Raw genomic sequence first — 143,782 nt, forward strand, 5'->3', positions numbered from 1 at the left:
ACAGCAGAGTTCAGCCCTTTACCATTGCAAGCTCTGCCCTAAAAGAGAAGCGCTAGGGCGTATGTTTCCAGCAGGTATAAACTGTTCTGTGAAGGGGCCTGGCACCGCAGAGCAATGTCTGTGTGGAGGGAAGCTTTGTTGGCGTGGATGGACCTGTTTGTTCGCGATGACCTGGAATGTGCAGCCTTGCAGCCTCCATGCACGCCCGCTCAGCTCCTCTCTCTCTCTGGCTGGCGATGTGGCTGTGTCCTTGACCAACTTTCCTGCCCAGCGAGCACAGCTTCCACAATGTTTTTTCCAAGCTGCCCATTGCAGCTCAGTCGGCTGTCAGGGGGGTGGGTGTCTCCAGGCTCTCCCCACACCTGGCTGTTCCTCCCTCCCCACTCAAATTTTCAATTTTTAAAAAAAAAAAAAATTAAAAGGCAAAAAAAAAAAAAAGAAGGTATTTGCTGATGAAGGCTCTGGCAGCTGCTCGCTGTACTCATCAAAGAAAAGGAAGTGCCAATTATTTCCTTGTATGAACAGTTTCTGTAATCAAAGTGCTCTGCGGTTCAGTTGCGAATGCTGATGCCCTCCCACCCACCCCCCCCAGCCCAAGCAGGATGTAGCTGGCTGCCCATCCCCTCACCAGTTTATACTTTCACACAGCACCACTCGTACCTCTCTTTTCCTGGTGACATTCACCATTTCCTTGGGGAGGGAGGACAGCGATCGGGCAGGCTGCTGCAGGCACGTTCACACTTGAATCAGTGCTGTGGACTCCAAGCCCACCAAGTTTTCCATGAATAAGCACAAACACTTCATGTCCCCATCCCCAGAGCATCTTGCCAAACTGGGAGGGTGGGAGAGGGGAGAATGGAACTGTGTTTTTACTGGGAAGTGTCCCTCTTATCCCCCCATTTGCTGTGATAGGCTCTTGCAGCCAAACAGAGAAAAATTCCTCGTGGCCCATCCGGAGCATCCCAGCGAAAGCTGGGAAGAGCTCTTCCCAAGGACCTCCCAGGCCCTCGGACCTCCGTAGCTGGCGGCCTCACTCATGGGGGGCTCAGACTTGGCGGCAACAGGGGAAGCCATATGCAAACATGCCACTAGAGAAAACATGCCAAGAAAAAAGAAAGCATTTTTGTGCTGTTATTTTTTCCTGTGCTGGCAGTCATAATTTTGTTTCTGTTTTAATTTTGGTTTGTTTGGGTTTTTTGAAACACCAGTAGATAGAACATTTCCTGGAGAAGCTTATCTCCTAAAACAGTAAACACTTCAAACTAGGAAATCAAGCTGGAAAAATCAGATCTTTGCCCTTCATGTCCAGTTTTCCATCTACCTCTCCTGTAGCCTAGCTTTAAGACTGTCTTACCAAAAACTAAACTGTATCCTTTTTTCAGTTATGAAGTTATATTCCTGAAAGCAACGAAGGTGTTTAAAATAACTGTCTCTTTTAATGGCACTACCCAAAAAAAGTGCGTTAGCTGTAGTAAACGCAGTGCACCAGACGCCCCCGTCCAACCACCTGGCAAGGCAGAGCAGTGTCAGAGGCGGAGCGAGATGTGGGCTCCCCGCCACTGTGCGCCAACCAGCGCAGCCCCCGCGACCTTCCAGCAGCTGATGTTCTCATCCATTACTTCTGCTTTGTTCACCTCAGCGTGTTGTCCTCCCCTCCAGATTTGGTTCAGAAAAATGCAAAGAACACAGAAACACAGTTTAGCTTGCTGACATAATGCCCATATTTAATCTTTTAAAACAAGAACAAAATCAAGAATAAAATCAAGAATAAAAATTTCATTTAAGTCATACAGTACATTAATCTTTCCGCAATGACCCAAACTACAGTACTCAAATGCCTGGCATGAAGTCTATTATCTCAGCGTTTAACAAGTGTATAACCAGTGACACAGTAAAAGAAGAGCTCACAATACACAGCTAACACGATGAGTTCAGATTTTCTTCTAAGAGTCCAGCTAGAGTTTGTAATACGTGGGTCACTTTTGAACCGTGCTTCAATCAACATTTTTGTTCAGTCAATCTGTTTGGGGCTTTTTTTTTTTCTGTTATATGAGTTTTTCCATTATGTACAGGAAGATTATTTCAAATGAAATTGCACAAGTTAGAGTATCTATCTATAGGCATACATGGTCGATCTAACTAAAAATTTAATAAGCAGTAATTACTCAGTCCTGGTTATACATTCCTAAAGGCTTAATAATACAATTTTAAGAAGAAACAAAACAAAAACCAAACCAAAACAAAAAACCCCTAAAATACAACAAAACACAGTTGTAGGGTGGCAATCTCTGTAAGAAGCCTCCTTTCCTCCCAAAACAACCGAGGGTTAACTGTACTTTCCACATTTGAAACGGGGTCTACAAAGAAGTCATTTTAGCTCCTAAATAATACAAAACACGTGACTGTGTCCCTTCTAAAGTCTGAATGATTCAATACGTCAGTTGGTGAAGCTCTCAAAGAAATAATACTGGTAGGATGCAGACTGTTAACAGAAATGAGGACAATATGCCCCGACAGCACATTTGGATAGCAAAACTGTGTGTATTAAGGGGCCACGATCCAGTGGTCACAGTAGCTTGAAGCGGGACAGCTCTCTCGGCAGCAGCTGCGGAGGAGTGAGAAGGGTGCGCTCCTCTGCTCCTTAGCCAAGGCTAAAGCCGAATTTTCCCCGGCTTTTCCTCACATACTCGCCCCCTCCTGCTCTCGGCCCCCTGGCCAGCACCCCTTACCCCTTTCCCAGGGGAAATCCCCCAGCCCAAAGGTGACCGGAGCTGTGGCGGGCCACGAGCCTCCCCTCCTCTGCGTGGCTCCTGATGCTCGGGGCAGGCAGGGGTCTGCGTCTGCTCCAGCCCCGCGGCAGGGCTCCCATCCACTCGCTGCTCTGTGAGAGCTGCTCCTGCACGGCGAGGAGGAGCTCTGCAGCCCGGCGGCTTTCTGGCTCCTGGCCTCAACTACCGCAAACATCTAACCGCAGTAACAAACGGAGAGGTCTCTTCCTCCGCAGAGTAGCGTTACCAAACGCTACAGACCCAGAGGGCTACCTCCAAGGTAAGTTAACTGAAGGCAAGGTTAATGGAGAATCTTCTTCCCGCATTAGCAAAACATAAACATAACTAATTAACGCAACTGCTTTGACTTTTCTTAAGCTCTCTTTTCTGGTGCCAGGTCCTGCTACAAATGGAGAAAACCCATAGAGAACCGCTTTCCTAGACGGAAAAGCAGCAGAATCTTAAGCCTTGAGGATCTGCTTTGTAATTTGCTACTGGCATAAACAACAACAAAAAAGTCCCATTTGTTTGTTTGGTTTTTTGTGGTGTTTTTTAAGAAAAAAATCCAGACCATCCAGTGCACCTTCTCTGCACATACACACACACGCACATGCACACGCACCAATGGAGAGCTCCAGAAGAACAGGTGTGGGAACCACAAAGCCCAAATTGTGAAAAGACATAGGGAATCTCACATTTCTGTGCTTAATTCTCATTTAGCAATGAAGCAGCAAAATGATGTATTGCAGGAAATAAATGGTCACAGAACACACATACACCCAAATGCAACCATGGATACATCTTTCCCATCGTTTTTTTCTGATAGATGCTGTTACTCATCTGATAGTTTCTTTCTGGCTGTGCTGAAGTTTTTGAAGAGCATCTGGTTCTTCTTTAACCTTTAACAGAATGTAAGAACCTCAGTGGCAATGGACAATCAATCAATCTCATTAGTGCCACAACCAACCATCTCCACTTGAGATTCTCTACGAACCCGTTCTGGAAGTTGAAGCTGACTGCTCCTTTGGTGCCACTCCGTTGTTTTTGTTTTTTTAAATTAACAAACACAGCATATTAATGCAAATTGGATGTTTTCTAAAAATTAGAAATGCTCAGATAATTAGTTCAGCAATATGCAAAGTGCATCTATTTGGTTCTTTCCATAGATCACCTTCTGTTGTAAGTTTAAATTCCTTCACAGTTTAAAATATTGTGAAGAAATTATATGTATACTTTATGTATAGAACTATTTATATACATACACATATATACACACAACTCTGTAATTTATATAGCCATAAACACTTGTTACTTAATTATTTATATTATTTACACATGGCATGAACACACGCTCAGTGAAGAGTTGGTGCGGGCTGAAATCATTCCATCGGATTTAATGGAATAACAACAGTGAAACCATGAGTGAGTTATCAAGAGACACAGACATACATCTATTAGATAAGTGAAAGACCAATTAAATCAGCTCTTCCATTTTCCTATTAGCGCAGGATTGTTCCCACCCCATTCCATGCTCCGTATGCACATACACAGCTATTTTGTGTTCTGTTTACATGAGAGGGCAGTGGTGGTTCTTTTTTTTTTTTCCCCTAAGTGAAAGAACAGTCCGTATTTACTCAGGCTCATAGCAACCTCTTCTGCAGAAGTGGGGCACAGCCGGGTCTGGATGTCTTGGAGGACTCTGAACGCTGCGCCGCCGTTAGCTGAAAGCACCTGCTGAAGCGTTATTGCATGGTTATGGGACAGCTATCAATTGTTCACAGTCTGTGAACTCTCTCTCTCTCCAACAAGTGGTACAACTGTATAAATACATATTTTAGCACAAAACAGTTTAACACGAGGCAAGTCCAAGTACAAATGAGACCTAAAGGCCTATGGGTGAACTTTAAAGGCCAAGAGTTCTTCAGAGTGCATGTTGTTTAAGGAACGCAAGTCAGGTAATTTCAAAAGAAGTTTTGTGAAAATAGAGGCTTCATTTGGGTGATTTTTCATGATTAAGGTCCTTAATGCACGGATTAGTGTTTCCTGAAGTGCCTCCACAGAATTGACATTTTCTATTCCGGAGCGATCTAAAGAGAAAGGGGAGGGGGCAGGAAGACAGAGAGAGAGAAAAGAAAAGGAAAAAAAAAAAAAAAAAAAAAAGAGAGACTGAACAGATGTAGTTTGCAACATAAAGCCACTGCAAGAATAACTGGCTAAATTAACAAGCACAAGAAAAATTAAATACTTATGCCAGTTTCAAACCCACATACTAAAAATCTTTCAAACATTATGCAGCATCAACTTTGCAAAGTATTAATCTCACACTGAACTGGCAGCATTCAATCACCTTTTCTGTAACCACTTACCCATGTTTCCAGAAAAGGACAGACTGAAACACACACTTGAATATTTTGCTGAATCACAACGTTCAATGCAAGGAGAGACAGGACACACTGCAGTAAAAATTTCAAACATTTCTCAAGGCTCGACACAGAACCCTAAACTTAAATTGGAGGTTCATGGTTGAGGAGGAAATCCCACTCAGGACAAGCCACACCTGTATCTGCACAATGGGATCTCCATGGGCAAAGGGGAATGCAAGCCCAGACGTGACTAGGCACTGTTTCTGAGTGTGTTCAGAAGCACTTACAAAATGAAACATGAGGCACCTAAGAATTCCCAACCGAGGAAGAAAAGAAGAATTTCAATGTCAAGAAAAAATATTATGCTTTCACATACTGCACTCACCCCATGCCCGAAGCATCTCTTTCAAGAAAGCTGTATTTAAGAACATGCCTGTTATCCTTAGGTAAGCAGCTTAAAAGGATGCATTTTTAAGCAAAACATCTCACCTAATAACCGTGTGCAGCAGCTCTTTCTTCCAAGCTATAGCCTCTCTTAAACGCTATGTAAATCAGCAGGGCACATACATACACGAGTGACAGCCACAAACAGAAATGTGCTTTGATGTGTACTCGTACTTAAGCACTTCGCAGAACTGGGACACAGAATGACAGCAGCTTTCTGGAGTAGCACTGAGTCAGATTGTACAGTCAGAGGGGGAATCCCTTCCTTATGCTGTCTGTCAATCCAATCGGACTTCTCTAGGTGAACAGAGTCTAGGAAGTCCTCCTGGACTATTCACTGCTGTTCCCTACCGCTATGGGAAAAACGATTATATGAGGATCCATCTTGAAGCAGTTAATGTTTTTTGTTCCTTTAGAAAGATGGCTCCAGAACCTTCTACTCTGAACAATTATGAACTTTGATTAATGTCAAACCATGTTTATTAGCACATATTCCACTCTCCTGTGAAGACTGTCCATTAGGTTAGATAGCTGCTCTCCAAGACAGCATGAGTGAAGAGGTGGCTTTCTGCCTTTATTTGTTAAGCTAACTACCCCACTTGCCCCCCCGCTTTGCAAAAACTAGGTTTGCTCTATCCTGAGCAGGGATAATGACATTTGCACACTGTATGCCAGACAAGGTTTCTCAAGAGCTCTGTACAGTGACAGCCTCTGAAGGTAGAAGAATGGAGTCATCTTTCCTGGTTGCCTTGAGTGAGTTACTGTAGCCTCCTCTCTTCAATTAGTCCAAGTCTTTTTTCTCTCTCTCAGTCTACTTCCAGTTGCTCCCAGTGGCCAGCAGAAGTTTTTGTTAGTACTATCCCAATAAGAGAGAATAATAGAGGGTGTGTGTTTTATATTCCTCTACCACAAGGCATCACCCTCAGTTAAAAGATTACCTGGTCTCTACACCTGCACAAACCACATTCTTTCAGCTTTGCTTCCACCTTGCTTCCTCCTTCTTCAGTGCTCATGATCCATCTTGCTATTTCCCTTCCAACACGTGTAGCTAACTGAAGCCAGAGGTGAAGCGGTCTTTTAGTTTCAGAATGGGACCAAGGTAATTCCTCAGCACCACCAGAAACACTTCCACATCCTCACTGTATGCCCTGTTTTTCCCTTCTTTACCATATGACACCAAAACAAGAGGATGTATGCAGTTACACACATTCCTCGCTACTACCCCTGCTGCTTCTTTCTGCATGTTCCTATTATCCCTCACAAGAGTGCTTACTCATCCAGCGTTATGTGGAGATGCTTCTGACATGCGTTCTCCCCTCCAGCACTATTTAGAGACTTCGGAACATTTCTTTTTTTCCACTGGCATTTTTATAAAAAAATTTTAAACAACTGACAGTCTTTTAAAAATATTTTTAAATAGTGCAGCATGGTATTTTATATTCTGGATCACTTAATCTGGGTTCAACAGCCACACACTTCTGTCTGCTTCTGGAACTGATGTGAATCTTGACTACTATCTTCCTTTCAATCTTCTCTGAGTAACTTCCATTCTGAGATGACTAAGTCCTACTGGCCTTATTCTTCCACCTTCAGTTCTTCTTCCAGTTACAGCATCTTTTGCCTTTGCCTGCATCTCCATGTCGTTCTCTCTGATGCTGTTCCTCATCTCTACCTCCCTCTTTAATTGAGCTGCACCTCCACCTTAGGGTAAATGACTCTCTGGGTCACACTCCTCGTTGAGGGGTGGAGTCCAAGGGATCTGTCTTTCAAGATCTATTCAATCGACAGATGCCCACAGTCCTTCAGTTTGACAAGCACCTTCTCCTCCTGGCAAGCCCTCACACTGTGAGCACCTTCCCCAGGGGGTCTCCTGAGGAGACTTCTGTTCTTCCTAGGAACCCACTCAAGCATGAGGCTTGCTCACTTACTCACTTGTATAAGTAAGAACTGCAGCATTTCGATTCAGTTGCAAACTACAGAGTGAAGTTGATCCAAAAATTGCTGGACTTACAGCGACCATCAAGGTTACTGTCATGTCTGGAATACGGTACAAATGCAGGTTTGAGCCCAAATGCTAGAAGACCAATGAAGTTGTGCTTTATAAAACTCTAGAAGTATTTTGTGAAGATGTGCAGGAAGGTTGTTATCAGACTGCAGATCAGATCACAAGGTAGCAATAATGTCCGAAGCCACAATCTGAAAAATCCTGAGCAGCTGCGAGAAGCCTAAATACCAAACACCTCCTGGTTTTGTCCTGTTGTACAGCTCTGACATTATGTGCTGTACGTGTTACATACCACCCCTAAGCTAAGCCCTACTGGGAACTAGCAACAGCATGGAGCAGTGCTTAAAAGGCTAGGAGGGCTGGCTCCGTGCTAGAAGCACATTTAACAGAACAGATACAGCCACTTACATTCAAAACAGGTGGCACAGAGACTGTGATTTTGTAGGGCCCAGCAGTTGAGCAAGCAAGCAGAGTGGCTGTAGCCTAGTTCTGACATTGCACAAGGAGGGAAGAGGCCTGGTTCTCAGTCCTTATTTTAAAGGTTGTCTCCAGATTTCATCAATTTATTCTTTGAAAGATCAAACTTGTACAGCAGAGTCTGGAAAAGAAACTAAAACCTGATTTCTCTCTGCTACTTGAACATTTTCACTAACAGACTTAGTGCCACACTTCCTTCACACTGCCATTCCTTCTGGCTTTTGAAGCTTGCAAACTCTGTACCACCCTCTGCTCATTACCACTGCTTACAAATTGAAGAGGCTACAGCTGCTCCATCCTGTGCTATCACATTTCTGTTAGCCCACGACAAAGCTATTAGACTGAACTGTCCTACCTCGTGCCTGCAGCACCATGCCCAGAGTGCCCTTCCCTGATAAGAAAGACATGAGTCTAAACCACTTGCGGAAGAGGTTAACTTGTTCAAGAAGTGAGTGGCCCCCAAATGCCGGCTTGTTGTGTAAGAAGTGGGCACTCCTATTCTTGCTAGCTAACTCTAGAGAGTCCCTTACCCAGCAAGCAGGGATTCTGCACCTTGTATGCCAGGCATTATATGCAGAGCTAATGTGCCTAATTTGAGGCTTTAGATAATACTACAGAAGTAGGTGCTTAATCCTTCTTTGAATCCGAGCCAGGGTGTCCTGTATATCCAGGGACTGAAACAAGATATGAGACCGGCAAAGATGTTAGTGGATTGGCAGACCCTTTGCGGTAAGAAGTCACGATGCAGATGAATAGGGCCTTCTTGCTGACATAGGCAGAGATCAAACCGTTGGATTTAGACTTAAGTAAGATACGCAATAGACTTCAGTGACGATACTTGGAAGTAAAAATACCACCTTATCCCAAGACTTAGGCTGTGCAAGTCAGGAGTAATTTCACTGATGCTGTCCTGTGAAACTTAGATGAGTCAGACAAATAGCTTCTGAACAGCCCTCGGGCAGCTATGAGACATATTTTTGCATTCTATAGAAAGTAGCAGGAAAATACAAGCCCATTGTCCTATTTTTCCAAAAGGCAAATATTAGAAAGAGCAGCTATGTAAAAGTAAATCACAGGCTGCTGCTAGCTTAAAAGCTACTAAATTGCACTCAGGCATGAAACAACAAAGTATACATTTTACAGAAATCTTTTAAGAGAGAGCCACATTCAAAACTTGGCAAAGGTGTAAGTTAACTTTCTCTCCTTACCAGCAGATACCAGGACAACCGCTGTAAACAAACTCATTTCCTCATCACTAAGTTGCAGGGCATTTAGTTTCTCACTAAATTCAAACATTGAGTTGAGCAGATCACCAGCTCCCATCGAATGCAAGTCATCCACGCTGTACTTCTTTCCACTAAGGAAGGTGACGGTACGTTCCTTTGCATCAAACAAAGATGCAAACCGTACCATTAAAACCTGGTGAAAGAAAAAAAGAACAACAAAACCAGATAAATATAGGTGGATTTCTAGAAAAGCCAAAGAAAAAATTAAACCTTTTAATATCATTCAAACTGTCTCATTAACTGCCGTACAAGCATTCTATACAGAAACTGTCAGCATGCTATTGAGCTGTAAAAAACAGGGCAAGCTCTGGGCCAGTAGTCTGAGAGAAACAAATGAGTGAAAAACTTAGCGAGTGGATGCAGGGGAGGGGGCTATAGCACATGAAAGGGAGGAAAATTAAACTTGAAGCCTGACAGCCTGAGCCACAAAGACGATGCCATTCATAAATATGCCAGTAGGACAACTTGCTTAAGCCACTGAACAGCCAAAGGCATACAGAGCATAAAAGGAACTGTTTTCTTGGCCACGCTTATGAGGAGCAAAATGAAGGTATTGAACCAGATTCTCGCTTGGCGTAAACTGGAGCAGCTCCATTGAAACAATGCTGATTTACACCACCTGATGATCTGGCCCACTAGGCATTCTTTAGGAAAGTACCATGCCGCATCGCTGCTCCCACAGGAATGTTAATGAGCTCTGGTAGAAAAGGAGCCACGTGTACGGCCTTCAAAAGGCTAGGGAAGCAGGGCTTGAAACGGCACCTGGTCTGTAGCTGCAGCTGGGAATGCCCCTTTGGGATAAGCACCTGGGCTGGAGCAGTTGACATGTGCTGAACTTACCCCTCTGGACTGAAATTTCTCTTGTGGTTTCCCAGTCGTATTGTGAAATGTTTCCCTCTGGAATGGCTTGTAAAGTTTCATTTGCTCATGTTCAACAACCTTATTTACATTTTCAAGGTTTAAGTTGCACACAACAGCCTTCTTATTTGGAGAAAATGAACCAACTGGCATTGGTTAAAACTTCAGACTTGCTGTAATGTCTTGGTGTGACAGTCGTCTCTTCTCACTTACCCTACACAACTGCATTAATTTAAATGTTTACTACAGATGAGAGGAGAACCAGGTTTTCAGCAAAGACTAGTGCCTTTGACAAGCTTAAAAAAGGAGGGTTCAAAAAAAAATGAAAACGTTTGAGAATTCAAACACCATTCATGCACATTACATGACCTGCTCTAAATTTAAACAGCCAAATGACATGCAGCAATCTTGATGGACACATGAGCACTATATATTATTCACCATTGTCACCTAAGCTATATGTCCTCTTATGACATTAACTACAGAGTGCAGAAACCTAGGTGCAGAAGCCCTCAGAATACAACAAAAGGAGACAAAGGGCAGACATACAAAGCTGAACTTGTGCATTAGCAGGGACCCACCAGGTACTCAACAGCTCTCCAGTTCAAAATGGTATTCCCTTTACAGAACTGGGCTTTAGAAACATGAACTTTAAATAACGAGCAATCGCTATTAACGTCCACAAAGCTGTGTTGACTTATACTAAGGCAAAGACCTCACCCATAGACTTCAATGTCACCATTTGAACCCGAGGAAGAACAGCTTAGACTATGGTATAGCACACGATTGATTCATCCTGTTTCACTTCAAGCCAGACTCCTATTTGTGCACGCTGAGGATATACCTGATCAACCCTATCACCTGACCATAGCAATGCAAGCACACAAAAACCTCCGCACAGGCAAGTGCTTGCTCACTTCCCCACCACCTGCAGCCAAATTACCAAGTTTGCGAGTCTGTGAAGAAATTGAGTAACTACTCCAATAGATCCAAGGGGTTTGTTACCTCTACCATCAACTGTGGAGTGGGGGCTTGTGGAGGTGGGGGAGGACCAGCTCAAATCCAGTTGAGTTCCTTATTTTAGGCTCGATGCTGTTTCTGAGCTGGTTCCCATACAAAGCCATGCAATACCACCACAATATACTGAGCTCCCCAGTACTCCCAGTTCTAAGACGGCTTTTTAGCTTACATGTGTATGAATATATATAGCTATGCTGCTTCTGCACCAGCATGTCTTCATGCATCTTCTTACCCCTAAACGAACAAGCGCTCCTTGAATACGAGCTGCTGGTAAGCACAATGCCAAGCCAGCCACACAATGGTGCCCAAGGGAACCAAAACAGGCTCAGAGGTAGGACTTTTACTCAGGTTCTCCTATTAACATGCAGATGTTGGGACATCTTAGTTTAGTTACCCAGAAGACAGAAATGACCTTGTAAGCACCAGGCTTCAAGATGCTTTTGCCTCTACTGCAACAGTTTCGTTAATCCTGGAGGTTTTGGTTTTGGTTTTTTTTCCCCCACTGCTCTGCAGCACTGTATTTTTGTTTGTTTATTTTGTTGGGTTTCTTTCTCCTGTTGCTAAGATGCCGCAAAAGCCTTTAAGTACAGATACCAGCTCACTAACAGAAATCATTAATGTTTCTTATAAATAAGTGAATATGGATAAGCATGCAGTCATACATTGTTATTAATCCCCCTGGATATAGAAACCTTCTTATCAGCAGTGCTTGTAACTGGCAAAAAGGCATATGAATGAGGCTTGAGAAAAGCTTGAGGTGAAGAAAGGCCAAGACAAAACATTTTACTTGCAAAACACGAAGGCTTGGCTCTATGTTATAGGAACAGTTCAAGCCTGATTTTCCACCCTCCTTGACGGCACTGGACAATATACCACTTTGCACAGGAAGGAACCAACATTTTGTGTAATGTGAACAGCAACATAAGAGGCTGTAGTTGAAGGAGTGAAAATACAGCCCTTAGCTACAGGAGTTGTAAATGAATATTAAAAGGTCAAGAATAAGTGTAACAGCAAAAAATACAGGACAGCAAAATGGAAGAAACAAAGAAACTGACACTCTCCAGGCACCAAGTCTTCCAGTGTAACTTGTACCTTCCAACCCAACAATTATCCATTTTAGGCTGTATAAATGCAGATAAAAGACTCAACACATTACATGACTGTCTTTAGTTCAGGTAAATACAAAATGTAGCAACCCTCTTTGAAAGAGCAAATCAAGTAAAGAAAAGCAAAAACATCACCAACCGTGCCCTGCCCAGAAAAGCACAGTAACATTGAACACTTGGGAGTTTAGCTCCTCTGGCCTTCCATGTTTAAACTTCGCATTTGAATACTTATTAAATGTGCATGGTCTCCAATAGAAACAAGAGCCTGGAAGAGCAACTAAAATCTTAAGTAAAGGTCCCCTGGTGAAGGTCACCAATTACAAAACAGCACTGAGCTCTCTGGTATTGTTCCCAGTTTAACACCACTAATTCACATATATGTCATGCTCACAAGCGGGTGAAATTAACCACGCGGACCTGGTGGGATTAGTCTAGACTAAGTCAGGCTGCAGCTGGTATGTGGCATCTGCAGAGCTGCAGCAGTACAGCTAGCTGGAGACGGAGGCTTCAGCAACCCCCAGCTGCCAGCAAACACTAGTGGTGACTGGTCAGGATGGATGCTCTGACTTTGGCAGGGAGCACAGTGGCAAAAGGAAGGACATACAGAGTGATAAACACACTCCTCTACAAAACTGCTAAGTCAACAGATAGCTTTCTAAACTATCCACCCTTCCAGATGCTGTCTGCTTCTCTCCGGGCTGAGCAAAGGTAGCTATCAAAGTAACCGCTGCTACAGAAAACCAAGAAACTGCTAATTAGTCATTTATTAATGCCCAGGGAAGAGGAAAAGGTAGCAGGGCTGAGCACTTTCAAGCTACTTGGAAGAGGGACAGCTCACCAAGATTTGACCAAACAGAAGCACTGGACACCATCAGCTTAAGGAAAGCCCAGAGCTAGCATCCATGAACAAGCTGGTTTTGCCCAGTTCTATTTCATTTTGTTCTTAAGGGGGTCAGACTGATGCACTTCCTGTCAGGTCTGCACTATACACACAGTGGTCTCACCTCAAAGGTTCCAGCCTTCAGAAGATTAACCTGGTCATGTTGGGAGAGATCTCGGAAACCTGGGATGCGCTTGGCGAACTCCACCACTTCCTTCACCGCAGGGGTAAAACTCAGGGAAAACTCTTCCCAGACTTCATGGCCAGACTTGTTTGGGTCCACGTGGGGAGTCTTACTCATTGGGCAGACCTGATGTTTACAAAACATAAACAGAAAACAACTCTTAAAGATATAATTCCAAATACTGAAAAATACTTGGAAAAAGCAGGTTTGTTCTTCAAGAAAACTCTGCAAAAATGACACATAGAGAAAAGAGCATTCCTCAGTCAACTCCCAAATCAACTAGATTTCTCCCCCTTCGTTTAAAATAAACAAACAATAAAAACTCCATGGCAGTCCATTAGCAGTCTGTTTCTAAATTTGCTGACCTTGGAAATGCCAATATTGTTTATAATGAAAGACTGGAGAACCCAGGTTAGGCTATTCTTCCCTGATGTCACTCATGCCTGACATGTGGATTTCTCTTACCTGTATTATCCCTGTAATCTCACAATTAATCACGATTTCACAATCAATCTATTGTAATCTCACAGTCACTGCTACATTCATTCTCATATATCCTTCCTGTTTTGCAGGCAACTGAAGTGATTCAGTCAAGGTGGCAAAGGTGTCAACACCAGAGCAAGCAATCGAGCCTTGGTTTCCTGAGTCACAGGCTTACACCCTGACTACCAGGACAACCTTCCTCTCCTACATGTTTGCTTTTATCACTGAAGGAGGACCAAGGAACTGGTATTCCAATTTTGCTCAGTCACAAGACAACAAAATGCTCTTTTTTATATATAAACATACAGCGATTTTTTGCAGGAAAGTCTGAATCCATCACAATGAGATCAGATGTATCAGTCAAGGCTGACTGCCAATAAATTCCCTCTGTAAAACCCAACCAGATGCTCTGAGATACTTTCAGTTCTGCTTTCTAAAATTTACATCTTTTAATGAAGTTTAAACCTTTTAATATTAATTTCACCTGTCATCATCAAGGATGAGAATTCCTTTAAGTATTCCTCACAAGTACACTAAATGGTGTATGTAATCCTACATAATATCAGCAAAGCAAATAGAAAACAGTGCAATAGATTAGTAATTCCTCAGAGCTATAATGCTTTTGCAGAGCATCTTGAATCTGATAATTGCCTAGCAATTCTTTGCATGGAAGGTCCTAAGATCCCTTACAAGAATATATTCAACAGGCATATACGTGCGTTGCATATATATTTGGCAACAGCTAGGGAAAACAAGATGGAGATAAATGGATACATATTTCTGGGCTTGGGTTGGTTTGGGGGTCTTTTCCCCCCTGAATATCTGTTACTAACTGGGCAGTCAATATGCAAAAAGCTGTCCCCCAAAGGACAAGGAATAGAAATATAGATTTCTTGGTTCAGCTGTGAATCACAACATTATTTGTGTGCCTGAGGACAACGCCCAAAACCAAATGATTACTTGCGGGGTACAGGAGGACCTTCTCCATAAACTGAAAATCATAAAATATTTTGGCAAAAGGAAGGGTCTAGGCACACAACCAGAAACATGGCAGACACCAACCACTGTTCTGTCCATGACACTGCAACGTTTCACGCAGGTATTGTTAAAAATACAGTACTCTGAAAATCAGGAATGTCTGGTTCAGCATCCCACTCTGAATCGGACACAGAAAGCACTGCAGTTTCTCATCCTACAGCTCCCAGGCGTTCGGTCCTGAGGGGAAACTGCCACTTTCCACCCCTGTGTATTACGTTTAAGCTCTCTTGAGGGACCTCTGCCCAGGAGTCCTTCCTATGGGAGGAGCTGTCAGCTTGTGTAGTCACTAGCTCTCTTCAGAGGAACCTCTTCAGGAACGACCTGTTCTGCTTTTCTGGTTTGGAGGGGGCGGTATTGAGTAAAAAAAAAAAAAAAAACCAAAACAACGAAAAAAAACCCCAAAAAACCCCTGAACATCTGTCTCAGTACTTGTTCAGAGCCTAATTACACTCCCTTACAGCTACTGACTCATTTTGGTCAGATCCTGCTCTCACTGAGTTCTCTAGCAAAACCCTGATTCATGTCAGGGACGTGGGGTGGGGTGGGCCTGCAGTGCTCTGTTGGATTCGGGTTTGTTTCCTCATCGTCGGCTGCGTTAAACCTCCCTGCAGCTGCTACGCACAGGTCAAACTGACTGGTTGGGCCTCTGCAGGCAGCGTCACTCCCTGCCTGCCCACACTGACAGGTTTAACCTCTGCTTCTCAGGAGTGCCAAGAATGCTGCTGTAGTGACTCCACATACTTTCCCTGCAAGGAAGAAAGGTTGGGAATGATTACTGTTTGCCATGGTGTAGTGTCCGGAGTTTGCAATTAAGGTCAGAGCCTGCTAGGGATGGCATGGTCCACATATGCAGTAGCCAAAGAAGAAGAGGGGGGGGGGAAAGGGGGAAAAAAAGCAACCAAAAAAAACCCCAACCAAAAAAACAAACAAAAAAGGAAATCCAGCATCAAAACGACCTTCACTGTGTAGAGACTTTCAGGGGCCTTCAAGAACCTGTGAAGAATCTTTACAAACTACTTTACAAACTAGGAGGAAGAAAAACACCAGCAGCTCGAGTACTTCAGAAAGGTCAGGGGCTCGTGCTTCTCGACAGGAGTGCAGGATGAGAACGAGGATGTTATGTTCTCTCATCCCAGGCGGTTCCAGTGATAAAGAAAAGGACAATCTATTTTAAGGGGCTTACAGAACCGGTTGCCTGAATGGCAGAGAAACAGCAGGTGCAAGGCAAACAGGAGGGACCTGTTAAGGAAAGGAAAAAAAAAAAAAACCAAACCACAAAACCCATATGCAAGAAAATAGGAAGCATCCTTGTTAAGAATTCAGTGAGAAAACACTCTAGCAAAGTCATCTAAGGTACCCAGAAGTGTATTCAGAGCCTCACTTGTGTAAGTACTACAGAAAAGACTCTGAACTTCTCTCAAGCAGTTTAGCCATGCATCTTTCTCCTTGCCTCTGTTCAGATTTGAAGATGTTCTAGGGCAGAAGGATACATAGCCTGTGAGTCCCACCGAGCCTCTATTTTACATTGCCTATAACAGAATAAACCTATCCCTATTAAAACAAAACACAAAAAAATCCCAACCAACCAAACGAAAAAAAAAACCAGTCTACCCAGCAAGAGAGATTTTAGAACACACTAGCAAGGCGTGCAAACAGACTGGCTTAAAATCCTTGCCCTGAGGTTTTGCCCCAGAAATTTGCTCTGAATACCTTTAAGGAAAATACAGCCTATGTGTCTAGATTATTTTAAAGTGAAATCTTCAAAAGGATTGAGTGAAGAAGGGAATTTATGAACTCCTAACATCCATTTTCAAGTCAAGCCAGTTAAAAAAACCCATGAGTTTTCTTCAACCAATGCTCTGTGACTTCAGTCTACTTTCAGTCAGCTAAAAACTGAGCCAAGAAACCCCATCACTTGTATGATTTCAAATCCTCCATACAACTCGAGCCATTATTCTCTATCACAATTTGCACTATCAAATTTGTGTCACTATTTTAAGTTTCAGCAGTTGTGCCAATTGTGTGCAGCTTCACTGACTAAAGAGGCACAGCTGGATCACACCCATCACTAAGCCTTTCACTGAGTCAAATCAAACAATTGATATCAATGTACCAGATGCATTCTTCCTCCAGTGCTGCAAGAGTAAGTGGCATTCTTGTTTGGAGAAAAGCCATCTTCTGGGATCCTATCACACAGTCGCTGAGTATAACCACTAGTGAAGTTCATACAGTGGCCATTCGTGAAACACACGGCATGTCCACTTGGATAATGCATTGCGCTTCTCCCTTTGTACTGTCCACCAAGGTGCTGCTCACTTTCAGGGTACTGAGGGCCACCAAGCCCGCTAACGCAGTGCTCGCCACTCAAGATGTACTGCTCGGTGTTCTTTGACACTCTCTCCGCGCTCTGGGACTGCATCATCTCTGCTGGGTTTTGAGACTGTTCTTGGTTGTACATGAAAGTGTCTTTGTGGGCCCTAGTGACCATACCGATCACTTCTTCCTTAGCCATGTCAGCACTAGGAGGGGGAGAAGGGCTTTTGATGGTTTCACGCTCTTGTTTGGGCTTGGAGGAAAGGTCTTCTTGAGGTACTTGATCCTGATGTTCTGTTAACGCTTCATTGGGCAAGTGACCGCTGAACTGACTGTTCATCATGGTTTTCATGGCACTCTGCATTTCAATCAGCATCCTCTGTTTTTCACGTTTGGGAATACGGCCAAATCGAACAGCTACCAAGGTGGAGAAATGAAGAGTGGTAGTGGAAGGAAGAGGGGGGGAAAAAAAAAAAAAGGTCAGTCCTGAAAGCGTTGCACACACACACATAGAATACACATCCCAACCAAAAATCTTGCCTTTTAAGGGAAGACTTTAACTGCTCTCACCAATACTACAGCAGGGGTATTATCACTGAAGTCAAGGAGCTTTCTGGGCATAGGGCAGGCATGAGATATGAAATGTATGCTGTTATTTACATATAAAGAGAAGGCAGCTCTAAAGCACACAATCTCTAAAGCCTTCTCCCCTTGTGCTACAAACTTGGCTATGCACTATACACACACATACTTGTGTTAATTGTCAGGCTTTAAGATTGGATCAATTAAACCAGTACAACTTTGTGAGCTGACAACTAGGTGAATGTAAACACAGTTCATATTATGTTTGAATAGAAGTCCCACAAGACAGCTGCTCACGGACCATTTGCGTAACTTGCCAAAACAGTTAAGAGAATCAATGCTGAATGAAGCTTACCTTGGCAAATTTTCCTGATAACTTTGCCTTGACAAGGACATTTTCTGCTGGCAAGGGGATGGGCATCATTGTGGCTGCAGCACTTTTGACCCTGTTCTAGGGAATCTACAACCGCCTCTACCATCCTGTCCAACCACAGCCTTCCAAGGGCTTATAACCAGTTTCGACTGATGTAATTATGTTCATGCAGTACTCCATCATTAATGTAACTAAATCTCTTCCATTAAAGCAGGTGCAACCTTATGCGCAAACAAGCGCCTAGGGGATGAAATAACTCCTATGCATGACAAGAACTCGGAACAATTATTTAAAATAAGTTTTAACACTCCACCCACTAAATTATTAACAACCCAAGATTCCTAGTTCTTGTGAAATAAGCACCCAGAGAAAATTAAAAAGTGAAACAGAAGGAAGAGTTCTGGCTTGTGACAGTAAGTTGTAGCAGACCAATGAACCACACTTTCAGCATTACATTTTAAAAAAAAGTCACGAGGAGTGGATAGCCAGCTAGGTGGTCAGAGACACAGCTCAACGTCACCCCTTCCTCCTTGCATTCCCTCTCCCTCCAAGAAAATAAAATAAAATAATTAAAAAAAAAAAAATCAACAAAAGGAGCAGTTATATGCTCATCCCAATAAAATAAAATAAAATAATAAAAAACCCCTCAACAAAAGGAGCAGTTATACACTTGTCCCATGCACCCAAAGCTAACTCTTTAGGCTTTATAATGATTATTCTAAGGCTATCAGCTTGGGCAGAAATGCCTTTCACTGAAAAAGCAACAGTAACAAAAAAGAAAAAAAACAACAAAAAAACAACAAAAAAACCCACAAAACAAAACCCCCAAAAAAAGAGTCTTGTTCAGATTCAGGTAGGATACAGCTATAAATATTAACTCATTAAACCAAAATTGAGACTGTTGTTACAACCGCCCCCCTAACAGACCACTGCAGCACATCCCATGGCATTAGCCTCGAGATGGGAGGACAGCTCTGTGGCCAGTGTTACGTTACCAGTCCAGCAGAGTCAGGGAGCAAGAAGGCAAGCTGATCTACACGCTCTCGGACACGGAACCTGTCCCTGACAATAGCACTGGCTGCATTTCCTGCCATTAAGACCCTTGGTGATTGGTTCTGAGGTGGGCAGCAGATTCCTTCTCAGAGGACCACTGCTCAGTAGAGGAACGTACCATCTCTTGACATCCCAACAGACAGGCATTTTTTGAAACGACACTGCTGGCATCTGTTCCTATTCATTCTCATTATAGAGCAGTTGTTATTCTTCAAGCATTTCTTATACTGGATGTTTTGCTGAATGCTTCTTCTGAAAAAACCCTGTAAACAAACAAAAAAACCCCGCAATTATTATTACAGCACATGTCAAATCCTCCTGCCAAGATTCACCTCTGCGCAAGCACAGAAAACCTCACTGCACCCCATCAGCTGCTTGAGAGCCATCAGCCCTGAGTGATTTTAAAGAACTTGCTACTCCTCATGACTTACTTCCCCTTTGTGTGTGATCTGTGTATAATGCAAACTAGTTACGATTTCTAATTAGAGAAGACACCAAGATTTTCCCTGCATAGTCAGCACCTAAGAGCAAAATATCTCCAGTATTAGCTCTACCACTGTACTGACAGTTTATAAGATATGCTCTCAACCTCCTATGACCTCAAGTGCAAAGATGCAAGGCAAAATCAGATCTTTTGACTTCAATCTCCATAGTTTGGCAACAAAACCATCCTGTTGCACCGTCTGACTTTCAAAGGTGGTTCTTTCACATAACGCTTAAGATGGTAAACTCCTTCACAGAACATAACATTTGCAGTGTTACTGTAGCAGAAAATACAGATCTACTGACACGTGAACGTGCAAGCACCCTGTTCTGGCTTTCCCCGTGGTAAAGAACTGCTTTTCCAAAGCTGTTTTGCTCTGTGTCCCAGCCCAGGTGACAACTCACACCAACTCACACCCACTACCTCTTAATGCAATTAAGACTCACAAGTCTTGCGTGACACAGTCCTTTACCACCTCTGTCTCCAGTTCTTGTTCTCTGCCGTGCACTCCAAGTCAGGCAGGACTGGACAAGGGGCGAGAACAGAAAGTACTGCCGAGTTCGGAAACTGCTGTGTATTGCTAAGTGGGTTGCCTTTTCCTACCACTTACATACTGTCTGAAATTTCTCAGATTTAAGTTTAACAGAGAAGCATACTGCTATTTTTTCAGCAGTATAATCCCTTTTCCCCTATGGGGAGAACTTGAGCATTTCACCAGCAGAAAGGTGAGCAGAAACGTAGCTCACCTTGCAGCCCTCACAGGCATGAACACCATAATGAAATCCTGAAGCGACATCTCCACAGACTTTGCAAAGAAGAACCATGCCATTAAATTCTAGAATCAGAACAGAAAAGTCAAGGATATAGAAAACCAGTGACAACTGCAAAAACATGTTTTCAGCTTTTAAAACCTGGACTAAAAGCAAAATCTGTCAGGTCAGTTCAACATACAAAAAAATACAGCAGAGGAACAGACAACAAGAATGTACAAAACCCCTGAACAGTTCAGAAGGCACCAGTGCAAGGGAGGGGGGAAAAAAAGACAAACATGAAGCTCTCAACAGAATAGGGAGAAAGCACATATTCACTGGACTTTCAATCACAGTAGCATTGTACTCAACTGTGGAAAAATCAAGGCTGCTTACATTTACGCACGTTCAAAAGGACCATTTAGTTAACTAGGCCACCAAAGTTCGGGCTCAATCTATTTTTCCATCAGGACAAGTAAGCCCATATAAATGCTACAGTTTCCCCAACAAAGAATAAACATCTTTTCTTAAAAATAGAAATATTAAAGGACACCTTATTTTATTATATATTGCAAACAAGCGATACACTCTACCTATTTGATAATAATTTAGGACTGGTAACTCAGCCACATCTACATATGTAAAGACTACTCATGTGAGTGCATATCCAGAACGGCATGCTTGCACACTTGAACTTGAAAATACCTTCTCAGCCCTGTAAATACGCTCGTGGTTTGGGGTTTTTTTTTAAGTTTTTCCCCACCTATTTTATTTCAGCTTGTCAATAAAGATTTTTTGCAAGTCCTAAGTGCTGGTCTAACATTGGTTTCACTGAAGCCAATGGGAACTTTACCAGTGACTTCAGTAACCACAAAGTTACCTTAACAGTGAGCAACAAAGACAGCCGAAAATACTCACGCAGAACCATATTCTACCAGAAAAGTAATTTATTTGACATTTGGGTTTCATTTGTAAAGAGGAACTAAAACTCTTTTTTTCTAAGACTTTGAAAAAGAACCAAACCACAAAATTTCCTTTTTTTTTTTTTTTCTGGTGTTAACAGAGCTAGTACTGAGCTAAAAATGTTATCTATCTATACATCTGAACTGTTCACAACAGGTTTAAATCTTCAGGAATTTCTTCCCTGATACCAAAAACCTAGTTGCTAGCAAATTTTTAAAAGGAAGTAAAGGTTCTTACTAAGAACTTAGGTTAGGAACACTTTAAAAAAAAAGACTCCCCCTCAAAAAACCTGTTAGGGACTTATTCTACCTTCATAACAATTCAAAATGATAAAAAAATTCTACCAATAAAAGAATTCAGCCTTCAAAAGACTAAATTCCAGCTGAGTGTTTGCTGAAATACTCATTTCAGTACTCAGTTTGATTCCTGCCCTTCCAAAACTGTTCAAATATAGTTCTTTATTGCTGATCTTTTCTCATTACCAAAAAAGTGAAGCAAATAGCTGGAGCTAGACTGTTAAATGCATTTTAAAAGGCTATCCTTTAGTTCCAGCTTACGAGTACTTTGTTTTTTAACATCCACAAATTAAGACTTGGAATCAAAAAGATGAAGGTCCCAGCTACAGCTATGTACATATAATATAACGTTTTGGTAATTTATTTCTTTTGTTCCCCAAAGAAATTTGGGGGGAGTGAATGTGAAGGGGCAGGGAAGAGAGTATGAAGAAACAGAGAAACTAGATTTGCAAGGCAGCTCCATAAATACTCCTGAAGGCAATTTCTGATTACTATTACCTTTACTTCATTGCATCTTTTTAACTGTTTGATTTTTATTAAGATCAGTTTTCACTAGTGAAAACTAGTAAAGCTGGACTGTATTTATGGACTGTTTGAAGTCAGCAGCAATGGGACCTCCATCTATTAGCATTTGTATGGCAATACCATATGTATTACCATACATATAATGCAAAAAGATAAAAATGGAGGCGTTGCTATGTGCCTTGCCAGCAAGTCACAGGGAGGACCTGGTTGTAATATATGGGGTTGTAATGTGTAAGGGGAAAACGGGGGTTTCAGGAACTGGCACCAAACATACTTGTGACTCCATTATGGCCTTTTGTCAAACCAGCAACACTCGACTGGGTTGTTTTAATAGTCTCCTCCAGCCGATCACTCTTTGGTGCTCCGTCAGAGCCCTCGCTGCTCCGGCCATTGCAGCCACTTTCCGAGGAGGAGCTGTTCGGAGAAGATGGTACAGGCGAAGAGGATGACTGGAAACCGCTGTCTGAGCTCTCGCTGTGACATGAGGCTGGGCTAGATGCCGAGCTTGAAGAGCTGATGTAAGCTATCACACCCCCTAAGGCAAGAAAAAAAGGCGGCACGTAGTGACATAACAAGCAGACATGCACCGCTGCCATGTGAGCCACGCCGTGACCCAGCACCACAAGACCCAGCCGTCACGTGTTCCTGGGCGCAATCCTTTCCCTCCCTCCCTCCCGCCTGCTTCTCTCCATTCGTTTTCAACGGCTTGACCTCTCAATCTGCCCCATCCCCTTCTCCCGTCTTATCAGCCTCATCCCCTTCTCCCATCTTATCAGCCTCCTCTGATCCAAGTTGAGATGAAACACCAGAACCAAACGATGGAGCAACAAGCCACAGTGCTGGCAGGACGGGGCAGCCCAAGGAGGGTTTCCCTGGCCACCCTCTGAGCAGAGCTCGTCTGGAGCCACAGCAAAGACCGGATCTTACAGCACTGTGGAGCCAGAATGCAAACAAGCTAGGTTAGGGACAGAAATAGGGCAGAGAGAAAGGCTTCGTGCAGGCTACACGCCAGAGGCACAGAAAGGAAGGGCTGGGAGGTGCTCACGATGCAGGAGGGAAGGGGGCAAGTGAAAGAAATACCGCTGCAGCCTGGTTAGCCTACTGAACGCCACTTGTGGGACTGCAAACCTTTGTGGCGTTTCTAGCAGCAGTTAAACTCTGCTGCTGTTTGCAAACAGTCTCTGTCCTGCCGCGTCTTGCAATCCGACACACTTGAGAATCCCTCAGATGAAACAGCTTTTTGTCCTCGGGCAGACCTGGGAGCAGTTCTGGCTTTTCAGAGGCTCCTTTTTCTTGCTTGTAAGCAAGAGAAATTGTTTTCACTTCATTTGAGTTTGTCTCCAAGGTTCAGCATTTCAAAAGTCAATGTAAAAACATTTGATATTTCATACAAAAATTTCAACAGCGAAAGCCACGTAACTGTCTAAATAAATTATACTCAGTATCTTCTCTGTTTTATGTCTGTGTTGCTCTTTAAAGACTCTTCACAGATGACTCAGGACACTGCAGCAAGGAACTCCATACACCAGTAAGAATTAAAAAATTTAAAAACGGCCACATGCTGGCTTCCTTTGCAGGAAAAAAAGCCCTGGTGTCAGTAGAGTCCTTGATCAACTGGGTTGGCACGGCAGGTCGGGGCTGCAGCCCCTTACATCAGCCATCGCATCTTCACAGATAAAGGCCGTTATGCCTGTTAGGCAGCAGCATTATACAACCCTGGAAATATCACTGCTTGCAGGTAGAAATTCTGACTTAAGAATTTTCATTACTTTGATGGGCTATAACGGTCCTCTTAGAATTTCTGTGGCAGCTCTACTGGCCCATTTCCTCTGTAACATTTAATTTCTTCTACCAAGGAAACCGCCACCAACACCCTGATGAGCGTGCAGCTGAGAAGCCCCTGGCAGAGCCGCCGCAGAGCAGGAGTCAGACCAAGCGGTCGTGCGACACGTGTGCTACACACAGGCTGCTTCTCACATTCCTGGACGCCAGTGCCCCTACGCACCACCACAGCGGTTGTTCCTGCACAGATTTATTTTTCTTTTTTGTTAAGAAATCCTCCATGCAGCGTTGTACGCACCCAGAGTCACGTTTTTGGAGGAAGGAGGGTTGCAATGGACACATAGGTCTTGCAGCAGCATGAAGAAAAGACACTGTCAAACACCCGTGCTAGCCTAAGACACCACCTATTTGACAAAGGTCCTGCTATGCCCCGGCGCCGCACGCGCCTCTGCCAGGTGCCAGGTCAAAGCTCACAGTCCACCTGGTCCAAGGGAGGAACCGAGTTTCTCAGCAGGCGCCATCCTTATCTGCAAGGGGCAGAGCAGGGCATGCAAACTCAGCCCCCGCAGGGAACTCCGTGCTTCTCCACGCTGCCACCTCATCCCGTTATCTTTAAAGCCTGCCTCGTAAAAAGAGATGCTCTTTTCCCTCAAGGGTAACACCAATGTCACAGGGGAGCACGGAAAGAGCATGTCTGTGGGGGTTTTCACCCCCTGCCTTTTGAAAACCTGAGGAGCCCCTTATAGCTGGGCTGCTCCCGTACCCTAGAGAGCCTGGCAGTCCTGCCTGCATCACAGGCAAGACTCCTGATGGTTTGGTTATTTTAGAAGTTACGTTTCCCTATGAAGCCTATTTTTGTTTGATCAGCAGTTAAATGTTCAATCGCGTACAGAGCACAGGGCAACAACTCGAAACAAAGAGCACAGACAGAGGGATCTCTGCACACACGCCGGTCCCCCGCAGAACGGGACCCCCACGCTGGGTGGATCGGGTCAGCGCTGGACCTACATAAACTGACGGGGCTTCGCTTAGGGAACCCGGCGTGGGGTGGGAGAACAAGTCCTTTTGGCTGTGCCTTGCCGCGCCGCTGCGGAGGAGGCACGTCATGCCGAGAGACGAGGACCCCAGCCCTTCGGGTCCTACCCGGCAGGGATTTACTTCAGCGGGGGGCACGGCGGGCCGCACCGTGACGTGCGGGTATTTCGTTTCGACAGGGATGCGTAGAGTGGAAAGGACGCAGAGGCGCGACGGAAGCGGTCTGGATACGTTTTTAATCGTTCCACCCGGCCCCCAGGATGCTGCTGCAAAGGGGGCTCTCCGCGCGGCCGGCACCCCCGACACCGTTCATGACGCCCGCTAACAAAGAAGGAAAGAAAGCGGGGAGCGGGGTCGCCCTGCCCGCCCCCCGCCGCCGTGCGGGCAGCCGCCTGCGGGGCTGCGGCTCTCCCCGCCGTCACGCGGCGCTGGGCTGGGAAGGCGCTGCCCTGCCCTGCCCCCGGCCGCCCCCTCCCCGTTACACAACGCCGCCCCCGCGCACCGGGCCGGTCCACGTGCGGGGCGCGCGGGCCGCCCCGCCGCCGCACACGGCTGCGCGCGTGCTGGCCCCGCGCCCCCGCCGCAGCGCGCCCCGCCCACTCCCCCTCCCCTCCCCGCACCGCGCCAACGGCCGCCGGCCCGTCCCCCTCTTCCCCCCCTCCCCTCCCCTCCCCGCCCTTCCCCGCTCCACCGCGGACTCGCGCGGCGGGGGCGGGGCCAGGGGCCGCGGGGGCGGAGCTGCCGGCGCCGCAGCGGCGCGGCCCCACGTGTCCCCGGCGCGCCCCTCCGCCGCCGCCCCGAATGTAGGTCACCAAAACAGCGGCCGCCCGCCCGCCTCACGTGTCCGCGCCGCCAGCCGCCCCGCGCCGCCGCCCCGGCACTATTATGCAATCCGCGCGTCACCGCCCCGCACGGCCAATGAGCGGGCACGCCGCGCGGAACGTAAACACAGGGCGCACATGGCTCGCCCGGCGGGTCCATGTGAGGCAGCGCGCGGCCGTCCAGGCCACCAGCGGGGCCGGGGCCGGGCACCACCGCCGCCCGCCGCGCTCCCCCGCCCCGCGGCGTCCCGGCTGGCCCCCGCCTGCACCCCCCGCACCCGCCCGGCCCGCCGAGACGACCCCGCAGAGCACCCCCGCCCCCCGCCCCTGGCGTCCGCCCCGCCGCTTACCCGCGCTGACTTCCATGGCGGCCTCCTCCCGCAGGGGCAGGGGCGGCGCCGCGCTGGGCTCCACCGGGCCCGGCACGGCTGGGCTCGGCTCCGCTCGGCACGGCTCCGCTCGGTCAGTGACTCCCCAGCTCCGTCCCCGCCGCAGCCCTTACATGCAGCGGGCGGGAGGCGGCCGCGCTGTCGCCTGTCAGAGCGGCAGCTGCCCGTCCCCGCCGCGGCGCCCTCCCCTTTACAACAAAAGCGATCGGGAGCCGCGCAGAGTGCGGCACCGCCGGCCGCCCGCCCCGCCCCGCCGGCCCGCCCCGCCCCCGACCGCCCCCCTCACCCAGTGACACACTTTCCGCGCCGCCCGGGCCGCGGGCGGGAGCGCTCACGTGCGGCGGGCGCGTGCGGGCAGCGCGCGGGGCGGCGGGGGCACTGCGGCGGCGGGGATTGCCGCGGTGCCGGGGCTCGCACGGGCACTGCGGCGGTGGCGGGGCTGGCGCGGAACGGACACCGGCTGGCTTGCGGGGGCGGTGGGACCTGCTTGCAACGGGGTATGCGCGGAGGCCCCCCCCCCCGCCGCCGCGGCGTCGCCCCCCCTTGCCGGGCGCTGCGGTGGGGGGCGGGGGGGAGCCCCGCTGAAATCGCCTCCATCGGCCGGGCCGCGCCGCTGCTGCAATGGGCGCCGCGCTCGCCCACCGCGGCCGCAGTGCAAGTACGTGCCCGCGGCGCCGCGGGGCACGGTGACGGCCAGCGGTGTCAGCATCCGCCGGCGGGCTGCTCCGCCGCCGAGCGCCGGCAGGAAATGCCACTGCTCTGATCGCCGCGGCTAATTAGCTCTCTCCTCTCCCGACCACAACGGCTGACAGTTCCGAGCACGGGTGCTCCGTCCCCCTGTCATTATTTTATCATGGCAGGGGAAAGGAAAATCCGGGAGACCCCTTCAGCCTGAATAAATGCAGTTCAGTCTCCGGGCACAGCCTCTGTCCCCCCAGTGGGGGAGGGATGCCCCCCCAGAGGACCTAAAGCACCTGGGTGTAAAGCAGGGGTGTCCCCACCGGGGGGGCCACACTGTCCCCCCATCTCCTGCTCCCAGAAGGGAACCCACAAAGAAAACCCACCACAACAATAAGGAGGGGGGAGAAAGGGGTCTCCATGAAGCGAAAGCATGGCCCAAAATGAAGCTCTGTCCTTACCCGGCCCCCGGGGGCAGAGGGGCGTGCGTTGCTTTTTGGTGTATTTTGACCTCCAGACTGAGAAGGAGGCGGTGGGGTTAAATGAGGTTAACAAGCGGAGGTTAAACGCAGCTAAATGTAGTTTACCGCCTCCTAAACTCCTGAGTGAGTTTCCTCTCTTCTCAAATGAGGTAAACAGGTCAGTTTGGGCCCGCTTCCTCACTTCTCGAATAAGATAAATGGCTGAGTTTTCCCATTTTTCCACTTGTGGCCAAGCGGCCAGGAGGCATCCGGCTTTCCTCTTGGTCCACACAGCACCCACCGCCACCTCCAGGCCCTCCATCCCCCAGCCCTGCTTTCCTACAGCAAAAGCTTCGTGTCCTCCTCATGTTCCCAGTTCTCCTCCCCATACCGACTCCACACTACGTTTCCTAAGCCCTGTCACATTGCCCTCTGGCTCTCACACAGCCCCTGCCTGCTCAGCTGGCTGCCAAGCAGTGCTGCCTGCCCTGGGCACGGCCAGGTATGGGGCATGATGTCCCACTCCCCCTTCCTGTGCTGAGGACACCTGACCGGGTCTCTGTCTCGCTCCTCTTCATGGACCGAGCACAAATTTGATGTAGTTGAGATTAGCCCATCCTGACATTTCAAACCTTTCAACAGCTGAAATTGGCCAACAAACTCAAAGGAGAAGACAGTGTATAAATCGAATTCTCTGAGGAAGCCAAGGTAAACATCAGGAGCAACAGCAGAGCAAGTACTCTCTGCCTGTGCATTCTCTGTCTCTGGGATTATTTTTTATTGTTATTTTTGGATTTTGACAAGGCATTAAGGATTAGACATGATGCTTAGGTAATATTTACTAACCAGTGGGTTACCACCCCTAGATGTTCACTGAGACTGCTTAAAAAAAAATAAAAAATACAGAACTTCAGCTCTTGCTATTGGATAAGGCAGGAGACTTCAATTTGTAGGCCGTGGTGGAAGTGATGCACTCAGAGGTGAGTATGGAGACACTGGCACTCAGACCAAAGGTCCACCTGGCCTGCAGGCAGTCTGTGGTGCTCAGGGAGGCTCCACGTTTTTCGGGTCCACGGACTCCATTCCTCAGAGTGGCCAATAAAGGGAAGGACTGCTCCTCCACTTCCTTTGTGGGCAAGGACAAATGCTGCTGCTCCTGCCTGGCGGGACAAATGGGAAAGGCAACGTACGCAGCTTCGTAGGATGCTGTAGGGAGAGGCCGTCACACTATTGCTCCCAATCTCAGTCTCTCCTATTTACTGCCAGGACAGGATTTTGTCCCTCCCAGAGGGATTCCAGCCTCTAATATCTTCTACCATCTGCTTTTGAGACTCTCGGGGATTATTAGAGCAGTTTCAGCCTGCTCTTGTCTCTGGTGCTGCACTTCACAGCCCTGGAGCCACCCCCTACCCATCTTCAAAAATGCCTTTATTTTGCTTCTCTCTCGTGTCACAGATCAACCCTTTCCTTAATGACCTTGGACTGCTCCCTATGCTCCCATACTACATCCTCTCTGGCTCCTTCACTGAAGTGGCTCCTCACAGACACGTGGGTTGCAAGAGCCAAGCACTTCTTTTAGGGACAGAGTATGGCAAAAGCAAGTAATGGGCCCACCACCCAGCCTTCCACTCAGGATCCTGGTCCACAGCATCAGAGGAAGCCAAAAGGTGTGTTTCCTGAGAAGATCCAGCAGGTAGAGCTGGCTGTGGATAGCCACAGAATGGTGCAACCAGTATAACTCCCATCCTGGAGTTCCTAATGGAGAAGGTCTCAGAAATGGCCCTGTCCACTTCTATGCTTATAGGTCTGCTGGTCAGCACAAAGGTATGGACTGCCACAGTAGTCCGTGAGAGATGCTTCGGTGTTTGGAGGAGAAAACTGTCTTACAGAGCATCAATACGGAGCATCTGCCCTGTAACCTAGCAGAAGACAACGCTCTGCCAATGGGTTGCAATATGGAAACCAACTTTTTCTTGGAGCCTCTTTCCACCTGCCTCTTCCAAACCCCACACAAACGAACACCTGGCATAATACTCTGTGGCTCTGGGTGCTGACCAAGTCATGGTCCCTGGGCTGCTTCTTGAGGGGCTTTTCTTTGACCCTAGCTTGGCCCCCAAAGCTCTAGTGTTACTTGCTGAGCTGCCACTTCCCTTCAAGATGTGATGCTCAGTGAATATTCCCTGATCCCCATGAGGAGATGTGATTCCCTCCGTGTTGTTCACCCCTCCACGATGGGCAAAACAAATGCTGGCATTATGGAGAGGGAATGTACTGCTGGCATTCACAGTGGTGTGGCACCCCTCCGACCCGACGGACGAGTGGGCACTAGGATGACCACCTGAAGAGTGATTGGGAGTTCTTGTGTTTGGTCAGTCCTCTGAACCTGTCAGCCTCCATTCACTGAGGGTGCTGCTCTCTGTAGAAGTCTTGCCGTTCTGGGAAGAGACTGAAGTGAGGCATTGACACTTGAAGGGGCAAAAGAGGGGGAAAAGCACATAAGGTGGGACACAAAGCTTCTACAACCCCCTTCCCACCGCCAGGAAGGAACACAAACATTTCCTGCTGTTGTCCCCCACCCCACACACGTGGAGCAGCTAAAAAGGCATGTTTAAATTCCAGAGGTTGCAGAGTGACTCCCGCCTGTGCTACAGACTCTGCTACCTCTGGATGGGAGACGGCACAACAGTGTTGCAGCAACTAATGCTGTCTTAACTGTTAGGTGCAGTTGATAGCTGGATGGTGGGACAGGATGCACGTTGGCCACCTCACCAGAGGTATGTGGAGGCTGATGACTCTTTTTCCTCAGGCCTGAAATGCTGGTGGTTACTCAGGTTGGGACAGAATGCCTGCACCTTTCTGTCCCTGTGGAGAGGCCCTCCTAATCCGATAAACATCCACACACCAGCCAGGAACGTAGGAGTTTCCATCAACAGGCATGTGTCTGCTTTTTGGACGACTTGGATTTCTTCAGTGCCTGGCACATTGACAATAATATTAATTTGATCTCCAAACATGTACTTTGCAAAGAGAAAAAAATTTGTTTACATGAAAGGTGCCAAGGAGCAGCATTTTTTCATGCCCCAACAGCTCCTGATGTTTTCTGTTTCTTTGTTCCTTATTATCTCAGGATAATTCCTAACCTCTCATCTTTTTGAGTGATGCTCAGAACAACGCTGACATTTGCACAGATCTACAGTGAGTCCAAGTTCTCTTCCCTGGTCATTTACAGATTACGATGGTTTACATATAATGAAAGTTATTTTCCCCCCATATAAAATACTTTGTCACTGTTTTTTTGGTCTAGTCAGTCTGTTTGATGAGATCCTTCTGAAACCCTCAGTAGTCTGTCTGTCCTGAATAATTTGTGCTCCACAGCTGCAGGCAGAACTAGTTCATACAAGTACGCTTCTCTTAGGTGAAGAAATTGATACCAAACCTATCCTTGTATTTCCAGCTTCTTTAAAGCAAAGATTTACTTGCTATCTTTGGTTACTAGCTTAAATATTGCCCTCTAAAAGTCATTATAATTATAGCTATAACCGTGACTTCTTTCCTACATTAAATGATATAAATAGCAATAACTCATCTAAATAATCTCAGCCTCTGGAAGCCAGTGGAAATTTTTGTATCGATTAGAGTTGGCTTGGGTCAAGCCCTACACAGTGTTTTCTGACCCCTTGCCCTACTTATTCTCCATTTCTATTTCGCGTATGTATCTAACTCTTCAGATTCTTGCCCTTTTTTTTTTCTCTCTGTTGAAGAGAAATCCTGATAAGGAGGTCCCAGAGGTCTTTAGCTTGTCATCGCATCCCTTGATAGGCTGAATGTATGCAGAATGCTTTAGGAAGAAGCAAAAGCTAAATATAGAATCATTTAAAGCCTACCCATTAAGGGCATGCCTACATGACACGAATGCAACTAGCTTAGGTACCGGGAGCAGTGTAGTCACGGAGCTAAGTATAACCGACACAGAGGAACTGGCTCACAAACCATTCCCCTGCGCTCACATCCTGTCTCTCGGCGCCAAGCATCAGAGCCTTGGAGGAAGATGTAAAAGCTCCTAATAGACAGTTACGTACTAACTTGCCCATAGGGGAACTTTCTTCCTGGTTCAGCTCTTCAGCAGTCAGTTTATGGCCTGAAGCACGTAACACTTCTGCTTTTCTCTCTTACCTGGTGCTATTGCAGGTGTGCTTTTTATTCACATACATTGATAATACAAGTGGCCTTCTAGGCTGGTCAAAATGATGGGAAATAACCTCATGCCATAGTGACATATTAGAACTAGCCCTAGCTGCCCCTGCAGATTTTAATGGAAGGCAAGGATTTGGACCTTTATTCCAGAAAGACAAAGCATGAAGTTTGCATTAAGTAAGCCTATATAATATGGCAGTAATATCACTGCTTTTTTGTGCTATAAATTACTTAATCTGCTGGTACTTCATCTATTTATCTAGAAATGAAATCATCACCTAATGAAACTAAGATGAGAATATTTATTGCGTGATTGGGCCAGTTGTGATTTTGGGGAGAAAAGCAGAATGGATCGTGCAAAGGATGCACCAAAAGCTACCTACCCTTTACTCTGAAACACCGAGACTTACGTGACTTAACTACAGGTGATTTCTAACAACACGTGTCGGAGAAGACATCAACAGGCACACAGTCAGCAGAGAGCTGCTGTCTTTTGCCCAGAGGACCCCTGACGGCTGCCAGTCCCTCCTCCCCACCACTCAATCCTCTCCAACTGCATTTGTTCCTTTGTGGTCTTTTGTAATAAACATCTTTCTAAGCCTGGATTTTCTTCCGCCTTTTTCAAACTCTTACATCACAGTGTCCTGCAGAGTACCTTATATCAAAGCACCGACGCTCGCTAGCAAGTTACCTAAGCTGCAGGCTGCCGGCGATCGCGCTGGCATTGCATGACACCAGCACAGCGCTGGCCACCAGCGACACGGGAGAGGACATCCCCAGCGTTGTGGCACTGCTATCACTGGATCAAAACCATTGCTTTGGAGGTCATGTAGCCCAACTCCACCTTCTTTCAGTATTTCCCTTCTGAACCCTCCGGGCCACCAAAACATAAATCCAGTTTGCCTTTTCTCTTTGTAAACTATGTTAATCCTTGGAGGGATGTAGTGTAACACAAACACAAAGCTCAGTCCTGGGCAGAGTAGAAATGCAAATGATGTCTTCTCCTCATCTCAGGAAAACTCTGCAGATCACATGGAGGGGACACAAACTCAAAAAATGCTGCCCACAGCTCTTGCAAGCTTTGGCATTTCACCCTTGCTTCTCTCCTCTGGAGCAGCACAAGCTTATTGTGATTATTGACATATTTTACAAGGAAAATCCCAGAGAAAACTCAGCTCAGTCACGAGCAGAGGCAAATGCTACCTGTATGTGGGCCTTAAATAGCCCAAAATGTGGAAAATGAGCAGCCTTTCATTACAGGTGCCATTGGTCCCTGTACATTGACCCCGATAGAGAGGACTGCCTTTTTACATCCAAGCAGAACAAACACAACTATATTCAAATCAGTAAAATTTCCCTGGGGAATAAACCAAAACATATTTTGGCCCTGAGAATTATTACTTGTAACAATCCAAACAATAGCTGGCAGTTTAAGGGCCAAGACAAGCTTCAGACTTCCAGCAGCTCTGTATAGCGCACTGGTTTTATCCCCGTCGTTGTCTCACTCTGCCTAATTTGGAGGTCAAGAGATGATTTAAGGCCTAATGCTTCAAGGTGCTGACTTGTATCAGAAGAGAATGCATGAAACACCACATCAGATCTTGTGTCCTCTTGGATTAGGCCCAACTGGTCAAATCCTCGTTCCAAAATGCTGGCTTCTCTATTCTGCTAAGAGCCTGAAGAGTTAAACTTATTAACTGGCTTCAGAATAAAATGCATTAGGAATAAATATGCTTTAGGATAAACCTATTAAATGGATAAAAATGCCATTACCAGTGGTGAAATATGATTGTGTGACCTTTTAAATAAATAAGCCTGCTATGCACCAAATTATGTCAGATAATAAGCTTTATACATGATAAAGTCATGCAGTAGGTCTCAATCTTCAGACATTCACTGAAATATTGCTAGCCATAAAGGGCTTTGGAAATGTTACACTAAAGAAAACTGCTTCCAGCTATAAAAACTTAACTGTTAAAACAAATGTAGTTTCTCTCATAAAATCCTATGCAAGGCATTTGTAGCAAGAGTGAAAGCTTACTAGAAGCAAACCTTAGGTATTCAAACTATTTTACAAATATACAACGCTTCTTAAAATAACTCGGATTCCAGATAAGTCTGGAATAACTCCATTGAAAGCAAAAGGGTTATAATCCGGTAACACCACTGTAAGATCCAAATTATGTTTGTAGGGTCTTGGAAATATGTTTGTGGGATATCTCTGGATACAAACATTGCTGCGGATCCAAACTAATCTAGACGTGTAATTTTGGCACTTGTGCAAAGCAGCGGAAAAACTGACCTCCCTGCCTGTCTTGGACCTTGGGCCTGTCTCTGTTATGCCTCAGCGACTTGCTCAGATTACTCCTGACACAATGATATTCCTATTAAGGGACCATTCATATTTGATGTGATGGAAACAGAGCTGGATATTATCAGCCTCATCAACGAAGACAGACGTGTGTTTCGTCCGCTCAGCTACCAGCTTCACGCGTGGCAAAACTGGCTCTCTACAGTAAGTCAGAGTAAGAGCTTTCTGGTCTAAACAGTTACGAATAAGAAAGAATGAGGCAAATTCTCTCATTCCTTCAAGTGATCATGGGCAAACCAGCAAGACCTCCTGGTGAGGCAGTTTTAATAAAATCATCATGGTCACTTAATCTATTGTTCCATGAACATCAGCGACTACATGCAGTTCCCAGCTAGGGTCTCAAACACAGCTCCAAGGACTGAAAATACTCGTGGAACTCCCTGCCACAACCAATTATCTGCTCCAAAAGGCGATATGGAACAGCACGTCAGACATTAACAAAAAGGAGTATTCCTGTTTCTTCTGTTGGTTTGTGGGGTTTTTTTTCTGAACTGGGAGAATGCAAACACTTTTTTTTAAGCATAGAAAGGATCTTCTTAACCTCCAGCTACAAACACTGACAATTTTCACCAACGCTCAATCCCATACAAACTTTTCCAGGAGGGGCACTGAAAGAGAAATAGCAAAATTCGGGCACCCAAAAGAAGCCAGCTTTGCCCCAGCTCCCAAAAAGCAAAAAAAATTACGCTCTAGACCTTAGCCATTTTAACTGCAAAGAAACAGGTACATGCTCCATAACTAGTTTTAGTGTTTTTGCTAAATAGAGTGAGGTACGCCGTGCTAAACACAACTTAAATGGGACCACTGCAAAGGAATGGGTGGCATCATGAGGCTAGCAGTGAAATTTTATCTTCTCTTCCTAGCACAATGTCCAGAAACAAATAATAGATCTGTTCTGGGCAGGAGCTCAGCTGCATCCTGAAAACGCCTCCAGGCACTTGCCGTTTTGTTTTATTGCAGTTCCTCAAAACTGGTCAATTGTAAGCATCAGTCTCGCGGAGAAGGCACATTACCAGCGGCGAAGGACAACTGCTTGTTATATAATCCTGCCAAATCCTTGATACAGCAGTTCTCAACCAACAACTGCCTTGCTCTGAGTCATCTGGAAAGTCTCTGGTTCAGTGAGCTTCCAGGAGCAGACCATCAAAACAGGTTATGTTTCCACTTCCCATTTTCAAATTACAGGAGGCACCTATGAGTCAAGGCAATCATTTTCTCTTTATCTACCCTCAGATGCCATCTCTCATACGGATCCAGCCTGCGCTCATGCTGAGCCAGAAGCCCCGTGGGAGTTCCCAGCTAGCGCTGGGTGTTGCAGCTTGCAGCTGCCCTGGGTGGCTGTTGGCACACGGGTTCCCGCATCAGCTCCCAGTCTGAGGGCAACCACGGTGCAAGGAAATCCTTACCCTGCTCTTCAGAGAACCTGAGCTGCTACATGCGGGGCTGGACTTGCACTGTGCTCACCAGCCTTTCTCCAAACACCCATCGCTGGCCCCTGCCAGAAGCAGACACCATGCTCAGACCTTGGGACTGGCCCTGCACGGCCATTCGGGTGGTGGGAGGTCAGGCACTGCCAAATGCCGTATCCCCACTCCAGTCACCAGAGCCAGGGGCTTGATTAGCTCACACTTTTTTTTTTTTTCCCCCCTCCTTTGAGGCAATGCCAAGTCTTAATCCGGTCCTGGGTCATGGATCTCAGCAGGACACATTACACTGGGTCTGTCTTTGAATTTGGAAGTGTCCCACCTCAGAGCTGCCCAGCTTAGACCTATTGCTCTCCTACCCCCTGTCCTCCCCGCCGTGCCTGACAGACAGCTGGAGTCAGCTCTTCTGACAACAGTGTCGGCACACAAAGCCGAGAAGCTCATTTTTTACAAACAACTACAACTTTGGCAATCTCACTCCTGTTGAACAACAACAAGAAGAACCGAGTCAGCAGCAAGCAGTACCCTGTTGCACAGGGCTGTAACAAACCCAGGAGAAACAAGATGGGTCAGGTTGGGTTGGCTGGTAGGTGCTGAAAGAGCTGGTCCAGGGTTACCACTTCAGCGGCCAAAGGAGAGAAAGATGGAAGGTAACTGCTTCCCCGGTTCTCCGTCCCACTCCTCTGCAGATGACAAAATTGCTTCAGCCTTCACTGCTGTTACAAAGTACCTACAAAAGGATGATACAATTCAATATTCAAACTGCGATGCCAGTAATATGATTTTAGGACAATTTGCAAAAAATCTGCAAAAACCATCAAGTATCATCATTCATTATGATCTGGAAAGAATTCCAGTTCTGTAGTTCGTTTCCTCACAGTCATAATTTGTCTAAAATAATTATTCAGGCTCAAAACACATCTCTTTATTTCCTTATTTTAAAAATTATTATTCTTAAATTAAAACTTAAGACTGTTGCCAGAATCGCACCTACTAGAAGGCAAGACCATTTATTAGAGAGGTGTTTTAAAGTTTTCAGCCCCAAAATGGATGGGACCATCACTGGAGAAAATAGAACTCATGTATGCCATATGTTTTCTATAGTTTTATGATTCTTGTATTTTTATTAAACTAGCCAATGAAAATAACAACTAGAGCAGAGTTTTTCATTTAGCCTCAGGAGCCAGAACAGTGATTCAGTTGTTCACAGTGGGTTGTTTTCTTTTCTCCTTTTTACCTTCTCAGCAACATAAATCATAAGTCTGAGAATTGGGTTTCCACTGTAACCCATCATAATAATTATTTTTTTGTTTCCCATGGATAAGGTATAACTGTTGCTTTAAAATTGCTGTTTGGGTAAAGCAGGGTCCAAACCCCAAGCAGCAAGTGTAATCTAAAACGTGTATCACACATAAAAGGCAACAATCATCTTCCCGGTACAAATCATTGGTGTTAACATGAAAAACTTGGTATCTCACTATCAGTTTGTACAGGTTTTTAAGCTGTGTTTGTTAAGAATGGACAAGCAGGCACCTATCAGAAATACAACTACCTACATTAAGATCGGGAACTGGATTCTCCAGATTCCATAGAATCAATTGAATCATGTCTTTTCTACAATGTATGTACAATTCTATAAAAAAATTAAAGAACCTTCCTTGTATTTCCACCTCTTTTCCTAAATTTATAAATATTAACTGGCTTATATCAGTCCTTGATTTTTCTTGTGTAGATGAATCTTACTTTGTGGTTTTTTCTGTAAAAAAAGATTGTAAGCAGATGTTCTCCATCAACACCCATAGCAATAACTTGTAAACAAAGTGAAAGTAATGCGAAATTTTACTTAAAAGCTTTACTGTGACTTTGTTTAACTGTGCATTGACAAAACTGCTTTCCAAATAGTTGCAAACAATATATCAACTTAGAAGACATCATTTTTATATATAGCTCTGAACGAATTGAAAACACAAAGCTCAAAACACATTATTTATAAAGGTTGTGTAACTTGCTATCTAAACTCATCTGACTAATCACGAAACCCATGAGAGAGGCAGGTGGATTGTAACAGCGGATGAGTTGAAGGGCCGCGAGTCTCATACAAGGAAAGGGTTCAAATAATTGCTTGTTAGTCACGGAACAACAATGCTGGAAAAAAAAGAGTATGAATAAATGAATGAGTGAACACCGGCCTAATGAGCTACTTCCTCCACTTGCTGTATGAGCTCTCTGGGGATGGCGACTCATTTTTCGTTACACATGTGAACACAACGCAGAGCGTAGTAGTGTCTTGGTTTCTGCCCGCTCTTCTGGCTATTGACACGCAGCCTGGTGATGAGACATAGAAGACAGAGGGCACGAGCATTGGACGTAGTGCCTTTCATGGCCTACGGGTCTCAGCACCGACCGAGAACTATCCTTCTGTTCTGTGTTTGGTGAAGTGCAGCCGCTGCCCAGTCTGTCGGGGTTGGAGATTAACACCAGCAACACAGGCATGCATGGGGAGCTAGTTCTGTGCTGAGGACACTTGGGTCCAGCCAGGTTTATACCACGGGGACCGCACCACACAAACTTGGCTGATGACCCTGCTGGACCCTGGCTAGCTGCAGCCTCCTCCGCAATGTGTTCCTGTCACCAGGCAGCACCAGGGTACTAACAAGCTTCGCCGGAAGCCAGCTGACCTGCCCTCTTCCTTTTTTCTTCTCCTTTCCTTTTTTTTCTCCTTCAACCTGCCTCTTGATTCTTGTGTTTCCAAGGGAACTACTCAACTTGCACATGGACAGTCAGCTTGGGTCCAGAGCCATGCCTCCACAGCCCTTTCGCAACCAGATACAGGCTGCACAACCCCTAAGGAGCCAGCTAGGGTCCAACTTATTAACTAGCAGGGGTTTTCTAAAGCCTGGTACCAGGAAGGCAACGCGGGGAGACCTGAGCAGGCTCGGAAGGGGGCTACCTTCCATCTGAGAGAGCACTCCCAGCCAGCATTGATCTTAACAGAGCCAGCCTTAATTTAATCACTCATCTGCTCCTACTGAGCTCCCTGTTCTCCAGGACACCTCAGCTTTCCATTTCCCTGAATGATAGAGAGTTGACAGTATTTAATGAGATTAAATGTCATCTTCATTACATAAGAGCCTTTAATTATAGGATATTATTGAACATCATTTGATACCAAAGAAAAGCATGGTCTCTTAAATTTCAGGCAGCGACAAGGAGCCCAGAAGAACTGGGTTCCAGTCCTGGCTTTGCCAGAGGCCTCTTCTGGCACATTACGTAAGAGCAGGGTAGCCACTGAGTTAAAGGTTGCGTAAGTGGTGTAGCTCAGGCACTTCCTAACTTTAGGGACCTAGACTTTGCAACCTAAACACTCTGTGTGTAATTATTAAATTGAGGCTGATTCAGAACCTTGACACATGAAGAGAACAACCCACAGGCTCTCCATCCTTTTATATAGCTTTACATTTCAAGCAATTACTTGAAAAGGATTGGATCAAAAAGTTGGTGCTTGTTCAAAGCCCCAGAAAAGAGCATCCAAGTCAAATCCAAATTGTTTTTTTGTGGCTGAAGCAGTGTTCATAGAATCATAGAATGGTTTGGAAGGGACCTTAAAGATCATCTACTTCAAACCCCCCTGCCATGGGCAGGGACACCCTCCACTAGACCACGTTGCCCAAAGCCCCATCCAACCTGACCTTGAACACTTCCAGGGATGGGGCATCCACAACCTCTCTGGGCAACCTGTTCCAGTGCCTCACCACCCTCACAGTAAAGAATTTCTTTCTAACATCTAATCTAAATCGACCCTCCTTCAGCTTAAGGCCATTACCCCTTGTCCTATCACTCCACGCCCTTGTAAACAGTCCCTCTCCAGCTTTCCTGTAGGCCCCTTTAGGTACCGGAAGGCTGCTATAAGGTCTCCCTGGAGCCTTCTCTTCTCCAGGCTGAACAACCCCAGCTCTCTCAGCCTGTCTTCATAACTGTATCTGTGTTTTATCTCTCTGGGTATTTTGGCTTGATACTCTTAGAACTAGACCTGTGTGTGCTGCAAAAGAAGAGCTCTACAAGGGCAAAAAAGATCGTGTTTTTCCCATCTTGGAGAGTGGATAGATAAAAGAGTAGGAATCCGGCTCTATTTTTAGAGTCTAGCTTTTTAATTCATTAGCTGGACGGGACTATTCACATGCAGTCACTTTTCTCACTGGGTCAAGGCTAGTGAACAAGGACAGAGATAAGCAAGCAAGTCCAGCTATTACTCTCCTCCATTGCCAATTATTTCATTTTAAGACTTCCACAAAATCACCAGTGACATTCAGTGACCTTCTGCTGCAAGGAAGGAGCCAATTGCCCCCTCCATCAGCATCTGTGCCTACTGCAGGCAGCACGCCGGCATCCCTCGCCCAGCAGCACACAGCTGCCTCGCAGAGACTCCCAACGCTTCGGAGACAATGTCAGGAAACAATTATGCTTGCTGTTGATTAGTGAGTCTGTACTTTTCAGCTTAGCTAGTGTTGCCAAGTAATGAGCACTTTATTAGCTACATGGAAAGGAGTTTACTACTTGCTTATTTAAAGAACACGCTAAATTACACAATCTGCTTCTACGCATCCCATTGTTCAGGACAGAATGAGTTTCTAACGGGCTGAATTACTTGCTAGGCCCTCACCTTCTACCAAAGGCTAAGCGATTAGTTCATTTAGGCAGCTTACACAAAAGTGAAATCCAGCCTAATAAAAGCTTACAGTCAACTATTTTCACCAGCACCTTGATTCAGGCTGAAAGAGGCTGGTATTGTACAGCCCCATTTCTCTGCAGTTTAACCGTGGTACTCAGTCTTGCCTAGAAACCAGACGGCTCTTTTAATTATGTTTAAAATATGTCTGTTCAGACCAAGAAATAAGCAGTCCTGCAAGCAGAGCCAAGTAGATGGCTTAGAAACCAATTATGAGATTCCTCCATGTCTTAATAAATTTCACCAGTGAAATTCCTGATGCTTTCTCTACCCTCCCCCCGCCAGCCACAGCTCAGTATCCGTGTTTCAGGCAGACTCTCAGTGCATAAGGAGGGTTGAACTCAACAGCCCCTCAGCAGGACTACTGTCTCAGATGACTTATTTTCACCAGACTCGTAAGGAACACAGACTTGCAATTTCTGTTGAACTTGCACAACAGGTTCAAAAATCATCAAGTAGGAAAAGCAAGAGATCACATAACCTCTTTCTAAGCCTGGTTTCCCAAGCTAACAACGCCGAACAAGTTTTTCCTCAATGTTTTCCCTTTTCTAAATACAGATTTTAGTAATTTATCTTTCCTCTTAACACAAATACTGCAATTTCCCCTCCTTCCAACCCAAAACAGTTTAACAGAATGTAAGACACAACCAGTGTGGGAAGATGCTCAGGCGATCTGATTTCCTGAAGACTTGGGATGAGCTGTATGCACGCAGAGCTCTTGCTGAAGACATTACCATCCAGTTCAAATTCCTTAGCCAGTCTGATAAATACCATGCCCATGAAACACAGTTTCATCACTAGATTTCAGACTTTGCACAGGACAGTATTTCCCCCTCTTATTTTAAAGTTTAAAAAGCTACAGGACCACAAGAGGAAACCTCAGGCAACTCTCACTGAAGACCCCCCCATGCACTACAAGTTTTAAACCTTGGCAAAGGACACAGCATTAGCGCTGCCTGCCTCATCCACGGCAAGGGTCCTGAACAGCTTAACCAGCTCTAGTACAGGATCAGACTCTTAAATTTGCTCCTAGAAGCTTGTTTCCTCTCCTACACCACCACAGGAGCTGCTTTCAAGAATACTCTTCTTCCTAGGACTAGTTCTCCCTCACAGGAAAGGTTAAAAAAAAAAAAAAAATCTCCCTCCTTTAGAGGAGCACACAGCACTTTTTAACATAGCTACAAAAAAAATCCTTTTGCATTTTTTTGCTGGTTTGAGCTGAACAAAACATGGCATGGAAGGATTACCCTCTCGAGCTGCTCCTCCTGGCTTTAAGAACATGCTGAAAAGAAGTCTCTTCTTCAGACTACAGTCCTCCTGTAAGAACTTAAATCAAAGAGCAAAGTTGGTTCTCAGTTGAAAGGCACATCTTGGACATTTCAGTCTCAGCATTATTTTTTTGTTGTTTAAAACCTTTCCACATCCCAAGTTGAAACTCCAGGAGAAGAGTTACTTCTTGGGCCTTCTATCCATCCCTTTTCCTGTCACTACCCAACAGAGGTGGTACAAGATCTGTGGAAGCTAGGACAGCCGTGCAGGTAATTTACCACAAATTGCAGTTATTCTCCTCTCAGCATTTATGTGCAAGTTGACTTCATGCTGAAAGGTCACACTAATTTCACAAAACGTAGCCTAAAATACATTCATCTATAACTGTCTGTCACCCAAATGTGATTATTTTTACCACCTCACTATACAAAGTAAATCAGAATGCAGCTCTTGAACACCAGAGAAACGTTCTCCATTCTGGTATCAAGAGGCAGACCTAAGAAAGTCTCCACTGTAAAATGAACAGCCTACAATCTTGCACAAATGAAGTCATACCTACTGTACAGTTAGTATTTTTATTATTCAACCTAAAAGACCAGGGTTTTTTTTGTGAAGTGCCTGTATTTAAAATACCATGCACTTTAATCAAGAGCCAGCCTTACCTTTCTATTCTGTGCTTAGTCGATTTCGCCTGTTTGCAGATACATAGGCTCAAGAGCTGGTTTCCCACTGAAGACATAGTAAAAACACAGAACTTGAAAAATAAAATTGTCATTAGTATTTAATCGCCTATAAAAAATAAAACTAGCACTTGCAGTTTACATCTCATTGCACAAGATCAAAGCTGGCTTTCAGTGTAAGTACAGGACACAGAGACCCCAGTCTACAGACAGCAATATACTGTACTCAGACCAACAAAAAAAAAAAAGAATGAACATATACCAGCCATTAAGCTTCCAATTCACACTGCACATGTCTTCTCAGTCTTATCAAAAGTGAAACCCATCACAGAACTCTATGCTTGGGGCCTACAATCTTCACAAATATCAAATTACATTGTCAAAAGCCTTTCAAAATATGGAAAGAACTGAACTCCTGAAGAATTCTACACTTCTCCACATAAACCAAGAAGCAGCAGAAGCACTTGTTAAATTCAACAACCCGCATCAGCTTTATTAGATCGTTACATTTACAAGAATTAACGGTAACGGTGCAGCTGCAGGGTATTGCGTCTTCTCCAGGCAGCACGACGTGAACCACCAATGGTGTGGTGGAATTTGTGGCCCTTGCCAAGACCACGACTCTTCCGCCCAGCCGATGTCAGCCCACGCATCTCTCTGTGCTTGTGGACAGGCTTGGTGATCCATTGGGTATCAGGGTTGCGCCTGATGGTCTTATGGAATGGATCAATCAGGATCACTTCGAAAAACTTGTAAGTGGAATCTTCACCCACCCAATATGAGTTCAAGACTCTCAGAGCCCCACAGTGCCGGCCAGCACGTTCCTAGAGGGAAAAAATAAATGCAAAAGGCTGTAAAATCATGGATGCAGGGCAATCTTCATGCACAGAAGCATGAATAACTCAAACCTGAAATTCCATAGGTGCTAGAAATTTCAATTTGCCATAAGAGATCCTCTCTTCCTACAAGAACCATTCTCCTTCCAGTTGCAAAGACGCAACAAAACGTAGCAACTGAAAGGAATGCTGTCTTAGAAAAAAAATGCTGTTTGGGTTCCTACATGAAATGGATTTTAAAGAATATAAAGAGGAAAGTGCTTGGTTGATGAAAGAACTACTTTGTACACAGAAGCACCCAAGAAGTAAATACACAGACTTAAAACAACTTTAATGTGAAGATGAAGATAAAGAGCACAAGCTGCACTTGAGGCCACGGACAATCTTTTGCAGGAAGTTATGAAAGACCTATCAATTTGCACATCCAAAGCTACAGAGAAGAAAGACGTTTCTGCAGAGAATAAGCGTGTACTGATAGGAGAAAAGAATCAGCTGATGTAACAAGTCTTTGTTCTACTGCCAGTATATTAGCGCTTGCTATTTCTATCCTCACTTGTGGTTGGAAAGAAGCAGTCTTAGTTTAGAAAACAAAACAAAGCAGAAAATATCAATTATGCAACTCCATCTGTCTCTCCTGTCAAGAATGCTCCTCATTTAAAACACAAAGTGTGTTTAATCCTAGGACTTTATCATCACTGTGGGAAAGTATGAACCAATGGAGGCCACCCATCTTCTATCCCAGTGCGATCCCAACCTATTGCTACAGTCTTCCACTAAACAGCACTGGACTATTTTCTGCATATGTAATGAAATTCTTTCAAGCCCTTGTTTTATTCTAGCATGTGAGAGTAACACATACATTAAAACATCAACCCCCCTCAAACAGCTGCTATGTGGGGATGGTAGCTACAATTGTGGTTTTATATTTCTATAATATTTCTATCTTAAAAATATAAGTCTTCCAGGAAAGAGCGTGTCAGATTCAGAAAATCTCGAACTAAAACTGAGAGTAAATATCCTCTTTCATGAGCTGTCACCACAAGCCAGCATGTAAGCAGCCATCAGATATCCGGTAACGGCATATGTGAAGAGCATGCCCTGAGCACTGAAAACGCAGAATTGCATTTTTAATTTAAACTCGTTATCTGTGTTTCTTTTAAATTAGCATGTCCCATTTACGAGGTGGGTTTTTTTTTCCCTTTTAAAAACTCCCACCATATTTAACTTGCTAAAGTCACTTATAAATATTTTTGAGGTCCTCTTTCAAGAAGGCAATGAGTAGTCTCCATTCTTTCACATCTCTTTTTTGAGAGTGCAGACTAGTATTAATTCTAAACGAACTGAGTTTTGTCTAAAGGTGATAACTACATCTCTTCAACACTACTACTGTGACATTATGAAACTTAAAGATCTCATCAAATGAAAAGTTCCCATTTTAAGTATTTCAGCGGGTAACATCATCTCACTGAAAAACAAGTTAACGGCCAATCTTCGTGCTTGTGAGGTATCAAATTTTTTTATATAAAGAACCAGAAGGTCTCTGGCTTGCTGTTTTCAGTTCCTGTGATACAGCTAAGTACACTGCGCCACACTCTTACTACGCAAACAGGTGCCACAGACTAAGTCAGGAACTCATCTGTACTTTGTGAAAGGAACACCACCTGAAGCTGCCGATACATACACAGCAGGGAACAGAGAGGTGTGATTTAGTGATGAGTGAAGTCAGACACCTTAGCATATTTGAATTTTTATTCCTCATGCCTAACCCTTTATTTTACTGGAGCTTATACTAGTTGTATGCCTATTTTTCATTACAAATATTGTGGCATACTCTAGAAGTAAGTATAGACTACGAACGTCAATAAACCATCTAAGTAGTACTTTCCCCAGACCCCATTTGTAAAGTCTGAATAGTTTTTTCATTTGTCTCAACACAGGTTTTCAAGACATTCTGTTGCTTTCCTGACATCACTGTTCAAGATCTTTTACTGAACATATTAATGGAACAATTGTTTGGTGGGTTTTTGTCTCTATTTTCAACTTCCTTGTCTCAGAGTATTTTTGACTTTTACAGACTAAGTAACACCTTCTACCGCTAAGTTCCTGAACAATAACCAAAATAGTCACCTCTGCTACAGACTGAAGACTCCGGGCAAACTTCAGCTGGTTAACGCCATGATGCACAGGTTTACCATAGGTTGCACCTTTCGGGACTGGGCGTTTACGACCACCACGGCGAACACGGACACGGTAGATAACGTAACCTAAAAGAAACGGTGATTTAGGAACTAGAAGAATTCTGTAGCGCAGCAACTGCAAATCACAGCAAGGCAATTTTGACGCCCATACAGCATTTCCAACCCCAAAAGCTTCAGGTGAAAATCAGGTCATTATACCAATCTTCACCAAAACCTACAACTGGAGGCGGCTAGCACAAGATGGTTTTGTTATTTCCATTACAACTAAGGGAAGTGATGTCCTGTGATGACTATTTTTTACTTCCAAACCAGAGTTTATGACACCATTCCACTACGTAGTTCTAAATACAGTAAAACCAGGTACAGCTACATTGTAACACGAAAAGCTCCCACCCTGAAAAACCCAATAAAACCACCATCCCGAAACTAAAATCCCATATTCTGACGGTAGTATTCATAAAGCTCTAAAGCACAAGCCATCCACAAACCCTGCTCAAATCCGATCACTGGAAAATAAGGAAACTAAACAAACTTCATGAACAGTAACGGAAGCATAGACTCTCAGCTTTGTATTTTCCCAGTGAACAAATATATTGTTTCAAGGATTTGCTCAAGTTGCAGATGGATGGCCACCTTCCCCAAGTTTCTTTCACTGACCAGTAACTGTTTTCTAATGACAGTACGAACTACGTCACCTTGCTTACTCAAGTGCATACAGCTGTAATACAAACTCAACACAACACATGATAAAATCTGGGTAGAGAAAGGACACCCCCCTAAACCTAGGAAACAAAAAGCACTGGTCAGCTCTACAGTAATAACACAGAACAAGAATTAAAGTCACAGCCCACCTGATTTCCATCTGCCAAAACGGCCACAGAAGGTCTCAATTCAAAATTACAGAAAGTACGGTTTTGGGCTGTGAGCAATGCTACCAATTTAACACATTTATAACATTAAGTTCATTTCATGCAGGACACTTCAGGTTCTTGGAGAATGTTTAAGTTTCAGATCTTATTATTCTAAGGCCGACATAAAACTTGGTCACTCCATCACGAAGTGCATGGAATTCACCTCTGTATCTCATTACCTTGCTTGGCCTTATATCCCAGCCTGCGAGCTTTGTCTGGTCTGGTGGGCCGGGGAGCTCGGTGCAAGGCAGACAGCTGGCGATACTGCCAACAGCGGACACGAAGGAGGAATCGCATCACATCCGACTGCTTTTTCCTCCATAGCTCCTGGATGTACTTGTAGGCACCCATGTTCGTCTACCTGCTGAATTGAGAGGCCAATGAAAAACGTGCATTGAATCAGATTCCAGAGTTGAACAGCTTCCAACAGAGACACTGCGTAAAACCATACACGTAACACCACTGACACAGAGGATGCTCTCAAGCTTCTTTACACCACTGGCACATCTGGTAACATGGCTCACACTTGGCAGCCTCCTGTAGTACACATGGCAGTTGCCATTTTCAGCAATTTTCTTTCTTTTCATGTTTTTAACTGTTGAACTCCTCAGCTGAAAATTTTTCTGATGTGTATGTCAGATAGTACTAAAATCAATAGTTAACATCTGAACCAACTTGTAAATATTAATCTATAAAGTAGTAAGTGACTGTGAGTGGTGTAGTCTTTACTTTTAATGTGGTTTAATTATTTCTAAAAACCTTTTCTCACACACCTGCAGCATTTAGCAGGTGTAAGTGAACTCCATCAAGCCACCACCCAAATCACCATCAGAAAAACACAGCTCATTTTATTGGACCAAAACCCTGTTCATTTGTGATTTTTCCAAACCCCCCCTCTGCCCAGCCACGGCACAGCTCTGGCCATCCTAAGCTATCCCTTCTTCATGATTACATTATGGCACAAAACACAAACGAACCCAGAGTCGAACCAGGACGTGCGGCCTGTAATCGACCTGCACTCGCTACGTTGCGGTGCGCGGCCTTCCTCTCACACCAGCAACCCTGGGTCCGACTGAGTGCCCCAATCCCCTCCCCGCCCCTCACCCCAGGCAGCCAGGCCGCCCCGACGAGGCCCAGCCCGCGGGCCCACCACTGCCCTCCCAAGGCCCGCGGCCTACCCGGCCCCTCTCCTCGCGGCTCGCAGAGGCCCCGTGCCGCGGGAGCAGCCCCGTCCCACCCCGCCAGGGTGGCGGCGGGCGGGGGCGACAGCGGAGCGGGCGGATAGCCGCCTCAGGCCCGCGATGGAACCAGATTGAGGGAAAGGCGGAGCACAGACAAGCCCTCACCTGATGGCGCCCAGCACCGGAAAGGAAGAGGCCTCTTTCCCACAACCCCTTGCGGCGACATCGTGCTTCCGGCGGCGGCACCGGCGCCTCATGGGTAATGTAGTTCTGGGGGAGTCAGCCGCCCTCCTCGCCCCGCCCCGGCCCCCGCGCCCGCCAATGGGCGGCAGGGGGCGGGGTTCGGCCCGCCAGGCTGGCGCGGCTCAATGGAGGGCTATGGGAAGCTCGGCCCAGGTGCGGGGGGCGCGCGGAGCTGCAGGCGGGGGTGCGCCCTGGGGCACGGCCCGGCCCGGCCGGGGGCCGCGGAGCTGGGGGGCTGGCCTTGGGGCAGGGGCTTTGCAAGCTGGGGCATCCTCTGAAACACCCCCTCCCCCCCATAAGAGCCCCAAACTAGCTAAGGGATGGGGGGGGGGGGGGGGGGGGTGGACCTGAAAAAAAGTACTTTAAAAGAAATCCTGAGAAGAACCCTTAAAAAAATCCTAAAAATTAATAATTTTTTTAAAAAAAATCATAAAGTGAAATCATAAAAAAGCCCTAAAAACTACCCCAAGGCCTGTTCGGTGCGGGGGGGTGGGGGTGGGTGCAGCGCAGTGCCTTTGGCTGGCGCCAGGGAGCCCCCGGTGCTGCAGGCCTGGGGGGGCTCCCCGCCGGGGTGAGCGTGAGCAGCCGGTGCTGGGGCCGAGGCCCCGGCTTTACCCGTTGCTGTCATTGCCGGCAGGCCCCGCAGCCCGATCCGCCCAGGTCCCTCCTGTGCTGCACAGGTGCCCCGGGCATTTCTCTGCCTCCCCCCGGCGCCTCCTCCCCGGCCGGCGCCCGCAGAGGTGAATTTGCGGGAGCAAGGAAGGGGCCTGGTGCTGAGGAGGCTTCTGTCCCCCTCTCTGGCTCCAGCAGTGTCCCCAGCGTGCTGCTGTGGAGACGTCAGGCCCTGCCGGGGAATCAAAATGGGAATTAGGCTTTCCCTGCCTGAAAGCTCCCCCCTTGCCTCCCTGTGGCTGCAGGGTAACCTTTCTGTGTGTCCATGTATGCTTTGCAGAGTGACCTGGCTTGTGAAGCGTTACTGGGTTAAACTGGAATCGAAACAGGACGACGCCAGCCCCCCCTGGTCCTAAAAAGGTACTCTGCGGCCTTCTCTGCGGCAAACTGCTCCAAAGAGCGAACAGAGCGGTAGGGCCTGCCGCCCTGCCGTAGCTCACTTGCAGGCAGAACTGCCCCTGGCTTCTGAAGGCCTCCTGCTAAAACCAAAAAACCTGCTTTTGCATTTGCTTTCCTGTGCTTCTGCCTTTAACGCTCCTATTTTCTAGCTCCTAGTCTGCAAAAGCTAGAAACTTTCTGCACGTGACCTAACAGGGAAGAAACTGCCGTTTTGTCGTGTTTCCAGAAGCCATCTTGATACCACCAGATACCGTTTAGGCCCGCAGCAAAACCACAAAGCCTGATAACACGTGTCTTGCTGTGTACACACACACCAATGAGCACAGCCCCTGCCCCAGAGGGCTTGCACACTTCACCCCTCTCAAACAGTCTCCCCGAGAGCGTTGAGGCTGCAAGGCAAGCATCGGCACCGATGGCAGCAGCCTAAAACCTTAAAGAATGGTGTGGGAGGAAACTCTAGTCCTAAAAATATCAGTCGCTGGTGAGCGCCGGGGAGGGAGCTGTGCCTTCCAGTCACCCGCTGCTTCGCGTTTTGCCTCTCGCCTTTCAGGGGCTTCGCTTCTGTCTGGTGCTGAGCTCTGCTGCCGTGCCGGGCTAACGCTCCTGTGTCTGCACAGGGCCTGCCTGCTGACTGCCCTCTCAGGAAAGATGGGGAAGGGCTACAAGGTGGTGATTTGTGGAATGGCCTCGGTGGGAAAGACTGCGATTTTGGAGCAGCTTCTCTATGGAAAGCATACTGTTGGTGAGATGTTTTTTACTTTTGCGGGGGGACTGTTTCCTTTTCTAGATTCTTGTTCTGTGTGGGTCACCGAAAAGCAGTAACTGAGGTCCGTGAACTGCACTGAGGTGAAGGAGGAAATTAATGTGGTGGTGTTGCATCTCTGGGCAGTTCTTGAAATTCATAGTTCCTTGCTTACAGATTTTTAAAACAGTCTTGGAGAAGAACACTTTCCATGATGTTCCCAGTTATAAAATACATTAATGTTTAAAAAGAAACAAACACAGAAAGTAGGCGATGTGCTTGCTGCCTATTTACATAAGAATTATCTCATTCCCTGAAAGATGCTGCAGATGCCTAAAAAAATAAATTGATATTATGTGATGAGTGGAGAGACTGTTTAGACTTTTGTTCCGTCTTCTTAAAGCTTTATTTTGCTTGGTTTTGTCTAATATTTAATCAAAGTGCTGGAAAGAAAAACAGCTCTGCTTTAGGTCCCACATTCTGTCCTGAACTTCCAGGGCCGAGCTTCTCGGCTCTCAAAGAAATCCTCCTGTGGAAAATGGACTCGAGACAGGAGCATGGGATATCTGAGACTTGCTGTGCAGAAAATAAAGGGAACGAAGGCAAAGCCAGCTTGCTTCCTTCTGTTTCCACATGACTTGGCTTTGAGAGCAAGGGCAACGATCAGCAGGCTGATGAATTATTCCTGCCTCGCCCAGAAACAAGGGGTGGCACCAGGGGTGAGTCTCAGGGCTTGGATGGAGGATGTCTAGTCTGTTTGTATCTTTTCCTTGGGCAGGTAAATTAAATGTTGGGGTAAGTTATTGGATAAAAGCACTAGGATTTCTAGAATGATGCTTTGCAGGCACTGCGCCTTTAAAATGTGTGGAAGGGAGGAATTTGCTGGCAAAGCGTGATACAGAACTGCGTGCTGATACCCTTGTTTAAAAGGAGGATTTCCTCTAATGTTGCAGCAACATCTGTTTCCAGCATCTTACTGTGCCCTATGCACGTAGCCCCGCGTAGCTTTCAGCATGAAGATTGCAAAACCTGCAGGCTGAAGGTTTTTCCTTTTACTACCGACCTGCCTCTCCTTTGCGCTGGGCTGGGTGGTTGTCAGAGACACCTGAGCAGCATGAGCAAGGCCACGTTGCTTAAATTATATTGCCTTGCATTACTTCCTGCTCCGAGCTCCTATTAGCGACCCAGGCAGGAAGGATATTCAGGTGTTGCTGATAGGAGGAGCTATTTATGGAACCAGCCATGTACACGATTATATAATGTCGTGGATACTGGCTGACATAACTGGAGGGAGGCCTCGTGCTCGGGGTTTAGCTGCGGGTGTCCCTCTGTCGCTCCTGAATGCTCCAGCTCAGCTGTAGCACAACACAGACTTCCCCCCGTCCCCCCCAAGAAAAATATCAGTTTTCCTTTCCCACAGGTCTGCTCTTATTTTTCAGAGTTAACAGTAAGGGAGGGAGCAGCTGATAGCGGAAGGGGGGTGCAAGGGGAGAAGGAAGAAGGTAGGCTCCCATTTTTTTTATGATTGTGGTCAAATCTTATTCCCAACACATTCGGAGAAAGAGGGCAAGTAGCATAGTCAAGATCAGAGTAAGGCAAGGACTCGTACAGAGCCACTGCAGCCGCAAGGGACGAGCGGCCACCGCCCAGCGCTTTTGATATCACCTGTGTGCGCCATCAGGCACATTTTGGGGGATGGACCGATGTGTTGGCGTTTCTGGCAGTCCCGCTGAGTGGTCACCGTCCTCCCTGCCTCTTTCTCAGCCCACAGGCAGTTCTGGCAGAGGGTGCCTGAAGTGTGGGCTGGTGAAAATGGTTCCCAGAAGATCTTTAGCTACTGCTCCAATCTGTATTGATTTAACCCTCGAACTGCATAGGCAGGACACCACTGTGAGGGTCTCACTGGGCAAGGACAGAGTTTGAGGAACACTGAGTCTTTGATTGCTCCTTAGCTGAGCTGCTTTAAACTGCACAGACCCATTGCCGGTGCTGCCGTTGCACCAGCACTGTGGCCCCTCCACGCTTAAAACATGATTACTGAATCTCAATCCTTGTTTCCTAAAGCTTGTGAGCTCCAGAAAGCTGACACGTACATCTTGGCTGCTGGCCTTTTTGGCAGGAGGCAAAAAGGACTAGTGTGTTTGCTGAAAGCCCGTCTGCTCAGAGCCAACTAGCAAGGCAGCTCACCAGGTACGGGAACACGGACACAAGCTGTTTCAAAACCTGTGCTTCCTGACTGACGTCAGGAGTGGCTCTGCGGCCAGTCCAAGGGCCAGGGAGCCGTGGGGAGGACTGCCAAGCCAACGCATGGAGTCTGTCCATTCCTGACGGCATCCACATCCTCCTCCCAGTGACAAGAGGTGTGCTCGAACTTGGTTGTAGGCTCAGAGCACAAGGTCTGGTGCCATCCTCCAAGGTGTCCCAGCCACTGACATGGGGGGTCTCCTCCTGGCTGTAGATCAGCCATGAGTCTGTGTCAGTGTTCATGTGCCTCCTGTTGACTTTCCTGTAAAAAGGAGTGGTGGCGCAGCTGCTATCAGGGAAGTGACTAGTGTCCTTGGAGGTTTCACACTGCTATATAAAGCCCTTGGCTTTGAGCCCATGCTCCTGGCTGTGTGCTTGGTGATGGTGCTGTAAACCCATTTGCACTGCGTTTCTTTTCCTAGAAAAATGTGCACTTTCAGCTCTCCCTGGCTTGTCACGGATGAAGTCCCCCAGTGCTGCTGTCGCTTACACGCTCAGCAGCTAGCACTCTTGCAAAGGCACTAAGAATGCTTGAGGTCAAAGAGGAAAAAGTACTCAGGAGGGAAGAATACCCCCAGAAAGGAATATTGGCATCCCTGGAGCATGTGAGCAACAATGTGTGGTATTGGGCTTTGTGCTAGGCTTTAAAACTGCAAGAGAGGCTGTTTGCCTTGGGATGAGGAAGGAGAGGGCAAAAAGGTGAGAGACTCTGTCAGAGCTGTCTAAAGTAACATATGTATTGCATGGCAGCCTCTCTGGCTAAACTGATACAAGGAATCAGACAAAACCTGGAAGGAGATGTTTGAAGTGGGTGCAGATTTAGGTTTGAGTCGTGTAGGGACTACATTGCCATAGGTCGGGCCAAATAGTTGTTAAGGCTTGCATGTAGGTACATAGTTGCCTGGTACCTGGGATGATCTCTCTTTTTGTGGCTTCAGTGTTGTGTTTGTCCAAATCATAGAATCACAGAATGGTTTGGGTTGGAAGGGACCTCAAAGACCATCTAGTTCCAACCCCCCTGCCATGGGCAGGGACATCCTCCACTAGACCAGGTTGCCCGAAGCCTCATCCAACCTGGCCTTGAACACTTCCAGGGAGGGGGAATTCTCCACCTTCTGTTGCACTCATGAAAAAAGAGGGGCCAGTCTTTTCTCCTCAGTCATGAAATGGGTCCTTGACTGGCAGTAGAAGATTATCCCACTAAATACCTGTGGCACCTGGCACTGCTTGGCCTGAGCTCTCTTGAGAGAGCTAACAAGAGGGCTCTGGCTTAACTTTGGCGTGGAACATGTCTGTAAAGGGAGTAGGTGGTTTTTCTTAAACAGTGTTCCCGTTCAGTGATGGTGCAGAAAGGAGTCTTCCTTCTGCCTTTAAAATATCTCTGGCCTCTCAACCTATGGTAAAGCTTATCGGCTCAACAGAAGGAGATGAGAACTCTTCCTGTAGAAAACATGATTTTCCTTATCTCTGCATCCTGGCTGTGTAAATAGCTGGTATGGTCAGGTTATTCGTAAGCAGCTACTTCAAATCATCTTAGTAGCTGGGAATGAAAACACCATATATTGCTGTGGTAGAACCCATAACGAGAATTTGCCTCGCTTGGTCTCAGCTGGAGGGATTTGGGGTTTTGGCTTTCACAGTTCCAAAGATGTGGAGGCTAATTAACCAAATTATGCATTCTTACATCTTTGTTTCTTAAATCAAAACTACCTCCTGATGGATCCATAGTCAGTTTTGCATTTTAGAAACAGATGAAAATGGAGCTGAATGTATGCAACCAAGGGTCACAACTGTGGCTACTGGTTGGTGGGGCCAGTACTTAACTGGCAGCTAAACCTAAATAGACCAGCTCCTGTTGGGGCCTGTCCAGCTCTTCTCTGAGTCAAGGATCCTCTGATACTCTGTCGGTTGGGATCCTGCAGTTTACGAACAAGGAATAGCAGGCTTTAGGAACTCTGCTAAATTCCTGCTGGGAAGAGGGAAGGAGAGATTACATAGGAGATCTCCAAAAGTACTCAAGAAGACACAAAATTTGCATTGCATTTCTGTTTGAGAGTCACGTGGCAACTTCTGAAATTCCATGCATCTTGAAATTTTGCTTTATTTTGGTATTTGCAATATCTCTGCCTTGGCTAGCCTGAGTGTGCAGTATTCATTAGTATATTGAGCCTTTTCTTTTCCTCATTGGGAAACCACCAGGGGTTGACACACCACCCAATTTATGACTGAGGCTTCCCCTTGCAGTTCCTCTGTGGCAGCAGTGGGTAACATAGATGAAGACCTTTCTGCCTCTCCCCAAACTTGCACCAGCTAAGTAGGTGCTAGAGAACGGCAGCAATCTCCTGTCTATTCCTCCTTTCCCTCCCTAACTTTTTTCATCCTTAGTTTCCAAAGAAACCACATGATTGTTCACTCTCTTGTTAGTTCCCCTTTCCCCCCGTAGCTTCTGCACCTGAAAGCTGGTTCCATCTGCCCGTTCATCTGTGTCACAGCAGTAGATATCTCAAAAACATGTTTCTGTAAATCTAGAAAAACTGGTAGCAGGAAAGAGAAAAGGCCCGCGATAATGCTGTCCTCCAAGGAAAACCTCCTCGAGCGGGCAGCAGCCTGCAGGGCCGTAACTCCCCGGCACAAGCTGCCCTTGCCCACCCAGGTGGCAAAGGTGGGAGGATGCCTGGGGATGCTGGCGGCTGGGATGGTGCCAGGCGCCCTCCTAGGGCACTGGGCTTTCCTGACTAGTTCTGCCACTCGTACAACAACCTGCCTGGCACATGTGTTGAATGGAGACTGGGAAAGTGTTTGAATGGGATGGTACTAACAAGAACTGTAAATATTGTTGTCAGCCAGATGCGGCTAGCACGCGGTCTGGGCTTTAGAAGCAGGGCCTTGAATAAGGTGACACAGGTATGTCTAAAAATTATCTGCGTTTGCTTAGGAATCTACTTGCATACACTCCCTCCCCCAGTGTACGTAGGTGAAATTTCACCTCTGGAATCTGATACTGATGCATAAATTCCACTTCCCTCCACCAAAGCGTCCCTTCATTTCACATCAAAATTTCTTGCTCTATTCTGCTGACTTAAGTCCCAGGTCTTCATTTTTCCCCTTCGTTTTCAAGTAGAGTGTTAAAAGACACAATTTTCACTGCTAATTTCAATGTTATTAGGAAGAGACTGTCACAGGAGAATGTGGATATATTAAAGACTGTTGAATTACAGTGCAGCATTTAAATGGTAAAAACCTGCACAAGATTATTCACTGCTTTCTGAAAAGAAAACTTAGGTAGTTATGGTTCATTTCTTCTTGCCAAAGTTGTATTTACTGATGCTAGATATTTCCTTTATCTGTCTGTACAATGCAACGAACCAGAGCAAGAAGAAATACAGTGCTGTATCCAGAAAGGGCTCTGTTACCTACTTCAGTCTTTAAAAATGCCTTTGTAACACATTCTCCAACCACACGGAACGCCTTCATGCTTCCTCTTTTTATTAACCTTTGTTTTGTCCTTCTGCTCTTAGTTTTGCTCCCGCACGTTAGCATGGCTATATTTGGAGGCAAGATAAATTAATTCGTTGCAAACCTAATAAGAGTTTGATCTATGAAGACTACACAGAGAGGGGCAAAAAGAACAGCTTGTGCCACTTTCCTGCACAGGAATGCTGCATACATCATGGGAAACCATCAGCGTGGGTGGAATGCTTTAGCTTGTTTGTCAATGATGTGATGTATTTTGAATAGTGTAATTGAATATAGCAAAATCCTTATTTTCACAGGCCAGATAATCCCTCGTGTTTTCTTAAACAATGCACTAATATGGTCCCGTTTTGGCAGACAAAGAGAATAATGCGAGACTTGTTATTGTAGCCCTGCAACAGCAAACAGTTCGTGTATATAAGAGTGCAGTGGAGGCAAAAACGTGGATTGCAGAGGGTTTATATGGATACTTAAACCCGACTCTGAAAGTGACCCAGCTACACTATATGTAGTTTGTTGGGGCCTGTAACTTTACGTATCTGCATCCAGGGGGAACACAAAGCTAAGGTGATCGATGAGTTTTCAAGTTTGGCTTGGAAAAAATCAGTTTAGTTAGTTTGAAGTAAGCTGCCTTGAATTACCTCACATTTACCATGGGGAGAGGAAGGAAGGAGAACCAGTATGCAGATAGTTACCATGGAGCAGGTGATATATATACGAAAGCTTGTTACCTCGTGTGTGCTCTTACCTTGCAGTAAATGAGCTTGCTCCTATTAGCAAATCTGAGTCATTTTAAATCCCTAAGGGATGGAAAAAGCTCACTGTGTATTTGAGCAAACATAGCATGCAACTTTGCTTGCATGCAAACATCCCCTTCCCTTTTGTGGCTTGATTTCACTTGTTGGTTAGTTGTACCACCAATACACATTCATTTCCAGAATTATTCCTTTGGCTCTTGCTTCTGCCGTATGATCCAGCTCGGTATGAAGCAAAGAAGTAGGCTTAAGATGTTCATACTTGACTATCTGGTGTTCCTTGGCTGTTCTTCCAAAGGGGTATGTCTGGGCAGGCCCGTTTGCAGCATGTTTGGCACAGAACTGGTACACTGGGTGGATGGAGTTTGGGAAACGTGGGGGAAGAACCATGTATCTTACCCTATCCTGAACGTGCATGTTGTATAGATTAATTTTACAGGCATAATCATGTGCTTATATAGTAGATGGTTGTATTTATGCAGCATCGTTATTGTAAGTAGCTGGTGCAGTGATCTGTGAATACAGCCCTTCATGGGCATCTCGGGCAAGGTCGAGTCCAGGTCAAGTCACTCTGGAAAACATGCACTGAAAGCTGTTGTGGGGTAAAGTTCTGCTGTACTGCAAATAATTCTTATAGCGGTGCTGTGCTTACACCAGTTGAACTTTCCTGCTTGTTTTAAAACAGGCTTAGAGGAGGGTGCCACAATGGAAGATGTGTATTTGGCATCGGTGGAGACAGACCGAGGCGTAAAAGAACAGTTACGGCTTTATGACACCAGAGGTCTGCAGGAGGGTGTAGAATTGCCAAAACACTATTTCTCTGTCGCTGATGGCTTTGTTCTTGTGTACGCCGTGACCAGCCTCGAAGCTTTCCAAAGAGTCGAACTGCTCAAGAAGGAGATAGACGTCTTTAGAGACAAAAAGGAGGTAAACGCACGGTGCCGTAACTGCTTGGCTTATCCCTGTATCAGTGATAGGAAGTTAAGGTTGCAAAGCATAACTTTGTTTCTGTAAAACTCGCGTACAAAGGAAAACGAATGTACCCACAGCCTTGGGCAATCCAGCAAAAGGAAGCTTTCTCATGCTGGGGAAGCCTAATTTGCATGCCGTGCAGGTCATGCAAAAGAATGCGTTGGGTTTCTTTTTTTTCCTCCTTACTTCCTCTACTACAGCTAAAATTCAGTTAGCTGAATGCACCAGCCAGGACACTTATGACTAATAAAACATATGGTCTACAGCAGTGCAGTTCATATGTTTTTTTAGATATTGTACACGGGAAGTCAAGTGCATAGAATAATATAACGAAGGGCATTATCTTTGTTTGTTTTGTATTCATGTACTTGATGGCTTACAAACTAGTGTAATTGACAATGGGTCTCCCAGACATTAGTCAATTGGCAAAGCAGCTTTAATGTATTTTAACAACCATATTGAATCAATTCAATTGTGTGAAATGACTGCTCTATTTTCCCTCAGAAAGCAGCTAGTGTTTTCAGCTGACAGTGTTCCAGCTTAGCTAAACAAATATAACTTGCATGAGGCATTAGCATTATGGCTTTTCCTACAGTATCTTTATATTCTCGAGTAGTTTTCCCTGTTAAATGTCTTTAGCCTACAGCTTTCCAAACGTCTGTTTTATGCCGTTAAAATATATATATATATATATAAAAGTGCATGAAGAATTAATTGGATAATGGTAGGGAGAGAGACTTTCAAAAAATGTAGCTCGTTTAGTACTGACAGCACATTGGGTGGCAGAGGGAGGCAGGCTCCAAGTTTGACAGCAGCCGAACGTGTAGTCACAGGAGAGGTATGCTAGCTGGTGGGGCTGGCGCGAGCTGCAGACCGTCACGTATGTCAGGGATACGGGAGTCCATCATAACTCCCCTGCAGGGCAAGGAAAGGCGGACAAGCAGGAAATTTTTCCCAGGCGCTGTGTTTTGTGAGGGCCCTGATTTGTTACTTTACAGCATGTCGTAATGCGGAGAGGGAGTCACAGCTCCAACAGGATTCGCGTCCCTCTCTTCTGTGTTACCTGCCAGAACTCTTCTCCCTCGTGGCGTGCAAGTATTTTAGAAAATTTGCTTATCCTCTGGGAGAGCTTAAAGTTGTGAGCTTGACTGAGGATAACATAGTGGAAAGAGCAGTGCCTACAATAAGCTGGATAAATTAGTTTTATTCCTGTGATTTCTAGTCCATATAAAACAGGCTGTGAAGCATAGAAGGTGAGATCAGGAGTCCTAAGACAGCATCAGCGGACTTAAAGTTTGGGCTCTGCTAGAATACATCCTTAACCAGATTAGGGATGTGTCCCCACACAGAGCACTCCTGAGCTGGCAGAACGTCACCTTGTTGAGTGGCACAGTCCCCTGCTGTGTGGCAGATGACAGAAAGCAGTGAGGGCTGGTTCCTTGCCTCTGCTGGCTGTGGGGGCTCTTCAGTGCACACCTTAAAGCCTGGCCAAATTTTATACTCAAAAGAGGTTGTGTTCTCTCACACTGACAGAGCTTAACCATGTGGTAAACGCATATGAAGATTATAGCTTCTTTCAAAGCCTTCACAGAGGGAAAAAACTTTTTATTTTTTCCCCAAACACCATGGATAGAAAAGAAAGGAAGCCTCAGACGTCGCAGGAACAGGGCAAACATCTCTAGCTGAAAAGAAACAGAAGACATCCTGGAATTAGCCTGATGAACAGGAAAGAGTGAGCAGGTGTGGCCACAGCAAAAACCCCAAATCATCAGCTGGAGAGGACTTTATCACTTGATCTTTGTCAAACCACTAGCATAGCGATGAAACCAGTGTTTGACTAAGGACCTTGAACTATAAATATAGGCCTGGTTTCCCCTAAGAGCTGATGCTGGTAAAACATTTTTAGAAAATGGTTAACTTAAAATAAGCAGGAGCAGTAACTTTAAGTGGCCGGCACTACCTTCAGCACTTCCTAGAACTGAAGTACCAGGGCAGGTCGCTGAGCTCAGCTCCGCTCTGCTGTCTCAGTGATACAGAAGTCGCTTGATTGATCCTTACAACTAAGGGTCTGACACAGGGTTTGATACAGCTGTGCTGCTGGAGTTAGCTAACTGGCTGCTCTTGAAACTGCTTCCGAGAGGATGGTGCTGGTGCTTATCTGACCCTTTCAGGAACAGAAGACTGTCCGTGTAGGTCCCTGCAGTGGCTTACCTTGCATTTGGGAGCGGGCAGCCACCTGGGCTGGGAGAGGGGCTTACCAGCTCAGCCTGCCCGAGCTGCTGGTGCTGGCTGCCTTATGGCAGCGTTGGTTTGTTTATATTGCAGGCTGGGGCTTGGGAAAAAACAAGCTGGGCAAAACCCACAGCTGTGGGGTCCAGGCTTTCTCTGCTGCTATGCATTTTTTCATGTCTTGAGCATCCAGTGCTCTGACCTACTCAAGATGTCATGCTCTTATCATTTGTCTAGGGCAGCTCAATTGCAAGGTAAACAGAGAACAGGGCTGTTTGACTCTCTTGGGTATTGTTTCCCTTTAAGTGATCGGAGGAGGGGAGTCCTGCATATCCTGTTATTAAAACCAACTTCCAACCCACAGAAGATGAGGGTAATTCAGATCCCAGACCCTGCTCTTCCAAACTACACGCAGCTTACCTTGTGCCAGCACTAAGTTAAAGAACAGGTCTGAACTGTGTTGCTGCTTGCCTGCTGTTTAAAAGCACAGTGAGCAGTGGATGCTTTTTGTATAAAGCTCACCCTTCCGTTTTATTTGTAGGTAACAGTTATTGTCTTGGGAAACAAAACTGACCTCCTGGAACAAAGGCAAGTGGAAACAGAAGCAGCACAGCAATGGGCGAGGGCTGAGAAAGTGAGACTGTGGGAAGTGACGGTGACAGATCGGAAAACACTGCTTGAGCCCTTCACCTTCTTAGCTAGCAAACTCTCCCAGTCCCAGAACAAATCAACATTTCCCTTGCCTGGAAGGAAGAGCAAAGGGAATAACTGTGATAACTGAGCTACCTTAACGTTGTCTGCTGCTGCCAGGTCACCGCCTAAGTCCTTTCTCTGCCATTTGCTTCTCACTGTTTCACTTAAAGCAATAATCTCATTCAGCAATAAAATCAGCAAGCTTATGGCTAAGAGGTATCCTTCCTTCTCATGGACTTGGCTTGAGAAAGTCCCTGGTGGTAAAAGCCTTAAAAAGCACTTAAAGAAAGGAGTTACCTTGCAACAAGGGTTATGGAGGAGGGAGGGACAGGTGCATGTCTCTCTAGCAGGGGCTTTGACTACGTCTGGATACAGCCATGTTGAGGGACAAATCAACAAGCTTATCATGAAGCAATCCCCTTGCAGATCTATAGCCTCTAGTCACAAATAGTACCAGCTGCAATAAAGCATTCAGTTTGGAGAGAACATATGTTTGAAATGGCAACAGTCCTTTTACCTTGACCTTCAACAGGGCCACAGGGCTTTTTGATGCTGCAGGAGGCTTAGGTCAGCGTGTTGTTGCAGGGGAAGGGTTTGGGGCAGGAGGAACAGTTACCATCAGATTTGGCCGCTGGAGTTTTGCTAGTGTCTGGAAGGAAAAAAGAAAAAAAAAGGAAAAAAAAAGAAAAACCCAAACAAATCTTGTGGGAGATACTAGAGCAGATCTACCCTGGCATGAAGCTTGTCAGCAAAGTCTGGCAAGTAGTACTTTCAGCTCAGGACTAGAAAAGCTCTCAGAGCACTCATTAATTTAACTGCAACCTGAAGGACAACATAGCTGTACATGGTTTTGTTCCAGCATGTCCAGTACAAATCAGTCACATTCACATAGGTGATAATTTTACTGAGAAATTACATGGAACAATTTTGTATTCAGGAGATCCTGCCCGGGCTCTGCTTAGCGCACTGCGTAATACTCCTGCCCAGCCATACAGCCAAGCTGTAGTAATCCACCCTCGGTACAAAGCTACCGGCAGATAGCAACAGGTACAAAGTGCTGTACTACTTTGTGAGAGGGGGCTAGGGAGCGTAGGAGGCTGCTGTTCTTTTGGGAACATCCCTATGGCAAACGCCCAGAAATATCTGTACAATTGGCCTTGGTCTTCATATGCCGCGCATCGTCCAGCAGCAGGAATGCAACTGTGTGTGCTGTATTTGACCCTCCACGCTGGTAAACCCGTGCTGCAGGAATCTGCTGTCCTAGGTCTGCCTGTCAGAAAAATAAACAAAATTGGATACAGAGGGATGGAATGAGCAACAATTGCCAGAAAGAATGGCCAGAGTTTTGCCTCTAACAACTTCTTCTACTAATTGATACTAGTTTTTCCCTGTTTTTGAACATGAGTGGGGAGAGGGAGTGAACTGAAGTACCCGGTTCCCTCATTTTCCACTAAATTAATGTTGTTTTGAACAAATATTGAGAATTTCACTGTGAGTCAGCAAAACCACAAGCAATATTTGCACTGTCATATCGTAACTGCTAAATACTGTGTGCTCAATGATCACAATTAAACTGTGTGCTTATAGCATTGCTCTTCCTGAATACAGACAAATAAAGTCCATCAGCATTACTAAGGTCAGACCAGCAGTACGATTCACTAAAAATTAAGCAGGTATTCCTACCTTTGTAATGAAGGCAGACGAAACTATTTATGTGCTTTGCTCAATATAGTTTGGATTGCTGTGGCCAAGGAGTAAGATAAGAGAGCAATTATGAATGAGCAAGCCCTTGTAATGCCCTGCTAGAAACATACAATTGTTTCTATTGCAACACAGCAGCTGAGTAAGCACTATAGCATGACCTCCCCCAACCTGGCTACTAATAATCATTGTCCCCAACGATGCTGCGGAACAACACTCCCTCCTCACTCATTTCCTACCGAACACACGTGTACCCAGAAGACTCGGCGTCTGCCCGCGTGCTTCGGAAGTGGGGGTGACTTCAGAGCGGCAGCGGTTCACCTCCTTGCTGCAACCTCTCACCAAGGAATTAGTTATGTTCTTCCTCTTCAGCTCCTTTCCTCTGCAGAACCCCCCTTCTAGAAGGGACTTGATTCAGCTTTGGATCAATCAAAATAAGCAAAGACCTCTGCTAACTGCACATCATCTCTGAAGCTGACCCTTGAGCCAAGGGAGTGCAGGTTGACAAGTCAGAATTAACTTAAAAGGTGGGGAGGTGACTCGTTCCTGTCCAGTTCTGCACCCTGCAGGCTCAGTGCCAATTCCACTGCCAAGACTGATGCCACCTGTAGTCTGCCAGAGCCGTGTCGTGCGACATCAGCTTGCTCACTCACTCCCTTGGACGCTCAGGACTTGAGAATGTTTTAAGAAAGGCAAGATGACAGGGATCTTCTGAATGACTAAGGGCATTTTGCCAAAGGGGTTACATAAAGGCAAACACGTTATCTTTGATTTAGTTAAATTGATTAGAAACAAGTTTAGATCATTTTGGGCATTCACACAACCACTCACCACCCACCTTTTTCTTTCATAAACTTATTCAGATGCTTTGTAAGCATTCAAATCAATTGTCTTTTCTAAATACCACAGTATTTTATTGACAAGTGATGGAAAATCTAGCGTCTCCTCTGCACACAATCCACACACAGTGCCTGGTACCGAGTGAAAATGAAACTCACTGTAGTACAGTTTTGCATAGCGTTAAAAGTACAGAGTGCAATCTAGTAGCTAAAGGGCAGAACACGTATTTTGTTCTTACTATTCCACTGACTCAAAACCTGTCCTAGGTCACTGGGATCACTTACCTACTACAAAGCTAGACAATCCCTTCACAAGATAATTTTTCTCCATTAGTATTAAAAAGAAAAACAAATTAGCAAATTGAACCATCATTCTCTGTTCCTCTTAAACGTCTATCCTGCTGAATAACCACTGCGCAGATCAGTCACCCCAAATCAGCTCCCTCCCCACTGCCAGCTACAACAGTTAATTTGGCACGTCCTGGTAGCACAAAGCAAGAAGCTGACAAAAACCTACTGAGATGAAGCCATTTACCTCCTCACTCAGTAAAGGAGAGAAGGAAACAATTACCAGACATGCTCCTGGTGTGATGTAGCTATATACCAATAATTTTCCTAGGCCGAGCCCAACAGCTGAGGGAGCTCATACACCAAAACATACGCCGTGTCAAAAGAAGGCAGTTCAGCAGATGAGGCCAAGGTACCACTACCCACAACCAGCCAGCAAAGGAAGGTTACCTCTGATTAACAAGCTACTTTGGACCAAGTTAGATTTGATCTATATATAGTTAGGAAGAGAAGTATATAAATAAAATATATAAAGAATTTATTTTAAAGTACCAAAACAAATCCGAGAGTGCAGATGACCAGATAGCACTCTGAAGAATGTTGCAAGGTGAAGTACCTGCCGTGTGAAAATGAATCTGTACTTCCGGCCTTTACCTTAAGGGAGTGGTCAAAAATGCCATATCCACAACTAACTGCCCTGTTGCTACATACCTCAATGTAAACATCATGTCTCTAGGAGATAATCTTTGTAGGTAGTTAAAGGATCTACAGATTAAGTCTCCTTTACTCTCCTTTAAGGTGTCTTCTGCTAGCTTACCAGGACATGATTCCTTCTCCTCTTCCAAGTGGGAACAGACCACTCTGTCAGAAAACCATGAAGATACTGTCTTCTTCCTTTTACCTCCTGCCTGTTTCCCTTCCAGATCTCGCACACTTTTCCAGTTGTACTTTCAAATAACGCACCACTCCTGAAAAGCCAATGCTGTGAAAACTTAAGCTAAAGAGTAACTAGCGCAGACTCTCTGGCAGGTAACCTCCTCACGGGCCATGCCAGCCTGCGCAACGCTTACACAGCAAAGAGCTGAAGAAGTCTTGCGCTGTCATTCATTGCATGCTCGTCTACAAGTGTCTTCCCAAAATAGCTGCAGTCAGTGCACTCACCTGCAGATCTCCCTTGTCCTTATCCATACTGTAATCCTCAAAAAGTGTTCTGGGAGACACTCTTCCGGCAAAATGACAAAGCAAGGCACCAAGCAGAAATCTTTTCTTCTTCTTTTTTTTAAACATCTTTTTATTAGCACAGTAACAAATGCAGACTTAAGTAGCCCACAACATACAACCAATCCACTGAGTGACTCCTATTCCACGCCTTACAGTTAAACAGCTTAAGGTATTTCACTACAGGTTACCATAAGTCCTGATTAAACCCTTTATTCTTTTCACAAAGATAGATTGGCTTATAAAATAATACATTAACTACTTCTCATTTCATGTATGAGGCCATATATCCACCTCTCCATATCACAGATCATGAGATGACAGTCTTTAAAAAGGATTTGTTAAATACCAATATGCCCTCCATAGGGGAAAACAATCCCGACATCTTTTTACAAAAAAAAGAACCCCAACCCAGAACAAAATAAACCCCCCCAAACCCAAAACAAAACAAATAGCAAAAACAGTGTGTAGAGTCTTGAAAGGACTTTTACATAAATGTCAACATATGTACCTGTACAAAATTAAGCTGTTTTAATCTTTTACATATTGCAAGCAAACTGAAAACCAAAGAAGTCTAAGAAGTTTACATTCTTCTCGGTACTATATGTGAGCTAATATTGCTGAACTAATTACAGTCTTAAAATATGCTATTCCCAATCCTAGCTGTCTACTGTAGCAAGATACCTTAAGTTACAACAACAAAATCTTAGGAAATAAAAGACTGAATAAAATCTGTTATAGAAATACCCTATTCTTTACCAGCACCCTCCCTCCCGCCCACCCCTTCAAAATCATAAGCAGCTCTTTCCATCACAGACGAATAATGTAAGAGTTTGACGAAAATCCAATTTATGTAGCGTATCTTTTGGTCCATTGTCTGGCCATTCTGTCATGCTCTGCTCTGTTAGTCATATACTGAGTGGCAATACTTCCAACCAGGGGGTCAGCTGAAAAGAAAAGAAAACAAACCATTTATTTCATACAAGTTACTGAATAAAAACTTAAAAATAAAGCTGAAGTGTGAATTTAATACAAGGGAATCACACAGGTAAGGTACATTGCAACAATCTAAATATGAACTGATGGTCTGTATCTTTACTGACTTGTGTGTATTTATGGTGACATACTAATCTATTACTTAATAAAGAGTGAAATGCCAATTAAAGTTTTAAGGAGTTTAAAAGACAACAATCCAATAGTCATATTTTGCATTGCTCAGGACTTTCACTAATTCATGCATTTCAGGTTTATTTTACCCCTTCTAAAAGTGCCTGGAACATACTCATTGTTAAGTGTACTTGTGTCAATATAAATCTGCCTTCTAGGAAAGATCAGATCTCAAGGAAAGGTTTTATTTTTCTAACAAGTTTATTCTTATTATGTACAATCTAGTGTGAAATCTGGTGTTTCTCTCATCTTCAGACACAGAGAAATACAACCTGTGAAACTGACTTTGGAAAGCAAGACATACTCCTCTTAAATGGTGTGGATAATGGGTGGGTTAGAGAAGCAGCGACTACCTGTGGCATAGTTGGTCACTGGTTTTAAATGGATGATGGAAAGTAAAAGGCTAATCCCCTTGTTTTCAGAACTGCATGTGTGGTTCTTCTAGCTCCGTTACTGAGTTACTACAGTCCTACAGACCAGCAAAGAGTGTTTAACCCTCACCCAAAACCAGAGTTGGTTTGGAAGGGGAAGGAGTTTTCACGTGCAGGAGAAGGACCCACCGCTTTCCTCACAGGTCAGCCTGAGGAGCGGTGAACAGCAGGCAGGTAGGGTGTATCACCTCCACCACCTCTAGCCCCTCTCCAGCTGCCTTGGAGAGGGAAACGCGCTGCACTAGAGTCCAGAGCCGCACTGGCCGAAGCCAACGGGATGAGATGAGATGAGGGCCACGTTATTTGGGTGCCAGGCAGGGTGCAAAGCAGCAGGTGGCCTGTGTGGCCGGGCAGGAGACTTACCCGGGTTGCAGTCTGTGAGGAGGGAGCAGATGGAGAGGAGAACTTTAGAAATGGTTAATGCTGGACTCCAGTTGTCTTTTAAAATGTCCAGGCAGATGACACCTTGGCTGTTAATATTACAGTGGTAGATTCTTGTCCGAAACGTTACCTGCAAGAAACGGGTATTAGCTGCAGTGCTGAGGTACCACACACGACATGCTAAAGGGAGGGGCAGTAGAAACTGAAGGGAAAGGAAAAGAGCCCACGCACACCCGCGGAGAAGAGGGCAGGAAGGCCAGCCCTTCGGCCCGGCCTCCGGGTGACTGACCCAGCCGGGGCCGGGCCGGGCCGGGCGGGCTCCCCGGGCCGCCGCCGCCCTCTCGCGGCCGTTGGCGGGAGCACACCCGGGCCCCGCCGCCGGGCCGGGCCGCTCTCCGGCGGGCAGGGAACGGCCGGGCTCCCCAGGGGCTCCCCGACACCCCCACCTCCGCCGACCGCAGCCGCCTTGCACTAAAATGACATTTCCCACCGGGAGTTCCAGCGTAAAATAAAAGATACAGCCCGAGTACATCTTCGATGCCAGAGGCAAATCAAAAAGAGCCTGATTTAAAATAAAAAATAAATACAAGTCCCACGAGGTGGCTGTCAGCGCCACTTCCAGCCCCTCCGAGCACACCTGAGCAGTGTTAAACACAACGGGCACTTGGAATGGCAGCCCCCATCACTTGTAAGAGCTCAGCAACTGGGGGAGCTGGTTGGATTTTATTATTTTCAAGTTTGGGAGACATAGTAGAGCTGGGCAGCTCACCACAGAAGTTATCTGGAAAGGAAACAAAAGTACCACGAGCCATTTTCAGAATACGATGTGACCTGCAGAAAGGCCTCACTCTAACTCGCTGGATGAACGGCAACAAATTTGGTGGAACTTGCATGGATTAGGATTATCTGTGTGAATAAAGGTTGGTGAGTTCATGCCCTAAATCCTCCGAATTTGTCAGCTATCCACACCCACAAACTTTATTGTCTGTTTATAGGTCACAGGGGTATCTGCGAAACACGCTTGGTAAGTGTGCGGTATGACAAGAACACACTAGTGCTTTCTCTCAAGACGAGACCAGCCCACACATAAAACTTGCCAGCCAACCCTCATTTTTTCTACTTTCTTTCTGATGCAAAAATTTTGCCCATGACCCTCTCTCTGGCAGGCTTAGGGAGCAGGCATGGGGTGGGGTGACACAGCTACAAAACCCCAGTGCCTGGTGTGTCCCCACGCACGGCATCCATGCGGCGCTCCCAAGAAGGCTCCTGATGCACAGAGCACGCTGGCTATTTTTGGTCTCAGACTCGCAAAAGCAGTTACTTGTCACACAGCAGCGTGACACTCCCACACTGCACACTTGGAGAGACTTTGTTCTTTGTAAGCTGCTTGGATTTTAGATTAAAGCACAAAGCAAGCAAACAAAAAAAACCCCAAATCCCTACTCTTTTGCCCATTACGGGTGGGAATAGCAAAATGTCTGCAAGACAGCGGAGATGTGTCCCCCTCCCACACCTTCTGCAACAAGCTGCAACTCCAAACCCAAGAATTCCTGCTGCTTTCTACCTGGGGAACCTCAGAGGTATAGCAGGTAAGAAACCAAAATGACCTTTGTTTCCCAGATCACCTAATCCTCAGAGGAAAAGCGGCAATGACTCCCTACGGTCATGTGGAAGTCCACGTACATCAGGCTGAGCAGAGGGTGGATCTGACTCGGCGGTACCTGCCCCAACCCATACGGTTTAGGGCAAAACTGAAGTTGGTGGCATTTGCAGTTGCTGGCAGTGGCTCTGCCTTGGATTCCGGAGCAGCCCTCAGCCCAGCCCCACTGCTTGCTCAGTATTTCTCTATTTGACCTGCAGCTTTGGTCTCCTTCCAAGAAGGCTTCTAAATGTAGGTGAGGTAATAATTTTAACAGATTAAACACTTCCAGAAGGGGAAGCGTGGAGTATTTCCAAGTTGATACAATAAGGACCAAATTAACAGAGAGGTCAAGAGTTCTAATTTGTAAAGATAGAAAGTTGTTAATCCTGATTCTGAGCACAGAGGCTAAATACTCTGTAGGCAGTTTCTCAGTCCAGGTGACTAATAACTGATAACAAAGCATGAATCCTGTTTGCCTTTAAGAATAAGACTTACTTTTTAATTATTATTTGTGAAGGAGGGGAAAGAGAGAAAAAAAAAGACAACTCCCATATATTTGCAGAACAGCCTAGTTCCTTAAGATATATAATCCTTAAGGGCTACATCCATGGCACCAAAAGCATTTTTTTCCAGTTAGAGGAGCTCTACCTAGCCAAAGCACTGTGGGAAAAATCTAAATTTGTTTTGACTTAAGCACCAAGTCAGAACTGGGATGGTGTTAGACACATGTAGTCCAGCTGTTTGCCATTTACAGTTTTTGCTGATGGTACAAGAGCCGGCTGTGCAGGGAACCCAAATGAAGCTGGGAGAGGGAGAGGAATTGGAGGCCCACTTAAAAGCAAACAAAAATATTTAAAGTCAATGTTCATTACACCTTAAAGAGGAAAAAAAAAAACCCCAAAAACCAGAATCATATAAACCTAGTAGATTCAGACCAAAACCAAGAGACATTTAGTTATTTAGAAGGTAGTACAATGTATTTAGGGTCAAGAGAACAGCATGTGGAATAGCAGAAAAATATCGTGTAACTGAACAATCCTTTGGAAATGTCCCACCTGAGATTACATTAATGCAGTAACTACACAGAGTTAAGCACAGCTTTTGAAAAGACATAAAAGAAGCTAATCTCAACCTTACCCTGAAGTGATAGCAGAGGTTAATTTACACAAGCAGCAAAATGGAAGTAGGGGGGAAGGAAGTGGTTAGAGGTTATTAATACAAATGATCAAAGCACACACCAGGTCAACACAAGCTACTGTTTTCACCTCAGTAAGTGAAATCTAACCCAACTATAAAGTAACTCTTGGGAAAATGTCCATTGTAATAGTACAAAAGAATAGCAATCATCTTAAGGACTAAGTACTGAACTCTTAAATTGCAATTATACTTGTTTATTGGATTCTCCTGAATCCAGGCCCACTCAGCATGTGCCTGACTCAATTGCTATCTGGAGCGAAGGCAAAACCAGAATACCACACAAAATGAGAAAACATAAAAGCAGAGAACAGATTAATGCTAACATCTTCAAAGTGTTGTACGGAATGCTCAACAAATGCAGAAGAACTCCATTATACATATTTAGGACAGGAGAGTATCTGTCCCTGCATCAGATTTCTCCCACTGAAGTTCCTTGTACTGTGCAATGCATTTCCAAGCCAAATTTTAAGACCTTTAATTTCTCCAGCCTCAAGTACAGAAGTGCAGTCCTTCTTTATATCCTTCCAGGAATCTGTCAGTATCACTCCCAGCACAGTCCTCTGCCTCTCATATAGCAACATCCTGCCCCCAAAAGTTTCCTTCGACATACTGAATCAAACCCTCAGCTGGAGGTAGACCCAGTCCTCAAAGGCTGCACCTGTATATCCTTCATCACACATCTCTAGGATGCTCATCAAGCATTTGTCAGTAGTGGCTATGCCTCAACACCTGCTGTCATGCATATTCCTAAGGGCTTGGAAGCCTGTCAGGATGACCAGTTTCACCTCACTTTATTTAAGAAGGTCCGTCCTTTAATGATATTTCACCTCATGAAATGTGTTCTACTATAGGCAGTTCACCATGGGGCAACCCACGGCAGGGACTGTCCTCGTAAGAATTACTGAGGACTCAAAGAGGCAGCAAAGGTTTTCTTCCACTGGTCTTGCAAGGCTTACCAAGGAAGATTCAAGGGAAACTAGTTCTTTCACTCTAGAGAGCCTAACCTTTTCAGAGGTCAAGGCTTTTGAAATGACCTTCAACCACTCTACTGCTCTACTAGTGCTTATCATCAAACCACACACTAGGTTTTGTTTCAACTAGCTGTTTCTTTATTTCTTGCCCTAAAAGACAAATATAGGAAGGCTACAGTAATTACATTAGCCCTACCACTTCCAGAAGACCCACAAACAATACTCATCAGTCACTACAAGCAGTTGGGTAATCTGAAATCAACAAATTAGTGGGAATAAAGCAGGAGCAATAGGATAATTATATTTTCCACATTATCACTGATTAACACTAGCATAAGTGTTAACACAGGAGCTGCTGTAAGTCTTTGGTTTCTTTGTATGAAGTATCCAAGTAGCCCAAGTATGTTCTACTGGAGCACTGCTATGCTTTCTCCGATATTCTATCTCAATGTGACTGAAGCTGTATGTATTTTATTTCCATACATATATGTGGTCTGTAAACCAACTTGGACTCTGCTGGATGAAAGATTCCATTTAAATGCAATTCTGCTACAATACTGTGAATCTCCACTAAACTAGTCTTTTAAGGCCTCACGAAGTGGCACCTGTTTTGTTGTTTGGTTTTTTTTAATCCCACTCTTCTTTTAACCTGGGTGAGGGTTTACATCCAAAGAGAAAGGCAAGGAGATCCCTGTCAGAAGCACAGAGCAGAAAGCAGGGCTGAGCTGGAACAACAAAACTGTATCTGTGGTTCTGCATCAGGGAATTTGGCATATAGGGCTGTTTCAATACCACTGGTAGTTATAATATGGTCTTGTAAGGCATCAGGCTGGATAAGCCTGGGACGATAAATGCTTCTGACCTGTAGCACAGAAAGCAAAGGTGTAGCAAAGCACATGTGGGAAGGTAAAAGCTCCCTCTTTAAATGCTTACTGGGTTCACGACGTAAGATATTGCACATAGTTGGTTGGACAATAAGTTATCCAATACAAACCAATTAAACCAAAATGAAAAACTATTCTGAACTGAATTAAACTCTAACACAAGACACAAGAGAACCACCTATGCTGCCAGAGAACCTCCAAAGAGGGATGGACAGGTGTCAGCAGGAAATCACTAGATATGTCCCAAGGTAGACTATGCTGCTTATGAATCAGAGCCCTAGCTTAGGGATAGAATTTAAGGCCCTGTTCATACTACCACCCTGCAGTTATGCTAGCAAGAACAGTAAACAGTTTCCTTGATCTGGGAAGCTTGTATTAATTTGTCTCGTACGACCCATTAGCATTGTCTCCGCTGAGATAGACTGATGGCCTGAACTATGGCAAGTCCTCTCTACCGCAGACTAGACCAAGGTCTGAAGATGGGTCAGTCATTGGCATTTATCTCATCAAGGCAATGACTTTTAAAGTAGAAAAGTAAACATGCACATAAATGCTTTCTGATACAAGGCTAACATGAAGTATATACACAACGACCTCTTGTAACCCAACACTCTTCCTCTGGCCAAGTATGTGAACCACAAGATAACATTCACTTGCACTGGTGTTTGCCTTGTAGCATTGGAACACAACAACACTGGAATATAAGAGTTTCACAAATATAACACACCTACAGAAAAAGTCTGTTACTCTACAAGCAGGTGAACAACACAAGTACCCAAAACTGAAAAATTAAGTACTACTATAGTGGCCAAAACACATGTAACTGTCACGTTTACGGTAACCAAGTGGTTTGAGAAACAAGTATCTGTATAATTTCTCCTCTCCCCAAGTTTATTTACTTTTCAGTTTCTCGGTCCTGTCCCGATGCTTGCACTAATTGCTTAGGACCTCTTATAAACAGAAGCAGGGAAAAAGCAAGCAAGCTTTAAAATAGTGATGAAGAGGATTGGAAAAGCTGTGGAAAACATTAGCTAATAGAAACCAATGTAATGTCTGAAATGAGCTTAAGCCTGTTCTTAGAGAGAGTGGCTTTCAAATGGGCTGCATGCCATTAACACTGCTTGCTACTCAATGGTCCATTGAGCATTCATGACTTAATACATCTGCTACCTCTTACCTTTGGAGGCTTGAAAGGATATTCTGGCGTAAATGTGATGTCAAGGAAGAAAACACCTCCCTCATAGACTGAACCTGGAGGTCCTAGAATGGTTGATCTCCATTCGTAGATGTTATCACCTTTGGGGCCAGCGCTAAGAGATAAAAAAACAAATGGTTTTGGAATATTACCACAATTTAAACAAATATGATGTCTTACATTCTTCCAAGTAGGATACGGAAGAACGTTTTCAGTGTTACACTTCATATACCACCTGAAGTAAAGACAGGGATTAAAAGTAGATTGAATGCTTCCAAAAAATCTCAGAGATCTTACCTGAACTTATCAGTGTTCCAGGCTGCTTAGCAAAGCTGAGAAACTAGAAGTGGGGTATGGTTTTCAGCTTCTCTCTCCTGTCATTTATAAGAGCAGCGTTGCCCAGAACTACTCCTAAACATGCTACACAATCTCAACACAACAGAAAAGTTAAGTTTCAAAGAACAATTTCCTACTGTACCACATCAAAGACCACACTAAATAAATTAAGGCCTTATGCTGATTTTATTAATCTTATGTGTTCTTTAAAATTAAAATATATTCCTATATTATTGTTAAACCAAGGCTCATGGTATAATTGAAGGAAGCCAAATACATGATAATATTCTTAAATGTCAAAATTTTCTACACTTTTATAATTTTGCTACACTGATTTCTAAAATGAGGCCACATGAACTCATCCCTTTGATATTGTTTGTATTGTGGTACTACTTTTGTAAGGGGAATTAAAATCACTGTCTCAAATTAAACCAGCGCTTTCTCAAATGAGCTTTGTCTAATTCTAGATTCTCCCTAACCTGCCAGCAGCTCACCAAGAGCAGTACAAACTAAAGGTGTTGAAGAACATGAATTTCTGCTTGTTGAAAATTAGTTTCACTGAGATCCTCAGACACACATATTCTGTAGCGTGCCATATGTCACTGAGTATTTCTAAGTACAGTAATGGCTAGAAAGCCATTAATGGTTTAGGACTCCATTGCTACCTCTTTCTTTCTGTGCTGCTACGGTAGTATTTTATCTGTAAGATGCCAGAGCTGAAAACTCCCTTTGCATAAAGGGAGGTGCTGACACAGCTTTTTCCATCATGGATGTGCTATGACTTCGGAAATCTCTTCTACCCTTGTTCAAGTAAGGGGCTGGATTTTAACATTCCTAATACAATGAAAACCAGCCTTACTCTTCTTTCCCTGTTCTTTTAACAAAGCTAATATAAGACAGAAGGATAAAAAAGAGGTTCTCTTCATGCTATAACAATCATGGAGCAGTATTAGTTGAGAGGGAAGGCAATCCAATAAATTCAATATATACATGACAATATGCATTTGATTAACGTGAAGGGAAGCAGAGTAATTGCTAGGTGTTAGTAACAGTGTTACAAATAGACATACAATTACAAAAACATAAATTCTCAACATAACAACGGTGATGAGAGACCTGCTTTTTTCCCCTGCTCTTTGCAGTACTGGTGAACATGTTCTTGACAGCAGGGGAATCAGGGGAGAGAAAGGGAGTTAATTCTGTTATCAAACCTAAAATTTTATTTTCAGATTAAACTAAAAATAAAAGTTCACAATATGTTGGTGCTAAATAGTTCAATGATAGCAAAGCTATGACAAAAAGCCTGCTTCCAGGGGAAGGAAAGCTTGCAAGAAAGCAGTAAAGGGAGACACGTTCTCTGCAAAGTGACACACCAGTCACTAGGGAAAGATTTCTCTCCTCAGAACACAAAACCCCGCACAGCTCAAGATCAGTACTAAATTAAAGTAAAAGCCATTCCATCCTGAACACTCCTGCATCCTGCTCCACCTTAACGACTTGTCCCTGTCTTATGCAGGTCTATATATTTGGGCACTCAGTACTCTCCAGCTACCACTTGTGCATTAGACTGGAAGAGCATTGTATTTTAACAGGAAGCTCTGCCTCTTGAAAGACACCAGCTTAACTGTGCAAACTTACTGAAAAGGACTCTCTGGGGCACCCTTAGCCACCACTCCAAGGAATCACCTCTTTATGTACGTATTAGCAACCCACTGACACACTGTCATTACCGCAAGTTGCACTGGCGATCATCCTGCCCTCCCTCCCCTAAAGATGGAGCTACTGAATGGAACAGGTACTTGGGCTTTGTTAGCACCGATTTACTGTTGGAATTTATATCACGAGAACTGCCAACTGGGAGCACTTCAGCACTCAAGAAATGTGATGTGCGATTAGCACTGAATACAGCCCTCTGAACCAACAAGAGATATTTCAACATTTTGCATTTTATTTCCAGTTTCAACCCAAAGGAGTGTCAATAAAAAAATCCCACAGATTTGAAAAATAATATATTATTATTTGTAATAGTCTTAGAAATCTCTTGTGTCCTATTAGGTTTCCAATTAGAGCTATCACTGCAAGTAATATACTGCTAAATCTCCATATTGAGTGCAACATCTTTGTAAGACTTCAGTAGGCTTTAATAGTGATGTACTAAGCTTACCTTTTAAGCTTTTCATAATTCAATTAACAGAGTGAAATAGCTGGAGATGTCCAATTTTTACATATTAACATTGATTTCTTATAAAGGAAAGACTGAAAGAGGAAGATGCAAGTCAGCTTCAGAGCGCAGTATTGCTCGGATTTAAATTAGGATTAGGTAATATCAAGCAGCTTGAGACGACCTCTTGCTTAATAGAAAAGTGATGATACTGGACCACAGCACAAGTGCAGCGGCATTAACTTTTGGTGGAGATATAAAAACAGTCAGAGGTTAAAGATTACATGCTTTGTTTAAAATCCTTGCAATTATCTGCTTCAAAAAGAAATTCACTGATGCATAGATACAGGGCTCACAGGCACAGCTGCCACCTTGCCTGATGTGTGTCACCACTGCTCAAATTAAGTGTCTAGATCTACTAATGCAACATTTTGAAGCTGTCCAACATATGACCACCAGGAAGACAATTTTAACCAATTAAATAGAAATTGTTTCCACTGCAAGACAGGAGTATGAGAGCAACAACTTTCTGTATTGAACTCAACAGCCCACAACCTCTTCACTTCCAAAGAAACGAGACAAAGACCGGTAATGCAGAGCGAAAGATGACATCTGAAAGAAAAATGAAAAAAATCCCAGCCCATCATTATCTGATCAAGCAGCATGTGTTACACCGAAGTGTAACTGAGATCTCTCTTCCCTGGAAAAACAATGATATACTCCATGAAGATGTGCTGCGCCCACTGCAACAACTCTTCCTGATTGTTCCCAAGTTGCTGCTGGCTTATCCTCCGGACAGACATTATGACAGTAACACCCTTAGGAAGCTGCTCAGTGCCAAAGTAGTTTTTGTTCAAGGACTAACTTTCCAAGTCTAGAAGCAGCAGTCTGAATCCTCCTGGTAAATGCAAGGCAGAGAGAAAGTCTCGGCACAGGTGAGATCAAGCTCAAAGTTCTGCCTGGGCCAAGTTCCAACCAGCCTTGTGTTGCTTTGGAAAAACCTCATCTTGCTCTGCCTCCCTTTGCTGGCAGGCATCATGTTCTTTTTCAACTTAAAAACCAAACAGGTAAATTAGAAATGCCTGCAGCAGAGGCTGGGGAACAGAAGGGTGCCTAGATAAAGTGGCTGCAGGCTCAGGTGCCTTGCAATACTGAGCAATTGTAAACACAAAACTCTGTCTCAGAGATTAAGTGTTCATGGAGAAGACACACACACACACTCACACACTTTTTCATGTATTGAAAAAGCTGAAATGACAGTTTGCGAGAACAGCCAGCCTGTGGCTTTTTCATATTAAGCCAGCCAGATACAACCTCCACCACAGACCTGCATTACATGATAACCACCCTGATATTTTGCTCCCACCTCTGTCTGGGCATCCCTGAGCAAATCACTCAAAGTATGACCATGCTATGGAGAGAAGGCAGGATTTTTTGGTGTTCACCACATATAGCTAACGTATGAAAATCCCTGGGAACGCACTGCTGGTACTTTCCAGGAGAATGACTCAGAAAGAGCCCGCTGTTTGTGTCAACTCGCTAGTACTTTTTGGAAACTACCTGGTCCTTTCTAGGAGTTCACCAAATGATAACATAAGCTTTTCATCTACTGAAAATACAGCCTGGTGAATACTTTAGTTCCTCCTCTTTAAGATATTGAAAACACGCAACAGCAGATCACTGTAGTCATAAACGAATCAAAATCAGTCAATGCTACAGACACTACGTTAATACCATGATATACCAAAGCAGTGCCTTCCTTTTAAAAGCTAACTAATTTAGCAGAGTAGTTTAAAAATGCCAGAGATGGCTATCTGTCAGGGTAATGAGAACAACAGCAATTTCATCATATGCTCAAGTAAATAACAGCTAATGAAAAACTACGATATGTTTCAGTTAAAACCACCAGTAACAAAACCATGAACTTGTACTCCAACAATTCTATATCCCTAGATGCTATTTTTGAGGCTATTTTGCTCTGAATAGGAAGAGTCTGATGCAAGTAGCTAAGCTGTTTTGAAGTTGCACACTTGTGGAAAATAAATATAATTTCCAAAAGCACTGCAGACACTACTTTTTCCAAGGGACATAGCTCAAATCAGAAAGCAAACAACATACTAACAGCACATGGGAATTCCAAGGTGGCAGAGAATCTAATGATCTCCAATGTAAAGCTGTGTCATTACAAACTGATAGCAACACCTTTTTTTTGTTGTTTTATTTTGTAGTAAGAAACAGTGAATGACTGAACATGGAGTTGCATCTTGGTCGTGTACACATCACCTTACTAGGCCACTTTAGGAAATATTTAGTTGACTGTTAGAAGGTCTCTTTTTCCTTTATTTTTTCACCCCCTTTTTTTTTTTTCCTTTCTTTTTTATAAAGATGCAAGCCCAAAATGCATTAGAAATTTTGACTGGCAGGGAGGGAGCATATCATTCTCACATGAAGTTCTGGTGCACCTTGATTTTCCCTCCTAATCCACCTCATTCCTGACCTCAGAGTAAATATGCTTTCTTTTCTGGTAGTCCTGAGCTTGCTCACCTACACTGGTAGGCTGAATCTGGTGCAGAGATTGTAAAAATACCCCAGAAGTCCTAGATCGCTGGGGGAGACGGGTGCAAGGTTTACAAAGCAGCAGGATAGCTCATCTAGATTAGCCACTGAAAAACACACACTTACAAAATCCCTCAAAGAAATTTTGCTCTACAGACCTTTAAGCAAGCTGTGTTAAAAATGGAAATGTCAAAGAACAGAGTTAAAACCAACCAAAAAAAAAGCAGCTAATCTTTTGGCCACAATGTCACTTCAAAACCTTTGTATTAATGCATAGCTCTTTCTTTAGAAATAAATTGTCACCTTCTGCACATGCTTTAGCTACCAAAATGTATTATTACTATATTATTATATAGGACCGAGACACTCCATTCACAGACAGGACCCCGCTATGCTAAGCATGCTACAATGCAATCCAAACAGTCACGTACACAACTTACACAGGTTTTTCAATTATAAAATAAGCATTAAAACATTACACAGTTATTAGGAAGAAATTTAGCCAGACAAGACAGAAGTAGTTAAAAGGATACCTAGCCCATCCATTTAATTGCCATTTTTCGGCCAAGTAGTTTAAAAGTGGGATGCAATTTTTTTGCCTCCTATTTTTAGTCAAAGAATGGAAATGAAACGAAAAGAAAGAAAAAAAGTAAATCACAACACAACAAAACCCCTCCTGGGCAACTGTGGAAAGTTAAAGGTAACACACTGAATTACCACATGACTACGTGAATCAGTGTGATATTTTTTGCCCACTACCATTATACACAGCCAAGCTGCTCCTGTGTGTTAACATTAGCTAAAAATGATGGATCGGGCATAGGTGAAATGCCTGCAAGCTCAATGAGAGACACAGGGAAAAGACAGCAAGAGAAAAAGTTGCAGCTGGCTTTAATTAAAACATAAGAAGAGAGCAAAGGAGGGAAAGGAGAGGTAAGCGAGTAAAGATGGAACATGATATTGCTATAGCAATCCAAACTATAAAATTGTGAAAACAGAACTTAATTCTCCTTCTAATGCATGTTCAGGGGCATGGTTTTCAAGTACAAAGCAGTAAATATTATTATTTTTCTTGTAAGTATATTTTCTGTCTTAAATTTAAAATGGCAGTCACAATATTATTGCACAAGAGCAAGTACCTTACAAATCCCACCACATTTCGACCAGAGAAGAGTATGCACAAAATTTCTGGTTTAGCATTTGGGAAAGCTTTTCTTTAAGTACCAGACTAATGTGAAATTGGGGAGGGGAGGTTTGAAAAATCGCATAGAAACTGCGTAAAGCTTAAACTGGAAGATAAACGGTGCAGTGAATTACATTCTTACGAGGTTAAAAAAGGAACTAAATAACTAAATAGCTCTGATAATGGCGCTGATAAGGTGTTATGCAGGGATTTATACTTCAAGGAAAACTGTTTCAGGGGGATTTCTTTGTGGGAAGAAAAAAAAAATCCAGGTTTTCCAGTTTATGTAAAAAATACTTGGCAACAAGATCACAGACCAACCAAGAGCCTTATTGTTGCCAAGATCTCACTCTTTTCAATTACAACAGGAAGAGAAATGCCCAGGAGTACTTGCAAATTTAGGACCTTCACCTGAAATATTTCAGTCTCTGCAAAATATTACTGTGAAGTTACTACTAAACTACCTGGTGAAAAGGCCAACTCTCTTGAATAATTTCACTGCAGAGTTTGATTTTTAAACCAGGCTTCAAAGATTTAAAACAAAATCTCAGTTAACGGGGAGGTCAGAAAGAGACTTACGATATTCTCAGGAGTGTGCTGCAGCTCTATTTAGTTTAACAATAATCACTTCAATTTAGGAGCAAGTCCTCATAAAAAGGTTCAAGAGAAATTAATCCATTTAGCATTGGTTCCAAAATCGAAAATAAATCCAGCTGGCTCAGCTCTCAAGGGCTTCCATTTTTCTTTGCAGTGGCTTCTTCCCAGCCTTCTCCACATCGAAGCACTGGAAGTTTGTCCCACTACATATAGGAACATTTCCAATGTCCAACATGACTACAGAGAGGTTGGCTGTTTCTGCAAGTCTGTGGCTTTAGTACATACAGTATGCAAATACAGAAAATGCCAGACTAAGTAGTCAATGAAAATATTTTCATTGTATGCAAATCTGTTTTCCTTCTCATAGTTATAGCTTGACACCATGACAAAAAATGAAATAAATTAAAATGTACTGGCTTATATTTGACCTTGCATCTCCCATTAAATAATACCCTGCACAAGAAACAATAAAACAAATTAGGAAAGAGTAGAAGAAAATCTGACTCGCCTAACAATTAGCAATGGCTTATTTAAAATGACAAGATGTGATGGTAGAAACTGTGCTCTGCCAACTTAACCTTGTGTTATTTTTACATCTGTTTCCTTCCTGTCATTTGTCAACTGGGCTATTAGTCGCTAACATAGGGATAGAAATTCCATCACATCATCAGACCTCATTTCCAAATTTAGTATTTATGGCACAGACCTGTAATCTACAATTGGTAAGCAAAACTAGGCAGTTTCACAAATGCTGTACTTTTGCAGCTATACTGTTTGGTCTGGGCCTCCTCATATTCCAACTGTTTTTCAAAGTTGGTATAGAAATAACTAGTAAACCTCTTTGTTTCTATATTTTTAATGCTTTTGTAAAGCAAACACACTTTTGAAGTGGTTGCTCGACATCAAATTGTCAGTCGTGTATTTAAAGACAATAAAAGAGAATCAATACTATTAATAAATACGAAAGTTCTTGTGTTACTAATCTCAAATGTGGCATACATCTCAAAATGAAACAAAGTTCCTCCTCATACTTATTGGGACATAGTAGGTTCTTCACACATGGAAAAGAAACTACCCCCTCTGACAACAAAACAGTTCAATAATGCCCCATTCCCCCTCATAAGCAGCCCTAACTGCACTACATTAAAATGACCAGAGGGCTCTCCCCGAAATACCATGTTTTACCCACCAGAGAAAGTGGAAATCCACCACAATTAACCTGCCATTCCAGAAACAAGCTGGGACCTACATCTGTGTTTCTGTTCTCCAAGCGCATCTCCTGTCCTGTCCATATCAGTGTGGGAATACAAAAGGTGGTCTCAATAAATGGATAAAAAAGCCCAGCACATCATAAATGTCTAGGCGGCCTGTAGTACATCAATTGTAAAACTGCTAAGTTTGGACCAATGTGATCTGGAGGCTTCTGTCTCTTCAAAAGTCACTTGTCCTGTTTAGGTGAAAAAAAAGAAAGAAAAAAGAGAAGAAAAAAAAAAGGATCCCACCTATTTCGTAAGACTACCTAACCAGCATTGAGATAACGTAGCGGCCTGGTTATCTTAGACTTTATTATCATCAGTTTGCCCTACTGATTTCATTCTAACTAGTAATTCTGTAGATCAAGAAATGCATATGCTAAATAACTTAGATCAAAAGGGCAACAGCAGCTACAAACCAGCTTGGAAAAACTGGCCCCAGAAAGTTAAAGATGATGTGTAACACTTGGCAAGAAGCCCCCGCTATGCTGAAAATTGAAAGCAGACAAGGTTCTCAAACTTACTGAAACTACTAAGGACACGGTTCTTGTGGCTTCACCCAACTGCCTCCTCACGTAGCTTCCTTATGTCCATGGGCAGGAAAAGGGCTATTTTGAAAAGGGCAGACAATGCACTGCCAGACTAGAAATACACTACCATCTCTCTTGTACTGAACTACAGGAATTTTGTTTAAAGCCTGTACTCAAAACAGATGATGCAGTATTTTAAGACTGCTAGTTTATATGCAACTTTAAGTTATTAAGAGAACATAACCTAAGGGGAAAAAAATCTGCACAATGTCCCACATGCTCCAAAACTGATCTTCCTGTCCCACCACCTACCTACCAGCCAACTCACCCTAAAAACATGCTACAAATTAAAACAAATCCATCAGCCAAACACCATCACCAGAATCTCTTCCCCATCAGATCAAGGATAGGTAGAGTCTACCTTACTTAACCAGAGAACCAGGTCATTCCATTATCTTGGCTTCACATCATTCTATTGCTTCCCATCAGCATGCTAATGCTGATACTGATAACATTGTGTTGCTAATCAAAACATAATATGTTTTGAAGGATGTATCTTAACAATACATGAAACCTAGAAAGAAGAAGAAGAAAAAAAATAATCTAATCCAGATGTCTTTCCCTTCTCCTTTATCTACATTAAACTCTTTACATTAACTTCCTTTCCTTGCCGTTCACTAAACAAAGATCACCGCACCGCATTTGGATTAACCTATTTCACTGCGGGTGGTAACAGCAAATTGAACAAACCACCCAACACCAGAACAAAATTTGTTACTCAAAACAACAACAAAACATTATCAGTTATGCTGCACTACCCAGAACATCTCTTTACTGATTTTCACAATCCTAAACTATCAAAGCTGCCTAGCAGAAAAGTCATGTGAAAACACTGCCTCTGAGTTTTGAAACTTGAACATGCACAGACTAGAAATTTTATCTGAAAGATCCAAGATGTGAGTTTACTATTTTTTAATTAAACCAAGATTACCTACACTTTAATATAGCACAGCTGCCAGCCAACTACATAGCAGTCACTAAAAATTGTTTATACACCACTGCAAGTTGTTCTCATTAATAACAGTTGCAAACACGGGCCAGTCACAATAGCTAATCAGCACTTATTGTAGCATTTTTTTTAAATGTAAATATTTTTCTGAAGCTGACATGAGAGCAAAAGCTTGAATGGGGAAAAAAAAACCAAAACACAAACCCAAAAGACAAACCAACCCTGAAACAAAACCAACAACAATCAAGGGATTTAAAACCAAAAATATGCTTTGATTTCTTGATAGCATTTTCACACACATAAGGGTAGCCTGAATAGGAATTTGTGGTGGCCTTTTAAAGTTTCGTTTGGGTTTTTTTGTTTTCAAAGTATTAGGAGCATTAAATTTAATCCACATTAGGAGCCACAAGAGGAATAAGCAGTTCTCTTAAATAATGTATACAGTGTTGGGGCCAACTTGCATGCCTTAACTTGAAGAAGCAGATACAGTCCTTCACAAATTATCTCTTTTCTCCACAACCCCATTTGGCTACAGACATTAAGTAACTTGCCCCCAAAGCAAAAAAAAACCCCAACACATCATTGACTTTCAAACTTCCCAACACCTTCACTTCATGGCATTTTTGTCTGGAAGTATCTCCTGAACGTAAGGAAACATTGAAGACAATGAAGTGCCAGGCAATAAGAGTTTCAACTTTGGGCATTACATCACCTACACCTTTTATAAAAAGCATGCCACATTCACACACATAAAAGCCAGGAGGGATGTCTGCTCCTCCCTCATTTCCACCAAAGAGAGAAGACTTCGTAATAATTTAATAAGCTGGAAAGAGAACACTCATGGGTGGCAGTTAAGTTCTGCTGACAGAGGTCTGCAGCAGGCCAGGTAAAAGGGAACGGCCAGGGAGGACAAGTAGCCCAGGCATCCTCCTCAACATCACTCCTGGTCCCACACAGCTCAAAACTTTGCTCCTTCGGCTGATCACTGACGCTTTTAGTTTAAGCTAAGTTTCAACCTTTTGCTGTCGTGAAAAAAAATTAAAAATTCGTGCTAAGTTTACACTGTGATTAGCTGAAATCACTGATGTCAAATAATACTTCAGGTATGTTCCCATGATCTGCAGGATTTTCTAGTCATTAAAAAAAAAAAAACCAAACATTTTCCCCACTTCCTGCGCAACCCAAAATTCACAGAGAAGGATCTTTAGTGGCATTTAGTAAAATTTAGCATTTCTTTATTGGATGGTGTTAATTTAATGTCTAGTAATGCTCGCATGAGATTTTCTGTTACATTTCATAGAGACGGAAGAAAGCACGCCTCACAGACGCATGCAGTCTTTCAGAGACAGTTTACATTTTCTAACCGTTTAACCTGAGCATTGTTAAAAGTAACACCTTAAAGCAAGAGTGACCAGATAAGGAGGGAGTTCCTGGGTATGTTTTGAGAGTTGTGCATTGGTTTTGCTATGCTGTAACCACTTCCATACAGACAACAACAGAAATTAAGAAGCACACCTACAAAACTTTAAAACTGACACACAGAGATACATGTACTGTTTGTACCTAATTTTACACTATTAGTTTTCTGAAGAAAAACTGAGTATGTTACTTTAATTAGGTACAAATATGAAATCAGCATAATAGCTTACAGTAGTATGGCAAAACACCTGGAAGAACTGACAACCTTAATACCCATGCTTGATGTAATTTTACATACATCAACATAAGAGGAGAAATAAATCTATCATTAGCTACAAATCACAGGGATTTGGGGCATGAAGGTAGGGAAAAGCACTGTAAGAACAAAGAAAAATTATTTGTTTCCCACTACAGCTTCATTCACTTTGATTTTCTCACTAAAAGGCATTTCAAATATTCCTTTTAGTGAAATAAAGATGTTCACACAGCAATACATTTACAATGTAAATATATTTACATTATTTACACGATGCTAGAAAATTCCTCAGCCAGTCTAGGCAACCCTAGCTGAACTTTCAAGATAAAATAATGAAGAGATATTTCTTCATTTAAGTTTCTATGCCAAGATCTCAATTCGGAAAGGTCAGTAAATAAAACCCCCAGAGAAGAGGTTTTTTCATAAATCAGTAAGAATAGATGAATTCCAAAGGCAGCTGACACTCTCATCATTAAAACAAACGTTTAATATTTTTTTTATTTTATATTGGGTTCTTAATCAAATGTAATTAAAAGTTTTGATGAGACAACTCTCTTCTTCCAATTAAGGCAAACTAACTGTAAATAGATCTCTTCTGCTGCACTTGTGCCTGTCACAGAAGAGTAAAACATCACACACAAAAAAATAATCTCAACGGTAGTATCATTGACAGAGTAGCAAACTAAGCAATACTGAAATGATTTTTTTAATACACTCTGTATAAATATATGTAAAACTACATGTCATACATGTAACTTTCAAGCCATGAGTTAATGATATCACATATATGAATTTTGATGAGTCAAAGTCAACCTTAAGATTAAGTACTGGTGTAAGACACCAAAGTATGTATGCACCACTCCTCTTCAGCTTTAAGACTCAATTCTCCGAGACAGATATTAATTTGACAAAAACATTATGGGAAATACTTTTGGAAATTACTCTTAAAGGTGCTTTTGTCACACATATCTACGTGTGTGTGTTTCAAAATGCACAAAACCTTTTACAATGTGACTTAAAGATTTTTTTCTAAACACAGTTTTCCCCTATAAAACAACGTTAAAATAAAGCTCACTCCACCCATTACTATAATAGAAGTAGTATTAATGCAAAAACTTTGATCACAGGTCAAATGCAAATTTTGTGATGGAACTTTGTTCTTCTACTAGCTTATCAAAAGAAGTATAAGAAATCAGCCGGTTGGATCTGCTCTGAAGCGCACCTATTCCAACACCCTGTCTCTGACTGGTTTCCAGTGTCGAATGGGGCAGAGATGAGCACTGGAAGGTTCCTGCCAGGTCTTTGGCTTTCCCCTACATTAGCAACATCCTCAGCAGTAACTGATTGAGCCTCAAAACCAAGCATCCATGTTTCTCTTCTGAAACCAGTATTACGAATAAGCTGCAGTAATTCTGTCTGGTTTGGCCTTCCATAGAAGTCCGAGTCTTTTTGAAGCTTGCTAAATTTCTAGCTTCAGCAATGTAATACAGCATGGAATCCCTGTGTTTAATTTCATTCTGTAAAAATTAAATAATTTTATCTATCTTTTCATCTCATTTCATATGCCTTTGTTCTTGTATTAGAAGACAGAGAAAAATAAGCTTCCCATCTATTTTCTCTAGAGAATAAAAATAAGGAAAATAAATATTCAGTCTATTTTCTGAAGGAAACAATCCCTGTATGTCCACATGAGAACTCCTCTAGTTTCCTTTTTAATCATTTCCATCTCTCCTCTCCAAAATCCACCTACTTCTCCAATATTCTTTCTGAGATGAAATGGACAGCATTACACAAAAGTTGACGGACAAGACATTACTTCGTATGTATCTACGTTAAGCCTTTTTGTCATTCACATGCCAGAAAACCCTACTGCCCTTCCTTTTTCAAAATGGGAAGACTTATCACTATAGGTACGCCCTTGATGAGCACTAGGTGAGTAAAGAATAAGTTTCTTCCCTGCTTTAAAAGTAAGAAGTTTGCAGCAGATGATATGTTGTTAAAGATCTGACTCGGCAGCAAATACCTTTGCCAAGAGTCCTTCTAGAAGCCAGTACTTCTGTATCAGTCTGGGGTAGTTAAGTCAATGACAAAACTCCCATCAAATTCAGCAGAACAAATTCAAATGCAATGCAGAACAGAGAAATCTCTTTTGGGAACCTGGAAAAAAACCAGCAGTGACTGCAAAAGCCAGATTGCTGCAAAGCACTTTGATTGGGGGTTTGCTTCATCACACTTAGCCCAGTTAGTAATTATGGCATTCCTCATTCTCATGCTTACTGTCAGGAAAGAACATTTTTGAAAGCATCCTTGTTGCTTCTGCATCCTGTAAAAAGACAGAATATTGTATTCTTTATGGAAGAATGAACTTTAGGAGTTTGTTATTAACTAATGCTGTTGCTGAGCATCTTTCAAACAAGCAACAAGCTTTGCTTCTGTCATTAATCTGACTGTAGTTTTTAGATAACTAGAGAAGAGCGGAACCTTACAAAGGAATGCACAGAGCTCTGCAGAGAGCTGAACTCCTCTACAGGAGAGATTTTAAGGTTCTTTCCTTCAAAGCCACATGATTTATTCAAGTTGCCTTTCCTAAACTCCCAATAAGAGAATCTGAAGACAAGGAATAATTTGGCCCAGTGATTTCTAACTGTTGTTTCTATTACACTTCTGCTGCACCTCTTTTTTCTTTCTGATACTACATATATGGGCTTGTTGTTTTTTGTTTGCTTTTGTTTGTTTGCTTGTTTTTTAAAAAAGCTTTAGCACATCAATAAGATATTTCTCCTCCCTGTCCCCAGCGTGTAGGAACTGTATGGTTTAAAGCCCTGCCGAGATTTGCAGGCATAAATGTCAACTACAATAGTCAAACCTTTTAACATATTTATTACTTCACTCTTGATATTTTTCCACTCTGTGAAATTAATTCCATAACTTGAAGTGCCACTTATTAAAAAGCCAAGACATGGTAAAGAGCCTGCTACCATCATCACTTCCTGTACAGAAATATAGTGATTTCACTCATCACAGCATACTCAAGTTTAATCAATGTTGTAGCTCTTGCTCTGTGTAGGTATTAATCATTCATAAGTCCTCGGATTCTATTGCTCACTTTGTAGGTCATTTCCGTAGTCATTCCCGTGCAACCTGATCAGATATGACACATAATGGTCATTCCTGGGATGAGCTGATATGGAAAGGGACGTGGAAAAGGGGTGCAGAAAGGGACAAAGAAAATATGTGAGGAGGATATCCAGTCCCAAAGAGATACAAGACATGCACATGTGCATGCAGAAGGAGAAATGGAAAAAAACGCTTACAAACGCTTGTGCAAGCCAGGATCGCACAAAAGGATTTCCATGCAATGCTCAGAATTCCAGCAAATTTTAGTCTATAGGCAAGTTTAATTCAAAGCAACACAAAAAAAGCATGCTTTCTTGATACAGCATCTCAAGATAAACTTGCTTAAATCTAGGAGCATGGGTTTAATATTGCTCCAAAATCACCATAATTAATAAGATTGACTTTGAACATTCATGATAGCCACATGCCTGCCCAATTCCATTTCAAATCCTGTTATGTTCCTGGCCTCAATAATTTCCTGTGACAGTAAGTTCAATAGACTAATTATGTGCGTGAAAGACACATATAATACCTCCCTTCTATTACTCTTCTATTTGCCACCTTTGATTTCAATAGAACATACCTCTTTGTTTTTCTGTTATGAGAAAAATTATTTTCTTTTACACTAGTATTCAGCGTACGATGAAGCTAAGAGTTAAATAACTGATGTATTTAATCCTAACTGTGTTCTTCCAGACAGAGTAAACTTGCCTGTCTACTAGGAGAATCAGAGAAAGATGAACAAGTAAAGGAAGTAAAGAAACTCAAATTTAAGAGCTCTAAGCAAGAGATTCTGAGAGAACATGAGAAACAAACTCTATGAGTGTTAAAAAATGGTCCCCTATTCAATGCTAGTACACCTATATTTGAAGAATTAAAAAAACAAGCCAAACAAACCACAAACTCTAACCAAATGAAATACAGCACATATGGCCAAAGATGCTAGTGAGAGAAGGACGATAAAAAAAGCAGAAGAAGAGAACCTATCATGTAATGTCACCCGAATCTCTGATACACGCTCAGTATGCTATTTTATACCTCATTGTAGAAGCAGTTACAGTCAACAGTTCCAGCTTACTTTGTGAGCATAAGCAAGTTCTCAGGTGCCGTCATCAGGGTCATAGATGAATGGCTTAAAAGGGATCGATGCCACAGGTTTGCAGTGACATTTCTGGGCGCTTGGAAGAAGGATATACCTCTGTATTTGTATATAACTACCATCTTCTGGGTGAAAGCTGCACCAAATGCAAGCATGACTTCAACCAAAACGTTTCATAAAATAGGAAACTCTATGTAGAGACATTAAATTTATAAAAGCAGCAGAAGCAGATTTCAAAGGGACTTCACTGGATTACAGACTGATGACATTGGTGTTGCAATTTCAGTGGAAACCTTGCTTGATGTAGTTACGGCAGGACAAAAAAAGGACAACTTGGAGAAACTACAGAGCTTTTGTATTACCTCAGCTATAGGACTGATCCCTAAATACAAAGGTTACATACCCTCAGATCCAATACCAGCCTGTGCGGTGGCTTACTGAGCACAATTCCAACTTCCTTCACCTTCCAATGCCTAGAGACCCTTGCTGCAGTTAGCTGCATCCAAACTAGCATCAAATCATCCAAATAAAACCACAGAATGCAGGAAAAAAATTGACTTCAGAAGTCTAGCAGTTTCTGTATGAAATCTTAGCCACCTGTCAAGTATGCAAAGAGCATGCTTGAACGATATTTGCGTGACTTTGGCTGAACCTCTCTCCCAGGCTAGGTACTGAAAATCATGATGAGACAGTAATTGAGAAAGACAAATACAAACCCAACAGATCTGTGAAGTCCAAGATAACAGTCCTTTCATTATGCTACTTACATGAGGACTATAGCCTCTTCATTTTGAATAATTCAGTGTTGTTATGTTTAAGAAAAATGACACTGTACTCAAGGAAAAATACTCTTACATTGCAATGCTTCATTTTGCAGTATCATGGGATCCTTGATCTTTACACCAGCATCGTTAATACACACTAGTTACATGTGAAAAGGCAGCAGCTATACGTGACCAGCTTTCAGGACTTGAAAACAAATTTCTGGAGCAGAGAAACTCTTGTTGACAATACACATCATTTGGATCAGTTTTGGGTTGTGTTGTTTGTTTGTTTGTAAGATATATTTTCAACAATGTAACAGTTTATGTAACAAAGTGTTCTTACACAGTTAAGCTGTTCATTTTTCCAAGTCCAAGCTCTGCAAAGACTGGTGGAAAGGCACCAGTCTGTTACGATTAGCCAAGGGCACAAGAGCACAATTAGCTCTCACTGGCTGGCAGACGGATTGGATGGAAAAAGGAAACCCAGGTGGGTGAAGTACAAAATGAGGTGTTCTCATTGAGTGTGATGACTTTCAGATTGAGTTTTCTAAAAATGTCATGCATCTTTTAACAAACTTGGGTGATAAAGGTACAGTTATATCTAGTTCTGATCACACACACACTATTTCATAGGTAAAATCTGACTATATACACATGTGCGTATAAACACGCAAATGTGTATACACAGACAAAATCCGTACAGCTCCATAGGTGTACTCACTCAGTGCAGCAGCAATTAAATGAGCAGCTACTGCTACCATAACAACACTGTAGAAATGCAGAAAGACCTCCTAGGATCGACAGAAGAGAATTAGCCCACTTCAGCCCCTTTGCTTAGACGTTTGTTCAGATCACACACGCTCTTATAGTCTTCCATAGTGGCAGACCTAGAATTATATTATCATTTTGTAGCAAATTATTTTTGCTACAAGATGATGACAAGAATATACAATATTGCAGCACTGATCCCAGCTAACACCTTTTGCTCTCAGGACAAAAAGTTTGGCGTTACCCTTTACACCACTGGGATTAACTGTGGCAAGTCAGCATTATCCCTGGAGTCTGTTTTGCCTGCGCTTAAGAGATTTTCCCATGTGTGCTTCTCCTGGGCGATGCAGCGTTCAGAGTTTAGGAAAATATGTATTCTGACAACTTTTGCAAGTCAAGTTAAATGATGAAGAAAAGGAAAGTTGATCTTACAATAATTCTTTTCCATACAGCTATTTTTGTCTGTTTGGGATGGGAAAAGCCAAGAGAAAATAATCCTTTACTTTCTCAGGAAAACAACTGCACTCTGGTAAGTGAATGTAAAAGGGGTGTTTGTGCACACATGCGTGCTCTATACACAGCACTAACAAAAAGCAGATCTGATGCAACACTGTTCCCTTAGAGCTGTTGTACAGATAATATCTAGCGGTTTTAAATTTTGTAAATTATTATTAATTAGCTTATAATTTGCAAAATGAAATAGTGTGGAAAATAAAAACCAAGCTAAAATCTACTTCATTTATTTCAAACTTGAAGTCTGGCAGCTGTATTATATTCTCATTCTTCTCGAATAATCCACCCGCTGCAAAACACACAGAGAGGTGCTATTTAGTGCCTTCCTTACTGTAAAGGATTTACCTTTAACTGCTGGCAAAATCCAAGTACACATTCCCCTCCTGAGCATCTTTTCATCTTTATAGTTTGTTTCTGTTCCTGTAATTCAAGTAGAGCAGAGCCCAACAAGTATGGGTGCCTCTCCAGCACAGGCTGCAGAAGGAAGGCAGCTCTGGCTCAGCGGCAACTGAGTTCAGGTATCTTTCTGAACAGAGTGGAAAGCAGGATCTCAGCTATACAAGCTCAAATTAAAGCAGAAAAATAGCTTAATCTAAGAAAAATCTATCTATTAAAAATGTCTTAGCAGCTGAGACCAACATGGATGGAAAGTTGTGAGAGAGGCTGCCCAGTGGCTGTTGTGCTATTTTTCCCACTAGGGCAAAGAATGATCAAGAGACTCATCATCTCCAAGTACTCTTACTGTAAACAGCTAGTGTTGAAAGCCAGACCCTTAATAAATATATGCATTTAATAATTTTACTCCTGAGACATGCAGTTCTACTACATGCCAGAAGAGGTACAGAAAGAATCAAAAATATAGCATTAAAAATTTAAGCCCCTGTTTTCTTCAGTACTACTTGTAAAGAGAAACTTGAACACATAAAATAAATCACCTTCCATAATCCTGTGGTGTGCTAAGGATGCACACAGGACTGATTCCCTACAGGCATGCAAGTATTAAAAAAACCCCAACAAAACGGTTCAGCAGACCTCCCCTCATCTAGGTCAAATGTCTTACTGCACATGCATTTATCTTTTTGCTTTCTTTGTTTGCTGTATGCTCACTTGCTCTACAATTGTTGAAGTTTCCTAAAATCAGAGGACTGTAACAGTCAAACCAATGCACAGAGAAGACAAAAAGTCCTCCCACACACAAAAAAACCCCCAACCCAACCAACAAAAAAAAAAAACCCAAACAAACAAAAAAACCAGCACAGCATGCCCTAGCCTTTTTTATACTGTGAAAGAGGACAATAAATATGAATAACGAAGCAACATGAATCTGTGCATGGCATTATTATTACTATTATTATTATTAAAGAAACAGTCTATATGTTTGCTTTTCATTAGCTCCCTGTGGTGGCAAAACTATAAATGTAAAAGTTAGACATACAGGGAAAAAATGAAGTAGCCAATAGCAAAGATTTCAAATACACTTACACAACCACAGCATTTGTTTTACAGCTGCTTTACATAACAATAAAAATGTAATATACCGGGGGTTTTTGGCAGCGTGTAGAGAGACAGCATCAAATGGCAATAACGGAGTAAGCACAAATGATCTCTTTGGAACAATTAAGCAATTTTAGAAGCATCGCTATGTCCAACAACTAATGGGTCCAAAGAGACAGAAAGGTCAAAAATGTGAGTTTCTCCCTACTGAACAGAGATCACGTATATGACCCTTTGGAGGAGAGGATAATTTCATAATCCTATTATATAATCCCTACTAGAGAATAACCCTATATAAAACCCAGCACACTAAACAAAACAAACAAACAAAAAAAGATGTCTTTCCTTCAGAAGACAAAAGCAAGATGCACTTTTCCATCCAGCTGTCTCAGCATAATTAATAAATAAAAAAGGAAGAAAAAAAATCCTGAGCCTCTTCGTGTATAACCAGCTGATAAAAAGAAAATCACTGGCTACACATACAACGCATAGCTCAGTAAAGAGTTTGGGACTTTTTAAGAAAGACTGGGTCAATATTACATATTGTACATTAAAACCCACAACTCTTCTAGTGACCTTCAACTCTAGTAATATGAATAGGGACATACAAACCTACTTATTTCTGGACACAGTTCCTTCACTGTCTTCAGCAAGGACTGAAATTTAGCACTTGACCTAGTGTGTCATTAGGATATGACACATTATTTTCCAGGAAAGCCAGTCTAAGCAAACATCACAGTTCCATCACTATTTTAATACCCAGAAAACAAGATTCTCACTCTGAAAAGAAACCATTTGCTGAAATAGCAACTAGATGACTTTCCAGATGTGTCATTCAATGTGTACATGACAAAGATTAGTAAAAATACTGACCAAAGAATCTTGTATTTGCCTGGTGTACAGCTGTCTGTGTGAACTCTCATACCTACTGCACATGTCAAATGTCCTCATAACCCCAAAGTGAAGTTTAGATGCATCCTCTTGACTAGAAACCTTTCAAGATAATAAAATACACTTTTCCAATGACCAAAGAGTACCACATAAAGAAAGATGACAAATGTCAATTCTTATGTATACCTTGCACTCAGGATCATCCTGATTGCCTATTTAAGTACTTTAAAGCCAATTTTCCTCTTTCCCTTTCATCAAGCTCCTCTGATTCCTGATCCAAATACTTAAGCAATTTAAAAAAAAAAATCTATATACACATTCAGTAGTTTAACTGATCACTACTACTTAATTTGCAAGTGAACTAATAAAATAAGAACAGTTTGTTTATTTTTTAATTTCTCATAAACATTTCCTTTCTGTCAAAAGGACAGCCTTGCCTCTTCAGTTCCCTGCAGGCATGGGCTTCAGACTCTGACAGATGTAATGGCTTACTGCTGAAGGATCAATGCAGTCATCAGGAAAGAAAAGGGGCCAGAACCTGCTCGGCTCAGCAGGATAAGGAGGCAGAAGACACTAGCACCATTCCTTACAAGCCTGTGATGGTTTGCAGAAAGAGGCCCAGCTCCAAGGGCCAGAACAGGCACACTAGCTCTCTTTTGCAGAACTTACACCATACTAGTGACTTGGGACACATCAGATTTTCATAAAAAGAGAGTCTGGGAAAGAAGTACAAAGACAGCTGAGAAGCCATGCAAGAGACTGGCAGGTTTACTACCAGAAAGGGATCTGGCAAAACACATTATTCCCCTGTTGTTCTCTGCTTTTAAGGGTCACATCTAACTCCACCCTATATTTTCCTTCTTTCCTAGTGTGTCATAGTTCAGCCATCAACTCGAGTGCCATCCTTTTTTTTCCCATTCATTCTGAATCAATGAAGACTGCTGCAAATCGAACAGACTTCACCAGGTAACAGACAAGACTCCTTCCCAGATCCAGACCCCAATCAGCACTCCTTCCTTATCTCTCTTTAAGCCAAGCTGTGAATCACTAACAAATCCCATCTAGCTGTTCAGCCAGCCATGAGAGAGGCAACAGCACACCCCCCTTTACCCTCGGCCCTTCGCCCTGCTGCCACAGCTTACAGCTGGACCTTGCCAGTTCCTCACATCCCAGCTGCAAAGTGGTACCATACAAAGGCTTCACTATCCAATCCCTGTTCTTCAATCTTTCCTGACAAAATCCAGTGCTAGCTATTAAAGGTGTCCTAAATAGCTACTTCCATGCTACTTAGCACTGCAGTGAAACATGCACCCGAGCAATCTCAATGCTAAATTATTTGCCCGAACTTTACATCTACTTGTAAATAAGACTATTACAAAAAGCAAAGCAAAAATCCTTGTAAAGCAATGTAGAAAATACAGCTTGCACCGTCTACGGGTTAGAAAATCTGCATTTTCTGTGGAAAAAACAATGCGCAAGACATACCCGAAACATTACAAAACCTCAAATGTAACATAATATTTATAGTCATTAGGAGTTAAGTACACACACTGAATACTAAGTACTTTAAATTGGAATGTCTCAGCACACGTAATAGCTCTGCAATTTAACTAATATTTCCCTAACAAATAGTTACAGTCTGCCTAGTTATTGAGGTGGAAGGTGAAGTAGGAGCACAAAGACAGCAAAGAAAGAGATTAGCTGTTGGACACCTTTATTATTTTTCTGCCACTATCCAGGAAAAAAAAAAACCCAACCAACACTAATATATCTCAAAACACATTATCCTGTTACAATGTAGTAGTATCACAAAGTAACAGCTGTGATAACCTCGATGTGCATAAACCCAGAAAATAACCAAATCACATATTCAAGATAATACAATAGCTGCTGAATGAAACAACTTGCTTATTTACCTTAATCAGATAAGGGGGGAAATATATGCGATGTCGCAACATAAGCAGAACTTCATTTTTTTGGGAAGAGGAGCTAGGGAAACATCTACAAGCCCAAGGACTAAACCTACTTTATTATTAAAGAACATTTAAACATAGCCGGAGATTTACATACCACTTTGCAAACACAGACAAAAATGAAAGAAGTCCTTTGCCCTGAAAATTTTACAGTCTAAATTCAGCAAGACAAACACATGAAGGTTAACCCTTCACAAAAGCAAGGAGAAGTGGCTGAGTGACAGGAAAAAAGGGCTTGCTTTAAACGGCAAAGCATAAAGAAAGGCAAGACCTGTTCCATAAAGGGCAGAAGTTGAACATTTTCTGTGGCTAAAAGCGACACTGAGTGGAACAAGGAAACAATCCATTCCCCTTGCACCCCCAGCCACTGGAGTAAGAATGCTAAAGGGTGCATCCCTGATTCTTTCAGTCTGTTTACGGACCTGTTGCCCATGAATCTGTTCAGCCCGTTTTTGAGTGTGCTGATACTATCTGCCTCCATGACCTCCTGCAGGAACAGCTTCCAGAACTCCATTGCCTACTGGGTAGAAGGACTTAATCTGTTCTAAAATGATCTCTTCACAGTTTCAGTGAATACCTCTGTTTCTAGTATTATAGAATCTACTGAATAACATTTCTTGTCATGCTTCTCTTCCAGTTGCTACAAAAGCAAGGTATGCTCCTTTGGGAGATGCAGGTTCACAGGCCCTTCAACAAATTAAACTTGCAACTTCTCATCTTTCACACTAGTCTACTTGATTGGGATTGATTGAGTTTCAAGTGATTTTTTTTTAAACTTTCTTATCTTTTCTTGCTTGCTCACTTATTTCTCTCTCCCCTTTTGCCCCCTCTATTTCTCTGTCTGCCTTTCCCTCTGCTCTTTTCTTGCCATCACTCCCCTAATTCAATTCTTCCATTCCTCTCTGTTGTTTCTCCACATTTTGCATATGCTCTTTTAAAGATATAGGAGGACAGTCCATGGCTTAAGAGCCACACGTGGCTCATGCAGTGGTTCAAGAAGGCCTGCAAAGATACAGTTGGGCACCTGTTACATGTATTCTTCAAGGTATAGTATGTTACACCTTCTTGATTTACAGGGTATTGTAAACAGTGTAAGACTGTATAAACGCGTTGACTTTATTGCTGTATGAATATTTTGCCTCCCAGGTGGGGTGTAATGCAAGCAGCACAGCAAAAACTATTGCTGCAGCTTGCAAGCTTGCCTGTTTTAAAAATTCACTCATGCCCCAGAAGAGGTTGGCCCATGGACGGCCCTCCCCATTCATTCAAGAGGAGGATGCCCTGTCTCTGCTTTCTTATTGCCTCCTATAAGGAGCAGAAGAGCTAAATTGCTGGAGCAAAGAATCTGTCTGTCTCCGCTTCCACCTTTGCCACAACGGTTTCAGCAACCAGTGCAAAATTGCCTCAGCCACCCTGACGGGCCATCTCTCTCTGCTGTCCCCTACAGCCACTGTTAATGCCTTGCACAATCTTGCTGTCCATAGGAACATAACACCCTTCTGCCTCGAGTGGTTTTACATCCTTTTCCATTCCTTACCTGCCACTCATTGATTCTCTCAGTCTTACCAATGCCTGCAATCTGATTAACCTCATAATGGGAGGGGATGGAAAAAACCGGAAAAATGCTATTCTAAAAAAAAGTATTAAGATTTCATGAAAGACTTCAATCCTGGGATGCAACTAAAAGACAAGCAGCAGGGCAGCTGAAGGCCTGACGCTAGTTACATTTAAACCCTAGATCTCCTAGGTAACTCTTCTCGCTACTAGATGTCTTCTTGCCCAATTTCCTAGATCACAGGAGTACTCTTGAAGTTCAATTTGAAGTAGGAATTAAAGTACAGCCACAGTTTTAATGCAATGGAGAACTCCAGCCAGATTCATGATATTTTGAGATTTTGTTTGGTACAGCTATTTAAAGCCTTCAGTCTTTTCCCTCTCTCCCACAGACCTCCAAGTGTAAGTAGGCATAAATACTTTCATCAGAAGCCAAAGCACTACAAAATATGATGAGATTCTCAAATTGAGAATTACCCCATCAGAAACAAAACTACACAATTCTTATTAATAAACTACTTACAAGGAAGTCAAGGACACCAACTATAAATGCTTGCATGCATCACCTCATTTATCTCCTTTAAAAAGGTTACCAAGACATACAGGAAATAATGTGCAAATACAGTATTACAACAATCAGTTTGATTGATCAGAAATGTCTGATGAAATGACCTTTTGTGGTATACTACAGTATTGATATAATTGCTTTCAAACTATGTTACTACAACAGTGTGCCTTTTAGCAATCTTTCAAAACCATCTGCAACAGTTAAACGCTGCTTTAATTAAATATATTGCACTTCCTCCACCATTTATAGGCCACTTGTCAGAGCGATATACACTTGTTCACAATTCCAAATAACACACTGAAACTTTCTAGAAGTTGTCCACTTGAAAATTTCAAACATGACATATCCATAACAGTTATCACCTAAATTAGCACCTTAAAATTTCAGTGAAGATACTCAAACTGCGTGCAAAACCTTTCAGACAGTTACCCTGACAGATTCCTTATATAATGATCACTACTGCCCTGAAGCTTTGCTGTTGTCTTCAAAAACTGACAAAGTTCTGAGTTAATACCAGAAGTATTTTTCTTCTTTTCATCAATTCATTTATTGTGAAAAGATACCTTCGACTTCAGAATTAATTTTTAATGTTGTGGGTCTTTCCACCCCTGCGTGCAAGTCTCTAGGATTCTAGCAATCAAAAGAAAGAGAAAAAGACTCCGACTCCTTTCCTGATTTCTCCTTAACAGACTCTGGAATTAGCTTCAATGGCAAAAACCTATTGCTCAGATACTCATAGCAGAAATAGCATTAAGTATTAGCAGTCCACCTGCCTCAGGAAGCATCCCCCCCTCTAGCCCACAGCATTTACTACTGCCTTTACAATTCTCAGTACCAGTTCGAGATTCTCTGTGCTTCCAGCAAGTCCAGCAGTTCCACCGGGCAAGATGAGAAATGCGATTCTCTAATCTCTTAAATAATCATTACACTGATACAAAGAAAGTGCAAAATACATCTAACACGTTGATTTGGTTTACACTCCCTTTTGACTCTGTAAAGTGAAACCTTTGGAGGAATCAAGCCCTCAATTCTGCACTGATTCACAGAAACACAGAAGCAAAGAAATTTAACAGGTCTCTACATCATTAATCGTACAGCCTCCTTAATCCAATTACTTTGTATTTTCTCTTAAACAAATGAACTGCCAAAACTTGGCCTGGACCCAGTTCTCAGAACAGCTCAACTTAATCTTACCTGATCTATATTTTCAGTTGTGAAATCACAGAAGAGACTGGAGGGAACATGGGGAAGCAAACACTGCATCTGCCCTGAGCTACAATCTGCACGCCCCGCTCTCCTTTTCTCTCCCACCTCCCATCCCAGGGAGTCCAGGTTAATAAAGAAAAGAACATTGCGTATTGGATCTTGCAAGTTAAGCAAACAGATCTGTGATATATTCTCCTGGTAATGTCAATTAGCCACCCCATGCACAGAAAATATGTATTAAATGCACTGTAGTAACCATTACACTTTCCACAAATACTTTGAAAGACCAATTGCATGTTGCTGAAATTTGCAAATTGGCAAGGGAAACAAGAAAACCCCTCTGAATTCCAGAGTGTACAGTGTTTGTTTTGACAGTTGTACTTTATTTATAGTACTCGACAATACACGTTCTCTAGTTCATCTTGTAAAATAATGAAGTTGGTATTTAGACCTCCACTGGTAAGCCTCAGAGGGAAAAATAAGTATAAACTTATTTCATTCAAATAAATGTACAGATTGGCAAGATTCTACTATAATGACTAAATTACATCATTAATTTAACTTAGTTTAAAATACTTTCTTTGGTGGAGAAATCATAGCCCTTGACTTCATACGTGACGAGCAAGTCTGCACAGATGTGCAATAATCTCTTAACCCATTCACATAAAACGGTATCTTCCTTTTGTTTAGTACATTAAATACTTTTAAGAGGTGCTGTATGGAAGGCTGGTCTGTCATGTACAATTACGGAAAAGCGCAGGCAGAGGCTGCGGAAGTTTCGCTATGCACTAACTCATCAATAACCTTAATCCACCGACATAACTTGTACCAGGGCAGGTGAGTTCTGTCTCCATTCCCAGCACACCTCCCTTTGACAGCGGGGCCAAACTTAACATCTTACCAGGTGGCATCTTACCGGCTCTCAAGATCAACCCATTCTTCAGGAACCACAAAGCTCCCTGTCGCTAGCAACCTGCCCTTGCTGAAATCCTCAAACACAAAACCATCGCCTATCACTTTCTCAATTCCCTTGACCAGCCAGCTCTCCGTGGATAGTTTTGTCTTCATACAAAAAGACAAGATAGATTCAAGCCCTTAAAGTATAAATACTCCATGCAGCATTTCTCATTTATGTCTATAAAATACCATACATATATCTCATGAATATTTCTTAAAACAAAACCAGATATATAACCTGCTGCTATACACGTATCCAATATAAAAATCTAGACAGACAGAGCTGGAATACAACTGAAACGAAACCAAATTAAAGACTGCATAATCAAGAGGAAATATTAGAATTTGTCAGATAAAACATATACACAGCATCATAAACACAGTTGCACAGTGCCCTCCAAGGGCAGCAAAGCTGAAAGTCAAATAATAAAATTAAGTGGTATACAAGAGAGTGTGCACAGAAGGGATTTCAATCCTCTTTGTTCTTAGCCATGATACAATTTCACAGCCGCTCTCAAGATTCATCGTTCCAATGTTTGGCATGCAAGAGCACAGAATGCAGTTCATCTGGGAATTACTGAGCCAGGATGTGCCAAACAAAATCTACCACAGCATCAGCCGGCTCCTGCCACAGCGTCCGAGCAGCTTGGCCATCAAAACCTTTCTGATTTTTAAAGGGAGCCAATAAATAAAACCAGGAATATCTTCAGAAAGGTGAATTCCTGTAATATTAACTAATCAATCCACAGTAAAGCAGCTGCTCCTGTGCAGCTATTGTCTGAGTACGTCAGGCAGAGGACTTCGCCTGCAGGAGCTGCTACCTACACATACTTTGAATTCACCAAGTGTAGAAATGGTATTATTTTTATGGTTTGCAAGCCAGACCATACACAGCTGCAGAGGATCTCTAAATTAGTTAATACACCATTTCAAAAGGAAGAGTTATTTCTCCAGGGATCATGTGCCAAACAAAGGGGGGAGGGAATGCTGAACCACTGGTAGTTTATGTGACAAAAGATATTTTTCAACTACACGCAGCACTAATTACGAAGGTCCTTCCTATCCTACGGCTGGAAACTTCTCACAGAAAACACTCCCATTTCAGAGAAACAACATGGGGGGGGGCAGTGCTAAACCTACTTTTTGAAGCTGATAATTTTCATTAAACATGATCTGCATTTTTTATTTCTGCAATGAAGTAAACTCCAGCATTTGCATCATTCTTGCTCTAATAATTTGAGTGTGCACATTAAAAAAAAAAAAGATATTACTGAAATTAAGATTTTTAATTATAAAAACTAAGACCAGAAAGTTTATGCTAGAAAATGGCTATGTTCAGGAAGGACTATTCCAAGCATGAAAATAATAAAACCAACACCGATATTATAGTGTAACAGTGACAGTCCATCCTTAGATAATATACTGGACTTAAAAGCAAAAGCACTTAAAGCATTATTGGAGTTGGAGGTATTGAGAAAAATACATTTGCAAAAAATTACAAGCACCATGAAAACAAACGTAATCAAAACAAATGCCAGACTTTCATGGTATGTTGATGAAATATATTAATTATAATATGAAACCATGGAGTTCAAAACAGCCTTTGAGCCACACGTTTTCTGCAGACTAGTCTCTAGCCAAGAAATCTTAATTCCACATTGCAAAGTTTTGAAAACTATGACTATTCCACACGTTACAGCAGAGAGTACTTCTCCGCACCATCTATACTGAGACATATATTTATTAAGTGCTGACAGTTAACTTTCACACGACTCTCGGGGAGATCTGGTCCTTATTCTGTGAATTTACAAAAACTAGGCTGAAGGAGCCAGGAAACACAACTGTATTTTATTATTATTTAAATAATGAATTTGTGATAGCATTTTACTCTGCAGCAATGGTAAGCCTTGCAGGCAAATGCCTCATTCAGTAAAGATTTCAAAATTATTTTTTTTAAATAACAGCTGGTCTTGCCTATATGGACTTAAATGAGCCATGTGGAGACAAACTTGTTTCAGTTTAGGTAAGAAAGATTAAAAAACATTAATTCTAGTTAATACCCATTTTGGTCCCTCTACACAGATGGGAAGAATAACATTAAATTACCATGCTTACATACAGTCAATACCAGACACCCAATAAAGCACAAATTCAAAGCCCTGCTCATAACGTAACCGATGCACACAGTTCTAGCAGAACAGCTCGGCCGCAAGTTAGCCTGAAACAAAGGAGATTTACATTCATTTCTCCACTTTGCCACAGACTTCCTGTGTGACCTTGGACAAGTCACTTGGTTTTTGTGTGCTGCAACTCCCTGTCCCTAAAATGAGGAAAAACATTTATTTCATAACCTCACAGCAATTAGCAGATTTACTATCAGGAGATGCTTAGATACAGAGGTCAAATAAATGACATAAAGAGAATAAACAGTACTTAAAGCTTTAATTAACTTCTGTTTAAGCTTTAGAAACCTTGTCACTGTGACAGAAGAAAAGCTCCAGCACAATACAAGTGTTATCTACAAACAAAGATCAGGTCTGCCTATGTAGCAAGATGGAATCATATTTTGACATCTGCAGACAGTCGCGGACACAGACTTCCACGACCCAATGCACAGACACAACATACTCCTCTATCACCAACATATAGAGAAGACCAAAAGTCCAAAGTCTCTAGGTACCTTCTTTGAGTTTTAAAACAAGAGTTATAATTTTCTGATATAATACAAAGTAGAAGAAATCACCAGGTACTCTCTTACAAGATTTGAAATACTTCAGGTCCAAACAATTATTCTCCTATCTGTATTAATCACTAACCACCTTTTGAACTTGAAAGCCACATTTAACTTTCATAACTCAGTATTAATATCAGAAGTCAAATCATCTTGCAGATAACAGAAAATTAAAGACCTCTAGAGCACCCGCCAACCAAAAACAATGAAGAAGGTAAGAACTACTCAGAAGTAGCCACACTACACATATACTACACTAGCACACTTACGAGGACAGCATTGCCTCCATCAGGAATCCACAGATTTGTAAAGTGTATTAAAAAATGTATCTTTTTAGAAAAAGTCTTCAAGTAAAAAAAAAAAAAATCTGTTTTTTGAATGCAGGCTAAACATATACTGTGCTTCCATGCACATATTCTGCACTTCTGTACAAGTAACTGGGCAAAGAGAATACAAGAGATGATGAAGCAGGCAATGAAAGATGAGCACAGGTAAGCACTTAGGGGGATGCAGGCAAGCTATGGTAAACCAGAAGCAAGGAGACTACTGAGGGGAGAGGAACTTCTGGGATAAACTTCCCCTCATATTACCCACATATGTGTAAAACCCACACAGCTGCTCAATCACAGGGTGTTGAGTGTGCTTGGGGTTTGGGTTTTGTTGTGTTGTTTTTTGTTTTGGGTTTGGTTTTTTTTTTAAACAGATGATCTGTGGGTTACACACATGAAAATACGGTCACTGCAAGCTACAAAAATAAAAATGAAACTAATTTGTTTTTAAGCTACTTTGTTTGAAATATCAAATGGTTTTCATTATTTGTAATTGCATCTTATATGTGGTGTTTTATAAGAAGAAAAATAAAACAGTTCTTACTAAAAATCATTTACAACCTAAAGCTTTTTCTTTCAATATGCAGAGCTGCTCTGGGATGTGTTAAATATCTTGAACTCCCACTACTGCAATAAGACTGGAAGAAGAACAGCACTTTGCAATGAGGCCAAAAATTAAAGCATGGCCAACAATGAACTGCTATCAAACACCGGGCATGGCGCAAAATACAAAGATGGTGGCAAGGCGTGTAAGAACAAACGTCCAGTAGAAAAAAAAGAATGACATTTCCAACGTAACACAGGATATGGTTTTGGATGCACATTTTCAAATGTGGCTTCTGAGACTTTGGCACCCCTAAAGTTGACAGCACAACAGGTAGTACCTAGTATCATATATAGCTCCCTGAATATGTAAGTTTTGAGATTAGTCTTGCAGGAGAGAGAAATATACCTAAAATGAAAGGACTGCCCTCCCTCCCAGTGATACCTGAAAAAAGTGTGTAGAGACACAAAGGCAGCAAAGAGATGAGGGGCTGGAGGTCAGAGGAAAAGTGAGAATAAACAAAGTCACAAAGGAAGGAAATTGAAACTAAGTTATGGAACTATATATTTAATACCTCACAGCATGGAAAGCAGTGACACTGTTAGCAGGCTTCCCCAGAGCAAATTTTGGCAACCTTAAACATCACACAGCAACCAGAGTCTCTCACTTGCTTAATCTCCTCACGCTCACAAACTGACTATTTCTATTTCTTTTTCCACAAGAGGTGAACTTTCCCCGTAGCTGCGATAGCTGAAACTCTTCTCGCTGTTGTGGCGATCAGCACCTGCCCACCCTTGTACAAACCACCTGCTAGAGAAGCAAACTCCTGGTGCTTGACCGTGCAACTGGAACCTCGTTAGCCATAAGCAGAGCTATTCTCCTTCGCTCTCAGCACTATCTTTACTGAAATAGGATGACTTCACCCCAAGATGAGCAATACCAAAACTCCTTCGGTCACACACACACAAACCCATCCATTCACATTTTCCTACCTATCAACATATTAAGAGACAGTAACGATTACACCAATTTCATGTATTATTTGCAAGAGTTGCCAGCCTTCACTGTCACTCATTTGAAGGTTGGAAGGAACACAGAATACTTGCAATTGCATTATAAGTGAAGATTAATCATCACTACTTGTACTGTGAAATAAATTTTACCATTAGAAGTATTTATAAAGGCTGAAAGACCACAAACGTACTATGTGGGCCTTGAAGTGCATTATTCTCAGTGGTCTATGTAATTAAAAAAAAATAAAATCATAATCATATTCTGTTTCGACAGGTAGTCTGCTAACTCATTGTCACCTGTGAATGATGCCAGTTGAAACAAGGACAAATTAGGGTTCTATTATTATTTACATAAACCTTCAGATGAAGCCTGCAATCTGACATACTCGTATACTATCACAACTTTTGGATAGATTTGCAAAGTTCAGACTGCAGTCCCAGCACCTTGATCATTTAGACTCTGTTATCTACAGAGCAAGACGCAGTGCCCTTCTGAGCTGTGCTTCTGGGTTTCCTTCCCATGAAAATCAGAGTATGGTGGGAGGAGGAGAGAAAAGCATGCGGACTTCATCCTGACACCGAGGCAGGACACAGACAGGACAGACATCTCCAGCCCAAGAACAGGAAGCTTTTGTAATATTCAGGTAGTCATTATTATCACTAAAACAATACTGTCATGGCTAAAGATTTCAGAGCTCATCAGTTATCTTCCAAACAGCACAAAAATCTTAGTATCAACCTAGACCTCTACTCACATGACTCATCCCATCCTTCCTTTCATTAATTATGATCCTTCGGACTGGTACTGAAAGAATGGCTCTGGACCTGTCAGGCTAACTCTTGTGCTAATGCCTCCCTGCAGATTATCAGCGGCAAAAAACTTCGATAAAAAGGTTCGCGTGTGTTTGTGGGTGACAACTCGATACTAAAAAGATCAACATAAATAAACAGAATTTTCTCTGATTTCTGCCATTATCAACATCAAAAGGCCTCAAACCTCAGCCACAGCAAGAAGATAGGAACAGAGTTGTGCTTTCGCAACTACAGTGAACACAGACGAGACTGAAAGCAACTTTCCTCTTGAATGAGCATGCACAACCAAAGATGTTACACTACTACTGTCTCCTCCTCTGCAAACGCAAAGAGGCTCGGGCCACCATGCAATGAACCAAATCAACCTGTTAGATGTTTTAAACAAATGGTACAAGTTCTAAAACATACTTAAAAATAAGCTGCTTTATAAAGGGCAACAAAATATCCCTGCTTGTTATTTCATCAGCTAACACGTGCGCTCCTGTAGGGCACCCACTGAGTGACGAATTTGTGCTTCTCTTCCACTGTTACTGCTCACAACAGAACTCTCCAAGCTAAAAAGCTTGTAGCATTTTACTATTCTCTGCTTCCTTGGCAGGATTCTTATTTATATAAAAGATTAGTGGAGTCAGGCATTAGATTTATAAACCAGAAAAAAACAAACAAAGAGAAAGTTTTCACACTCTTCTTTATAGGCCAGTTTTGGAAATATACACACAACGCAGCATAACAGATTGAAATGCAATTGTTAAAAAACCAAACCAAAAACCAGAAAAACCACCACAAAACAAAACCAAAACAACCCCCAAAACAAACAGAAAACTTGTATCAAAACATATATAATCTCTGGAGGCCCCCCTACCTGGAAACTATTTAATGTCATCCAAGCATTCACAAAAGTACTGTTGGCCACCTGAACAGCCGTGCCTCTGCTCTACCCAGAGCCTCCAAGGACAGCTACAATGCACACAGGCACATGTCAGCCCCTCGCCTTCCCCCACCCTCCTCAGGGAAGGAATCGACACCAACCTGCAGTTGGGAGGTGGATCTAAGGTGATGTCAGCCAATTCCTTCTGAATCCTGTGGCAATAAAAGTGAGAAGGAACAAAGGTAAGTCACTGTGTGGGACAGCAGTTAACACATACGCCTTACATACATACTGTCACCGTGAGTTTGCAACACTACATAACAGAGAGGTGTTCTCAGCTGCAACCTCCCACCAGTCCAAACACACTAAGCAGGACAGGCGCCCTGTTACAGAGATGGTCAGAAAAGCAGACAGGCACCGCGCGCTGAAGCCAGACAGGTGCACTGTTGTATGCTCCCATAAAGATGCCAACCGCACAGGGGCACTGGAAAAGACTGTCTGCTTTGCTTTGCCAACCAGCCTGTAAATGAGGGAAAACCTCTGCAAATGTGATGCACCAAGTGCTAGGAGGAAACTGCAGTCTGAAAAGGAATTTTGTCTTGCTGGATTGAGAGAAACACTCATTGCCAAATTGGCTCCCCCCCTCTCCCCCACAGCTTCCCATCACCATCCTGAGAAAAAACACCAGCCCCAAGGGAGCGAATAACTGCGCCATTCCCAAGGACACTTAAAGGAAGGTGAATATCTATTTCCGAGGCTCCTGCACATTCCTGCCACCTTCAATTCTCCCTTCTCTTCACCCTCAAGAGCCACACACCATCCTCACGTCCCCTCCCTCAGGACTCCAGACGCTCCCTCTCTTCACCACGTTCAGACAACACCCTGTGCTCCCTGCCCAGACTATTCTGGGCTCACACAGCTTTTGCCACAAAACGCCCAACCAGCCATCATCCCCTTCCCTGGAGTCCCATTACTGTCACTCAGGCTTCCCCTCCAGATTTCCCCACCCAGCACTCAGTTTGCCTCCCTTCTCCTTTAAACTCAGCCAGCATCTTCTGCCTTTCTTCCACTTGTCATACATGAGAACAACAGCCTTTTCGTATTAGGCAGTTTACAATCTTCTTTTTTAAAATAGTTAAGGGCACAACACATAAACACCGCTTGCCACTATCTATGTCAGTTTGCCATGGAAACCTGCTGAGTGGAGATCTGGAATAACCAAACTGCCTAAATTCTGCAAAGCCACAGAGAACTCAGTTGCGACGACAGGGCATTTGCATAAAACCCCATTCACTTTTGACACCTACAGATACAACCTCTCTGTGCTGCTTGGCAAAGCTGTTCAGTGAGACGGTTTATTATTCTTACTGAAGTACTGCAAGTTTGCTTGAAAACTTCCATTTGTCAGCTTAGCTCCCTGGAGCAGGATGGTGCTGAATTCAGGTGAAACATGGAATAAATAGGAAAGGGTAACTATTTTTTAAAAAAAAACTGAGTGGCTCCAAGAGTCTGTCCAGGTGAAGAAAACTGACATAGCTGTTCTGGAATTACTATTCTATACAGGCATCTCTCCCTATGTAGACATTATTCTGGAATAAAAATGATTTCATTCTCAAAAAAAACCCCAAACCACTCTGTGCAGAATGTCCACAAGTGGACCTGCTGAGGATTATTTATTCTAGTCAACATCCAATCATACACAGAAAATTCAATATAAGTGATGAGCAGACAGAAAAACAGTAATATATTTGGTGGAAAAGATTTGGGGCTGTTTTACACCACTTGCATTCGTCCAGTGCAAGCAAACTCAAAACTCTTCACAAACATCAATTAATCCCCAAAGCAGCCCTGGAAAGAAAAAAGCCACTCTACATCAATCCCAACCTACAGAGAGAGAAACTGGTGTTGAAATGCAATGCCTTACTCAGGACCACATAACTTCCAGTAGCAGAGAAGGAATTAAGGTTCTACATGCCAATCCTACACCATCCTTACAACTGATGCTAATAAGGAAAAAGCAAAAGACAGCGGAAATAATTGAAGGACAGAATAACAGCCCGGAGGAAGAAAAGACAGGAAAATATTTGGGATGGAACAGAGGAAGAAGCAGGAAGAGAGAGCAGAGCGCAGCAAAGTTGGGCAGACACTCGCTGCACAGAGACGCTGAAAAACGTGAGACAATGGCAGCTTCGTGTGGAAAGGTTGACCGTAAGAGCTACAGATGAGGAATGGGAGCAACAGGGGAGCAGCAGGAGAATGGAGCGAAATAAAATGAGGAAGGAGCAAAGATGCAGTGAATCAGTGAGAAAACTGACTGCAGCCTCACCTCTTGGCACTGGTAGATAGCAGCTTAGAGTTTTTACTCATGCTGACTTTGCTTTCCTTCTTCTTAGGCGTGCTTGTCTCTTTCTCTGTCTGTTGGTTGGAGGATGAAGATGAGGAGGAGCTGGTGCTGGCCCTCGAATCGTCATCCGACATAGCGACCCCCCCACCACACACCCCAACCTGGAGAGGAGACACCATGGGGCGTGGGGAACAAACAGTGAACACAAACACACACAGAGAAAGGCTGATGACAATCTCACTCTGTGTTTGGGTCATGCTCCTTTTAAAGGGTCCTCGTGTCTCCCTCTCCTTCTCAGGCCCTACAGTCGAAGCAGGGAGAGCGGCAGCCTCCCCGGCACTAGTAACACCGAGGAGCAGGGGGAAAGGGACTTTTAAATCTTCCTCTCAGAAAGCAAGCACGAAACGAGAGGAGACTGGAATGAGGACAACTGCGAGGATCAGGGAAGCTCAAAGCAATTCCTTCTAATCTCCCCCAAACTGCACACAGAAGAGGAGCCATCACCACCCACCACTATCCAGCCTAGGGGTGTAGGAGATAAAAATGGAACAGCTCCGGTCCCTTGGGTTCCCGGGAGGCACGTGGGGGAGGCGGGAAGGGACGGGCCTGGGGGGGGGTGACCATTGCCAGCACTAAAATGGAAGTGGGGCATCACTGGCAACAGGGGGGAGACCCCAAAGGAGGATCTGTGACCTGCGGTGGGGAAACCCCTGCCTGCTGGGTCGGGTGTTGGCAGCAGGGGGGGCGGGGGGGGGGGGGGGTGAAGGGGAACAGCTAAGCTGGGAGTGGGGTGCACAGAGGGCACGCACCGAGGCCCACCGCACCGAGGGGCAAGCCAGCAAAGGGGGCACGGAACAGAGGGTCTGTGCTGGGGGGGTGCGAGAGGTGGGGAGAGCAAAAGAAGGGCCAGGGCCTACAAGGGGTGAGAGCAGAGGGCCCGAGGAGGCCGGGGGCAGCAAGAGGGGCAGCGGGGTGCCAGGGGGAGGCAGCCCAGTTTCGTGCGGGCACCTCGGGGGCACAGGGGAGGAGGGCGAGCACGGTGGGCTACCGAGGGCAGGTCCCCATCCGAAAGGGGCGAAAAGCCATCGGGAGGGATGAGGGGGGCTGGCAGGGCACCCCGGGAGAGTTAGGGTGGGAGCGAGGGGGGCAGCCGCGGGCCCGGGGCGAGCGGCGGCGGAGCAAGAGCGGGCCGGGGGGCCGGCACCCGGCCGCCTCCCTCCCAGGGCCACCGGCCCCCAAGGGAGCTCCCCTGCCCTCGCCGGGCCGCCCCCGCTGCCGCCCCTCCGCCGGGCGAGAGCCGGGGGCAGGGGGGCCCGGCCGAGCTCCCCCGGCCGCGGGCCCTCAGGGCCGGGCGGCGAGGAGCCGTGGGGGTACAGCGGTACCTGACAGCCCCGGGCGCGATCCCCCTGCCCCGCCGGCTCCACCGCCTCCCGCCCCATCGCCGGGCCGCGGCCGGCCCTGCCCCTCGCCCCTGCCCCCGGGGCCGGCGGGGAGGGTCGGCGGGGGGTGCCCCGTCCCCCTACCTCTCCCTTTGTGTCTGGCTGCTCCTCCTCGGTGCGGCTGGGCCTGGCCACTCGTGTCTCTCTCGCTGGGAGAGAAGCGGAAGTGCTGCAACAGCAACTATTAAACAGGCAATGGCTTCCCTGGCTGCCTCCCCCACCGCCGAGCGGGGCTGGGGGGCGGCGGGGCCGGGGCGCCACCCGCCGTCGCCTCGCGTGGAGTGGGGCCCGGGGACAGAGAAGGGGGGGGGCAGGCGGTAGAGCCCCCTCTCCAGGGCTGGAGGGGGGATCCCGGCAGCCACAGTCCCCAGTGTGGTGTCCTCCCCCCCAACCTCCGGCGGGTGCTGGGGAAGGAGGAAAGGGGCGCTTAGAGGGGAACGTGAGTTTTTAATGGAGACCCTCTGGAAAGTAATCTGCAGGGGTGTCAAAGGGGGAAGGGATAAACGCCCTCCCCGGCTCCGCTTCTGCTTCCGTGCGAGAGCCCTACAGGGACGTGTGTGAGGCAGGTGGCTGGGAGAAGGGGCAAGCTCCCGGGGCTGCTTTTTTAAGGCTGAGAGGGGGATTATTAGGCTTGGCGGGGGGGCTGCTTGCTTTCCTCCTATTCTTACAACAGTTTCAACCCCAAAGCTTCTTCCCTGCCTCACCTGCTTTGTCCCTCTGGCAGCAGCAGCAACTTCTCACCTGTCTCAGTTGGAAAGCAATAAGGAAAAAAAAGGGGGGGGGGAGGAAGAGCCCAGCCCAACATCCCCCCACCCCTCCAAGCAAGTCAAAAGAGGGATCCCCGGCAGCTTTCCCGTCTCTCACCTGTTTCAGCCCTAAAGCGGCAGCTGTGTTCTCCCTTCCCTCCCCCGGCTTAGCCCTGAACCAGCAGCAGGAGCAGCCGCTTCCCACTCGCCTTCGCCCGGAGTTCAGGATTCCATTGTCCCCCACACTGCACTTGGTGACATCACTGACACACAAAGAAGGGGCACTTCGTGATGTCATCAACGCATGCTGGGAGAGAAAACAAAATCCTGGGCTCGGGGCTTGGCAGCGACAGCACTAACCCCCCCCTTCAATTTTCCAAAGGTAAAAGTATTAGGGATTTTTTTTTCTCCTTTTTTTTCCCCAAGTCCCCTGATGGGGAGCCCGTCTGCAGGAAAGGCGCAGCGGCGTTTAGCCGCCTGGGCTGCTAGCGTATTGTATTTGGGAGGCGTTTTACTCCTCTCCCCAAAATTTTTGCTGTCCATCTCTCGTTCCCTGTCCACCCAGCGAAGAAAAGTGATTTGGCTGGAGCGACCTGCCGCCCCCAGCCCACGCGTGGGCGCAGGGAGCAGCCCGCCGCCCCCGTGGGCCGCCCCAGTGGGCTGCCGCGGCTCTTCCTGGAGGTGCCGGACCCACTCGTGAAGGGACAATAGGGACCAGCAATTCCCACCGACCTCACCCGGGGCAAATTTGGCTCGGTGCCGCCAGTTTCCACAGCCTATGGAGGGATCGCCTATCGAATTACTGGGTATCTTCGGTGGCCGAAAATACAATGACTGTCACCACCGCGCATCACGACAATGAATAGGAGTTTGTATTTTCACCCTTCCTCCCGCGGGAGGACCTAGAAGTGATCCGCAGGCACACACGGTTGCTGCCTTGACAGAGCGCTGTTACGACATGACGCCTTTGGACTCCCGGGGGTTCAATTACAAAACCGAGGCCGCCGGAGCGGTGGGGGACAGGGGGGATGACACGGCCCCGCGCCCGGGGGACGTCCCGGGGCTGGACATCTCCGCTTCATAACGTCGGGGGGGGGAAGGGGGACACCCGAGGCTGGCTCCTCCTGAAGCCCAGGCTTCCCATCTCACGCTGCCAGGCGCTGCCTGTTCCTGGGAGCCGCCGCGGGGGCTGGGGCCAGCGCTGCGCCCGGCCCCGCACGCCAAGATGGCCCCAGCGGGCGGTGGCGGTTGGGCGCCCTGAGGGGCTCGGCGGGCTGAGGGTCCGGGTCCAGCCGGAGGAAGCCTTGCCAAGTCCCCGCGGCGAGCGGCCTTGCCCGGGTACTGCCTTCGGGCTCCCGTGGGACACGGCTCTCTGCTCACCGGTGGGCCAGGTGGTGTGAAGCTAGCCCCTGAGCTGAACCTCTCCGGGAGGACCCTGGCCCTTAGCATGGGTGCAGACTTGAGTGGGGACGAAAACCTAAAGGTTCGGTCGAGTAATGGATGCCCATGGCTTCTTTTGGGGACACTTGGGACCTGAAGAAAAGGGGTATTTGTGCCAGCTGGAAGCAGGACTGCCAGGGGATGCTGAGCCGAGCCTCTGTGGGACAGCGGCTTCGCGCTTCTGTGACTCACCACAAGGACCTGGCCGTGGCACTGACCTTGCACCATTTATAGCCAGTGATCCTTGAGCCAGAGGTACCCCCGGAGGGGACACCAGAGCAGGGACAGCCTTTCCCTTTGTCACCCTCTCCTCCGTTCCCTTTCACCTCTGCATCTGCTGCTTCTCCCTCCTCATCCTCCCCCCTTCACCCCCTCGATTTTCTGCACACATCTCAGCAGCACCTCATTTCACCTGGATTAATCCCAAAAGTACCTACACTCCCCACAGACTTGCTGCCCAGTCTCCATGCGAGTGAGCATGTTAGATAGGTACACCAGCGACATTGTGAGGGTCACCCTCACAAAAGAAGGAATTCCACTTCCTGGTCTTTGGGGGGATTTTTTGTTTTGGTTTAGTTTGGTTTTTTCCTAACCCTCCTCTTCAGTCTATTACCTGCCGTAGTACATATTAGGCCTTGGTGAATTGTCTTCCAAAAGCAGCTTGCTAGCATAGCCAACCTATCTAGTGTGACCTACAGGAATGACACCCAAGAAGTCATCTTCATCCTTGCCTCCAGCAGCTGCAGAGCTTTGGTTTCTCCACCATTGACAACGGCCTCGAAGGCACATAAGAAATGTCATGAAAACTGGCATTTAGATAATGGTGGGTTATCTGATCACTTAGTACCCCTCAATGATGAAAGGGGGGCAGAATTCAGCTCCTATATCCTCAACATCAACCCAGCTGCTCTGTCAGCATTCTCCAAACCAACCCCGGGGGTGTGGAGGATGGGACTGGCAGTATGGTGCTACGTGCCAGGTGACAAATACAGGAGATGATAGGACACAAAGGAAGGTGACCAGGCTTCACAAATTTCACTGCTTATGGAACAACTTTTTAAAAACAGAAAATCTTCACTTTCACCACAAACAAACCTCCAGCCCTTTCCTGTCATCACAGGAAATCTGCACCAAAGTCAAATGAGACAACTGATATTAATAATGAAAGCCCTCCACTTCTGTAATAGGGGGCAGGGAAGACATAAAGATTGTTACAAAACCACACACGCAGTTTTCCTTTATTATGTTAATGACCTTGGTAGGGGGTTATCTGTAGACTAACCTTTTCTGCAGCACACAATCCTTGCTAACCTTGTTCAAAGTAATAATATGACAACCACCAGCAGTGGTTATTTACTTTGAAGCCTACCCAAAAATGCATTTGCTGAAAGCACCTACTAATGTCATCGCCTGAGCAGCTGTTACAGTGGCAACTCCCATTTTATGACTCACCGCCTAGGTCATGGCCAGGATCAGGCAATGGTCTGTTCTCCTGTGCTAGCCATGCCATACCCGTAGCCCTGGAGCGAGAGGGAGCCAAGAAGCTGACTTCTATGCCCAGAAACATTTTTGCAGCTTGCCTTGCTGCCACCCGTGATTGTCCTCTCAGCTCTGCATGGACACCAGAGGACTGGAAAAGAGTATGGAACATGATTCACTTCTCAGCAAACAGGAGAACTAGCTCCTCTAATCCAATCCTTTCCCATCTTGGGAATTTTGACAAAACCTCACTTATCTGCTTCTATTTCTTTTCTGTAAAGTGTGTGTACTTTATTGGGCAAGCTTTCCTTCTTATCAGTGCTTCCTCTGTCTCCTTACTTTTTTTTTTGTTTGTTTGGTGGTTTGGGTTTTTTTGTTTGGTTTTTTTTGGCCAAGTTGTGCAAAGAACTTGCAGAGGAATACTGACCCAGATTATTCATTTTCCCTGTGCCCCAAGCTTTTTTAATCGATGGCACTAGCAACTGAATAGGATTAGTCACTTCTCCCTCTGAATTGAGTTTGGAGGAGGCTGCAAAGCTAGATGACTAGAACTGAGTTGCCTTTGGGGCTTTGAGCTTAATTCACAACAGAAGCTAGCCAATTCAAATCACTCTGAGCCTCCTGCTAAAGGAAGGTGACTGGGATTAGTCCCTTTGTACCATCTCAGCTCCAGATACATTTTCAGCATTATTCCTGGCTGGTCTGTTTGGGTCTGAGCCAAAGCCCCTTATATTTCCACCAATTCCAGTGAGTTTTGCATCAGGCCTTTTGTGGGGAGCAGAAAAGAAATGATCATCTGTTTGGCTCTCCTAATGTCAGCTCGCCGCTAATGTCACGCTTGCAAGTGTCAGCGGCAAAGGCAGAAACATGCTGATACCTCACACAGTCCTGTGATGACACACTTTGTCCTTTTTGTGTGACCCTGTGATACAAGGCGCGGTAGCAAGGAAAAGCTACGATAAGCTCCGGACTTATGACACAGCTATTTGAATAAAGCTAGGCAGAAACTCTGAATTGGGCTGAAAGAGGAAGGAACTGCATTCAAATGAAAGAAAACGTAACAGGGAAAACACAAGTGGCTCACTTATGTGACATAAGGGTAGTGAATTTACAGGCTCAGCCTTTGGTTTCCTGCTCACAACTATCTTGCCATAACTTAATGATGCAGTCCAACTTCCCTTGTTGTAATTTTCTTACACAATACAGCTCTTAGTCCTTAGAGTTATATCTTTTTCAATTCCTAACAGAAGAATTAAAGGGTCCACAAGCAGAAAAAGACTTGTTTCCTCTCCTTTTATTCCAGTGCCAAAGAGGACTTAGTTGTGGAAGGAAAAGTTTAGGTCTCATTGTCAGACCCTTGCTGTTTGCAACTTGGTTTTATTTGAGACTGGTCCTCGGAGCTTTCTGAAGGCCTTGCTGAGAGACCGTCATGTGGGCAGAAAGACTTGAGACCTGTTACCTGTCTTGGTGTTATTAAAGTCCTGGCCAAACTCCCACAGACTTGAAGAGTGGCTGGCAATTAATTGCAAAAGCTTACACAGAGAAGTATAGCTGCATATAACTATACATATCTTCTGCCTCTACTGTGCTGCTTTTATGCCTCTCCTGGTATATGGTCTGGTTGATTCTGGTAACTGAAAAACTGAAGATGCTTAGATCAATTCAGTTTCACAGCATCATGAAAAGTTTCATGAGATATATTTCCAGGGTTTTCTGCCTTGCTTCCAGGTGATGAGATTGAGCCTTAAAATTGCTTTACCTTGAAGATGCAATGATTCACTGCTTTCTCTCTTCGCCCGATCTATAGCTAGTACTTAGCGATCAGGACTGAGAGATACATGGTGCTTTCCCAGTCTATGTCTGTAGCAGTCACTCCATATTTCTGATCCTCATTTTCCCTCCTGTAAAAGAAGAGAATGTTGTTAACCAGGAGTTAGATTGAAAATGTAAATAGAGGTGCACATACAGACTTCACCCCTAGCCACTCATTAGACTTTTCTGTCACTTCCTTTTTGTGCCTGATGGATCTGCTTTTCTGCAGAATGCTGCCTCCCCAGTGGTCTCTGCTTCCTTTGGGCTTTGCAATAGCTGCCTCTGCTTTTCTTCTCTGTCTCTGCAGCACACAGGCTCCCTGGATTGCTGTATACCAGACTCCTTGACTTTTTCTCTTCTGCCACTGCATGCTCCCCTACTTCAGACGTTTTTCCTTTTTCCCACCTCTTTTTCCAGTTTACAGAAACTGCTGCTTTATTGATTGTCATCAGGTCTCCATTTCTGCATACCACTTTTCCTTGGCAGCAGTACGCAGATCCTGAAGAAACTCAGAAAGTGGAGTGATTATACTAGATTAAGCATTAGATAGACTATCATCAATCAGTCCTGCCCTAGGAAAGCTCCCAGGGCAATGGCATTGCTGTTGGCAAGAGCCCTGGGAGAGGTGAAGGGTGTTGGCCAACATGACCCAGACAAGGGGACACCTGGAGACAATGGGTCAAACAGCAGCAAATGCACTATTTTTGCCACTTTCTCCAGCTTCTTGCAGGAAATTCCAATTGGACATTTAAACCTGTGTTTGCTTTTTATTTGTCACTGCTGAACGGCCAACGATAATGGTCACTGCTGGGCCAAATCTGTAGTTGAAGCTTTAAATGGTTAGGTTGTGACATTCCTGTGCTGGCATAATGCCAGGTATAGCCCAGGAACAGCCAGTCTAAAAGACTGTTTTGCCAGCACAAACTGCACTTCCTGATGTTGTGTTTTGCCTGTACAACTGTCCTGCCTGCACAGCTATCCAAAGAGATCTTTTTCTGGTGTAAGCTTAACCTCAGAGCATCTCTGTCTTGCAACAGAACGGTTAGAGAGGAGAACCAGTGGGGATGGCATATTAATAGTGTACACTCATGGTTTATGCCTCTGCCTTTGTCGGGTGCTTTGATAAATTCAGATGAAAAGGACAGTATTTTTCATACGGTCACCAGAATGTTACAGGTTGACCAGAAACTCAGAAGACGTACCCTGGAAAATCACTCATTGTGGAGATGCAGATCCACAATAAGGCATACAAAATGTCAGTCAATTGCGCTGAATGGGCTATTGCAGAACTCAGCAATAAATGGACAAAGTAATTTTCCTAGTATCCGAGACAAAAGGGGTTCTCACCATATAAATAATACTAACACCTACAGTCCTTTCTTTCTGCCCTTTCAGATATTTCTCAGTGTCACAGTATGTGTCACTCGGGCTCAGATGGGTTAGTAGAAGAAAATCTTTGCTTGCTCATACGCTGAATTGGTAATATTCTTATTCTAGTTTATTCTTTCTACTAAAAAATGAGTGATTCCCTGTCTGCTCCAATTCTGTGGATTTGTAAATCCATGTGGGGAAAAAAATCCACATGTCCTAACTTCTCAGAAAATGTATTTAGTGAGGATTTCAACTGAGTCTTTCAACCTCTGCCTCCTCATCTAACAAAGGTTCTTCTCAACAGAGAAGGATCAGGAGAGGTGTCCAGGGCTCAGTAATTTCACTCTGTGGCTTGACTACAGTTCAAAACTTCAATGGTCTTCAACTGCAATTTTTCTCCCTAGGCCTCCTTATTATTAGAGCCCTTCAAAAGGAAGCAATAGAATCACTCAGACTTTTACAGATCCCTGATGCTGCATTCTTGAGAAACCAGTGTATAGCACTTCTTTTCTTCTTTTTTTGTCTGACCAGCACATGGAAGCAAAGAATAGAACATGCATCTGATTGTTAACCATTACTTATATTCAACACTTGAATCATATATTTTTCCTATTTATTGAGGGATAAAGCATTCTTCATTTCCCACGTGAAGTCCATAGTTTAAAAAAAAAAAGGTGTATGGTATTTAAAGCTCCAGCATTAGAGCGCCCTTCATTTCAAGACTTCTTAAACACCATTGTCTATTTTTTTCTTCCTGATATAGGCCATGTGGTAACTCTCAGATTATGCCAAAGGTTATAGAAGTGTTCACAGCATGGAATAAAACTTCACACATAATATTTTCTTATTATCCCTCCTCACATTCATGATCACAAAACTTCCATGTGGCATCTTCAGCAATTGCTTACATGGAAGTATAATCTTAGGAAACCTAAACATTTCTGAATACCTGTAAAAGACTTTTTTTTTTTGTTGTTAAATAACCTTGTGTTCTGCTCTGTTCCCATGCAATCATAAAAGGTGTCTTTGAAATGTAGCTTCTCGCTACGCTAAAGAATGTCATGTCTATGGCCTGAAGGACAGCTAGATATTTCAGGCTTTGTCCACACAGGCATATTTCACCCTTCACATCAATACAACTACATAGATATAGTTAAACAAGCATAACCCTACCTGTGAACTCCTTCTGTCCCAATGTAAAAATACTGTCTCCAGTTCAACTAAAACCCCTTCCAGGGCAATGTAAGTCAAAATTGGAAAAAGACTCTCTTCTAGAGTGTTCACGTGAGGAACTATACCAGTATAATTGTATAACATTACATAATGCAATAACATCTTTTGTTGCACGGACACGCTTTGGGAAACTTTATCCATGGTGTAACGAAGCTGCTCTGCCAATCTTTTCATTCAACATTGACGTTGAGTTAGGACTGAAACAGGAGGACCTTGCTTTGATGCTGTGTTTGGGATCCTTTCTCAAAGAATTCATTGCACCTTTTCTCCACCTTTGGCTTTTTCTTTTCTTTCTCTCTCCCCATAGCCTGAATCACTGTCTTTCTCCATGTTTCTCTGGCCATGATTCTCTGCTTCTTTTTTACTTTTTCCACTTTTTCTTTTTTACCTGCTTCCTTGTTTCTGGCTTTTCTTCACCCCCTGCAAGTGATTCCCTGAATTTTGGCTGGTGTGTAAGCCAAGTTTTTTTCTCCCATCTTCTGCGAGCATACGAAATGGGTAACTAGTTCCTTCTTCCCCTTCCTTCCAGGTGGTATGGTGGCTACTTCTCTACCAATGCTACTACATTAGTTCCTTCTCCTTATTTCCTTCTTCCAGGCTTACAGGCTGCCCCTTGAAGTGCCTTGCAAATGGCCATGGAAGCAGCTTTCTCTCGACAGACCAGTGACATGGCAAATGCTGTACAGCCTCACTGGTCCGCAGTGGCCTGTAGCTTGAGAGCCACTACCTATTGCATGATAAAAATAGATGCCCTCTGGACATGACCTTTTCCTTCTTATAGCATAACTGGGCTTGAGGCATTACCACAATATGAACAGGACGCAATAAAGTAACAGCAAAAATTTAATTCCTGTTTCGAGAGTTTTCACTTCTTTTTCTGAACAATACCCCAAGTCAAAAAATATTTTTAGAGAACCTGATTTAGTAAGACGTCTACCAGTCTAGAAAGATGTGGTTGGTAAGAATCCAGTCATATGTATATTCTTAAAGCAAATCAGAAGGATATGCCTTCTATACTGAATAAAATGTTCAAGGTGTCAGTAAAACTGCACAACACTATGGCACTTTGGGTGGCAATCATACCACACCCTGGAAGGGTTTTTTTGCAAAACTGAGGTTGAAAAAATAGGACACTTAAAAACAGATGTCAAGAGTACTTCCTCTACTAGGTATAGTCAGGAGGACAGAGAAAAACCTTTTCAGTTGCTCTTTGAAGATTTGCACACAAATTGCTGTGTCCTCAAAAATGAGATTTGCATTTCAAATCTCAGAATTTATGTATTGGAACTACAAACTACAGGCAGTCTTTACAGGGTGGGCTGATATGAAAGGCATATTCATAAGATTTTCTAAATAATGACATGGAATATTGCCATTTGTTCTAGGAATTTGTTGGCAAGGAAATTGGAGATATTTCAGATAGCAGAGACAAGACTAAAACCTTTCCGATGCCACTTCTAAATTCTGCCATTATTTTGGTTTAAACATCTGCCAACCTCAAAAGATGCCCATTTATTTTTTGTTGGTGTCATAGAAAGATGACACTCACCCTTCTAAATATACAGTGTCACACAGGGCAAAAAATGCAGTACAATCATCTGCAGCCTGGGAAACTGTGGGTTCATTCATCGTGACGGTATTTCACCAGTTTACCTTTTATTTAAACTCATCAGGCCTCATGCACCGCCTGATGAAGTCAATAAGATTCTTTTCACTAGTTTAATCTGTTTCAAACCAAGCCAATGGTCAGGAGCAGATTTTTGGAAGGAACTCATTAGTGGAGATGCTGCTGCTTTCTGCAACTCCAAGATTGCCATCAGGAGAATCCTTTAGTTGCCTTAATGTCTCCACTGCAGCTGTGTGTTGTGTAGTGGCCATGTTACACAGGTATTGTGAGTTTCTTTAATTTAGCTGCCGTGATCTCCATTCAGTTACGTTTTTTTCCCCTGCTGTGAGATATTATTTTCCTGTCTTCTAGTTTCTGTGCTATTGGCAGCCCTTCCTCTCTGCTTATCAGAAAAGCAAGAGAGAGGACAGTGTCACACTTGAATGATTTTTTATAAGGTTGGTATATACTGTAGGTTTCACAATAAGATAGCCTGGCCAATGGAGTTTGTATGTATAGATTTTTCAGTTTCGTTGCAGCTATGGGATTAGCTAGCACAGTAAAAGAAAGGAAAGCAAAGAAGAGGATTCTGATTTTGCCTTGGCATAACTCTATTGAGTTCAGCAGGCTTACTCCAGATTTACGCTGGAATAAAGGGAGTTCAGAGTCAAGCCCAATGGATCAGTTTACAATGCTTTTGGAGGCATCAATTTACTCAGTCACTTGGAAAATCTTACTGCCCTACTGCCAAAGATCCCAGACAATTCACAGTTCTAATATATTTGGGGGTCTGCTCTGTGGTGTGTAGATGCGTTTGCTTAATAGAATTGGGAATCCGTAAAGTAAACTTTATGCAGCAAGCCCTGCCCTCTCTTGTGCTCGAGGGCAAAGTAGAGAATAAGACGCACCGGGAATTTCCTGCCCCTGTACAAAGACAAAAAGTTCCTGAGTGCTGGCCTGCAGCAGACCTGGATACAGCCTTCCAGCCAGCGATCGCTTACGCAGCCCTCAGAAGCAAAGTCTAGCTAGACACAGATCTGACTGCTCTTGTGTACGGGGAAAAGCATGCCAACAGCCTGCTGTGAGGAATCCTGTCCTGACTGATAGAATTTCTCATAGCAGAGCCCATGCTGCACAGCACCTTCGCTCCTCTTTGTTGCACGGACAGATTTCTGGGCCCGCTATTAAATGGCTTCGTGTACTGCCCTTGTTCTGTAATGAGACAGGCTTAGGCAAGCTTGTAGGTGTGGGGAAAAAGGCTGTTTTCTTCCCGTGTCTGTGGCAATTACATGAAGTAAGCATATCAACTTTGACCACATGCTACTACCATAATTTTTCTTTTAATAAAAAAGGACTCTGTGGTAAGTAAAAATAGAGAAATGTTGCTGTATGGAGGTTCGTTGACAGATTTTTTTTTTTGTGATCCCCAAGGTGTGAAATCACACTTGGCGAAAAGCATCCGAACACTAGAACGTGTCATTTAGTGCCCTAAGTGTTTACGTCCAAACCCCTGCCACTGATGACACAACATGCTGCAAAAACAAAAGTCTTTTGGCTGGAATCTGAACTGGTTTCCTAATTTGCACCTGTGCGTTGGCAGACCAGCAGCCATCAATCCCAGACTCCCGTGCATCCTGGATACCGTGCTATAGGCAGGGCTGAAAACATAGAGTGTTGATGGGAGGGATAGGGTAAGAAAAAACAATAGAAGAAAAGTAAAAACCAAAAGGTAATAGAATTACAGGAAACAGGGCTGGAAGGGATGTCAGGAGGCTGGATTGACTATACTCATGTAATTCCTGACAGATGTGATTAAAAAAAATCTCTTTGAAAGGCATTGTTAGAAACAAATCACTCTCTACGTATCTGCTAAATCTTAAAGCACCATTCCAGAGTGGTAGACAGCAGTTTGAATCACTGCACAAAAGTTCCTATATGTTGTTTTATTTGACTATGTATAAAGTAGCTATAAAGTATCTAAAATATTTATCTACAGCATGGAAGAGGTATGCACGATTTTTGTAACACTCTGCCAAGAAATGGAATTTTACTGGAGTAAGACTTGTGTAACACACTTGAAATTGGGCTCACAACCAGCTTGTACAGCTTTCAGTTTTATGGGTGGATTTTGTGTTTAAGAAGTAGAAGTAAATAAAAGAAGAGAAAAAAAGAAAATTAACTCTTATGCAGCTAAATCATCTTTAGAAAGGTATCGAGGCCAGTTTCTTTCTTCATTAGCATTAGAAGAACAAAGAACAGCATTTACTTTATATTCTAAAGATTAATTGAAGTGTGGGATGAAACACTGAAATTGAATTAGTAAATTATTAACCAATTTCTAAGTAATAAGAAATAATCTATTACAAAGTCTATCCCTCCATCTAGAGATTTGTCTTAAGTATTTATCTTTAGGAGAGAAGGTGGAAGGAATAAGGGGACACAGACTAGAGACAATCCATCAAGTCAGCTACTGGAACATTAATAATGAAGACCTTTGAACTTGGCAAATCTTCCAGATATCTCTCTCTTAACTGTGACTTACAAATTGTCCCAGGGTTACTGCTTAATCTAACGGCCTCTTTTTAATTTTTGGCCCCCACATTATTAAAAACGCTCCCGTTATAATCTCAGCAGCTGACAGCAAAAGCAACAGTTAACAAAGACCGAATCTGGCAGCGTGTCAGTGCAGGAACTCCCTCCAGCCTGCAAATACAACTCCACCCACTCACATTTTCAGGAGAGGAGCCTGGTGCCAAGGCAGCGCTGGCGAAGGTGGTGACTTCTTCAATTTCTGAGGTTGCCTATGAACAACCGGGTTCTTTCTTTCCTTTTGAGTCAAACCTCGCTTTGACGGCTGGAAGGTTTCCCCATCACTTATTTCTAAGATTAAAACTCCAATTGACTTTTAGAAACCATAATAAGTAACACGAGCGTCCGGCTGAAACCAACAAAGTTACCTGGTGTAGAGTTCTGACTCAGAGGAAGGGTCTGGCTCTCACTATGAATATTCTTAGTCGCCTTGTGGCATAAAGATGTTTTGAAGCACCTCACAGGGCTGAGATTTTAATCTGTAACTCCCTTCTGGTCCCTGGCACAGGGGATGCACTTGCAGCGTGGGTGGAGAGATTGGGGGGGAGGAGGGAAGAAGATGTACAGGGTACTCACAAGCACCTCCACCCACAACAACTGCCCAATGGAGGTTATGGCTGTTCTAAACTGCGCCACCTGGTCCCCTGATCTGGGAAGGGTTAAAGCCTTTACACCAGGTGTAAAGCTCTGTTTCTCTCTGCCCCTGTGGTGGTCTCCTGCTGCCCTGCTTCATATATGCATAACTCAGCTCACAGCCCCAGCCCACAATACTTTGCATCCAGACACACATACACAGTCTCTGCTCAGAAGAACAAATATGTTTTGTCCTATGGTCTAACGGTGCTCCACAGTCTATAGGGCCCTATGAACGGCCTTGATGGATTTTAGAGATGGGAGGGGGGAGGATGGAGGTAGGAACTTTTGGAAAACTTCTACCCTGTGGTACCTGAGCTGTGCCAGATTTCCCTGGCTGGGCTACAGACTGTGCAAGCACACATTGCTCTCTCTCAGACTTGCACTTGTGCTGTGGTGAAAGCCCACAAGTAATGTACTAAATTCTTTACTCCCACCTCCAGTCTTACATGAATAGCTTCTTGACTCATTGTACCCTATGCACAGCTTTAATAAATGACTTCAGCGCCAGGGGTGAGCCTCTCTCTCTCCCCAGCCTCCTTCCCTGTGTGTCAACACCCCTGTCTCCTCCCCACACTAGCCCAATGGCTTAGACCATCCTCCAGGCACTTCCAGGGCCTGCCAGGATTGGGAAATGGCAGAAGGACACGGATGAAATTGTCCTGTGCCTGGGTTCACTTCCACCCCAAACGATGCTCCTCTTGTTCCATTTTAGCTACAGCTCCCAGCTCACATTCAAGAGGGGCCTGAATCCAATTTCTCCCATTTCCCCCTCCCTCCAAATAAGTGTTGGCTCTGGTCTGTAAACAAGGGAACAGCTACACTCCTTGAGCAGCTGGTTCACAGTTGCTCCGGAGTACACCCTGCCTTTGAGAAAGAGAGAGGAAACTCCTGGACTTGTTCTGCTCAGCTTCACCGTGTGATTGGGCTCTAAACCACATCAGACCCAAGGGTAGACCTACAGTGATTGCCTGTTGTCTGGCAACACTGACTGGTGATGATTTCTCAGCAGAGCTTTCACTTGGAAAATCTCATTCCTTCTTAAAATGCTCTCAAGACGCTGTGCATGAAGATGAGCTTCAGTAGCACCCACAGCAAATGCGCTTCTGGATCTGGCTCCTCCGTTCCTCGTGCCTGGAGTTATACTATGCAGGCTGCTGCCCATCCTCCTGCTGGATAAATACACACTGCATCTGTAAAACACAGATGGGGAGAGCCTGAACAAAGTTGTTCTGACTACAATGCATGTGGTGCCCTCTCTCAACACTGCTCTGTATTCACTTTTCCTCTGTGCCTCAGGGGCAGGCTTACAAGTCTCTGAAAAATTCTGTTTTCTCCTTCTTAGATCCCAAGCCCTTTGAGTTAAACCATTACAAGGGAAGATACAGAGATAGCAAAGGAACAAGGGATTTTCTTGTAATTTTACTATTTATTTCCTTCTTAAAGATGCAATTGTTTAAAATAAGTGATGTCCTGGCAAAAGCTAGCGTTACACCGTGCCAGACAATTTTATCATCCCAGCCCATGAAGGCTCCAGTGTACAACATAAAGCTGCTTTGCTTTCCGACATGCCAGTTTTTCAGTGCCACACCTCCCTTGGCAATGCCCTATTCCTCTCCGGAGTTTTCTTCCTTTAAAATTAAACGCTCCTCCTTCCTCCAGCATCTTTCTGCCCTCCTACAGGTACCACCGCTGCCGAGCCGGAGCCGAGCCGCGCCGAGCCGAGCCGTACGGCTCGGCTCGGCGCGGCTCGGCTCCGGCTCGACGACAGGAGGGGGAGCTCGAAGCGCGCCGGCTTTAATCGGAAACTTAATTTAGCAACCCTACCAAATCACCATTGCGGCTTAAGTACACCTTGGACCCTTCTCAGGTCCCCCCCCAAAGGGAAAAGGGAGGTTTTATTTTGGAGTTGAGGTTAGGACGGAGAATTAAACTGAATTAAAGGAGAGTTGAGAGGCGACGCGGCCGCCGGGAAGTGATGGAGCGGGTGGATCTTAATATGTATTTACGGCGCTAGGAGCGATGAATACGGTGCTTGCAGTAATAAATAACACCTTTGCTCCTCACTGCTGGTGTAGGCTCCTCAATCCAGCTGAGATATAAAGGGTTGTGCCTGCTTACACTAGCACTGAACTTAGCTGTATATCTGCTAGGAGACCCGTGGTGGGACCAATGGCATGCCAGAGGAAAAATCTTTGTTTCCGAAAGTGAGGCAGAAAAGCATCAACTACCAGACTCACCAGAAAAATCACAAGACCAAAGGATCGAGCTCTCTTCTTTGGTGTAATTCGGGAGAAGGATATTCAAGTCTGTGCTGTTACATGGAGCAGTAGGGACAGAATTCAGCCTCATGCACAAACTTTCTGCCACACCTTTAGGCCCAGTGCAAGGCTCAACCCAAGGTAGCATCAACAATCATGAAGTTAGGATGCTTTCCTGAAAAATTCCTCTTGAACTTGGAGGGACCATGCTTTTTTTTTTTTTCTTTTGCTTTTTTTATTCTTTTCCCTGAGAAGTCAACTGAGGGCAGAATCTGGGAAAAATTCCCAGCCTGTCGAACCTTCCTGAAGTCATTTCTCCCTAAGGATGCAGAGGAAATCGCAGCTTTCCGATTGCATTTGTCAAGACAAAACTAACATCAGCTTCTATGGAGCTAAGCCACAAGGAAAACTTGTATTGGTTTCACAGCAGTAGTGAGAGTGGGTTTTCATGACAGAATGATTAAGACCAAGTTGTGTCTACCCTTGTGCACAGCCTACCAGTGCAGTACTGCAGCTGAGCTTGTCTTTAAAATGGACATTATTTTTCTTAGCGCAGACAGCCCTATAGAACGCTTATCTCCAAATATTGTAGTGATCCGTTTGAGAGAGATTTATTTTACAGTTCCCTAAGTGCTTGCATAATTCTCCTTTATAAATTCAATGAAAAATCCCAAATTTGAAATCCAGCAATCTCGCACGAGATAGCTTTCTAAGGTAAAAAATATGCTCCTCCTTATGCGTAAGCTGGTGAGCCTCATTACTAGTGCAAGCTGGTTCTATGATTAGAGAAAATCTACCACTTGAGTTGGAGAAGAAAAAATCTAGATTGATTTCAAAATACTTAATGCCAAAGTACAGAATTTCCTGGGGAGCTCTCCCAGATAGAGGGTTGTATCTTCCCTTGCCATGGAATAGGAGCAGGGTTCTCTGCAGGCACAGAAAGCTTTCTATAGATACAGCCCTGTGATACATTTAAACAGAATGAACCTCGTTCTTAAACCTATCTAAAAATGTTAGTGGAATCGTCAACAGTGACCTTAAAATGAAAAATGATTTGCAACCTTTGCCATGGTGTCTTTATCATAGTGCCATAATTTAAAGTGTTTTATCCACTCAGCTACACAATGCTACCATTCATTTGCAGTTGTCATTTTACCTACAAAGGAGTTCACCTAATATCCCCCAAAGCAAGAGAAACCTACAGAGTATTACAAAGGGGAAATTATTACTAGAATATTACACAGAAAGGCTGTAAAGTTCAAACAGAGGGAGTTGTGTGTGCACACCACGTTTCATGCAAATTACGCTTAATAGTTTAACACTGCATTATGTTTTGCCTCCTGAATAAAAATGCTTCTTTAGTTATTTTTCTAATAATCTATGTAACTTTGGGGAACTAATTAAGGCAAACAATGTGCCTGGTTAGCTGCCTAAATCAAGTGGCCTGATTTTCAAAAGTGCTGAGTACTGAAGCTATAGTAGATACTTAACATCTCTTACTACCTGGCCATTTTTACATGGTCAGTATAGATTTAGGAACGCTATGTAAGTTACCTATGTGATATTTTTGGTTTAATTTTTTAAAATGTAAGTGCATAGGTCACAGGAAGAAAATTAAATCTAAGAAAAATTTCTAGCAAGTTAATTTCTCCTCTCCCTTCCCCCCACCTTTCCAACTTAGCCATAGGAAAAGATGCTGACCTACAGGACTGTTTCAACGTAAAGGTGTTTCCCTAGCTGCAGGAAAATGCTGATGTTACTTCTTGATTGCAAAAGGAGCGTGTGATGCATAATTAATCCACATATGGATAAGGACGTCTTCCAAGCCTGGAAATGGAAAACTAATCAAGGGTACATATGACACACTGGATCCAATACACGTGCTTCACTAGGACTTCTTGGCTGCCTCACATCTGGCTGGCTGGGAGCGCAGGCAGAGCAGCACATGACTGTCTGCCCTCCTTCGCGGAGACGAACGCTGAACCGAAGCCTGGCTGTGCCTGCAAGGCTTCAGTTTCATCAGCTTAGTGAGTGCTAAAGTGTGGTTTATCTTGCCTGGACTAGAGTTTTGAATATATTCGTTTCCAGCGAACTAACACCATTCACTAGGAATATTTTGAATCCTAAACCTTTGGCTTGGTCTATACACAGATTTTGTACTGATCTAACTAACAAAAGTGCTAGCATGATTTATTTATTTTTTTATCCAGGGACGTCTCCCACAGAAACAAATCCCTGCTGGCAACTGACATGAAAACCGCATACCGATAGCTTATTTTGAAGGGCCAGACTGATACAGGTGCCAAATTTTCATTGACTTAAGCAGGAGATCTGCCTCAGAAAGGATGGAGGTGTCATATTTTGTATCATATTTTGTATCACTGCGTTGAGTACCAGAAGCAGCTCTGCTTTCCAGTCATATGGAGAATTACTGAGGTCTCAACCAGAGTGCTGAGGTTCCCATGGCTGAGCACCACAGGAAAGGTTTAGAGTTGGTTCCCTAGGAACCTCTTGCTTTCCTTAAAATGTAGATGAACATGATGACAAATTAATTCTTCAATGCTGGATGCCATGCTTTATAGAAAGATTTACAGAGCTGTTTGTAGCAGGTGCTTTGGCTGTGCTGTTTACTGCTTCAATGAGAGACCAAGTAAGATTTTTATATTCCTCTCCCATAACATTTAATGAGCAATATTTATGCTTATGCCGGAGATATGCTTTGAGCCGTGATTATTGGCTGCAATTTTGCAGTCTAATGTGATGTCCAACTTCAATACTCACCGTTATGAGGTACCGTTATGAGGCAGTGGTCCTTGTCATCTGATCTTACGAAACATAGAGAGCAGTTATGGTTTGGAAGGCTGGAAAGGTCTGTGATTGTTAATAGCGAATTATGAAACTGTTGATTTTTTGTGTCCTGAATCTGAAGAGCAGCCAACCAAAGCAACATGCCTGCTATATATATATATATACACACACACGTATATAAATACACGCACGCATATGCACATAAACAATACAGGTATGGAGACAAAATTCAACTCTGTAAGTGTGCACTGAATCAAATACTCTAAAATAAATCTCAACTACATTGTCTGAAAAGTGCCCCGTAAATAGAAAAGTGCTCAGAGACGTCTGACCCCACTAGCAAGGTACCGTGCATCAGCTGCTCTGTAACACCTCACTTGAAGTATCTGACTCGTCAGTCACACTGCCTCCCTTTTACAATGGGCCAAGGGATGGGTACAATCTCCCATCTCATGGGTGGCTATTTGTTGGGGCCCATAATGCAGGCAGGAGTCTGAGCTCTGTTTCTGAGGGAAAGAGCTGACACAAGGCTAATTCAAAGGAAATATAAAGGATGAAACCCTGGTGGGGCCAAGTCACTGTAAGTATATCAAAGCTGGTGGAAACACACAGATTTGCAGTAGCTCAAGATGAGGGCCAATGTACTTTGAGAACCCAAATCCTTTGCAAAATACAAGGTCTTTTCTCTTTAAATATCTGTTACCTGTAACAGGTCAGATTCAATTAGTCAAAGTGCAGCTGAGGGACAAAGATTGCAAAATACTTCAGGCAAAGGCTTCTCCTGAATATTCATCTTAGTACGGCTGTGTTTGAGGTAGAAAACTTCCAGAGACGTCTTTATAGAGAGGAGTTTAGTCCATCCCATGGAAAGCAGGTGAAAGGAGAGCAGAGAGTGAGCAATACTTATGCCTGGTTTGAGAGAGGGTTGGGGAGGGGCACCAAGGAGATTGTCAAATCTGGAAAAAACTGTCATAAAGAGCTTTCACAGTAGCTTACTTTGGGAGAACTGTTCTTCAGGCATGGTCTCGTGGGGCTGTATCACACAATTCGTTAGAGAGAATTGATGGGTTAAGTAGTGGCAATGATCTTTGGGAAAAAACCTCCAGTTTCCACTTCCCATTTTGTCATAAGCTGTCAGGAAGCTGTTACATAGCGCTATTAAACAACTGTTGCCTTTCTCCTTAAAGATGGATGAAGTCATGCTAGTAGACAGCCTTGCTCTCAGTAGATCTGTGAAGTGTGATGGAAAGCCCCCTAATCCCACCTCACAATACTGTGAAATCTTAGTTGCCCTGGGTGGCTTTTCTTCCTGAATTCAAGAAATTCCAGTTTTGTTCCCTGGGTTGTTCCTGGGCTGGATTTTAATATTTTTCTCACAGAGATGGGTGCTGTCACCAACAACTGTCACTTTGCATGGTTCCAGGTCTGGGTGAGGAGGCAATGGAGAAACAGGTGGGATAAGAGATAGCCCTTGGACTAATGGAAGCAGTTTTTTAATAGCTGGTCTTAGCAACAACTTCCAGCACGGTTTTGTTTGGCTGCTGACAGGCAACTGTTGTGCAGTGGCATCTACACTCTGTTAGGAGACTTGGAAAGGAATTAAGGCTGTACTTTAAACCAGATCTCACTGGCTCTTGTTAACATCCTCCTGATTGACGCCAGAATAGGTGAGAAGAGGATCTGACCTTAGGGCTTATAAAAAGCCCCCACATTTCTAAACAATTTTTTTTTTCATGTAATTAAAGCTGGCAGAGCGCTGGTGCTACCTCACAGAGAACTGAATCAGCAACATAGTCACTTGGCTCCACATTCCTGCTTCTCCTGAGGCAGCCAAATGACAGCAAGAGGGGGAAGGAGGAGCTGTGATGAATGTGTTGCAAAAGCACCAGAGTGCAAGAAGATGGGGGATGAGGCAGGCAATTCCCTGCTTCAATGCACTACCCAGGGAAGACTTCTAGCTCGCACAAAGTGGTGCAGCTGAGACTGTCAGCCCACATCTGAAGGAGCCGGTGTGGATGGCTACACTGAGTTTCTCAGTACTCACCCCACTCCATGCGCCCAGCTAATGCTGTGAGGCTTGTATACCTGAGGCAGCATTAGTGCTGTCATCCCACGGATGGACTGTCACAGCCAGCAAAACGGTCCTCCTGCTCAGGTTGTCCTCCCTGCAGCAGCTGAAGGACATCTTTTGTTGTAAGGCATCACTAGGTACATGTGGAGCGAGCGTCTCTCGCTGAACATGGCTCTCGTGGTGGGAAACCGCAGTGGACAGCTGCATTCTTTAACCAACTCAGCACCTCCTGGGTTTGTGTACTGTGTGGACATTTTAATGCCTGAATGCAAATATTATGTATTACTTTCCAAGAGTTTATATTTGAAAGTCTCAGAGTCATTAGTTTATATGGACGACCAGTTCTGCATTTCAGATGCTCCTTTCGTCACATGGCTGCATAGGAGCAATTGTGGGGACACCACAACGAAGATGGGCCAGCGGGGCAGGGGACTCTGCAAGCCGAGACTCTTCAAAGAGCCAGAGCTGGGCTCGCTCACGCTGCCATTGAAGACAACATCTATTTGCACAGTGTAAAGGACCAAATGCCAGTGGGAAGAATTGAGTATTTTCAGGCTTCTCAGAGGATTATAAACAAAGCAGAGTAAAAGGAAAGGTGTATAAAATGTCTTGACAGTGCCTTTTAAGTGAGTCGCCATGTGTTATTTTAGCCAAGTCTTTATTCATTTCTACTTAATGCTGTGTGCTAAAGGTCTCAAAGCTGCTGGCAATACTCAGTGGAATAATTTTAGAGCAACCGTAATAGAATGAGCAGAATAAAGGATTGTTCAAATACATTGTAGCAAGATAGCTTTTTAATAGAACAAGTTATCCAAAACACTGATGGCTGGGACTTGTGAATGGAAAAAATCTCCCCTGTGTTTAATTACCCCAGCCTGTCTTTATTTCCTTCTTATAATTCTAAACACTGTTTGCATGTGCTGGACATAGTCCAGTTGGAAAACTGGTATTTGATCAACGATGTGTCCTATTCACAGGCTGGAGGTCCAAACAGGATGACTACAGCCAACCATCGCGTCTAACCTCCTGCATAATGTAGGTTATGGCATTCCACCCTGCAAGGCCTGCAGTGGAAGGAATTACTCTTCACTGCTATTCCGGATTCAGGAAAGCATTTCTATTTAGAGCAGTACTTAAGCACACACTTAACTTTAATAATATGCTTAATTCCCATTTAAACATGTGGTTAAGTGCGACTGAGTTTGAACCTTTGTTAGCAAGCGCTATGGGGTCCAGTAACTTGGTCATACTGAAAAGTGTACTTTACGACTCTCAGTGCAAAGTGAAATTTTAAGAGTTTATTCAAAAAAGTCAGATGGCTTGCTAATGTATCTCCAGTCAGCGGGCGACCTCCGGAGAGGTCTGATTTGCTTCAGGATTTTCAGGCCTATAGGGGTTCAATGGTGTCGCCAGTTGCAGTATGAAACTGCTGCAGGAAACGTAAGTGATATCCCCTTCCATTTCACTTATTAGAAAGGCTGGATGAATCAATAGTGTTTCATTAATTCAGTAACAACCTCTGCTAAACCTCTCAAAAGACAAGAAAGAAAAGAAGCTGATTTTGTCTTCATCTCCAAGGTTTTTTTCACTTGCTTGGGGAATGGAGGAAATCTCTGCTGCACCATAATACCTTACCTAATTGAGCTCTTAGATTAATGTTTAAACTTCATTTGCAAGTCCATTACCAAATCTAATCAGTTACAAAGGTACCATTAAGGAAGGGATTTTTTTTTTTTTTAAATCCACTTTTAATTCACATTTCCCCCCACAACTGTCCAAGGCCCTGGCAGTGGCTGCAAGTACTGCGTTATAGATATTGTACTTATACCAGGAGGGAAAAAGAAACCACAGAATATTTTCAGTGGAGATAATAATATACAAAATTACATGGAGTTCCTACGCTGGTATGAGCCAAAAAGAGATCGGTTAAATCTTGAATCTACTGAAGCTTTCAATTATCAAAGGAAAACAATGCTAACGTTCAGCCTCTCTTAAAGTGGTGATACTGCCTTTGAGAAGGTGCTGGATTGACTGCAATGAAGGCTTTTCCCTAGATCCATTGCCTGCAAGAGATGTGCAGCATGGTCAGCATTATCCACAGCATCTTCCAATGTGCTGAAATCCTGGCACAGCCCAGAAGTTTCTGGTCTGCTTAATTTTCCATACTTGTGTACTCCTCAGCCTTGTTGCTAATAAATCCTTTTCACATTGCAAGTAAAATGTTCCTTTGGAGCTGCACATCAGAATAAGACCACCAACTTCTCGGTGCATGGGATAGCGGACAATATAAATGCTAACACACGGCTGACCTGACCACAGTTGAACGGGTGACTTCAAGCCAAAGACTCTCTCTCCCATTACCTAATCCCTGAGACATCCAGACTCCCATCCTCATCAGCACTTAAAAAAAATAAATCTGGATTTTATTTTTATAACTGTTCTCAGAAGATAAACAAAGCTGAAATCAAGATATAAAAATCAGCAGTGTGATATTATGCAGGCACCACTACTTTCAGGGAAATCAAAATTTTGCTGCTGTGTCTGTGTGATCGGGGAAAGCTCTGCCTACCCAGGGTGGTCGGACCCTGGCTCTGGGAGGGAGGAGTGTTTAGAGGTAGTTGCTAATAATCAGGGGTTTGGTCACCTCTTCTAAATCTCCTGATGCATGTATTCATTTCCTGATCCCTACGCACCCTTTGCAGCCCGCTTACCCAGCCAGCCTAGTAATCTCTACAGGAAGCAGTGGTTGGGAAGGAGTTTCGCAGAGTCCTGAGACAAAACCAATGGCTGCAGCGCAAATAATATTACTCTGCAGTGGCTTGTCCACTAAAACATGCAGTGCTACAGCTCTCAGAATTGCTGTTTAAAAGGATGTCTTCTGCTGGTCAACATGTCTCTAATTAAGGACAAGACTTTCCACCAGGCTACTTGGCTGCAGAAGCCCATAGCGTAAAACCCAACATGCTGTATGGAAGCTGTGAGGTCTCTTCCACCCTGTGTTGCTGGCCTGCCGCGTGCCCTTGGGTGTCTCTCCTAGCTTCGCTTCTCCAATTTGGCGAACAGGGTTGATAATTGTTATATTAGCACTCACCTTTGTAGAGCACTTTGAGATCTGTGGATAAAAAAAGCGCTGTGTAAGTACTTCTGCTATGATATGCTACCGCATTTCTGTCTCCCTGTACTGAAAAGGACGGGAGCAAAGAACAAAAAGAGAAGCAGGTAAGAATGATTAATAAATATGCAGCCTACGATGGCCTCTCTCCCAAGATAAATGTAACAGCAGCAATGAATGCAGAGGAGGAGAGGGGCCAGCGCACGGCAGAAATGAAAGTGTAGACAATGCCGGCATTATATCCACAGATCCTTGTCTCCCCGGACTTCAGTCTCCGCTGTGTGCTTGAAGCAGGTCAGAAGAATCCCCAGCAGAGGTATCTGGCCACGCGCCCTTAACATGGGATCACTCTGCCTGCTTTAAACATTGAGAAAAAGGAGGGAGGAAGAGCCCCAGGGTTGAACGTCAACAAGATCTAAACTGCTTGACATTCTCGTTCTGAAATGCCAGCTCTTAAATTATCAAGGCCTCTTTTTTTTTTTTCCTCTTTTTTTCCCTGAGTGCTCTGTATTTCCCCATGTAACACTGTGCAAACATTTTATCAGCAAATACCGCAAGGGCTGGGGGGCGGGGAAGGGGGGGGGGGGGTTGAAATCGGCTATCTAAAACTGATAAAGCAATTTGGCATGGAGGCAGCAGCTATCACTTCTAAATGGGTACGAGCTTTCTGAGGTTTAACAAGTTGCAGGGATAAAATTCTGGGGATTGACTGCTCCGAGGGTTTGAACGGGAAGCTGTGCTCGCTCGCTCCGTGACATTTCTACCTGCTCCACTGCCCGTGTTGCTGGGACCGTGCCCTAATGAAAGGAGTTAAACTACTCTGCTGTACGGCAACGGTCCGTGACACTGTGCTAACAGTATGTTTGGGGCCATTACTTAAGCGATAATCTCACTGCTCCTTTGTTTTATGAGGCAATAATCTGATTCCCATGTGCATAAAATGAGGCCAAAGGGTAAATAGTTTGTTATAATGAGGGAACAACATTAAGACTGATGAAAACTAGAGGTCAGTGTTATTATTTCTGTTATGACACCCATCCATTTAATAATCCTTGTGTTCATATCCTAACGGCAGGGATCCATGTCCTGGCTTTTCAAGGCAGTATCTGTCCCCTAGTAAAGGCAGATATTACCCTCCTGCCTCTTATATCTAACTCAGCTGGCTCTCAATGTGGTTCCTCATTACAGTCAGATCTGAGAGACTCACAACATGGCTGTGCGGTGAAGAACCACTGGAGGGGGACCAGAGACACTGAGGAGACATTCTCTGGGTGGCCACAAGGCACAGAGGTATCAGTGGCAGGAGAGGGAACTCATCGCAGGTTTTCTAATTCATGATGAGCTTCCCACTTTGCGGACTCTCCTTCCTTTCTACTCCCCCAAAGTATCTACTCTCTGCTGAGAGATTGTCATTCCCAGCTGAGAAAATATTCCCAGTAGGAGTTAGTGCATCAGTGATGCATTTCTACAGGTCTTTCTTTTTTTTTTTTTTTTTTGAGAGAGAGAGAGAACAAAAGCATAGCTGGTCTACTTAGAATGGACCTAAACATGGCAATATTACAGGGTTTTCTTAATTGCAGAACAAAATGTGTCATGCATTCTGAATGGGCAAAGTTTCCATGTGTATTAAACTTATGTATAGGTATGTATAATTTCATAAACCAGTTAAATATATAAAACATTTTTATCTAGAGACGTTATTATAATATACAGTCTCCAAGTACCTTGGATCCACCTGTTCCCATCCTATTCTCTTCTCCTGTCACCAAATTAACCTCCTGTTAGGTAAATCCCTTCTTCATCTTCATACATGTATCACTGGTACGTATTCTTCTCTCTGAGCAGCATATAAAGTATTATTAATGTGATTATCTTTAATAATAATAATAATGATGCTGTGCTGTGCTGGAGTAATATACACAGAACAGTAGAGACATCTTTTTACACATCAGCTATAGGCAAGAACATTATAATAAAAACAGTCAGGTAATAGAAAACAACTGTTGAAGAATACGGCCCTTGTTATATGTTTTCTAACTCATTTAATGTACGATATTCAATATTGCTGCTACTTACATTTAAAAAAATCCTTTAATTAATAGTGAGAAAATGTGACTTAGACCTCCCAGTGAAATCAGCAGAAGTAGAGCCAGCTCTAACCTTCTACATCCAAGATCTTTGCTTAAACACACTTTTTTCAAGTACACCTAAAGGCCAAATTTTCAAGGAGGTTTGATGAAGCAGAGAGGCGGGTATGACAGACAAAAACGAACATTTCAGAAAAGGGTGGTTTTATTGTAGGAGCTAAATCAAAACTATTGGGATGAATTCCCTTCAGGTCTTCTAGAATATTGTCTCTTGCTTTTGGGGGAAGCAGGGAAGTTCAAAAACCAAATTATTTGGTACTGTTATTGTGAAAATGAACCTTATGATGGAAGTCAATAGTCTCCTAGTTGTGGAAAAGATATTATATCTACAGAATAACCTGAATCTTGGCAAAATATAATTTGCTCCAGAAATGGGTAACAGAATCATAGATGTCATTTTAAGCAGCTTTTAGCTGGGTTATAAAAACCCCCAGCCTACAGAGTGTAAAGTTTGAACCAATGCAGATGGACTCCCCAGGTGTGCATCCAGATCTGCACCACTGCAGCTGAAGTGTATTCTACTGACTGGATGTGGATACCAGAAAATTGCATAATGACTGTCTGAATGTCAGTGACCCTGATAAAACTTCCACTGGGAAAACTCCGTGGAGGCTCCCTTTAATTCCAATGGTCTTTGGACAGGGCTTAGTATTAACTATTTATCACAGATAATAATAGGAACCTCCAGATGATTTGCTTCATTTGCTTAGCAAATAAAGACATTCAGTTGCTTAAATGAATGTGTTGAAAGTATAAATTTAGAGGGAAGGAAATAAAGAAATTTTATTTTCCAAGCCTACTGGTAGGAAAGAATTTAGCAATAGGAATCCCCACCAAGACAAATTCATTTCTTGCCCTCTAATGTTATTACTAAAGAGTGTCGTGGTTTTACCCCAGCTGGCAGCTGAGCACCACGCGGCCGCTCGCTCACTCCCCCCCATCGGGATGGGGGAGAGAATTGGAAAAGTTCAAGTGAGAAAACTCGTGGGTTGAGATAAAGACAGTTTAATAGGTAAAGCAAAAGCCACGCGCACAAGCAAAGCAAAGCAAGGAATTCATTCACCACTTCCCACGGGCAGGCAGGTGTTCAGCCATCCCCAGGAAAGCAGGGCTCTGTCACGCGTAACAGTTACTTGGGAAGACAAATGCCATCACTCCGAACACCACCGCCCCCCTCTTATTCTTCCCCAAGCTCCTTATAAACTGAGCATGATGTCATATGGTGTGGAATATCCCTTTGGTCAGTTGGGGTCACCTGTCCTGTGTCTCCTCCCAACTCCTTGTGCACCCCCAGCCATCCCGCTGGCAGGGCACTGCGAGAAGCAGAAAAGGCCTTGGCTCTGTGCAAGCACGGCTCAACAATAGGTCCATAGAACAAAAACATCTCTATATTATCAATGCTGTCTCCAGCACAAATCTAAAACATATCCCCATACTAGCTACTATGAAGAAAATTAACCCTCTCAGCTGACACCAGGACAAAGAGTAAAGTTATAACTAAAGTAACAAGCTTCTGGTTGTTAGAAGCACCCTCCACTCCTCTCTGGATGCCAAAAGCACTGGTTCATCCTTTCCCACTCGGCAATATCTCTCCACAGTACCAGAATTCATTCCTTTTATTCATTGATGCGCAGAGGTTAAGGTGAAAAGGGATCATTAGATCATCCGGTATAACCTCCCGTGCATCACAGGCCATTAAATTCCTTGCAGTTATGTCTGTAATGAAGCAAATAATTTGCGCTTGGCTAAGGCACAGCCTGATTTGAAGATACCATGAGATGGAGAATGACTTGTCCCTTTGGTCATGTGTTCTAGTGCTTGATCACCTTCACAAAAAAAAAAAAAAAAAATCCTCAATTTTCTATTTTGAATTTGCCTGGCCTTAGTTTGCAGCCATTAGTCCTTATTACAGTTTTCTCCACTAGAACAAAGGTACTTCTGTGCTATAATTCAGTCCCTTCCATATGCTTTTCGATAAGCTAAAGCACTAAGCTCTTGAATCTCTTGCTGCAAAGATTTCTCTCCTTGTGGAAGGTCTTTCCTGTTTCAAATATCCTCTAAACATGTGGATACCAAAACCAGATGTTGTATTCCAATAGAACTTGCCCTAGTGTTCTATCCAGTAAAATCACTTCCTTAGTCCTACTCACTAATCATCAGTTTAGAAGTCCCAGGGTAAGACTGCTCATGTTTTATCACAGAATCGCCTTTGGAGTCCATGTTGAATTGCTTTTCTGCTATAATCTTTTTCAGATCCATTCTTCAACAGGATGAAGTCTGTAACTTTGGCTTGATTCCATGCTACTAAATGAATTACTTTACATTTCACTGCATAAAACCACATTTTGTTAGAATGATCCAGGATTGCTAAGCTCCTGGTCGGTTTGTACGAGTGCTCTGTCCTCATCATTGTCTTTGTCATCTGCAAATTTTATTAGCAGTGATTTTATATTCATTTCCAGGGCATTCATTTGAGATGTTGAATGCCCTCGATCCTAATGTTGATGCTTACACAACCCTGATAGAAGCCTCCCCTGCCCAATACCATGTCATACAGTTACTATTACTTTTTGAAAGCTTAGTAGTGTGTTTCCCAGACCACCGCAGGCAGGCTCTGTGGAAACTGTATACTGCTAACTTTTAAACAAAACAGCGTGAAGTACTATGTCAAACATATCAGCTGGTAAAAATAACTACATAGATGTAATGCATTCCGTTTGTTTGACCTGTTTTTCACCACATCTGTTGACTGGCAATAATTATATTTTGGTCCTCCAATTCATTATTCATCGAGCCTTGTGTCATCATTTTCTTTTTTCTCTTTTCTGTTTTTCCCCTGGGATTGAAATCAGTCCAACCAGTTTGTACATCATGCGGTGACCCTGGAACCTTGGGGAGACATCTGCTAATGACCAGCACAGCAGCTATGCAATTTATTGTCTGATATATGTGCAAATGTAATACAGGGCAAATCTCATTTCTAAAATATATTCATAAAACTTCTGTAAAATTCAGCTCTAGTAGCAATTGAACTCACAGGTGCTCCTGAAGATCAGGCACAGCTTACCATAAAATACCTGAGGACACAAGGTATTGGTACAAACTTTTGGGGAGTCAGCCAGGACTGTGGCTTACATGGTCTTGCAGTAGCTAACACAGGCCCACGCTGCAACTGAGTTTTAGACTCCTCTACGTTACACTAAGACTGTCTCCAGCATCCGAAACAGGCAAGACCAGCGCAGCATTCAGGTAGCTTTCTCTTCCCATAGCAAGGAGTCTTGTGCAGCTCCTCTCAGTACACCTTGGGTGGGTATTTCTGCCTCTGTACTGCTTGACACAGAGATGTATTAAGAACTTGTTTTCAAGGCTGTCAGTTTGGCGCTTTTCACAAGGAGTAATATGATGCTTGTTCTCTCTCCTTCATCCCAAAAACAAGTGACACAAAAAGTTAGCGTTAAAAATGACAAGGTGCCCAAAGACATTAATGCCTTTATATAACTTTATACACATCATAAGAGATACGAGCAGTAGTCATAGGCAACTGACACTATCTTTTGCCCTGTCCTATCTATAAATGATTGCAATTTTATTTCTGAGTCTCAATTTCCCCACTTTCTACATTCCCGATAAACAGCCATTAGTATCTGGGGTATTTTTATTCTGCGCTTGAGAACAAAAATGTAGTGATAAAAATCAAAAATCCACACTAGCAAATAAACACTGATGTTATTTAGTATATTGAATAAAACCAGAACTCTCTGGAGCCCTATACAATATGGATAGCTGATGTACCAAGAGTACATGGTGAGCCTCCCTGAGCTCAGTCAGAGTTTGAAAGAGAAAAGCTTCATTTTTTCTTATTACTTATTTTTATTCCCATGAGTATCCAATTAAAGTTGCTTGGATCAGGACTCTGGTTTGTTTGTGGTGCCACTGATGGAGAAGCTCTAACTTGCAATTAGGCCTGAAGCATGGTGGCAGGGAACCACCAACCAGGTGGGCACCATACACCTCCCGAGAGCCTGTGTGGTAGCAGGAGTATTGCACAAAGTACTGTATGTAGCTCCACAGATGAAGCAAATGAAAGCCCAGTCGTTCAGGCCAGGGGATTAGAAAATTGTGTGGCTAATTATGAAAGGCCATATTTTACAGTCAAATGGCACAGATGGTACGTGGTCCGGACCATGATGGACACAACAGGAAGACAAGAGGAGAGCTGTGGCTGAAAGGTGATACTCTAGTCATGTGCCGTGAGCTTGTTTCTTCACCACCAGTCTCATTTACATTAGGTAACACAGCTTTTTGTACTTTTAAAGAAAATACGAGTAGCAAAATGGTATCACAAGGTCAGCTGCAATCATATATGTTATCGGTGGTTATCTGGAAACCACATGAAACAACAATCTCTTTCCTCACACCAGCTCTGCACTTCCTTCTTGTGTAGCAACAACTTGCAGATGAGGAGCTGAGAGTGGTTTTATTTTTCTTCCCCTCTGTGCAACGCTTTCATGACTTGCACAGCCTTGTGCCTTGGAAAGCAGCTGCAAAGTTGGTCCGTTCCCATGAACACTTCTGAAGGCAATGGGAGTGGAGGTGCCGCTGTGGATGCCCAGCCATCCCTGCACCTTCTGCAGGCTTTAAAGGAGATGTTGGACCAACAGTTACATAGGGGGTAGAGAAAGGAGTGGTGGTGGCCTTCCCCAGTTCCTTCATGACTTCTCCAAGACCCACAGCAAGGATGACAGCCGGAGCAACTACCAGGCAAGATGTGAGCCAGATCTACCTAGTGTTGGTCCAAGGTTGTCTCGAAACAGCAGAAATACCCTCCTGCCTGAGTTTCCCTGCTTCAGTGTGGAGACAAATCAATTACAACTGATAAAAAAAAAAAAAAGACGTAATGTGTGCCAGTTGCCCTCCTTCAGCGTGCGTTACTTGGAACCCTGCAAGCGTAGCAGCTCCAGCTTCTGCTGACCCGCGGCTGTCCCCGGAGGTGAGGAGGGCAGCGGGTGCTGGTGCTGCCGGCACGGGCAGCCCATGGTTTCTGTAGGTGTGCAGTCTGTGCCAGCACCGCCGCAGCAAATTCTTTTCATGGGAGGGGCAGGAAACGGCGTTTCTGTAGCGCAGTGGAAAGCAAACCATTTTACTGCCGCCAGGGTTTCATCTCCTCACAAATAAGATCTTTGTTTATAAATGTGGCTTTGTAGTTCTGTGAGAACCGGTAAAGTTCCACTTTCAGGAAAATATTAATGATTAACCATGAATAAGTAAAGAAGGATGAGACCTTTGTGGTGTCTGGTGAGAGATAGCAGTGTTTTGCCACAGCTGACAAAAAACCCAAGCCCCACAGCCTGTGGATGCTTACTCCAAACTTCCACTTACCCACAAACAAGGCACACACCACATAGTTCCTCTCCAAACTTACCCAGAAAATTGCTTCCTCTGCCGGTACATAACCCTGGGGATTCCTACCCCGAACCTCCCCGTGCCCCCAGCAGACCAAGGGGTAAGGACTCAGGGATTTGCCCAGTTTCAGTGAAACTGCATAGTAAACTTTATTCATCTTTCCAAGGTAGGAATTAGTATCTGTTCTTCCTCCTTCCTCCTCCTCCGTCAGCACCAGCTGCTACAATGCATATTGCCCTATAAAACGCTTTCTGTTCAATACTGGTGCCCTCAGGTGCCCTTCTCCTCCCCCCTCCTCCCAGATGAACACCTGTGAGAGGCAGATGGTACAGATAATCCAGAATATATTTCTTGAGTCCATGTAGAGAAGCTGCCAAGCTGCTGATTTTTTGGCACCATGCCTTGTGGCATCCATGGCTGGTGAGAGACGCAGATGCCGCCTGAAAATAGCTGAAGAGGAAATTCTCCCGGTGTCTCCGGAGGTCCGGGAGAGGCGGCTGCTGCTGCGGGGTTTGCGGGCAGACGTCCCACCGGCACCCCTGCTGGGAATGCCTCGCGAGCAGAGCTTCTTCGCTCACATCTTAATCAGTCCTTCCTCCGGCTCCTCTTCAACAGGCTCCGTGGGCACTGCCTTGCCTTCTCGTGGTGGAGGGGGGAAGAGGCTGTTTTCGGTCGGACGTGGCCTGGCAAAGGGAGGAAATGTGTCTGCGGGGAGCTGGGAGCTGTTGTTTCTGCCTGCAGATTTCACCTCCATGCACACTCAGAGTCTGCAGCAACAGATATCTCTGTTCATTTGTTTTCATAAAAGATAAGCACCAGCATATATTTATGTCTGCCAGAGGTATAACATGCACCCCCTTAACCGCTGAGCTTTGTCAGAGCGGTCGCACGGGGAGGCTGTGCAGGCGCCTGCCCAAGCAGGTGAGCGAGGGCTCCCAGCACAATCCCCCACCGCACCGCGTCCTTCGTCAGCCAGCACCAGCAGCCCTCTGAACCACAGCGAGGGGGACCCCGGCAACAACCACCACCATTAGCAGCGCAGCTCCTTGCTGGCAAGAGAAGTGGTTTTCTAACATGGGATTGTGCCTGGGAAGTAGCCTGGTTCACGCATGAAGAAATTAACTCTGGGGTAGGAGTCATGCCCAGGCACAGCCACCGCAGCCCCCCTGAAATCCAGGTATTCATCAGGGCCTATCACAGCTGAAGCCAGATTATTCCACAGCGGTCGTCAGGAAAAGGAGCCGAGACCAGCTTACCAGCGCATGAGACCAACAGTAACAAATACCGAAGAGTCAACACACTGTGCTCTTCCTATTGTGTGCGGCTTCAGGGCAGTGTAAATCCTTGCACCGCCTGGCCAGTTTTGAAAGGCACGTTCTTATTGCCCAGGGTCTGCCAAACACTTTCCGGACATGAAGGAGAGCACAGTCCTTGCCTGAAGGGGCTGATGGTCAAAAGGAACAAATAAGACAGAAGAAAAATGCATGTGAGTGTTGGAAAGGGTGTGGCTTGCCCCAGTATATTTTGAGAAGCTGGAAGAAATGTGGGAAACATTAATTTTCTTTCCACTATTTATTCTTCATTAGTTCTATAACCTTCAGGTCTGTAACTCAGGGCCTAACATCCTTAGTTTCCAGTATTCAGTCCTTTTATGCACATTTTGCAGAAAAATGTCTTTTGCTTGTTGCCCCCTCTTCCTCCTCCCCCCAAACCAGGACACTACACCCAGCTCCTTAAAAACGTGGGGGTACCTAACCCCACTGGGATCAAATCGGCTTAACCAGATTTAGGTGCCTAAATACCTTTGAGGATCTAGGCTTTAATCAGCTCATTTAATGAGCTCCTATAGTCAAAATGCACAAACAAGGTCTTAAAGCCAGTGGCTCTGAGATCCAGTGCAGAACAGGCCCTCCAAATGCAGGCACCGAGGCAAGGGGTCAGGGAAGGTGCCAGAAAGCAGTGCTGAGATGGACACAGGTGTCATGCTCCCCAGGCAGCAACGCTGTACCTGCATCAAGTGATGTAGTAGTGAGCAAAAAAGAGCCAAGCCGTATTTGCAGCACACCTGCTTGCTGCATTCCCTAAAAGACAGTCCCTCCTGCTCCTGTTTTCTGAAGGAACCTGATTTCTCACTGAAGGCCAGATGATCCAAAAGCAAGAAGGCACCATGGAGAAATTCAGCTATGCCAACACAGTTCTGGGGAGAGTTCTTCTTCCCGTTAAAGGGCACAAGTAACAAATCAACTAACTTCAGTCACAAGCGACTTAGCATAGAGACACAAAGGAACTCATTGCTGTGGCTGCTCTTGCTGCCTTACTACAGAATGAAAAAGAAGCTCCCTCTAAAAAATAATAATGCTATTCTCATTACCACAGAGCTTGCACACCAATCCCACTCTACTACAGAGTATAACTCTGCTAGAAAGAAAAAGAAGAAGAAAAGGGTGCCTTTTGGCTGGAGAAGTTTAAAAGAAGAATAGATGGTGTGATAAGCAGCAAGGAGCAGTATTGATGCTGCAGCAGCTCAACCATAAACAAGTTTGGGCTGTGTTTTTTGGGAAGAGACCTTTCAGGGAGAAATTTTAGGAGTAAAATAACAAGATTGCTTTTTCAGTAGTTTATGGGTAGCCTGTGGATAAGAAGATGGAGATAATGAGGGCTAAACGGTGCTATGCTATGAATTGTGACAGTGCCAGCCCCAGGGCTCAGCGAAGGCTCTGCTGTCCTGAGCAGATGGCAGCTGAACACGAGGACACAGCCATGCACCACAGCACCCAGCCTCTCCAGGAAGTCACTCATCTGCTTACCTTGCTCAGGAGGTCTGGCACAACCGTACACACATGATTTGTGCTTGGATTGCTGTGTTGAAATGCAAACAGGTGTTATAAAAATATGAGATAGTTCTCTGTGCCTTTCACAGAGGATGTGGGCTTTGATCACATAAGAAATTGAAATTTTATATTATTCAGAGTATTTCACCGCCTCTGGATTGGCTGATGGATCTCAGGAACCTTTTTTAACAGTGTGGTAGGGCTGAGAAACTGTAGGTCCATGCCTTAAAATAGTCCTGGACCACAATGACAATTTTCACTGTGAGGTCAGCTAGGAAAAGCAATTTCTTTGTATTATTACATAGAAGGGACCACTCATACTAAGTTATGCGTGTGAGCTTGAAGAAAATGAAGAGATGGATTAACAATGTCTAATGCAGGAGCTGATTTCCATAATAATCAAGACAGACAGTAGACATGGAGGACCTAGATGATAGTAATAGTTAGCCATGGTGAGTCAAACGCATGGGTTAACTTTCCCAAAGCAATGCCCAACAAGCTGGAGATATGAACGGAGGCAACGAGTCAGATCCACAGCTGGCAGAGAGATCTGGTGCTTCTCCATGCTCCTCAGACAGGTCTGGACCATAGAAACTGTTTGGACAAGGATTGCAGCTTCACATGATGCAAGAGAGAGTCCTTCTAACCACAGTATGACCCTTCAGCATTGCCTGCTGCACCTGAACAGGCTTCACTTTAACTCGCTACAGGGCACAGTTCGCCTGTTTCGGTGTTTATCTGGTAGCAATGGGCCTTGATATTATAGCACTGTCTGCAGTATAGGTTAGAAAGGCACGGAGGATGTTGGGCTAATGACCGCTCCACTAAGGGTAGTTCTCGGAGGAGCTGCCATTTCTGCTTTATTCAAGTAGCAGTCCCCAGGGCTAGGGCTGTACTGGGTTTTGGCAGCAGGCATCCCTCAAGGCAGCTGTTTCAGAAATCCTTGCAGAGTTCTTAGATTGCTCTCAGCACACCAGTACCCACTCCAGCTCTTCTCCTGCTCTAAATGATGCAAAGATGCTTTCCATCAACAGAGATGGAAAAGAGTAAATGGCAGTGAGCGCTTTTTCCTGTGCTTTTGTAGAAGAATCACTACACCTGATGGTACTCCAGGCTACCACTCTCTGCCAAGGACCTGCTCATTTCCACCCTTCTAGCTCAATCCTCAACCCTCCTGACGCAGCGGCTTTGCCATGAACCACCTATTCCTTAGGGTGCAGCCAAATCCTGCTGGATGGCCCGATCCCCTGCTTGCCGGGGAGGCAGGATTTCTTGAGTTGGGAAGGTACCTGAGGACCAGTTAGGCACTTCTACAAATTCTGCAAAATATCCATGCAGGATCAATGCTGAACTCTTGATGAAATCAAGGAGAGATGAGGACTTAGCCTGAAGAAATACTTTTAGAGTGGAGATATCTTAAAAATATGTCCTGTCTGCATTTTCAGGAAACTAAATGCCTTTCAAGATCTGCCTCCATGGTTTCTTTATTATTCTAGCAGTGCTCAGGGTGTTAGGTAAATGTCGCGGCATTTCCAGTGAAAGGAGGCATTAGTGCAAATCATAATCAGGCCTGAGGATTGAAATCCTCCCTCCAGGTACATCGGTGTGACCCTGGCTACAGGGGGCACCGCTCCGAGCATAAAATGGGGAGCTCTCTGACCTGTCAGGGTCAAGATGGATTAGAAATTTAACTCCAGCCCCGCACAGCTGCACTGTAACCGACAGAGGAATCCCTGCATACATATTCAGCTTTCAGGATAGCTTTCACTGCTATTAATTTCCTTTTATAATCTCCATTTCACGTTTACCAACACAGCACCAGATTCTCATCTGATATAAATCAGCAGTGATCCATTGCTGTTAAGTGAGCGGCATTATTTTACAGCAGTTGAGGGGATGGCTCCTAGCTATTAATTTTGCTTTGCTGCTCTCTCTTGACAGGAATAATCTCTTTCAGAATTTGAGACAAAATAAAAAAATCACCCCTTGGATAGCTGAATCCTGTAATTCCCTCCTGGCCTCTGCTCTCCTTGCTGCCAATGGAAATGAAGAGTGCTGAGCACCTGGCAGGATCAGGCCCTCGGGCGGCTCAATGGCTGTGCCAGCCCTCTAATTCTGGGATAATGATAATAATCAGGCTTGCACCGAGTGTTGACACATATTTATTAATTGCAAGGTGCGGCTGGCTCTGCACTTTGCTAAGACAAACACTTGCAGAACAATGTGCGCAGAGGAGGCTGGAAACCACCCAGCCATGTGTCAGCAGCAGCTGAAAGAGGAGGAAATTGCTAACTGTCCCGCGCAAGGAGTCAGAGCGCTGAAAATCCGGCTGGAGAAGGAAGGATCTTCTTTTCTTGGGTTCAATTTTCCTTTTGGAAAAACCTTTCCTGTTTCATCAGAAAGTTCCCGACC

General features: G+C 44.0%; 4 protein-coding genes across 9 annotated transcripts; 1 reads left to right on the forward strand and 3 right to left on the reverse strand.

Annotated features, from left to right (window-relative positions):
* Positions 1 to 1,700: 1,700 nt before the first annotated feature.
* On the reverse strand, positions 1,701 to 26,532 carry NR1D2 (nuclear receptor subfamily 1 group D member 2). 3 transcript variants are annotated; one of them, XM_054814867.1, is made up of 8 exons: positions 26,239 to 26,532; positions 22,525 to 22,785; positions 20,464 to 20,552; positions 19,352 to 19,496; positions 17,026 to 17,642; positions 13,332 to 13,517; positions 9,266 to 9,476; positions 1,701 to 4,855 (listed from the first exon to the last, which is right to left on the reverse strand). In XM_054814867.1, the coding sequence occupies exons 1-8, from the start codon at positions 26,252 to 26,254 to the stop codon at positions 4,659 to 4,661; spliced, it is 1,722 nt and encodes a 573-aa protein (XP_054670842.1). In that variant the 5' UTR covers positions 26,255 to 26,532; the 3' UTR covers positions 1,701 to 4,658. The 3 variants fall into 3 exon arrangements, with proteins under 3 accessions (XP_054670842.1, XP_054670840.1, XP_054670843.1); XM_054814865.1 differs by lacking the exon at positions 26,239 to 26,532 and having other exon boundaries at positions 22,525 to 22,861; XM_054814868.1 differs by lacking the exons at positions 1,701 to 4,855; positions 9,266 to 9,476 and adding an exon at positions 10,329 to 10,497 and having other exon boundaries at positions 26,239 to 26,524.
* Positions 26,533 to 42,544: 16,012 nt separating this feature from the next.
* Positions 42,545 to 47,456, reverse strand: RPL15 (ribosomal protein L15). Its single transcript, XM_054817844.1, has 4 exons — positions 47,372 to 47,456; positions 46,205 to 46,389; positions 45,044 to 45,180; positions 42,545 to 42,904 (listed from the first exon to the last, which is right to left on the reverse strand). Exons 2-4 carry the CDS (start codon positions 46,374 to 46,376, stop codon positions 42,599 to 42,601), a joined length of 615 nt encoding a protein of 204 aa, XP_054673819.1. The 5' UTR covers positions 46,377 to 46,389; positions 47,372 to 47,456; the 3' UTR covers positions 42,545 to 42,598.
* Positions 47,457 to 47,545: 89 nt separating this feature from the next.
* On the forward strand, positions 47,546 to 60,319 carry NKIRAS1 (NFKB inhibitor interacting Ras like 1). Its single transcript, XM_054816709.1, has 5 exons — positions 47,546 to 47,602; positions 48,402 to 48,481; positions 49,138 to 49,262; positions 56,421 to 56,662; positions 59,478 to 60,319. Exons 3-5 carry the CDS (start codon positions 49,169 to 49,171, stop codon positions 59,715 to 59,717), a joined length of 576 nt encoding a protein of 191 aa, XP_054672684.1. The 5' UTR covers positions 47,546 to 47,602; positions 48,402 to 48,481; positions 49,138 to 49,168; the 3' UTR covers positions 59,718 to 60,319.
* A 3,391-nt stretch (positions 60,320 to 63,710) lies between these two features.
* Positions 63,711 to 108,872, reverse strand: UBE2E1 (ubiquitin conjugating enzyme E2 E1). 4 transcript variants are annotated; one of them, XM_054816706.1, is made up of 6 exons: positions 108,693 to 108,872; positions 106,372 to 106,460; positions 104,207 to 104,257; positions 71,526 to 71,658; positions 65,637 to 65,784; positions 63,711 to 64,622 (listed from the first exon to the last, which is right to left on the reverse strand). In XM_054816706.1, exons 1-6 carry the CDS (start codon positions 108,870 to 108,872, stop codon positions 64,525 to 64,527), a joined length of 699 nt encoding a protein of 232 aa, XP_054672681.1. In that variant the 3' UTR covers positions 63,711 to 64,524. The 4 variants fall into 4 exon arrangements, with proteins under 4 accessions (XP_054672681.1, XP_054672680.1, XP_054672682.1 ...); XM_054816705.1 differs by having other exon boundaries at positions 106,372 to 106,550; XM_054816707.1 differs by lacking the exon at positions 108,693 to 108,872 and adding an exon at positions 107,913 to 108,244 and having other exon boundaries at positions 106,372 to 106,550.
* Between the last annotated feature and the right edge of the window lie 34,910 nt (positions 108,873 to 143,782).

The sequence above is a fragment of the Grus americana genome, chromosome 2 (assembly GCF_028858705.1).
Source record: "Grus americana isolate bGruAme1 chromosome 2, bGruAme1.mat, whole genome shotgun sequence".
Classification (NCBI taxonomy): domain Eukaryota; kingdom Metazoa; phylum Chordata; class Aves; order Gruiformes; family Gruidae; genus Grus; species Grus americana.

What these genes read in the sequence shown, in the direction of transcription:
- NR1D2 (XM_054814865.1), bottom strand. Translation starts at nt 22,846, where the DNA reads ATGGCAGCGGTGCATGTCTGCTTGTTATGTCACTACGTGCCGCCTTTT. An exon ending in CTGGAGGAAGAATGCATCTG is followed by an intron (nt 13,518 to 17,025) that starts GTACATTGATAT and finishes TGTAAACATCAG; the next exon opens with GTCTGCCCAATGAGTAAGAC. An exon ending in GGTTGTCCTGGTATCTGCTG is followed by an intron (nt 4,856 to 9,265) that starts GTAAGGAGAGAA and finishes CTTTCTCTTTAG; the next exon opens with ATCGCTCCGGAATAGAAAAT.
- RPL15 (XM_054817844.1), bottom strand. Translation starts at nt 46,376, where the DNA reads ATGGGTGCCTACAAGTACATCCAGGAGCTATGGAGGAAAAAGCAGTCG. An exon ending in GGGATATAAGGCCAAGCAAG is followed by an intron (nt 45,181 to 46,204) that starts GTAATGAGATAC and finishes CGTTTCTTTTAG; the next exon opens with GTTACGTTATCTACCGTGTC. An exon ending in GTCTTCAGTCTGTAGCAGAG is followed by an intron (nt 42,905 to 45,043) that starts GTGACTATTTTG and finishes TTTTCCCTCTAG; the next exon opens with GAACGTGCTGGCCGGCACTG.
- NKIRAS1 (XM_054816709.1), top strand. Translation starts at nt 49,169, where the DNA reads ATGGGGAAGGGCTACAAGGTGGTGATTTGTGGAATGGCCTCGGTGGGA. An exon ending in CTATGGAAAGCATACTGTTG is followed by an intron (nt 49,263 to 56,420) that starts GTGAGATGTTTT and finishes GTTTTAAAACAG; the next exon opens with GCTTAGAGGAGGGTGCCACA. An exon ending in TCTTTAGAGACAAAAAGGAG is followed by an intron (nt 56,663 to 59,477) that starts GTAAACGCACGG and finishes TTTTATTTGTAG; the next exon opens with GTAACAGTTATTGTCTTGGG.
- UBE2E1 (XM_054816705.1), bottom strand. Translation starts at nt 108,872, where the DNA reads ATGACATCACGAAGTGCCCCTTCTTTGTGTGTCAGTGATGTCACCAAG. An exon ending in GATCCACCTCCCAACTGCAG is followed by an intron (nt 71,659 to 104,206) that starts GTTGGTGTCGAT and finishes TTTATCTCTTAG; the next exon opens with CGCTGGCCCCAAAGGTGATA. An exon ending in ATCCTTTCAAGCCTCCAAAG is followed by an intron (nt 65,785 to 71,525) that starts GTAAGAGGTAGC and finishes CGTTTCTTGCAG; the next exon opens with GTAACGTTTCGGACAAGAAT.